At 37.7% G+C, this 144,179-nt stretch overlaps 13 protein-coding genes across 14 annotated transcripts in view; all 13 read left to right on the top strand.

The window, feature by feature from the left end:
• The window catches only part of LOC148840273 (trace amine-associated receptor 1-like), a 1,029-nt gene extending 125 nt beyond the window's left edge, over nt 1-904 (top strand). Inside the window, exon 1 of the mRNA XM_088908422.1 lies at nt 1-904. This exon is cut by the window's left edge and continues 125 nt beyond it. Within this exon, the coding sequence (XP_088764548.1) occupies nt 1-904 (904 nt within the window).
• An 8,454-nt stretch (nt 905-9,358) lies between these two features.
• On the top strand, nt 9,359-10,384 carry LOC148840272 (trace amine-associated receptor 1-like). The gene has a single exon (XM_088937074.1). The coding sequence runs from the start codon at nt 9,461-9,463 to the stop codon at nt 10,382-10,384; it is 924 nt and encodes a 307-aa protein (XP_088793200.1). The 5' UTR covers nt 9,359-9,460.
• Nucleotides 10,385-18,900: 8,516 nt separating this feature from the next.
• On the top strand, nt 18,901-19,929 carry LOC148840271 (trace amine-associated receptor 1-like). The gene has a single exon (XM_088908486.1). It carries the CDS (start codon nt 19,006-19,008, stop codon nt 19,927-19,929), a length of 924 nt encoding a protein of 307 aa, XP_088764612.1. The 5' UTR covers nt 18,901-19,005.
• Nucleotides 19,930-27,498: 7,569 nt separating this feature from the next.
• On the top strand, nt 27,499-28,527 carry LOC148840270 (trace amine-associated receptor 1-like). Its single transcript, XM_088908828.1, has one exon. It carries the CDS (start codon nt 27,604-27,606, stop codon nt 28,525-28,527), a length of 924 nt encoding a protein of 307 aa, XP_088764954.1. The 5' UTR covers nt 27,499-27,603.
• Nucleotides 28,528-44,976: 16,449 nt separating this feature from the next.
• Nucleotides 44,977-45,987, top strand: LOC148840269 (trace amine-associated receptor 4-like). Its single transcript, XM_088906406.1, has one exon. The coding sequence runs from the start codon at nt 44,977-44,979 to the stop codon at nt 45,985-45,987; it is 1,011 nt and encodes a 336-aa protein (XP_088762532.1).
• A 4,774-nt stretch (nt 45,988-50,761) lies between these two features.
• LOC148840268 (trace amine-associated receptor 4-like) lies at nt 50,762-56,540 on the top strand. 2 transcript variants are annotated; one of them, XM_088907614.1, is made up of 2 exons: nt 50,762-50,776; nt 55,545-56,540. In XM_088907614.1, exon 2 carries the CDS (start codon nt 55,545-55,547, stop codon nt 56,538-56,540), a length of 996 nt encoding a protein of 331 aa, XP_088763740.1. In that variant the 5' UTR covers nt 50,762-50,776. The 2 variants fall into 2 exon arrangements, with proteins under 2 accessions (XP_088763740.1, XP_088763732.1); XM_088907606.1 differs by lacking the exon at nt 50,762-50,776 and having other exon boundaries at nt 55,518-56,540.
• Nucleotides 56,541-63,903: 7,363 nt separating this feature from the next.
• LOC148840267 (trace amine-associated receptor 4-like) lies at nt 63,904-64,905 on the top strand. Its single transcript, XM_088937062.1, has one exon. The coding sequence runs from the start codon at nt 63,904-63,906 to the stop codon at nt 64,903-64,905; it is 1,002 nt and encodes a 333-aa protein (XP_088793188.1).
• Nucleotides 64,906-77,392: 12,487 nt separating this feature from the next.
• On the top strand, nt 77,393-79,408 carry LOC148840266 (trace amine-associated receptor 4-like). The gene is made up of 2 exons (XM_088908467.1): nt 77,393-78,151; nt 79,136-79,408. The coding sequence occupies exons 1-2, from the start codon at nt 77,393-77,395 to the stop codon at nt 79,406-79,408; spliced, it is 1,032 nt and encodes a 343-aa protein (XP_088764593.1).
• Nucleotides 79,409-89,710: 10,302 nt separating this feature from the next.
• Nucleotides 89,711-90,691, top strand: LOC148840265 (trace amine-associated receptor 4-like). Its single transcript, XM_088907467.1, has one exon. The coding sequence runs from the start codon at nt 89,711-89,713 to the stop codon at nt 90,689-90,691; it is 981 nt and encodes a 326-aa protein (XP_088763593.1).
• A 10,416-nt stretch (nt 90,692-101,107) lies between these two features.
• Nucleotides 101,108-102,103, top strand: LOC148840264 (trace amine-associated receptor 4-like). Its single transcript, XM_088907635.1, has one exon. The coding sequence runs from the start codon at nt 101,123-101,125 to the stop codon at nt 102,101-102,103; it is 981 nt and encodes a 326-aa protein (XP_088763761.1). The 5' UTR covers nt 101,108-101,122.
• A 4,821-nt stretch (nt 102,104-106,924) lies between these two features.
• Nucleotides 106,925-107,920, top strand: LOC148840263 (trace amine-associated receptor 4-like). The gene has a single exon (XM_088908412.1). It carries the CDS (start codon nt 106,940-106,942, stop codon nt 107,918-107,920), a length of 981 nt encoding a protein of 326 aa, XP_088764538.1. The 5' UTR covers nt 106,925-106,939.
• A 17,609-nt stretch (nt 107,921-125,529) lies between these two features.
• LOC148840262 (trace amine-associated receptor 13c-like) lies at nt 125,530-126,573 on the top strand. The gene has a single exon (XM_088937049.1). The coding sequence runs from the start codon at nt 125,530-125,532 to the stop codon at nt 126,571-126,573; it is 1,044 nt and encodes a 347-aa protein (XP_088793175.1).
• Nucleotides 126,574-140,976: 14,403 nt separating this feature from the next.
• On the top strand, nt 140,977-141,909 carry LOC148840261 (trace amine-associated receptor 13c-like). Its single transcript, XM_088908786.1, has one exon. It carries the CDS (start codon nt 140,977-140,979, stop codon nt 141,907-141,909), a length of 933 nt encoding a protein of 310 aa, XP_088764912.1.
• Nucleotides 141,910-144,179: the final 2,270 nt, after the last annotated feature.

Genomic DNA, 144,179 nt, shown 5'->3' with positions numbered 1-144,179 from the left:
GACATTGTGTGGAAACTTTGTGGTCATGATTTCAATTGCATACTTCAAACAGCTCCATACCAACACAAATTATCTGATTCTCTCATTGGCAGTTTGTGATTTTCTATTGGGAGTAATCATCATGCCTTATACAATGATTTTTGCTATTGAAGGTTGCTGGTACCTGGGAAGTTTGTTTTGTCAAATACACTCAGCCACTGACATGATGCTCTCCACAGCTTCCATATTCCACTTGTGTTCCATCTCCATTGACCGTTACTTTGCTGTGTGTAACCCTCTGAGTTACAGAACCAAAATCACTTCTGGTGTCATACTTATGATGATCATAATCAGCTGGGTAGTGTCAGGATTATTTGGCTTTACGATAGTTTTTCTAAAGCTGAATATAAAAGGCATTGAGGTTTTTTATTACAAATATATTGACTGTGTAGGAGGATGCATTGTGTTTGTCAGTAAATTTTCTGGACCCCTATGCTCTCTGTTCTCATATTTCATTCCTGCATTTATCATGCTGGGTATTTACTTTAAAATATATTTAGTAGCCAGAAAACAGGCAAAATCTATCAAAGATATAACACAACAGATTCAAGAATCTAAAGAGAACAAGGTTGGAGTTTCCAGTCAGCAGGAGAGAAAAGCTGCAAAAACCTTAGGCATAGTTGTGGGAGTGTTTGTATTCCTCTGGACTCCTTTTTTTGTTTGTATCTTCTCTAATCCTATTCTTGAGTATACAGTACCACCCATACTGATAGACACTGCATACTGGTTTGGCTATTTAAACTCTGCTTGTAACCCCATTATTTATGCCTTTTTTTACACCTGGTTCAGAAAAGCAACAAAAATGATCATCTCTGGTAAAATATTTGAAAGAGATTCTTGTTGGGCAAAGTTAATTGTAGAATAAATTAATTTAAAAATGCAATATGTCTGACTTTTTAAACTGTAAGAAAGAAAGCTAACAGTATGTCATATACTGTACATCTGAGTTAATACAGCTTGTGCTCTACCTCTTTTTCCTTTCTAATGCTATTTTTTTTTGGTTTGTCTCCCTCTGCTGTTGAGAGATTATTTGTTTTCAACAAAATACCTTGCTTTAAACTGCAGAACTGGTACTCTGATTTTGTATTTCGTTTATTGGCTATCAGAAAAGAAACACTTCTTGCCTTATATTCCAGTGTCAGGATTAGTGAAAAATAAATTCTTTAGAACATGGGGATAACATCACTGCATCACCGAAATCCAATTTGGTATACAGTAAATATAGGGGAGGATAAATGCATGATAACAAAATTTAAAACTATAAAACTCTTAACTGATATTTATATACAAAAACGTGGTTGTAAAAACAATGAATGAACACATTGTCCAAGCAAATATGATATCTTTTCAGATAGTTTATGCATTTCATGTGAATGTAGATATTTTATAATTATATTATTCACTGTATATATGCATATTTAATGTAAATATATGTATAAAAACAACAACCTGTTTTTTTGCAAAGTTTCTTAAACAGGGAACTAACTATGCATTTAATGTTGTTTTGTGATCATGTACTCAATAATGTCATTACATGCTCATTCAAGAAAAAGAGCACAGGAAGATTATGGATATCACTCAGAGAGCCCGTCTCAGACCAGGGACTGGGAACATTCTGGTATTAGAATAAAACAAAATAACCTTATCCTTCCATACCACTCCTGGAATCTCAACATAACATTTATTCTCCATAATATTATAATGGTTTGCATTTCTTTCCATTTCCTGGAGTGCTATTCATGTGGAGTTGGTATGTTCTCATTGATTCACATTGACTTTCTCCAGGTGCTTTGGTTATCTCCTGAAGACCAAAGACATACTAGTAGGTTAATTGGCTTCTGTAAAAATGTACCCTGCTCTGCATGTGTGTGTCTGTATGTGACCTGATATGAACTGACATCTTGTCCAGGGTGCATCCTGCCTTGTGCCTGTTAGGCTCCAGCTCCCCCTTGACCCTGAACTGGATAAAGGAGGTTGAATATTGGATGGAAGAACAAGGAAGTGTAGTAAATCACAAGTCAAAGTATTTTATTTTAATGTTAAGTTTTGAAGTACACTGTACTATCAATTCATTGGCTTGCCTTTGGATTCTTCTGGCCTTTCTCCTGAAGCTTATATTTAAATGTATTCTGCTAGTTGGATCATGAGCTTCCCTGGTCATGCCTGGATACTGACGGGAGTCGTGACCTGAACACTGATCTGTTGCAAAATACTGTACACAGCCAACGGGCACAACAATAAGCACCACAGACCAGAGTCCAGCAACCCTCCAGCATTCATCTCCAAAGAAAAGAGTCTTTGCCACACTTCCCACTCCACAGACTTAGTGGAGGACTTCACTATCAACACAGCTGAACCAGATCACTGGAGAAGATCGCTTGGCCCAGGGACTTTGCATTCACTAAATAATAAGTAGTCAATGAATGAACCTGAATAACACCGTATTTTAATTAAAATGTATGTATAACCAGAATTTATCTCAGTTATAAATTCTATAATGCTTATATGTAATATAATACATAAAGCATTTTTTTCCTGACTCTGTACACATTTATTCAAATGTTGTGTTTCAAAAACATCTCCTGGCAAGACCTTGCTATTCAACTATAAATAATCTTTATTTCTGCATTATATTTTCTAGTGAATGGGAAATGTTTACACATTTATTTTTCAATGTCATGTTTCGTTGTAATAATGTTAATTATATAAAAACTATAAAAAGCCAATCAGGAGGTGTGAAGTCAGAATAGGTGTAGGGAGGTGTGAAATAAAACCTACAATGAATAGAGAGAATTTAGAAGAAAAGTAGTCTGACGTTAAGAGAAAAAAACAGAAGGGTAGCACAGTGAATCTTTAAAATATGACAGCTGTGTAGGTGTAGCAGAGATAGTTTGGGCACGGCGATGACATCGCCCTCCCTGCACATAGCTGGGAGCTCAGCCGCCTGGGCTGAGAGAGGTCTCCTTTAGGTCACTTGGCTGGTTCCCTGTTGCATTACACCAGAGACCCAGGTTTATGCCCCGTTGTTGCGACGGTCACATATATACACATATAGAAAAATCTTATTTTCTGAAGAAAAAATTATATAGATGATAACGGTTTGCAATACCTAATTTATTTATGCTTCTTTATTGTGCATTTATTATGCAGCGTCTGCTTGCTGTATACACACATAATACCTGGTTCATATGAATTTTGGCCTCTCACTATTTCTGTCTGCTACAGATCTGCATTTTATGGTTATGCATTTCACTGTAGTTATGTAAAAACATCTTTTATTCCTTACATAAAATATATCTCTGTGACATATGGAATATAAAGCATCGTTCTGAAGTAGTTTAGGTTGGTAGCTGTGTTAGCATGCGTAGGCTGCAGAGGAACAAGTAATAGGTTTATCCATGCTGAAAAGAGAAGAAAGAAAACACAATGCTTACACCAGAAGAAGGCTCCACAGCCGAAATGTTGTGTTTTCTTTCTTCTCTTTTCAGCATGGAATATACCTGTTACTTGTTCCATTATTCTGAAATGTTTGCCTATTACAAAAGGACCACTCTCTTTAGAATTTTCATGAAAAATTATTGATTTTAGGTTTTTCAAAAACAGTAAAATAAATTTTTCTCACTATAAAGCAACTTCCTCCTCCCAATTCCCAAAAATGCTCTCACTCTCCAGGTCTGCCCAGCCCTAGCAGTATGTATCTAAAATTTAAAGAATTCCACATAATATCAAGATAGGACAGGATAAGATAACACCAAATTAGAGAATCAGAGGGTTTCACAAAAACATTAAGTGCATAATATAATTTTTAGAAGTTTTGGAATGTTTTTTAATTCAATCCCACAATGAAATTCCCAATAATTATAGGTGATAAAGCTTGGTATAAGCGGTCTAACAAAAATACATAAATGCAAGAGACCAATCGTTATATTTTCCCTTTGTAATCCAGTGGATTATACAGATGCAGCCATTCAAAATGAGCGGGGTACGCTGCAGTAAAACGTGGTGGGTGTGTCACATCACAACGCGTCATATTGGGTATAATACTGTATAATACTGCACTTGTACAGCACTTGAGCTGTCACCAGAAAACGCATGGTTTCAAATCCTGGTCACTGCTGAAGGACAATCTTTTTCCAATTAAGAATTTAAGTTGTATACTCTTTAGACTTTTAATAATTTTAAACTATGTATTACAGCATGTTAATCATTAAACATTAAAAAGTATATTTTATAAAAGCAAGATTGCTCAGTTGGACAAAAGTACACAACCTACCACCTTTATCATAAATATTTTAATTATGCGGAAATAGTTTATGCATCAAAGTCTTTACCGAAGATATTACTAGTAGTATTAATACTGAATGACCTTGGACAGGCTGTAAGATCAAAGTATTACCCTGGTCCACTTTCTTTGTAACCGTCTTTGTAAACGAAAATACTTTATTTTTTCATTGACAAAAAGTAACACCACAGTATTTCGTTGATCCAATCACGCATTCGTTTCCAATCATACAAAGTAAGTTTTGAGAATCTCCGATTCACCATGCCTTTCACATGCTTATAAACAATATTAATTTAGGAACATAAACATATTATGTAAACTGTATATGGCTGGTATTGGTATTTTAAGGAAAAAATACACACCAGTATTTCACTTTCTCCCTAAACATTTTAAGCACCAAAGTCTTACATGTGGTTATTTTGGAAACGTTTTTACGTGCTATTTTTGACCATATTAAGTTAATATACAGTACTTTGTGACAAGTCATAATGTTTCACTGGATAATGTTTAAGTTTCACTGCTTCCCACGTGAGGAAGTGGAATACTAGTGTGTATTTTTTCTTTAAACTACCAATACCTGCCAGTACAGTTTGTAACGTAGAGATTTCTATATTTATGTCTTTATTCAGTGGTTACGTTAGTGACAAAGGCTAACCTTTCAGCTTCATTAACACATACGCCATATGGCCGACATTACATACATGTTTATAATGATAATATAGTGTCGATAATATTTATTGGCAGTAATAATATCAGTAGCAACTTGAAATTATTTGTTGTTATTAATAAATGACTTAGCTTCGAACATGTTGTGATATTTTGAAATATACAAAATGTCAATATAGTGTCCATAATATTTGCTATTTTAGTTTTTCAAAGAAATGTTTATTTGTTAAAAGAAGTCTCATGGCAACAGCTGGGTTCGAACACCAGACCTCAGGCTTATAAGGCACACACTTAAGCCATCACGCTACAGACACATGGAAAGCACTGAAACAGATGTACACATTGTCACGACCACCAGGCAGTCAAGACCAAAGCGTAAGCGAGCTAATCAGCCCCAGCGGCGGGTGATTATTAGCAAGCGCCGCCGCACGAGTTAAACCACCTGCGCACACTCACTGTGCGGTGCGCACTGCTATTTAAACCATCTTCACCTGCTTCCCACTGCTCGGTATTGAGTCTACTCCTTGAGAGCTCTACCTGGCGTTTTTCCCCGTACCTCGTTTATTCTGGATTTTGGATTCCCCTTCTGCCTTTTCGACTTTGCACCTCGCCTTTCGCCTTTTGACTACGACCTTGCCTCTCGTTTTGGTTTGTTCGCCAGCCTCATCTATCACCCGTGCCTGCGTCTGCACAGGATCCGTGTATCTTCCCACCAGGGATTCCTAACACACATATCCATAGAATGTCTTATACTACTGTTGAGCTAAAGTATATGAATATAATTATATCGTTATTAATTTCTTTAGATACATGATTCCATATTATAGATAGATAGATACTTTATTGATCCCGTGAGGGAAACTGCAGTGCAACAGCAGCTTAACACAGACAACACAGCAACAGTGTAACGGATGATACAATCAGTACAGTGGGAAGTGCACTAAGAAGAGTTACTCACAGTCCAGAACACACAAAGAACAAACCAGAACAGAACAGTACACAAAAAAGTCGTATTGCACAATATGAATATAAATATAAATGTATTGCACAGGTCCCTGGCATATATTGCACAAAAATGGTTGTAAATGGGAAAAGAAAAAAAACAGATGTATCAGTTTACTGTTCAGTCCAGAAACAGGTCACTGTCAATGTTGCCTCTGCCCAGATGCAAGGTGGATGCGCTGTACAGTCTTATGGCAGAAGGCAAGAATGACCTCCTGTAGTGCTCCCTGTCACACCGTGGATGAATCAGTCTATTGCTGAACGTGCTCTTCATTTCTACAAGCATGTCATAGAGGGGATGGGAGATGTTGTCCATGATGGCCTCTAGTTTGGACACCATTCTCCTCTTAGCCACTATTTCCAGGGGGTCCAGGCCAGACCCAATGACAGAGCTTGCTCTCCTGATGAGCTTGTTCAGCCTTTTAGAATCCACTGCTCTAATCCCAGAGCCCCAGCATACCACAGCGTAGAAAATGGTGCACGCCACCACCGACTGATAGAACAAATGTAGCATCTTATTACATACATTGAAAGACCTGAGCCTCCTCAAGAAGTAAAGTCAGCTCTGACCCTTCTTGTAAATGGCCTTGATGTTCTTAGACCATTCCAGTCTATCGTCGATGTGCACTCCCAGGTACTTGTACGAGTCCACCATCTCCACGCCACTCCCATGGATGTAGACAGGAGTAGGTTTGACCTTTTTCCTCCTGAAATCTACCACCAGTTCCTTCGTCTTTGTTACATTCAATTGCAGGTGGTTCTCCCCACACCACTCCACAAAGCTACTGACCAGTCCTCTGTACTCTTCCTCCTGCCCACCCTTGATACATCCCACAATTGCAGAGTCATCTGAGAACTTCTGCAGGTGGCATGACTTTGAGTTGTACTGTATTTAAAGTCCGAGGTATAGAGGGTGAAGAGGAACGGAGAAAGAACCATCCACTGAGGAGCCCCTGTGTTACTTACTACCTGTTCTGACACACAGTTCTGAAGTCTCACAGACTGTGGTCTGCCTGTCAGATAGTCAGTGATCCACGAGATCATGGAGGCACCGACTTGCATCTCCTCCAGCTTCCTCCTTAGAAGTAAGGGCTGGATAGTATTGAAAGCACTGGAGAAGTCGAAAAACATGATCCTTACAGTGTTGCCAGCCCTGTCCAGGTGTGAGTAGGCCCTTTGCAGCATGTACAGTAAATGATTGCATCCTCCACATCAACACTGGGCTGGTAGGCGAACTGTAGGGTGTCCAGTGATGAACTAACCAGGGGTCTCAGGTAGGATAAGACCAGCCTCTCCAGTGTCTTCATGACGTGAGACGTTATGTGCCCTATTAATCAAATTCTAAAAGTATGCTTTTGTTTACTCCGCTAACGAGCATATTTGCAGAAAAGGTTAAAACATTATCACTTTTCACAAAGTACTATATATAAACGTAATATGTCAGAAGGAGCATGTAAAAATGTTTCCAAAATAACCACATGTAAGACTTTGATGCTTAAAATGTTTAGGAAGAAAGTAAAGAAACTGGTGTGTATTTTTTCTTTAAACTACCAATACCAGCCATATACAGTTTACATAATATGTTTATGATCCTAAATTAATATCATTTATGACCATCAGACGCTTAATGCTCCTCTACTTTTTATGCTCAGTTATTAAAATATCCCTTTAGTTGTAAAATAAGATAAATAAGTTAAAAAAAAGAAGGGCCATGAAGTTCATATTGAGTGAAACTCCTGGAATGATCAAACATCTTCAATAAACCATAAACTATCTAATAACACGTGACAAACTATTTAAAGTGTGAAAAAGAAAAGTTAATTATTATTTAATTCAGTGAAACTTCCTCCTAAACTATTGTAACTAAGTATGTATTAATAATGTTTGAGTGGGGAGTTGTGTCAGCATGTGTAGGCTGCAAAGGATCTGGTATTAAATACTGAAAGAAACACTTTACTTTGGTTATGGAGCATTCTTCATTATGTATTTATAATTCCAAAATGCAAACTGCAGTATATAAAGGAATATGTTTAGACCTAACAACCTATAATATGTCACGAAACTGCAGGGCTTCTTCAAAACACGATTAAGACATGTTCTTTAGATTTTCACAAAAGATCTAAAGTTCATGCATAATTCAAGTAATTGGAAATAACATGTAACAGATACACCTCACAGAAATCACATCTTTTACTATTGAACAGTCTTGCAAAAGTTAACACAAATTAAAGAATATAAATATTTTTCTGTTTTTATCTTAATTTCAATTTCCACAAAAGGGCATTCTCAGTGATTTGCATTCTTTAAAATATGAATATGTTGCCTATACTAATATTCAGTATCATTCTTTTTATCCTTCATTCTAAATACTTTAAACCTGCTTTGGTTGTTTTGGATACCATGACACTCCAAAAGTGTTAGAATACCTTTCTCAATTTCAGTAGTGCCTTTGTCTCACAGGGCTATGAGCAGTTTTACAAAAGTTAGCTAATGATATTGTTGACCATGGAGAGCAAGTGTGATGACAACTGTAAGACGTTCTGTTTCTCCCAGGTGAACATTAGCTGTAAAAATGTTTACAGAAACAGGTATAACTTTCCATTGATTACATCTAGGGGCAGCATTACCACAGTGTGAACATTTATAAAGAGCCCAACACATAAAATTCAACAGCTGCATCAGAAAAATAATACTGGGGGTAAGTGTTGAAAGTTTTTTCAGCTAAAAAAATTAGTGGTCCAACTTTAACAGAATCCAAATATAGGTTATGATAAGAAAAAAAAAGATTTTGTGATGGCATTGTTCGAACAGATTTTAAATTATGTCACAATACACCTTTAGCTTGAAGATATTTTGTTTTTAAAACATGAATGCAGGACAGGTAAATAGTGTAATTTTTAAAAAAAAATATTTAATTGTCTGCAAAGTTCTAGATAGGCTCTGTCAAATAATTAATGCATTAATGAAACACCTTTAGACAGAAAATTATTTGCAATTTGCAAATTATCCCCCCTTTTTCCTAATTTTGCCATTTGCAGACAAAAGTTAAAAACAACATATCCTGAAAGATTTTTTTTTTAACTGGAAACAGACTCTTTCCAAAGAATCTCCTGATTTTTCGTTCAGAAACTATTGTATTTTAATACACTGTTTTTTTTAAAGTATTTCATCGTAATATACTTTAACATATTGCCTTTTTAAATCATAATCAATTACGTTCCTTACTTAGTGGCAAGAAAACATGGAAAACACAGTAAACTCAATTAAAACTCAGTGTATTGCTTTTGTAGGAAAATGGACTGTACCATGTCTTTTTCAGGGAGCATCACAATAGGAGAGATGGGCTCTTCAGTCCGACAGGACTTCAATGTTACTGAAAATTCAGATATACACTTCTGTTATGAAACCATCGCTGGCTCCTGTACAAGGATAATCAAACCAGTTACCTTGCGATTTGTATTATATTTTATTATGGTGTTAATAATATTGATAACATTGTGTGGAAACTTTGTGGTCATGATTTCAATTGCATACTTCAAACAGCTCCATACCAACACAAATTATTTGATTCTCTCACTGGCAGCTTGTGATTTTCTATTGGGAGTAATCATCATGCCTTATACAATGATTTTTGCTATTGAAGGTTGCTGGTACCTGGGAAGTTTGTTTTGTCAAATACACACGGCCACTGACATGATGCTCTCCACAGCTTCCATATTCCACTTGTGTTCCATCTCCATTGACCGTTACTTTGCTGTGTGTAACCCTCTGAGTTACAAAACTAAAATCACTTCTGGTGTCATACTTATGATGATCATAATCAGCTGGGTAGTGTCAGGATTATTTGGCTTTACGATAGTTTTTCTGAAGCTGAATATAAAAGGCATTGAGGTTTTTTATTACAAATATATTGACTGTGTAGGAGGATGCATTGTGTTTGTCAGTAAATTTTCTGGACCCCTATGCTCTCTGTTCTCATATTTCATTCCTGCATTTATCATGCTGGGTATTTACTTTAAAATATATTTAGTAGCCAGAAAACAGGCAAAATCTATCAAAGATATAACACAACAGATTCAAGAATCTAAAGAGAACAAGGTTGGAGTTTCAAGTCAGCAGGAGAGAAAAGCAGCAAAAACTTTAGGCATAGTCGTGGGAGTGTTTGTATTCCTCTGGACTCCTTTTTTTGTTTGTATCTTCTCTAATCCTATTCTTGAGTATACAGTACCACCTATACTGATAGACACTGCATTCTGGTTTGGCTATTTAAACTCTGCTTGTAACCCCATTATTTATGCCTTTTTTTACACCTGGTTCAGAAAAGCAACAAAAATGATCATCTCTGGTAAAATATTTGAAAGAGGTTCTTGTTGGGCAAAGTTAATTGTAGAATAAATTAATTTAAAAATGCAATATGTCTGACTTTTTAAACTGTAAGAAAGAAAGCTAACAGTATGTCATATACTGTACATCTGAGTTAATGCAGCTTGTGCTCTACCTTTTTTTCCTTTCTAATGCTATTTTTTTTGGTTTGTCTCCCTCTGCTGTTGAGAGATTATTTGTTTTAAAAAATATACCTTGCTTTAAATTGTAGAATCTGGTACGGTGATTTTTTATTTCGTTCATTGGCTATCAGAAAAGAAACACTTCTTGCCTTATATTCCAGTGTAAGGATTAGTGAAAAATAAATCTTTAGAAAATGGGGCTAACATCACTGTATCACCAAAATCCAATTTGGTGTACAGTAAATACAGGGGAGTTTTAATGCATGAAGGCAAAATTAAAAACTATAAAACTCTTAACTGATATCTATATACAAAAACATGGTTGTAAAAGCAATGAATGAATACATTATACAAGAAATTGTGAAAGTTGGTATATTTTATAAAAGCAAGATTGCTCAGTTGGACAAAAGTACACAACCTACCACCTTTATCATAAATATTTTAATTATGCAGTTATATTTTATGCATCAAAGTCTTTACCGAAGATATAACTAATACTATTAATACTGAATGACCTTGGACAGGCTTTAAGCTCAAAGTATTACTGTGGTCCACTTTCTTTGTAACCGTCTTTGTAAACTTTATGTTTTCATTGACAAAAAGTAACACCACAGCATTTCGTTGATCCAATCAACGTTTCCAATATTCGTTTCCAATCATACAAAGTAAGTTTTGAGAATCCCCGATTCACCATGCCTTTCACATGCTCATAAACTATATTAAATTAGGAACATAAACATATTATGTAAACTGTATATGGCTGGTATTGGTAGTTTAAAGAAAAAATACACACCAGTATTCTACTTTCTCCCTAAACATTTTAAGCATCAAAGTCTTACATGTGGTTATTTCGGAAACATTTTCACTTGCTCCTTCTGACTATATTAAGTTTATATACTTTGTGAAAAGTGATCATGTTTTAACCCTTTCTGCGAATATGCTCATTATCGGAGTAAACAAAAGCATACTTTTAGAATTTGACTAACAGGGAATATAAAATGGAATCATGTATCTAAAGAAATTAATAACGATATAATTATATTCATATACTTTAGCTCAACAGTAGTATAAGACTTTCTATGGATATGTGTACATCTGTTTCAGTGCTTTCCATGTGTCTGTGGTGTGATGGTGTAAGTGTGTGCATTGTAAGCCTGAGGTCCTTGGGTCAAGCCCTGGTGTTGCCATGAGTTTTCTTCTAACAAATAAACATTTCTAAACAAAAACTAAAAAAGCAAATATTATGGACACTATATTGACATTTTTTATATTTCTAAATATCACAACATGTTTGAAGCTAAGTCATTTATTAATAACAACTAATAATTTCAAACTGCTACTGATATTATTACTGATAAGAAATATTATTGACACTATATTGAATTTGTTGGTATTTCTCAATATCACAAAACACATTTTAAAGACCTCGACTTGTGAAAATGTTCACAGCCTCTACATAATACTATCAGTGAGCTAATTCTCTTTTTGTAAACCTCAGGTGTTTCATCGATGAGGAATTATGCACTAACTGGAACCTGGGGGGACCGCTGTGTACACACGTTCACAACGCGAGAAATACTGCTCAATATGGCTTCGTGCGATAAGAACCATAGGAAGCAGAACAGCGCAGTCTCCAATTACCCAGACTGTAAGCACAGGAATAAAGCTTTGCTTGATTTCTAAAACACTTTTTTTATTTCCTGTTTTCATTCAGCAGGAAAATTCATATTCTTTACTCAACAGCTTTTTAAAAACAGCACCCAATGATGTTCAAATCATGATGCCCATGATTTTTTTACACAGAAGACTGACACAGCTATATTTGGCTATTGTGTATTGTCTGTTTAGGGTTCTGTAGCATTCCAGTTTATGTTGTGTTTGTACTTGCAAGAATAGCGATTACAAACTTTAAAAAACCATACTTGCTTTATACTGTTTATACTGTCCAACTGAGCAATCTTGCTTTTATAAAATATACCAACTTTTTCATATTTAATGTGTAAGATGCTGTAATACAGTTTAAAATGATTAAAAGTCCAAACAGTATCAACTTGAATTCTTATCTCTATTAATATAACTATCAAGTGGTATTAAATAAGTACAACTTTTTAGTATAGATTACACTTTTCTAAAATTTATTTAAGAAATAAAAATAATTACAATCTAATCTTTCCACATGTGATCCCATGAGGAAGTAAAATACGCTCCTGCTTTGTTTAACGATGGTATGAAAAATAAATCTAAATGGTGAGAAAGCTATGCTAAAAGTTAATTAAGGGACTTAGGAGAGAAAGATAACAATTTACGTTGCATTGTCAGATTGGAATCAATAAAGGCATTTAAACATGTGTTTGTGATTTAAATCAAAATGTCTTTTTTATTTATTTATTTAAAATGTATTTCTTTATCTAGTGGTTTCATTAGTGACAAAGGCTAAACCGGCTTGCCTGCTGTCCTGTGGCTAGCTGATGTCTGTGTGGCCACGCACACCTCAGGACGGTGACGTCACTGCCTTTCATATGAATCCTTTCATATGGAAACATTTTGACACTGCACTCAACTATCTCAAGAAGAACACAAAATAGCCTGTTAACAGCCTGTTTTTTGCCTAAAAAATCACGACCCGAGAAAGTGAAGTAACATTAGACTAGTTTTCTAGTAACACTAGAAAAGAGAGGACATTAGCTAGGCAATATGATAAAGGAATAAATGACTTGTTTTTTGTTTATTTCTTTAGCACATTTATTTGAACATTTCCATCAATCATACAAGCATTGAAAAACTGTCCAATCCCTAGTTCGTCAGGCATTTTCTTTTTCGCTGCGGAAGTGCTCCCACTGGTGCTGGTCTCAGTGCCTGCCAGGATATCACTCCAGTGCTTTGTTGTTAAAATTGGGTTTCCAATAACGCCACAGCAACTCTCGTTTTTATGTCCATTATAACAGACATAATCTCCCTTGCTTTTAACCGAGCGTTTCATAATTTCTAAGAATGAAAATTATTTAAACTATGCAACACTTATCATTCAACGAGAGCACAAAATATCACAATATCATGTTTACACTGTTAACTGTTCAGAAAAGGGTGAATGAAAGAAGTCATGTCAAGTACAATAATTCAGTGATCAATAATAACAGTTGCAGGACAAGAATTCAGTCTACAAATTAAGGCAAATGAAAATTAGAGATGTTAAAGTGCTAGAGGTATAAAAAATACAAAAATACACATGAGCAAAAGGTTTTAGAAATGGAGCAGGTGTTACTTTGAAATAAGCAAACACAAAAAAGCCATGACTAGACATAGTGCAGGGATGAAGGAACACTTGCTTAGATATACAAAAAAAAATCACAGAAAGGTGTGTGTTACAAAAGAACATGCAAACATGAAAGAGATTTGGCAGAGAGTGAGGAATTAGAAAATTAGCACGCATACAAAACAGCAATTCTGTCACCAAACATGGTTTCACGGAGGGCATCTCAGATAGTTGGGCATTCAGGTAGCTTGCCAGGTGAAAGGATTTGTAAATATATTTTGATAAAGCAAGTCAGTTTTTTGCAACATATAAAAGACATTTTTCCAAGAAAGATCTGATGACGAGGAAGAAAAATCAACTGGTTGTAACTTTAATATAAACAAGATCTAGTACCTGGTGCAGTTTTTTAAATTAATCGAATCCCAGGTGTGAGTTCATAAAGCTTGAATTACTTGCTATGCCTATGTTTGCGAAACACCTGATCATCTACTGTAAAGCTTTCAGTGCTTTGTGTATATTCCAATCGCAGCGGGGGGAGGGTGTGTGGGGAAAGGTTGAGGCTGAAATTGAATTGGGGATCTGTATTCTTCACACCTGAAACATTGTTTCCTCTGAAAGCGTTTTCTTCCCTGTTTAGCTGATCTTTTGCTGCCAACACCTTTTAACTGTGACTCTATCCAGATATAGCAAGGCCTCTCGTGCTTTATTGCTTAAATAATTAAATTCTGAAAAGTATGAAAGTATCTTTTACTGGGATAATGAGCACAAGTCTTCATGGAAAATGGTAATCACTTAACTTACTTAACTTTGAACGTTTTGTGATATTTAGAAATACCAACAAATTCAATATAGTGTAGATAATATTTATTATCAGCAATAATGATAGTAGTAGCAGCTTGAAATTATTTGTTGTTATTAATAAATGACTTAGCTTCGAACATGTGATATTTAGAAATATACAAAATGTCAATATAGTGTCCATAATATTTGCAATTTTAGTCTTTCAAAAAAATGTTTATTTGTTAAAAGAAAACTCACGTCAACAGCAGGACTTGAACCGCAGACCTCAGGCATATGCTGAAGCATGCTTAAGCCATCACACCACAAACATAATCACATAGCAAAGAGTGAAACTGAAGCAGACATTTCCAAAGATGGTGTACTACTGTGATCATTTGAGCTGCAGTACATGAATATACAGTAATTAACAAGTAATAGGTTTATTCCATGCTGAAAAGAGAAGAAAGAAAACACAGCATTTCGGCTGTGGAGCCTTCTTCAGGTGTGAGAAAGACAGGGCAGTAAGCAAAGGTAATGTAGCGGGAGAACACAAGCTGGGAAAGAGGAGGGGCAGGAGCAGGGGTCAGAAAGAGAGGCCAATCAGGAGGTGTGAAATGAAACCTACAATTAATAGAGAGAATTTAGAAGAAAAGTAGTCTGTTGTTAATAGGAGGAAGGTGTGATCCTAGCTGCAGGATAATTTTGGTTTCTGTAGTCTTTCTAATGTATGAGTTCAGAAAACCGTCTTTGAGAAGAAAGACGGAGAGATTAGATTGGTCATGGCCGTCAGAGGTGAAATGAGAAACAATGGGCTTGGAGAGATCTTTAATCTTCACAGCCCTAACGTTCTCTGAAGCGGTCTCTGCGTCTCCTTCCTGTTTCTCCAATGTAGATGGCTGGGCATTTACTGCAAGAGATACAGTAAATAAGGTTGCTGGAGGTACAAGATGCCATCTGGGTGATTTGGAATAGTCCTGAGGGGCCTTGAATGAGTGTGGTGTTAGATGTGTACTTGCAGGTGATACAGCGAGCTCTGTTGCAAGGGAAAGTGCCTGGTGTGAATGGTTGCTGAGGGTGGTCAAGGGAGCTGTGAACAAGAAGGTTGCGCAGATTAGGTGGTCGGCTATATGAGATGATGGGGTAGTCAGAAAAGAGGGCCCCAATGGAGGGCCTGTAGGATGGAAAAGTTGTCGTTAATAGTCCTGGGGATAGGAAGTGTGTTGGGGTGGTAGAGAAGCACCAAAGGAATACGGCGGGAGTTCCTGATTGAGTTGATGGTCCGAGGGGTGTTTTTGGCTCGGGCAAGGGCCCTGTCAATAACACTGCTAGGGTATCCTCTGTTGATGAAAAAGGAGTACATTGAGGGCTTGGTTCATTATATGAATATAATTATATAATTATTAATTTCTTTAGATAGGCGATTCCATATAATATTCCCTATTTATCAAATTCTAAAAGTATGCTTTTGTTTACTCCGATAACGAGCATATTTGCAGAAAAGGTTAACACATTATCACTTTTCACAAAGTATAGAAACTTAATATGGTCAGAAGGAGCACGTTAAAACGTTTCCGAAATAACCACATGTAAGACTTTGATGCTTAAAATGTTTAGGGAGAAAGTGGAAGACGTATGTATTTTTTCTTTAAACTATCAATACCTGCCATATAGAGTTTACATAATATGTTTATGTTCCTAATTTAATATAGTTTATGAGCATGTGAAAGGCATGGTGAATCAGAGATTCTCAAAACTTTGTATGATTGGAAACGAATATGTGATCGGATCAACAAAATGCTGTGGTGTTACTTTTTGTCAATGAAAACATAAAGTCTTTTCATTTACAAAGACAGTTACATAGAAAGTGAACCACAGTAATACTTTGAGTTTACAGACTGTCCAAGGTCATTCATTATTAATACTATTAGTAATATCTTCGGTAAAGACTTTGATGCATAAAATATTTCTGCATAATTAAAACATTTATGATAAAGGTGGTAGGTTGTGTATGCTCCTCTTCTTTTTATGTTTAGATACGAAAATTTCCCTTTAGTTGTAAAATTCCATATAAATATTCAATACTAAGCGGATTAAAACGTGCACATTAAAGAGATTAAATGATTAAATCTTTTCACTACTGACCAATGCACCACAAGTGCCCCTGTCAGTGATATTGGCCAGCCAATCACGTACCGCGGTACACCGCAGTGACTTGTGGGTAGTTGCGTGCGGTAGGGGTTTGTACTGCGCAGTTTGAATGGCTGCATCTGTAGGCATGTTGTACAGAAACACAACATGTAAGATCATTTTTAATACGTTTTTCTCACTATAAAGCAACTTCCTCCTCCCAGTTCACAAGAACCCCTAACTCGCCAAGTCTGCCCAGACCTAGCAGCATGAACAGTATCTAAACTGTAGAGAGCGCCACATAATATCAAGATAGGACAGGATATGATAACACCAAATCTGAGAATCAGAGAGTCTCACAATAATTTAAATGCATAATATAATTTTAGAAGTTTTGGAAACAGAATGTACTGTATATCAAATTCAATTTCTCAATGAAATTCCCAATAATTATAGGTGATAAAGCTCGGTACAGTATAAGCGGTTTAACAAAAATACATAAATGCAGGATGACAATCGTTATGTTTTCCCCTTGTAATCCAGTGGATTATTTATTGGTTGTGTAGAAAGTCCTGTCACACAAGGGATATCATAGGCATGTATTTAAAAATGTAGACCCAAGTAAAAAACAAAAGTTCATATTGAGTGAAACTCCAGGAATGACAAAAAATCTTCAATAAACCATAAAATATCTACTAACATGTGAAAAACTATTTAAAGTGTAAAAAAGAAAAGAGAATTATTATTTCATTTAGTGAAACATTCTCCTAAACTGTTGTAACTAAATATGTATTAATAATGTTTGAGTGGGGAGTTGTGTCAGCATGTGTAGGCTGCAAATGATCTGGTATTAAATACTGAAAGAAACACTTTACTTTGGTTATGGAGCATTCTTCATTATGTATTTATAATTCCAAAATGCAAACTGCAGTATATAAAAGAATATGGTGAGACTTAACAAACCTATAATATGTCATGATTCTGCAGGGCTCTTCAAGTGGATGTTAAGATACGAAAGTGCAGGGATTAAACCAAACAAACCTAAAATATGTCACGAAACTGCAGGGCTTCTTCAAAACATGTTTAAGACATTTTCTTCAGATCTCTATTCACAGAAGATGCGTAATTCAAGTAATTGTAAATAACATAAAACAGATACACCTCACAGAAATCACATATTTTACTATTGAATATTCTTGCAAAAGTTTACACAAATTAAAGAATATAAATATATATTTTTTATCTTAATTTCAATTTCCACAAAAGGGCATTCTCAGTGATTGCCTATACTAACAATCGGTATCATTCTTTTTATCCTTCATTCTAAATACTTTAACCCTGCTTAGCTTATTAGGGATAGTATGACACATCTAAAGTGTGTTAAGATACATTTCTCAATTTCATTAGTGCCTGTGTCTCACAGGGCTATGTGCAATTTTACAAAGGTTAGCTAATGATATTGATGATAAGTGTGATGACAACTGTAAGACTTTCTGTTTCTCCCAGGTGAACATTAGCTGTAAAAATGTTCACCAAAACAGGTATAACTCTCCATTGATCACATCAAGGGGAAGCATTGCCACAGTGTGAACATTTATAAAAAGCCCAACACATGAAATTCAACAGCTGCATCAGAAAAATAATACCGGGGGTAAGTGTTAAAAGTTTATTCAGCGGACAAAATTAGTGGTCCACCTTTTCTGAAGGCATACAGATTTTAAACTATTCCACAATACAGCTTTAGTTTGAAGATATTTTGTTTTTATAAACATGAATATTGGACAGTATAAAATAGTGTAAAGTATCTTTCTCTAATTTTGTGCAAACTCCTAGATAGGTGCTGTCAAATTATTAAATCATTAATGAAACACCTTTGCAAATTATCCCCCCTTTTTTCCTTTTCTTGCCATTTGCAGACAAAAGTTAAAAACAATATATCCTGAAAGATTTTTTTTTAACTGGAAACAGACTCTTTCCAAAGAATCTCCTGATTTTTCATTCAGAAACTATTGTATTTTAATACACTGTTTTTCACAGTATTTCATCGTAATATACTTTAACATATAGTCTTTCAAAATCATAATCAATTACTGTACATTTCTAACTTAGCGGCAAGAAAACATGGAAAACACAGTAAACTCAATTAAAACTCAGTGTATTGATTTTGTAGGAAAATGGACTGTACCATGTCTTTTTCAGGGAACATCACAATAGGAGAGATGGACTCTTCAGTCCGACAGAATTTCAATGTTACTGAAAATTCAGATATACACTTCTGTTTTGAATCCATAGCTGGCTCCTGTACAAGGATAATCAAACCAGTGATCTTGCGATTTGTATTGTATTTTATTATGATGTTAATAATATTGACGACATTGTGTGGAAACTTTGTGGTCATGATTTCAATTGCATACTTCAAACAGCTCCATACCAACACAAATTATTTGATTCTCTCATTGGCAGTTTGTGATTTTCTATTGGGAGTAATCATCATGCCTTATACAATGATTTTTGCTATTGAAGGTTGCTGGTATCTGGGAAGTTTGTTTTGTCAAATACACACGGCCACTGACATGATGCTCTCCACAGCTTCCATATTCCACTTGTGTTCCATCTCCATTGACCGTTACTTTGCTGTGTGTAACCCTCTGAGTTACAGAACCAAAATCACATCTGAAGTCATACTTATGATGATCATAATCAGTTGGGTAGTGTCAGGATTATTTGGCTTTATGATAGTTTTTCTGAAGCTGAATATAAAAGGCTTTGAGGATTTTTATTACAAATATATTGACTGTGTAGGAGGATGCATTGTGTTTTTCAGTAAATATTCTGGACCTCTATGCTCTCTGTTCTCATATTTCATTCCTGCATGTATCATGCTGGGTATTTACTTTAAAATATATTTAGTAGCCAGAAATCAGGCCAAATCTATCAAAGATATAACACAACAGATTCAAGAATCTAAAGAGAACAAGGTTGGAATTTCAAGTCAGCAGGAGAGAAAAGCTGCAAAAACTTTAGGCATAGTCGTGGGAGTGTTTGTATTCCTCTGGACTCCTTTTTTTGTTTGTATCTTCTCTAATCCTATTCTTGAGTATACAGTACCACCTATACTGATAGACACTGCATTCTGGTTTGGCTATTTAAACTCTGCTTGTAACCCCATTATTTATGCCTTTTTTTACACCTGGTTCAGAAAAGCAACAAAAATGATCATCTCTGGTAAAATATTTGAAAAAGATTCTTGTTGGGCAAAGTTAATTGTAGAATAAATTAATTTAAAAATGCAATATGTCTGACTTTTTAAACTGAAAGAAAGAAAGCAAAGACTATGTCATATACATCTGAGTTAATGCAGCTTGTGCTCTACCTCTTTTTCTTTCTAATGCTATGTTTTGGTTTGTCTCCCTCTGCTGTTGAGAGACTATTTCTTTTTTTTCAGTTGCAGAATCTGGTACAGTGATTTTTTGTTTTATTCATTGGCGATCAGAATCAAAACACTTCTTCCCTTCTAGTGTTGGGATTAGTGAAAAATAAATTCTTTAGAACATGGGGCTAACATCACTGCATCACTGCAATAAAAACTGCAATTAAAAACTATAGAACACTTAACTGATATTTATATACAAAAACGTGGTTTTAAAAGCAATGAATGAACACATTGTCCAAGTAAATATGATATTTTTTCAGATATTTTATGCATTTCATGTGAACGTACAGTATGTTGTATTTAACAGAATTTCAGGCCAGATCTTAGACTTGCCTACTTCCACCCTCCTACGTATATACAGTATGTACTGTATCTCACCTCCTGAATGTCCCACTGTGCATCTCACTCTCTGACCCATCTCTCCACACCATCTCCACCCACCTTCACAGCAGCACCCTGGCTTACTACTCGTGAAAATGAAGGAGGCTTCAGTCAGCCTTGTCTTTGCAGTTAGGCTGCCATTTCCTCAGCTGGGTGACAAACAAACTTCTAATTTTGTCTGTCTATTGCATTTGATAGGATCAGACCAAACTGCTGAATATTCAGTTGTTTGAAATCTTCATTGGTAGGAGGGTGAAATATTTTTATTTTATTGGAGTCTATCTTTCTCCATGACCATTTCTTCAGATCTCTGTCTTAAAGGTACCTGACTGGGTTACATTGTACAGAAATGTAAACCACTGCTTCATACTCCCAAAAACTTTAAAAACTTTAAAATGTTGTCTTGTTGCCTTAAACTGTAAACATAATATCAAACATTGTTTCTGTGAGATCATGTTCAAAACATATTTTGAACATGCATTTACAGTATGAACTGGATATTGCTAAAGAAAAGTTAACCACAACCACCCAGCCACAGAGGATTTAATCATACTTTGGCATTATACTTTGTTATTACAATTATCTATTGTAATGTTATTTAATATACAATACACTTTTATCTTCTGATGTGCTCATTTCTTAATGAGACAATTAAAATAGCATTAACAAAAGAGAGGATACAAATGAGTGGAGGCTATTTGGAACATCTACTGTAGATATTTTATAATTATATTATTCACTGTATATATGCACATTTATTGTAAATATATGTATAAGAACGACAACCTGTTTCTTTTGCAAAGTTTCTTAAACAGGGAACTAACTATGCATTTAATGTTGTTTTGTGATCATGAACTCAATAATGGCATTACATGCTCATTCAATAGAAAGAGTACAGGAAGATCATGTATCTTGACCTGGATATCACACAGGGAGCCCGTCTCAGATCAGGGACTGGGGACATTCTGGTATTAGAATATAACAAAATAACCTTATCCTTCCATACCACTCCTGGAATTTCAACATAACATTTATTCTCCATAATATTATAATGGTTTGCATTTCTTTCCATTTCCTGGAGTGCTATTTATGTGGAGTTGGTATGTTCTCATTGATTCGCATTGACTTTCTCCAGGTGCTTTGGTTATCTCCTGAAGACCAAAGACATACTGGTAGGTTAATTGGCTTCTGTAAAAATGTACCCTGCTCTGCATGTGTGTGTCTGTATGTGACCTGATATGAACTGACATCTTGTCCAGGGTGCATCCTGCCTTGTGCCTGTTAGGCTCCAGCTCCCCCTTGACCCTGAACTGGATAAAGGAGGTTGAATATTGGATGGAATGACAAGGAAGTGTAGTAAACCACAAGTCAAAGTATTTTATTTTAATATCAATTCATCAGCTTGCCTTTGGATTCTTCTGGCCTTTCTCCTGAAGCTTATATTTAAATTTATTCTGCTAGTTGGATCATGAGCTTCCCTGGTCATGCCTGGATACTGACGGGAGTCATGACCTGAACACTGATCTGTTGCAAAATACTGTACACAGCCAACGGGCACAACAATAAGCACCACAGGCCGAGTCCAGCAACCCTCCAGCATTCATCTCCAAAGAAAAGAGTCTTTGCCACACTTCCCACTCCACAGACTCAGTGGAGGACTTCACTATCAACACAGCTGAACCAGATCACTGGAGAAGATCACTTGGCCCAGGGACTTTGTAGTCACTAAATAATAAGTAATCAATAAATTAACCTGAATAACACACTATTTTATTTTAATTAAAATTTGTGCATAACCAGAATTTAACTTATTATAAATTATATAAGGGAACAAGTAATAGGTTAATTCCATGCTGAAAAAAAGAAGAAAGAGAACACAACGTTTCGGCCGTGGAGCCTTCTTCTTCTTCTTCACACACCTGAAGAAGGCTCCACGGCCGAAACGTTGTGTTCTCTTTCTTCTTTTTTTCAGCATGGAATAAACCTATTACTTGTTCCTTTGCAGCCTACGCATGCTGACGCAGCTACCCACCTGATAAATTATATAATGCTTATATATAATAAAATGTATAAAGTTTTTTTTTTCCTGACTCTGTACACATTTACTTTCACACAAATATCTCCTGGCAAGACCTTGCAATTCAACTGTAAATAATCTCTATTTCTGCTTTATATTTTCTAGTGAATGGGAAATATTTACACATTTATTTTTTAATTTCATGTTTTGTTGTAATAATGTTAATGATATCAAAACTTTAAACATGTTTAGCATTTCCTTTATTTTACTTACAGTAAATAGCCACCATTTTGACATCTTTAAGTTTCCTAATACAGCATTTAAGAAGTTATGCCTTTTTGTGTCACATCCAAAAATGTTTTCTTGAAATAAAAATAAATACATTTCTACATAAATTTTGAAAATGTATGAGAAATTCTTTTCTCTATCTTGTTTTATTATTTACTTAATCACTTATCTAGGAAGAAAATAATGTTTCAGTATTGTGCCGTTAACGTTTACATTATCCTAACTCCTAAATTCCAATGACGCTCTCAGAAGGGAGAAACATTATGGTATTATTGTGTAGACGCATTAACTACAAAAAGCTCACTTGCATATTTTAATAAGTTGAAAATCGAAGCTTCTCACTGCAGTAATTTTGAGATAATGAGATAGTTCACACAAAGAAGATATTGTCCCCATTATCAGAAAGCCCGGCAACCCAGAGGCTATCCCAGAAGCCCAGGGCACAAAGCAGCACTCAACCCTGAATTCATTGCTTATCCATTGCCAAGAATGAACATGCATGAATGAACATGAGTACACACCAAGCACCAGAGTACCTTATTTCAAGCAAAAATTAAATTGATAAAGAATTAAGCTGATATTGAATGTTTTAATTTTCAAATGTTACTGTAAAGACAGAAATTAAAGTCACCACTGTCTTTGGAAAGTGTGAGTATACTGACAAACTCAGGGAAAACATGCAAACCTCACTCACAAGAATTCTTTGTCTGGAATAAAACCCGGGACCCAATGGAGCAGATAAGCTCTATTGTGGGACCCACACAGATAATGCTGAATTTTCAATACATTGAAATGTGTTTTATTTTCCTTTATTCACACAACATACAATGCACAACAAAATTAATGGGTAAAATATTTTTTTTGTGTAACAACATTTTTAAAAATGAAAGTATTCTCCCCCCTTGAGTCAAAATGTTATAGAGGCACTTTTTACAGCAATTACAACTTTCAGTCTTCTTTGGTATGCATCAGCTTTGCAAAACTGGATTTGGAGATTTTCGGCCATTCTTACTGATAGATATGCTCAGGCTCTGTGACGCTGGATGGGGAGCATTGGTCAACACTATCTTCAAGTCGTTCCACAGATTCTCAGTCAGATTTGTTTTGACAGACAAATAAGTTCTGGATCCCAAGATGAAGTTAAATAGATTAGTTTTACTGCATGCAAGGAACAATAAAACCGAAGTATTGTTCAAAGTGCCGGTACAAAACTTCCAGTTTATATAGCCCTTTTCTGCCACTTCTGACGTAGCTCATTATTATGGTAATGGTGAGAGGTCACGGTGTTCGGACAGTTCACAGACTTTGGCCAAATGGTCAGTGTAAGGTTTCCTTCCTTGAGAAGGGGGGCATCTGGAATCCTTATCAGTTATCCCCCTTTCCTGCCATAACTCTAAGCCTGGAATGTCTTCTGTCACAAGAAGTCCAGTCCTTGTGCAGAAAGGAATCAGTTAACCCCTTCTTCACATCTTATATCTTTCTTCAGATTCAAGTCTGTACTTTGACTGAGCCACTCAAAGACATTCATGTTTTTATTCTGAAGTCACTTTGGCTGTATGCTTAGGATCATTGCCATGTTAGAATGTGAATATTTGCCCCAGCCTGAATGAAGCAGCTTCTCCTCTAAGATTTGCCTGTATTTGGCTCCATTCTCTTTTCCCTCTATACTGACAAGTGTCCCAGTACCTGACACTAACAAGCATTACCATAAGATAAGCTGCCACCACCATGCCTCAACATAGGGATAGTACTATGCAGGTGATGAGCTGTGTTCAATTTGCACCAGACATAGCTCTTTGCTTTTAGGCCAAATACATCAATGTTTGTTTCATCAGACCAGAGATGCTTTTTCAATATGGTCTCGGGTTCTGCCACATGCCTTCTTGCAACACTCCAAGTATATTATTACATGGTGTTTTCTTGGGATTGTCTTCTGCCACTCTCCCTAAGGCTAAATCGTTTTAGTGCTGCAGAGATTGTTGTCCTCTGGACAGGTTCTCCTATCTCATGGGATTCTGTAGTTCTGGGTGGTTATGGGGTTCTTAGTCATGTCTCATACTGATGTCCTTCTTTCCAGTTTGTTCAGTTTGGAAGGATGGACTGCCCTTGGAGGAGTCTGGGTGATTCTTCAGAATGTGATTTCTTTCCATTTCCCAGTGACGGACCTGACTGTGCTCTTTTAAACTTCCAAGATACGTTTTTATATCCCTCCTCAGATCTGTGCCTCTTCATAATTCTGCCATGGTGTTTTACAGACACTTCCTTGTTCTTCATGTTAAAGGTTCTGCTTTGACATACACTGTCAACTGAGGAACATTATGTAGACAGGTGTGTTTATTTTGAAATGCTGTCAACCATTTTAGTCTGTTGATGAGAGTCCCTTTGCCATTGATTATTCCATTGAGGACAGAGAAGAGCTCCATCATAAACATACTTTCCAAACCCACCTTCTTCTGGGGACCTGTAGGTCTTGCAGACCTTCATAACTCTGTGAGCTGACCGCGTCTCCACTTGCTTGGCTGAAGAAGGGTATCTGATTGACAGGTGTCATGGTGTTTTATCTTTCCTTTCTAACTCTTTGGTTTCCCCTCTGTTTCAGTTATATTTCCTACGAGCTCAATATCTCCATTTGCCTCATGTGTCACCTATGACTGTTAGGTGATTGATGGGCATATGATCAAACAGTGTGTCCAAATAATTCTGTGAAAACCACTGTTTGATGTGTTGTTTGTGCTAGGGTGTTGGTAAGATCTGAAAGACAGAGCATACACAAAAGAGAAAAAAATCACCATACTCAACAAAAATACTGGCCATTATATGTACAGTGTATACTGTAACTCAAATAAAAATAGCCCTCAAGACATTGCCATCTTCTCATTTCTGTCGCTCTGTGAAATAAACACTATAAAGCAGTGTGATCTTTTGTAGTAGTATATAGTCCTATAAAAGTCATGAGTATGTTATATTTTTAAGAAATATGATTATTAGACTAAAAAAGATTAAATGAAGCTGCTATTTCAGTAATGTTTAATGCAACACAAATGCCATGTATCAATCTGTTTTGAGCTATGAAGGGCTGAACGCAGTATGCTGAACAGGACTGTGGTATACACACTCTGCTGTCTGCTGATGTGAGATTTTGGCTTCTTCTCTGGCCATAATAAGAATTTTTTTTAAACCCAACCTTATGTCATCCTCAGATCAATGAGGCATTAGCGAATTCTACAAATTAGTTTGATTAGAGAGTCTGGATTGCTTCCTCTCACTTCTAATCTTACTTATGTCCATCTATTTATTATATTTCCAAAGATTGTAAGAATTGCAAGTTATTTAATGTTTTGTTCACAAATGGGCATCCACTGGATGGATCTTGTACAGTATATTGTTGTATATATAAAGTGTATATCGTGTTCTTTATTAATCGTAAATGTTTTTTACAGTGTGTTAGGTAATGACATTACTGGCCAAGTAGAGCAACTGTAATGACCACTGGAAGCTTATCTGTTTCTCCATGATGAAATTAACTGTATGACCTTATAAAAGCACACAGGGACTCAACCATCCTTTGGGTATACCAGCACCACAGTTAAGCATTTATAAAGACGTCAACATTGGAAATTCAGGAAGTCCATCTGAAAATCAAGACTTGAGGTAGGTGCGCAAAACAAATATTTTACACATTATAACTAATTTTCTAAAAGTCTTTAGCTTGTGATCATTAAGTCTTCTTTATGGTTTGTAAAGATTAATATGCTGTATGTATTATGCATGAATTCCAAAAAATATATCTTTCTTTAATTGTGTACAAAGTCTTACAGAAGAAACTGGTAAATGATCAGATGTATGCAATAGTTCTATTTGAAAATGTGTTCCTTAAGAATAAATATTAGATTTAAGTTTTATTTTTGAAAGGATTTTCCCAAAAAGATATGTTCTAAAAATATATCCTAATTTAAAAAAAGTTTAAAAAGGTTTCTTTAGAAAAAAATGCATTTCAGGAAAAACTTAAAGTCAGACCTCTACAAAATGTTCAAAGAATATTCATTATTAATTTCTTTTTTAGAAGTGGAATCTGGATCAGGGGATCATGGGTTTTATATCCCTAGAGGGATGCTACTTTTGTACTCTTGAGCAAGTAACTTTATTCAAATTGCTCCAATAAATGCCCTTCTGTTTGAGTGGTCTTCATTGAAAATTAAAAATCTGTAAAGTGACTTAGCTGGTGAAATAAAGTTTTATATGTACAGTATGTAATACACGTGGGTAGCTACCTCAGCATGCATAGGCTGTAAAGGAACAAGTAATAGGTTTATTCCATGCTGGAAAAAGAAGAAAGAAAACACAATGTTCGGCTGTGGAGCCTTCTTCAGGTATGAAGCCAAACGTTGACTTTTCTTTCTTCTCTTTTCAGAATGGAATAAACCTATTACTTGTTCCGTATGTAATACATGTCTGTATAGAAAGGTATATAAAGTCATACAGTATAAGAAAAATGTGTTGCACTTATCAGTATATATAATGGGATATATGAATATTAAAGTTCTTTCTGTTAAAAACACCAGAAAGATGTTCCTTATAATGAAATGCATAAAGTATAGACTGATACAAAGCTATCTATTAAATACCTCATGTGAGGAGTTTTATAAATGAAAATTAAGTTTGACAAACTTTTTTTCAGGGATCACCACAGCTGGAGAGATGAGCTCCTCGGTCAGACAGAACTTCAATTTCACTGAAAATTCAAATATACACCTCTGTTTTGAATCCATTAGTGGCTCCTGTAGAAGGGTAACCAAACCAGTTACCTTACGGTTTGTACTGTACTTTATTATGGTGATAATTATACTGGCCACAGTGTGTGGAAACTTTGTGGTTATAATTTCAATTGCATACTTCAAACAGCTCCATACCAATACAAATTACTTGATTCTCTCACTGGCAGTTTGTGACTTTCTGTTGGGAGTGATCACCATGCCTAACACAATGGTTTATGCTGTTGAAGGTTGTTGGTACCTGGGAAGTTTGTTTTGTCAAATACACACGGCCACTGACATGATGCTTTCCACAGTGTCCATATTCCACTTGTGTTCCATCTCCATTGACCGTTACTTTGCTGTGTGTAACCCTCTGGGTTACAGAACCAAAATCACATCTGGCGTCATACTTATGATGATCATAATCAGTTGGGTAGTTTCAGGGTTATTTGGCTTTACAATGGTTTTCCTGAAGCTGAATATAAAAGGGATAGAGGATTTTTATCACAAATATATTGACTGTGTAGGGGGTTGTTTTATGTTTTTCAGTAAATTCTCTGGACCTCTGTCCACTTTGTTCTCATATTTTATTCCTGCATTTATCATGCTGGGAATTTACTTTAAAATATATTTAGTAGCCAGACATCAGGCCAGGTCTATCAAAGATATAACACAGCAAATTCATGATTCTAGAGAGAACAAGGTTGGAGTTTCAAGTCAGCAGGAGAGAAAAGCTGCAAAAACCTTAGGCATAGTCGTGGGAGTGTTTGTATTCCTCTGGACTCCTTTTTTTGTTTGTATCTTCTCTAATCCTATTGTTGAGTATTCAATGTCACCTATCCTGGTAGACACTACATTCTGGTTTGCTTATTTAAACTCCGCTTGTAACCCCATTATATATGCTTTTTTCTACACCTGGTTCAGAAAAGCAACAAGTGTTATTGTCACTGGTAAAATATTTGAAAAAGACTCCTGTTGGACTGAGTTGCTAGCAGAATAAATTAACAAAGATAGCATTCCTTTGGACTTTGGAACTTTGCAGATCATGGGAAAGAAAAGTAAATTTGATAGAAATAAAAGGGTTTTTTGATTCTTATGAATAAATACATATTGAATATCACTAATTATTTTGTTATAAGCAAAGCCGGTTGGAGTATTCTCGGTCGCATTTAATGGCTACGTCAGCTCAAAGATTTGGTTCAAACCACCAAATGGAGACAAGCGGACCCTGCTGATGCGGGATTAACGCTAGGATGAGAGATTTTGTTATAAGCAAAGGCTTATGCTTCCATCTCCTGTTAAACTTATTGAGAATTTCATTCTAAACAACTCTGAACAAAATGCAAAAGTAACAACAAAAATATTGTATCAGAGAATTGTCATTCAACAAGATAAATACTTTATTGATCACCTGAGGGAAATTGCAGAAACCAAAGGCAAAGGAAATACTGTAATCTTTAAAAAATTCTTATGTCTGTGAAAGAGTTAGCTAGTTATGCAACCTATTTAATTGAGAGATGTGTTATGACATTGCAGATACATATTACTTGATTTTCTATCTCTTTTATAGGTTGTGTTTCCAATGACTGCTACTAGATTTACTAACTTTATTAGTCTTGAAAATGATTGTCTAAAAAACAAATTTTGAGAATATGCATCTATGTGAATGATATTTTCCAAACAAAATTCTGAAATTGTTTCTGAAAGTGATTAAATTGTTTCAATGCTTTATTTGAAATATCGAAACATTTCATTTATTGTGGTTGTAACTTTCTCCACATTCCTTTCCACAACTATCAAAATGTCAATAAAAAAACATTTTTAAAATATTAAAATACTTTAAATTTTAATATTGTGTTGTTGTATTTCATGAATAAAAACTATTTAATGTTTATAATGATTTTATTTAAGTTCACTATGTATATATTCAATCAAGTATTCAGTCCCCTAAACAGGGAGCAACACTGGTCTTATATTAAAGGAACATTACTGAATGTATTGTTACATCTATTTTTTCTTATATTTTGTCTTTTAAACATTAAGAAAGGTAGACATGCATTCATTGTTAACATTGTTTTTAATGCTATAAAGGATATTTAGTATATCACATTACACATCATTTTGCATTATTTTTCTGAATCTCTTAATGGAAGTTTTCAGAAAAGTGACAGAAAATCACCTCTTAATTCTCATATATATATATATTACTCCAGAAAATAGGGACTTCAAATGAAAAATGTTCTTAATCGATTTATAGGATTAAAAAACAAAAACAATATATAAAATATATATTAAAAATATAATTATTTCACAACATATCATTATTAAGAGAGTAATTGCGAAAAAGAACCATGTTCTGTGGAAGTAGGACTTATCTGTCTTTGACTGTCAGTCTCATTTATAATCACAAGCTTAGTGAAACCTTAAATTATCATATTGCTCAGTACTAAAATTAGAAATTGACCAAAACCAAAGTGACCTTTTCACAATGTTTACTTTACAGATGTAATTTACACAATACACATTCAAAATGAATTAAATTTAAACATATTTATTTTTTATTTATTGGAGTTTCTTTTTAAAGAACAAGGTTATTTTTTGCCAATAAAATTTAGATCAGATTGTTTACTTAGAGAGTTGGGTGAGAAAGATAAAACTAAAGTGGGGGTAAAGGACATATGATTAACCTTCTGGGATTAAAACTGTTTTGCTGCTTTGAAGTCAGAAATCAATAATCTGTGTTTTGATACCATTACAGTGTATGATAGAATTGAATATAAATGTAAATATAAATGAATTATGTTAGGTAATTTGCTGAATTTATTTATATGGTGGATCCCATCATTTGGTCTTATAGAAGTATTATTAATTTTATTAAGTGCTGTATAAGATTTAGTCGTGTATTAGAATTCATTCAAATAATAAAAATATTAAATACACATAATAGTGTAACAATGCAGAAGTGGGAGGAGCCATAGTGAACCCCAGTAAAAGCTGATGTCCCATTTGAGGGGGCAGAGGCACTAGTGTGAGGTTAGCAAAAACCGAAAGAAAAGAAAAAACAAAAAGAAGGAAGAAACACACAGCTTTGCACTGGACCATCCCTAACGGTGTCTTGGAACAGAGGGATCCAGTCTGGACTATTTAGCGGGGTCCAAACTGGAAGAAAAGGAGCGAAGTCAAAAACAAAAGAAAACTCAAGTGAATCATCACTGCGGGACAGGAGAGAACAAAAAGAAAAGAAAAAGAAGCAAGAACCGCAGTCTCAATGTTCTCTCCACAGTCCCCTCGGGGACTGTTGCTGAAGTGTTCAGGACTGGAGGCCTGCTGGCTCACCCCTTCAGGGATGTGCTAAAAGGCCTCCACAGCTGCAGCTCGTCCTCAATCATGGCAACGCATCAGCCTTAATCCAGGGCTCCGCCTCCACTCTGAACACGCCCCCCCGCGCTACGCAGCAATAGTAAAAATCCATCATCCTCTATAAGGCAACTACAAACCCAAAAGTCATGTAATTCCACTGTTGTTTATCATAAACATCCTGTGAATAATGCCTGATTACATCTCATTAATGATTTTAACTTAAGTCCTTTGAGCCATGTAGTGTGAACAACAGCTTTTTAATAAACATATTTTAATAAAGTATGTGCTACTTTTATATTATTTTGTGATCTTTGTTTTACTTGGGTATTAAATGAATAGACCCCAACCTTTCAGTGGCAAATGATTCCCCTTTCAGAAGAGTTTCTTTAAAGGCTTCCAGTAACAGGTATCTGCCATCCTCCAGTCAAATTTGGTGATGTCTTAAAGTTTGGATTTGATAGGTAATGTGTTTAGTTCTAAAGTTTGTCTATTGTTTTTTTCTTTATTTAGTCAGTATACAGTTTTCCCAAAATATAGCATAGCATTCTTATTTCTTATTTATATTATATATATAGCATAGCAATATTTCTTATTTGTTATAACAGGACCTTTTTTAAATTTTCTTCCATTATTGATTTCTTACATTTGCTTATGTCTTCTGTAGCAAGGAAAATGTCTGGTTGCTTTTTGTGGATTATTAATGACATGCACATTATTTTAAATCATAAGAACTCCTGAATGATCAGTTAGTTTATAGTATTATTTGCAAGATGCCATCAGGGTATCAGACCATGAGATACAGTAGTTGCAGGCCCAGAGCTTAAAATATGTGTTATGTATGATTATTCTCTTTACATTAACCTTTCTGGCAATTCTAGTTATTACTATAATTATTATTATTACTATCCAAATTCATTCATCAATGAAAAGAAGTCCTGTCCTGATACTATTTTAATCCCTTTTCAGCCGTAGTCATTTCAAAAACTTAGTTTTCTGCATGAAGCATTGAACTGTGATGAAATTTATCTTCTGAACTTTTTGCTTGAAATAGGCCTACTCTGACATATCAGTTAATGAACTGGAATGATACCATAACAGTTAAAAATTATAACAACAGTAGTTATGAAAACTACTTTCAACCAGTCATATATAAGTTATATAATGTTTGTTTTTCATTTGCAGAATTTTGTAGAATATCTGTATTTAATATCCTTGTTTTTACTTCATGCACAGCTGACAAGAAATTGATGGAAAGCTAACAATTTATGTGCTACACTGCCATCTGCTGACAGAAAATTGTAAGTCAATTTAAATTAAGTTTCAATGCACCCCCTGCAACGCCTTTGAATTACAGAAAGTTTTCCCCTTTTAATTTAACAGAAATGTAGTATATGTAAAAATAAATATTAAAAACATTTCATGTACTACTATGATTTCTAGCCTTATGTTATAATATTTAATATAGAATAGTTCTAAGTTATATTTATTAATAATAATAATAATAATAATAATAAAACTTTATTTTATATGGCACTCGTAAAGGTGGATTCTCTAAGTGTTTTGAATCCAACCAGTAAGGTACATCTGAATATTAGAGATACCCTTTTTCTTTTATTTATTTTAGCGCACATTCTATCTTTAGATTTAAAAGACAATTATCTCCTGTAATAGAAATGAAGTCTAAGTATTAGGTCTAAGTATTACATTTACATTTACAGTATTACATTTACAACCACTTTAACTGAGAGCAAGATTACATACAGCCACAGTAGGACACATCAGTTAGTGATGTCTGACATTTGTTACACTCATTTCCACATTATCGAAAACCCCTAAGAATGTTAAAAAAATAATCACAGAGATAGTTCATATTTGGGATTACTCATTGGTCCAGTATATTGTACATACTGTATAGACACAGATACAACACATGAGGCAGCAAATCTGAAGTCGTCATCTGTTTTTAAAACAGAAACCACAAAAATCATATATTTAGTTCTTTTATTGTTATTTACATGTGATACAGTACTTAATTTGAAGTTATGTATTGTTAGGTTTTACTACAATTCCTAGCACTGCATTACAGAAAACAAAGTTATTGCAGCAAAGTATTTGCACTTATAAGAAATCATACATCTATATTTGCACATTAATTAGCTAGATTTTTTGTGATATGAAAACTAAACACAATTTTCCAAGTGTAGTTATTCACAGTGTACACTTTTCATGAAGATATGTTATGTATACAGTTTGTGATTGGAGGAACTAGTTACTTTTTTTATCACTACATTGTTCTTTTGTGTGTGTGCGCATTGAAGGTTATTGACGTACCAGAAGAAGTTCTACTTATTGCAGGCTTCCTCTTATTGTTTTGTTTTTTTTTATGTAAAAATGTAAGTGAACAAGTATAACACATATGATTGAAATAGTGGAAGACATTTCAGCAGGGAGCTGCGTAGGATGTGTAGGATGCAAAAGAGTAGATAAAGGTTCATTCCATGCTGAAAGGTAAAGAAAAAAACACATTTTGACTGTGCGGCCTTCTTAAGGTGTGACACCCCTTTTCTACTGAAATAGTTTACAGCCTTGGCAATGGTGTAACTGTCCTGATGACACACTTCGGGGCTAAGATATCAGCCCATCCTAACTATGTACTTAACAGCTGTGTGGACCTTTACTGGGAAAAGGTCCGTTTTTTACAGCTTTACTGTACCTGAACATTAGTACACAGCATTTAATATGTTTTCATTATTTCATTTATAGTTAAACCTGCAGAATGAATCTTAACACAAGTCAGCCAAATGTTTAATTAGTTCAAGTAGGGAGCTGCATCAGCATGCATAGGCTGCAAAGGAACAGGTAACGGGTTTATTCCATGCTGAAAAGAAAAGAAAGGAAACACAGTGTTTCAGCTGTGAAGCCTTCTTCAGGTGTGACGGGTTAAATGTTGTCTCTGTTCAGGTAAATAGTTCCTATGCTTGCTGCATGCTCATGTAACAGTTCTTGGGGTTTCCGCCCCTGCCGCTCCTGCCCTGCCAGTTCGTCCCTCACTGCCTGGGCTTGAACCCGGGTCTCTGGCGTTACGCAACAGGGAACTTGCCAGCTGAGCTAAAGTAGACCTCCCCCAGCCTGGGTGGCTGAGATCCCTGTTATACACATGGGCATATTTGTTACACTTGCATATGATCATTACCATGTATGTTTACCATGACACACTTTGATAATAACTATGCTTTCAACCAATCAGATATCAATAAGTTGCTGTGTGAACTAGGCCCCTTTTGGAATACAGACACTATAGAATACAGCAGTACCCATTCCAATAATCTTTGGGCTGCACTTGAAGTCAGCATGGGGAATGTTCAGGAATTACACCCCCAGGCTAAATCATCAAATTTAGTCATACCTGTCAAAAATTCTGGCTTTGGGAAATTATTCTCTGGCAGGTGTATAGTATCTAACAATAATTCTATATAAACACAAAACAGGATGTCTTTGTCAAAAATATTCAGAAATCTGAGTTAAAAAAAACAATTGTCATTATTTATTCACAGTTTAATTAAAGACTTTATGAACATTTTTGTTAAGCATAGTTAGAAATTATGGTGCAAGATAGACAATGCATTAGAACAACCTGACATTTGGTAAATCATTCATGTTTTGCACAATAACATTAAGATTCTTGCGTCATGTAATATTTTTTTAAGGCCTGTGCTCTGTCCACAAGATAAATAGAAGAAAATCTCTGTTTAAAGAACCCTTTTACAGTATAAACTATATGTTGCATAATTTAAGTAAACTAGTAAATTATTATATGATTACAGTTATCTGACATAATTAAATCACCTATGGTTATTATTTTTAATAACTAAAGGGTAGTTTTCAGATTTTATATTTGATGCTAACATGTTCATATTCTATCATCATCTACATTGTTGTGCTTTTACCATGTTTTGTTAAATATAAGTTAAAATATAATTACTACATTATTATAATTATGACTATAATTATAATTGACATTAAATGGTTTTGTATTTTTTTACATAAACTAGATTAATAGTTATAGTTTTGTTTAAGAAATAAATAAAAAGAACAATTTTAGACATTATATAATTGTTAATACACTGAATTACCCATTCTAAGACTTCAACACAAAAGTATATTACAATGACTCAAACTATGCACAATGATTTTTATATGTATTGCAATTTACACAAAATTCAGTTAAAATATATATTTGTTGTATGAACTGCTGGGTTTATAATAAACATAGCAATCACACAGCGATGCATTAATTTAATGTTAAATGCATTATAGAGAGGATTGATTGTTTATGGATTTTGCAATGCAACGTCTAACTAGTTCTGTTAGAGGCAACTATAAACAAAAATATTTCTTATTATTCCAATAGCTTCTTGTCAGGTCTTTGTCAGGACCTTTAGAGACTTGTTATACAAAACAGGTTTCTCAAACAGCATCTACCTTCTGTACTAAGCCCAGAGGAAAGAGGCATTACATCATTTGGCATGTTTGTGTTTTTTGACACATCTGATTATCATGAAGCCAGTGAGAGTTAAAGCAGACAAATGAGCACAGGTGTTAATAGTGCCCTCTGGTCAAACATTACGTGTGCTTGGCAGCAGTAAACAGCATGATTATGAAGGTGTGTGAGCAGCTGTCTCTCCAATTAATGATGCAAAATCCCTTAGATATTTATTGATGAGTTGTTGGAAAACAGTAAATGGTGTTCCACAAAAACAAATAGGGCACAAAGGAATAGTCAGTTAACAAACTGCACCTATTAATATTATAATCAGGCTGATGGCTTTACTGTGCAACCATAAAACATGAATAATTATTTGAACTAGAATTTATCTCTTAAAGAATAAAAGACAATATACCAGTTGTCATTCCTTAAGTTGAAAGTTCCAGTTTGAAAATAATTTACTAACAGCACATACAGTATGTATGGAACACAGATTTTTTTTCTTTAAGTGTTGCACATGTCAGAAATTGTCTGTGAAATACTGTACATGACTTAAAAGGGAACTGATACTAAACAGACTTTTTCATATAGACTGACGCTGTCCAGAAGCACAGTGAATTATAAGCAATACACTATCAAATTATACCAGTACAATTTTTATTCTGCTTGCAAATTTTTCTGTCCTCTCACCCTGCTCTCTGTATTATATGAGCTATTTATTTCAATTTCATTTGCATCTGAATCACATCCTGTGCTTGTACAGTAGGTGTTTAGGGATGTCAGTAAACACTGTGTAAAATTGGATTATTGTAATATCTAGAAAAATGTATGTATGGTTTGTTACATCATAGCAGATATCATGCAATTTTACAGTTTGAAATATTTTTTCAGAAAACTTTAACCAATTTGCTGACAGTACCTTAACATGATATAGCCTAGTCTTATACTTAAAATCGACTTTAAATTTGTTTTGCAAATCCTTAAGTAATAAAACTACCCAACCATTTAAATATATTTTAAATATCTTCCACTCAACAATCCTAATTAGAGTTACAGGGGTGCAAATGTATTATTTTTATTGCTATTGCTATTGTTATAATCTCAGCAAGCTATGGGCACAAGGCAGGGTACACCCTGGTTAGCCATGCACACACTCAAATCAGGCCCAGTTTTCCCAGAAGTCAATTGCATGGAGTGCATGGAGGAAACCCATGCTATCATGGGGAAAACATTCAAACTCCAAGCAGACAGCATTTCAAGTCCAAAATTGAACCCAAAGCCCAGTGTTGCTGAGTGCGCCCGCCTCGAGACGCGTCCCACCATGCACCACTGCACCCCACTGCGCACGGCTCTGTGCGCAAGGCAGGATGGGAGGATAACTCAGTTATCATCATCATTATTATTACTGTTTTTCTTTCACTTACTTTACTAGATATTCTAGACACAGTATGTAAAGAGCTAGTGTAATTAAATCAGGCAGGATTTAGATGATTGTATTTTAGGATTTGAAGCCACAATTTAATCAGTAGTTAGAATTCAGGAATCATAATCAGATCATTTTAGATTCATGTCATATTTACTGATTGTTAATGTATTTTTTAAAAAAAACATATTTTTACCATTTTCCTTCAGTCACCCATATTATATAAATGTATTTCCTGATATTTAACCAGCAGTAGATCAGCATCACGCCAAAGGTCATACCTTTTACGGTACAGTATATACAGTACACATAACACTGTTATTCTCTCCACTCCTGCAAGTAATTAAGGCTTACAAAAACAATGAACTTTTTATACAATGTATTATGTATGATAAAAAATACTGCCCAGAATAAAACCTTGTTTGGAGAAAGACCAAAATGTCTTAAGTTTCAGTAGCTGCACAGAATGTTAATACACTATATATAGCTACAGCATGTACAGTTACAACAGTATGGGACAAATGTGAATGAACTTGTGCTACAGCTATAATTCATATAATACAACACTAACAGAGGGGGAACAAGGGGTGTGAACTGCCTCTTCCCAATGCCTAATATCAAGGTGATGATAATCTGATACACTTTAAGTTCCAGGCTCTATAAAGTTCTTTATAATATAATTAGCTGATGAAGTGATGCATTTCTCTTAACTAATAACACTGAAATCTTCCTGGAACCTGGCATGTCTCAGTGGGATAGATATCTGTTCTGGGGCAAACTGAGGATATCCTGGCCAACTAGTCTAACACTGGTCTTGTTCAGCCAGTGCTGCTCTACTGCTTGGAATATGCCAATTACAGTCGTCTAATGACATACAGGAACACAGGCTTGAGCTGTTCACAGTGCTCAGCCTGTGCTGCAAGTGAATGTTCTTTGTGACTGACATACTAAGAAACCCTGACATTTTTTTTCATTTTACCAAGATCGAGACTACATACAATAATTTGGTCCTTTTATTTATTTGCTTTGCAGTCAGGGCACTAACCACACAGCAGCTTGCAGCCAGTCTACAGGCCCTGAGAAAATGTGATCCAATACCATAAGAAGCATTTGTTAAACCAACAAGTTTTTCTCTTGCAATTCAAACCCATTTCAATTACAGCAGTACATTTTGAAATATGCTACCAAATTACCAGGGATGAATATTAATTTTAATTGTGTTTCAGCCTCAGGAATTCCTCAGGCAGCACCACACACTTTACATAGCATCACCTGGGTAGATATAATGTTAGTAGGCCAGAGGTCTGTTGGTTTTCCAGCTAAAATGGACCTATGCGATTTGCCACTTTGAAGGTCTTTAAAAATAACTAAGAAATAACTCTATTACTGTTAGGTGCCTGGAGCCTGGCAGTTTTGTCAGAGAGAGATTTCCCACTCATGCAGTTTGTGCTATCTCTTCTGTCATATGCTACCATACATGTATCTTCCAGTTCCTTGGTGCCTGCACGCTTCCTGTAATGCAAGTGAGATGTGTGCTTATAGATGGATACTGAAGACCTTGGAGTGTGTCAGCTCACAGATGGCTCCTTTTTGCAAATGTGCAAGTTTGACTAAATAGCCTAAATTAGCTAAATAATTAGAAGACCAAAAACTTTCCAACTTTGTCATGTATGACCAGAAAACCTTTTGCAACATGTTTGCAGATTCATTTAGGGGCTTTGCTGCAAACCCCATGCACGATTTCTTTTCAGTTCCATGCAGCCACCCTTTCTGGAATGAACAAGATATTGATGATTCTTGGACATTTTTTCTCATCTCAGCCACTGAACTCTATAATACTGAATAAGGCTCCATAGCTGAAACATAGTTTCTTTTCTTTTCAGCATGGAATGAACCTTTACCTGTTTGCGGCATATGCCTGTTAACACAGCTCCCTACTCGAACCACTTTCCTCCTTGCCTATCTGCTCAGTTTGGAGGAACAGTCTGATCTAAGCAGTGTATGGATGACGTCCACTTCTTAATAATCAAGTTCACTATTCTGAATAAGATAGCAAGGGTCTATATTAGTCTTCATGGTTGAATTTTGCTAAAAACATAACTATCCTATGAGAGACCCTCAGAGATATACTGTATGTACTGTATTTATTCTGAAATCATGTCAGCCCCTTTTATTGAATACAGAGAGGCCACCCCACTAATTGTGTGGGCCGTTAAGGTTATTCTTTGCACCATCAAGCATGGTGGTGACCGCATTATGTTACGGGATGACTTCTCACCAACAGGAACTACAAGGATTAACAGGAAAATGGATGGAGAAACAGGCAGATCTTGGAGGAAAACCTGTTTCAGTGTGTTAAAAACCTAAAACCTAAAAACTCACCTTTCAGCAAGACAATGAGCCAAAGTACTGTACAAGGCCAAGGCTATACCAGAGTGGTTTAAGAATAAGAAAGCGGCCCAGTCAAACTAACTACTGTAACATCAGACTGAAAATCTGATTTTAGACTTGAATATTTCTGTCCATCAGTGATCCCCAATCAACAAGACAGTACAAAGACAAATAAATAAGAAGTGAATCATCCCAGAGTGAAGCTAGTTTGTTTGTCTCTTCCTCTTTCTGTTTTGCAAACACCTGAGGAAAAGGAGCACATTTTTTATACAGAGGACAGTGCAAAGCACAGTGGTCAGATATCAGAATCATAAAAATGACAGCAGCATCCTCGACCATGGTTGATAACTTGACTGATGTCCCGTCATAGACATCATTGGAAGAGGGTAAATACTTTTGCAAGTATTTTACCTTCTAGAATTTCATGTTTTATATGTGAAGGGAAGAGAAGATTTCTTGCATTCTGTGTTCTACAGCATGAAAGGTGTGCAGGAGGCCTGGCTTTATTTTTCATTTTCAATGTTACTGTATTTCTGTGTCTTTCAATCTCCATCCATTGTCTATTTTCATCCCGATAAATATCTTCAAGAGCATGAAGAACATTAATTTATTTCATATAGACTTTAAGGCCTGATTTATATTTAGGCACTTGTTAGATATTCACGTGGGTAGTTGCATCAGCATGCGTAGGCTGCAAAGAAACAAGTAATATGCTGAAAAGAGAAGAACACCTGAAGAAGGCTCCATGGCCAAAACGTTGTGTTTTCTTTCTTCTCTTTTCAGCATGGAATAAACCTATTACTTGTTAGATATTACAGGTTGCACTTTTGTCCATACATACACAATTAACTTAGATTTGTTTTTCATCCTGCACACATTTTATACATTTTAGAAGTATCCAGTATAGGTTACGTTCAGGTTTAATATTGCATGTTCATTATTCTTAATGGGGTTATTCTCTGTTCTCCCTTGGAGCTCCTATTTGATGACAACTCTAATCTGCATACTGTACGTTCTAGCAGCAAGATCCAATTGGCTGATCTTATAGTAGCTAAACCAAAATGTGTTTTTCGTTGCGTTGTGAGCCTCCACATTTCCTGTCAACCTTTCAGTCCTGGTCTATCATTTAAATGGAACTCTCTGCTGCCCAGGTCTGAGGTGCTGTTGGGGACAGGGGCTGCTTTGAGTGCTGATGCTCATGTAGTCAAGGCCTTGCAGTGTGGGGCTTGTGCTGCAGCTCTCTAACTTTATTTTATCCATCTACTGTTTATGGGGAGATGGGAGGGTGTGGGAAGATGGGGTAGAAGAATGTATTATTTTGTGTTTTCTTTTAAGTTGAAAAATGACTGTTCCTAAAAAACAGGTTATTAATCAAAATCATTTTGTCAGAATTATTGTAGTGCTGTTGTGATGAAAGTGTGGTTCCTTGTCCTTAAATAAAAACCCTTTATATAGTGCAATCTTGTATCAAATACAATGCAATTTACAGTATGTGACCATAAGTCATTCTTTGAAAATCATTCAAATTAATGCTGGCCTCTTTTTTGTTCTTTATTTTACATGCTTATTTGCTTCTAAATACAATGCATTTTAAAGACATTATGTATAATATTTGTATTAATCAAAATATTAAAGAAAATAATTTTATGTTTACACAAATACTAATATTTATGTATTCTGCACGTAAATTAAAAAACAATAGTTATGTTAGTGTTGTAGAGTATTGTGACATACTGTACAATATTTTATTTGGAGTCACGCTTAATCATTGTATTTAATAAAACTGTTGTTAGTACAATATGCATACTGTACAGTATGATTAGTACAGGAAAGCACTAATGGGTTAATAAACATTAATTTTTTTCTTATGAAAATAAGACTTGTCTAACAACCATATATAGCTGTCATACTTTAAATATTCAGTGCACCACCTGATGGTTTTACTGAGTAGTGCAATCCTGCATCATATTATTTGAAAAATTAAAAAAAGTGAGACACGTGCTGGGTCATGCAGATGTGCTGTGGTATAATGCCTGATGCCTCATACATTTTAAATGGCTGCATCTATACATAAGATAAGATCACTTTATCGGCCATATACAATTTTTTGTGTTAGGAATTGTCTTTTTGCATACCCCAGCTTGCTCTCCATGAGACACACAGACAGGGAGAGAAGCTTGGGGTCAGAGCGCAGGGTCAGCCATTTATACGGCGCCCCAGGAGCAGTTGGGGTTAAGGGCCTTGCTCAGGGGTCCAACAGAGTAGGATTCCTCTGCCAGCTGTGGGATATGAACTGGCAACTTTCTAGCCACAGGCGTAGATCCTGAGCCACAGAGCCACTGCTCCTAACACAGATCTTACATTTAGAAGGACTACCCATGTGTTAAAGCTATGTTTTGGTTTCTCTAGGTTTTGAGTTGTAACAGAAGCTAAAATAAGAGAAGCTATATTTAAGATATAACTACCTTAACATCTGTTTCAACATTTATAACTTTATCATCTTGTATCTTATCTCTTATCTTATCTTGTACCATAGCTACCAGTATATCCAAGAGGCATTAAAGTATAAGGAGAGTCATTTTGGAATCGTATTGTTACATCTGTAGGTAAGGTAAGGAACTCTAAGACTCTTGATGAAATGTCTAAGACCTGGCAGTGTAAACATTTCCAGCTTCAAAGCAAAGGGGATGTTTGTTGAGATGTAGAGAGTCCAGATTCAGTGATAAAAGCAATCATACTGTACAGTTCACCCTAGTTAATTGTGTTCTGGGCAAATTATGTGTGAGTCATGAATAAGTGTGAATCAACAGTCCAGAAAGACCCCATATAAGAAGATGAAGGACAAGACAGAGGAGAAAGACACACAAAACCACAATAAAGAGATCCTTTGGGAGAGGGCTGTGTTCAGGATCACCCGGAATGATCAGATTGAAGTGTTTGAATCTTGTAAAGAGAGCTTGCTATTCTGTAGTTTTTTTAGGGAAACCTGATTGCCTGAGTGAAGAATCACTCAGTTAAAAACAGCATCATCTGATTAGTAGGCACATTTTAGAATATTGAAGATGAGAGAGATTTAACCATAGATTGTATCCTACTTAGTTTAGAATACAGCTTATCTCTTCTTTCGGCTTCTTTAGGCATTTCTTTAGAGTCAAATACTTGGTAGATTTTTTTCTGGATGGTTAGAACATTAGGCCTCTGGGATGTACATTGTAAATTTGTGCATGGGGTAACATGCATGTTGTATGTTTATGTTATGTGTAGTTTAGTTTGTATAGTCATTTTTAATAAATATTTGTTTAACCAAGTGTAAATCTAAATTATTACTCTTTTCACTATAATTGTGCCAGAGATCAAAGACTTCACATCCCTCTAACTATACCAACTGCTCAGGGATATTCTTGGCAAAATCCTTACAAAGTTATTCATTTTACTTATTGATTAATGCGCTCAGTCAATTTTCTGATACTTGCAATTTTTGTAACCCCCCTATTTGGAACACTATGAGTTAGAAGATTGGGTGTCTGGACCTCCAGTCCCACAGTGTTGATACAGTATTGATTTAGTTCTGTATTACTAAAAGTCAATTTAGAATTTGTCAAGAGATACAAGTACGCATTTTATGATTGAAATTGCAAAGAAATGATTGAGATTGACCTCACCCAGCAGATTAGGTTTGAGACATCAAGTCCACAGATTAACCAGAGCACCATGACACTAAGAGATGAAAAACTGATGAAGAATTAAGGCAAAGCTGGGTGGAGTAGCTGAGATGATGATCACCAATGGATGCCCTTACCAACAGGCTAGCAATCCAGGTCATTAATGTATAAAGAAATTAGGAATGTGTTTCTATTTTGTATTTTGCTTTGACATACAGTACTTGATAAAAAATAATTAATATGGATAGTCTGGTGTACCATTAACATACGTGATACATATGAAAACACTTGTGGCATCATGAAAGACAGAACACTGACTTCTGAAGCTCTGCATTTCCCTATGCTTTGTCGATTACAGTATACCTGCCATAAAAGCAGACACTAGTTTACCTACTATTTAACAAACATTATTTATATATAACCATACATATATTTATATATAAATATATAATATTTTATTTATATATATATACAGCATATTACAGTATCACTCCAGTGTGCTCTGAGAAAGCTTAAAACAAAATGGATGACTTATGGTTGATCAGAGAACTCAGTCACAATGGGTTGCAATGGTTGGAGCTCTGGACTTTTTTAGTTTTGAAAAAGTGTTGTTAATAAGATTATGACGTACAGTGATGCACTTGATAACTGAGGCTTTTGATACGTTTTTTTAGTTGTTTAGAATAATAATAAAAGCTTGTTCACTAGATTAATTATAATTATTTGTATTGTAATTCTGTAATTTATTATCAAATTCTGAAAAATAAAAACAAAAGTCTTAGGGAATGTAAGCAAAATAATCAATAAAGCTTTTTAGGGATGCATGGCATATGTATGTTTACAGTTAATATGAGTTTTATATTAATCTATATATAAAGTTAACAAGGTTACATGTTTCTAAATGACTTAATTTTATAATCATGAATATTATTCCGTGTTACATTAGAACATGTAAATATATAGTTTGGTTTACTTAAACATACATAAGGAAAGCCAATAATTCTTTATGTTAGTTGAAGACTGATTATGTTTCCATTTTCCCTTTATCATAAATCAAATTAGGCCATAAACTACTGTTTTAAAAGTAACATCATTCTGGCAGTGACTATTTACTTTTTTACTTGTGTAGGAGTGTCTAGAGATTAACCAGCACCATCTAATGGATGTAAAAACAGGTGAAAGCCGCACATGGATGTAAAAACTTTGTAAAAACAGGTGAAAGCCGCACAGCTCTTGAATTGACCAATATAGTGCTACAGCATATGAGATTTCCAGCATCCTCTCATAGAAACACAGACTTCTGAAAGGTCACAATAAAGAAGAAGAGACAATATGTCTTTCCATCATTTATGTGGTGCACACAGCCAGAATATGTCAAAACAATTTAAACCTCATCTGTAATCAACTAATAAGACATCTATATCTTGAACTACGATTTGAATAAATAGACCTTTAGCATTGTTCTTTAACCAGATTGTCTCGGTTAATATTAAACATATGATGACATTATAATTTTGTGCCTAAACTAATGCAATCAAAATCTGTCAACAGAATACCTTACAGTTTCTGAAACAAAGGAACATTTATAATTATGGATGAAAAAGTGACCTGTGGGAAATCACGAGGTCACACCATTCAAGTCATTCACACTTCAAATCGATGTGGGTGTAACCTGTTACTCAAGGTTTTGAGATAAATATTTGAGTCAAAAACATTAATAAACGCATGGCACGCATTCTTGTATATCAACCATATTGATTCGTGTTTTCAATGTATTAAAATTATATAATCTATAAAAATAAAAAAGATAGATTTCTTAGGATAGTGTTGCAAAAAGGTAGGTAGAATTATGAATATATGTTTGACAAATTGGTAACATTTGAGCTTATATATAGTATTGTACACAGTGAACAGAAATATTTTAATTTAGTCTGAAATATATTGTATATTTTATTTAAGTACAGCTTAAAATGTATGTCACTTCTGTATGTTCCAAATATATCCCATGCACCTAAAATGCTAGGAAATGACATTTTAAGCGAAATGTAAGCAATGTCTTATCTTCTGTTTTAGCAACACCACTTGCTGGACAACTTCATCATGAATTCTACAGCGGAGTTTGAAGAAATGCAGTATTGTTTTCAGTATCTAGAAGGATCTTGTCCCAAAGCACATAGGACAGCAGTTATTAAAGTTGCTATGTACATATTTATGGTTGGAACAATGTTAGCTACCGTGAGTGGAAATTTAATGGTCATTATTTCAATTGCTCACTTCAAACAGCTTCATTCTCCAACTAATTTTCTTACTCTATCGTTAGGATGTGCTGACTGTCTTTTAGGAGCTCTTGTAATGCCATACAGCATGGTAAGATCTGTGGAAACCTGCTGGTACTTTGGGGATTTGTTTTGTAAAATCCATTCAAGTCTTGACATGACAATTTCCGTAGCATCTATTTTGCATTTGACTTTCATTGCTGTTGATAGATATGTCGCCATATGTGATCCTTTACTTTATAGAAGCAAGATCACCACATTCGTTGTAGCCATTTTTATTGGCATCAGTTGGATTTATTCACTGGGGTTTGGCTTTGGAGTGGTGTTTTCTAAAGTAAATTTAACAGGCATTGAGGAATTTGTCATTTTAAACTCTTGTGTGGGTACATGTTTCTTAATTTTTAACAAACACTGGGGAGTGCTGGCGGCATTACTAGCATTTTTAATACCTGGAACAGTGATGATTTCTCTTTATGTGAAAATTTTTATGGTTGCTAGTAGGCATGTGAGAGTGCTAAATGATACATCAGGGAAAATAGGTGCTCATAATAATCATAAACGAAAGATAGCAGAAAACAGGGAAAGGAAGGCTGCAAAAACATTGGGTATTGTAATGGGTGTTTTCCTCATTTGCTGGTTGCCATTTTTTATGGCTACGATTATTGATCCTTTCATTGGTTTTTCAACTCCTGTCATTCTTTTTGATGCTCTTGTATGGTTTGGCTACTTTAATTCTACATGCAATCCTGTAATTTATGGATTTTTTTACCCCTGGTTTCAAAAAGCATTCAAAATAATTATAACAGGGAAGGTCTTTTGTTATAACTCTTCATCAACACATCTCTTTACAGACAAGCATTAATATATAATACCAGGGTGGCCCATAGCACACTAGTGCAGTTTTTGCAAGCTTTTTTAAAATCATTTCAAAATGTTTGTTTTAGTTATTTCTGAAGAGTTGGTGTTGGTTATGTTAGCTTCACAAAACTCTTAACCATACTATAAAAATCTTATAAAGGTAAATTGTGTGGATTTATATTTTCATGTAAAAATGTTTTGCCAATTAAGAAAAACAGTACATTCTTTTGTGGTTTTGCTACATTGTGTCTTCACATTTTGAAGAAAAATTAACCTAAATTATTTATCAAGTTCCCTATACTGTATATTCTGGCTCAGGTAGCGATATTTGCTATACTTAGCTCTATTAACCTTTTGTTAACAGTTCAACTGGGTTACTCAGGTGTGTTCACCAAAGTGTGCCATTATCATGTATGGGAAACATTAATTAATATTTTAAATCAATTAATCAATCAAAGTTTATTTATCAAATGCACAACAATACAGCATGCAGCAGTAGTTGTTGGCAATGAAATGTCTTTTCTACGAGCTCACCAGGGTGGGAGGGTTGGGCATAAAAATCACAAAATGAAAGTTACAAAATAAGGATACATAATGATAGATAATAATGCAATAGACATTGAATTTGATAAACTCAGGCAAAACTCAATCAGCTTTTACTCAGTTAATTGCCAGCTGAAGGAGTCTAAATTATGTCTAAATTCTATGTCAATGAGAGACAGTTAAATTCTCAAATAATAAGTTAAAATGCTTTTTATTTTAACAATATGTCTGATTATCATAGTAAATCAATAAATTGACCAATATACTGTATTAATCAAATACTTGGATTCTAAAATTGGTAAGGAACACATTTTTTTTAGACTAATTTACAGTATGTGTCTAAATCTCAAAAGTGTGTTGAACACTGTGTGGTCTAAAGATATACAGCTTATGAATTCATAAATATGTACAGTACCAAATAGTGGCTAGACGAAGTGCCCAGTTCCTTTGCTTTAAAGATAGGATTTTTCTTTCACATAGTCTTCAGGGAGAAGTCAGTCATAACTGTACAGCTGGGAATTCCAATTTTTAAAATGTAATTGTTTCCTACTGTATATAACAATATATAGTACGATAAAAAAACAACAACTCTGGAAAATTCTGACAATCAAGAAGATACTTAATAACAGCCCACAGTCTGTCAGTTGAAATAATATTCTTCACATCAGTTCATGAAGCGACTTGATTATTTTCTTGTGGTTCTGTACTTGAAATGAGTGTATTTAAAGTACTGAGACTCACCTGTGGATTTCAAAGATGTTTAAGTGTAACCAATAAGATTTTTACTTTTACACTTTTGTGGGGTTAATGTAAATGTAAGAAATGTAAAGTACAGGTCTAGCCTGGTCATACCACCAGCAGTACTCAGTGTCACGTAATGTAATTTATTGTTTTTAGTATTAAAGCAATATTTTTTTACCACTCCAAATTGGAAATGACCATTTCTAATCAACATGTGTTACATGTGCTGTCAGTTCCCTTCCTTCTTATTCACTTATTTTGCACCAACATGAGCATCTACAGTAGGTGAGGATGTAGGTGAGGATATACAGTATGCAGTGCTCATCACTAACACCTAAAACCCACAGGTCCTGGGTAAGCCATACTGTACATTATGCTGTTGATGGGTATACCAAGGATAACCTGACTGATTTGCTCAGCCAGTCAGTGGTATGCTTTTACCTGAGCAGTCCTTGTCATGACTGGCAAATCATTCCCTAGAGTTAGATTTGTTGTCCGCACAGATGCATTCACTGGTTAAATCACTTGAGAGGCTCCATAATATTTGTTATTTTAAGTACTTTTGCAAGTGACCAGCTGTGTAATGTGGACAATGAAAAATCAAACTTTTCTAGCAGGAAGTAGTGTTTGCTTGTTTCCATAAATCTAAAGACAAAGCACTTTCCCATGTCAGCATTTAATTAAAATAAGAACAACAGAATGTTTTTTTCTTTCTGTCAATGCCCATCAAATCTAATATTTAGGCTGTAAAAGTAAACTTGTAATTAGTGGACAGTTTCCTGCATAAAATCGCGTCCAGAAATCTATTGGCAAGTTTATTTTTTTCTATGTATTATTAAGTCCTGTGACATCTGTTTAATAATTTACTTTAATTCAAGAATTTTGTTTGAGTCTTCTAATTAAACTTTTAAAGAAGCCAGTGACTGCTAGGAATGTTCAACTCTCTTTTCATTCTATGAATGACATAAAGTAAGAAACGTTACCTTTGTTTACTTGTTGGTAATCAAGGTTGGTATAGACTCACACAGGCAAATACCAATGTCAGTACTGAAAACACCGTGTATGACCTAAACTAAATAGTCCTTAGTCCTCCCCACAAAAAAAACAACACATACCATTACACCCTGCCAATGTTTGTGTTAGACTTTTGGCCAATGACCTACCACAGTATATAACAAACATCAAAGTTAAGTTGTCAATGTCTTTGCACAGCAGCAACATATCTCAGTGATACCATCTACAGTAAATAGCAAACGTAATTATACTTGTAGTGGCTCACTACAAATAATCACTTTGTATTATAATATATATTATTATTGTAATATTATACAGTACTGTATGAAATAATATACAGTACAATTCAGCAAACTGATGAATGAACTGAATGAGTAAACTTCGATTTCTCAATAAGGCAGTGTGTTGTATGCACATGACTGCCCTGTTGTAGGTCTTCTTGTATTTTCTGGTTTCACATTATAATAATACTCTACATGCCAATTGATTATACAGTATATTAAGATCATCATACTGTCACTGAACAATTATTTGTGTGGAACCTATAGAAGACAATAAAAGCAAAAGCAAACAGTGCAGAACACTAGGGCAAATATTTTGAGAGCCACAAAAGAGAACACAGACAAGAGCACTTTTTACAAAAGAGAAGAAAAGGCATCCAACATGTTCTGAATTGTATAGTTTATCACCTCCCAGCACCATCATCCCTACATTGAGGTAAAAGATTTGGGGGAATCGATCCCTCCTCACTTCTTTAAAAAACTCTGGCCTTGTATATAATATTTCTGCAAAATTAGGAATACATGGTTACGTAGCTTCTGGCAAAAACTGGCCCTAGAGTGAGTGTGAGTGTGTGTTTGTGTCTCTGTGTGCCCTGTGATGGACTAGTGTCCTGTCCACAGTGTATCCTACCTTGCACACATTGCATTACAAGATGAAGCAGTTAGAAAATGGATGAATGAACTTGTATTATGTTTTAAGAAAAGTAATAGTACCTTGGCTCAGCTTTTCACAGAATTATAACTTCTCACTATAGCCTCTCACTGACAAAACTGATAGCGTCCAAATAAAACACAAATGCAGTAACAGAAAGGTAAGGCCATTCAAACATAATGAAAGTCATAAACAGGACAAATCTGTTCTTAAAACTGATTAACCTTTTTTTAAATTTAAATTGCATCTCTTAAGAACTCAGTCTATTACCTGGTAAAATTCTTTACTTTAAGGACAAGGCTCAACACACTTGAAGTCTGTCAGGCCTGTAAATGCACCAACCCATGGTTTAGTTGACTTTGTCATTTAAACTACAGAAATAGCCTGACCTTCTTAGCATAAGAATTGATCTCTTAGCATGGCCATTCACCTCTTCTGATTAAATTACTAGAGCATTTTTTATAAGGTTTTATCCTATTTACTGTATACCTCATTTTCAAGGAAGGGCAGAGGTTTAGCATACAGTATGTGGCTTGCTTTATCTTCACATCTTACCTTTGTATGTATTTGAATTATCACTTGGCTATGCAGTAATCCATATATAATCCTATATATGTATCCTTAATAGCCCTAAGGTGCATAAGACTTGGAACATGACAGTATATCACAACTGGTTTTATGTAGAGGAAAATGCAGTTAGCCAGTTGGCATCCTTATAGTGTCCCAAAGTGTTTAGTAGCCTGGCATTACTTAATTTAAGTCATTGTAGTTGGCTTTTTAATTGAGAGTTTTTAAGGCATAGAGGAGGCTTTATTTAAAATATTTAGGATTTTTTTTTGTCCTGTCCCAAGGAAGCTGTCACAATCGTAAGCCCCTCCTCTTAAGGGCGCTCCAGCTCTTTCTTGTTTGTCTCGATTCTTTGCACCTGCCTCCTGTTCCAACCCCTCCCTACAAAAGCCCTACCATTCCAGGCTCAGCTTTGGATGATGAACGCCCAGAAGCCCGCCTACCAGCGAGTCCAGGAGAGGCTTGAAGGGCATAGGCTTCGCAGCGGCGTCCTGACCATCTGGATCCAGGGCTTGGAGTGCCTGGCCCTGTTACCCCTTTTATTCCCCCAACCCTTCGCCGGATCCCTCTCCGGTTTTTAACTCCTGCCTTGTCTGTCATGGATGGATTACCCGGCTTTGGACTTTTGCTCACTCTAGATTACCCTACGGACTGCCTTTGGACTTGTTTGCCTTGGCCACGCCCCACCCCCCACCCCCCCTAGCACCAGCGCACCATCGACACGCCCCCCTGTTCTTCTTCCAGCCCTGATACTAGTCTTTTTCCCCATGTTAGTTTCACTCCCTTCTGGATTCTGCCGTCTGCATAGGGTCCTGAAAAACGCTTTGACAGAAGCCCATTCATTGCAAACTGAAACTACATACAAACATACAGCACATACAAGAAAAGATGCCTTGTTCATGGATTGTAAAACCAGGCACTTGCACTATTGTTGTGACGTCCTCTGTCCTTTCCGACATGCGTGACAGAATGCTGAGCCATTTTCGACCCCGCAAGCGGCATCTTTTGTTTTTTCCGCAGCTTTTTTTCTTTTTCTCTGGGCTTTTCTTTTCCAGTTCTTCTATTCTAATCGTGGGATGCTTCTCCTGACTTCCTTGTCTGTGAGCAGGTCAGTCTGAGTCATGCCATTCTGACATACAATCCTGAATACCTGGCTTTCCTCAGGTTGTCTCTCCTGGCATCCGTGATTGAATGCTGAGCTGGCTCTCCCATCCTTATTGCTGGATATCACTCCGGTCTTCCGCGTCTGTGAGCGGGTCCTGTACCTGGCTTTCCTCGGGTAGATCACTCCGATATCAGTGATAGAATGCTGAGCTTTTTTCCTCTCCCTTTCTAATCGCTGGATATCACTCCGGTCATCCATGTCTGTGAGCGGGTCCTGTGCCTGGCTTTCCTCAGGTTGTCCACTCCGATATCAGCGTTAGTTTGGTGAGCTTTTTGCCGTTCCTCCATTCTCTTCGCTGGATATCTCTCCGGACATCCATGCCTGTGAGCGGAATACGGTCTGGCTTTCCTCGGGTTGCCCACTCCAATATCAGTGTTAGAATGTGAACGTGCCTATTGCCTAGTCTGCGGTATTTTTCCCTGGGTTTTTTGTTTTTATTCTTGTTTTTGCCTGGCGTTTTGATTTTCCACTTCCTGGTTTCCCCTTCTATTTGGTCCCCCTGACCCCTGTGTCTCGGAACTTTTGTACCTATCTGTGTTTTGTTGTTTGTCACCCTGGTCTCCCAGGTTTTTGTTTGTTGTGGTTTGTGCTTGTGTACTTGTCTTTTTGTTTTAAGTCTCCGGAGCTCTACTCGACCCCCCCTTTCTCTACCCAATAAAGGTTTATACCCTGGAGGAGGGGGCAGCTCTCAGCTGTGGACTCCCAGAGGTTTCATTTCAGTTAAATTTTTCCTCCCCCCAGTGCTGTGCAGCTCATTTATTTGTATGGGCGTCAGGAGCCGCCCATTAAGGGGGGGGGGGTACTGTCACGCCCTCTGCAGCCAGAGGGCGCTCCTTCTCTGTCTTGTCTGTTGTTTCCGGTGCTTTGCTGTCCTTCCGGTGTTTCTCTTTCTCTGGGGCTATATATTTCTGGGTCTTTCATTTGCCTTCACTCAGCACTGACGTTCGGATGTCCTGAAACCTGCCTAGCACCAGGTCACCCCACGTCCGCTACCTGAGGGCATAGGTTTCTATACGGCATTTCCTGAACAGCTGAGCCCGGTCTTGCAGCTACGCATAGGGTCTTTTCGCTCTCCTGTCATTCCACGGTTCGTCCTTTCCAACATCCGTGACAATTGTGTCCAGACACATGCCTGATTGTATTCTTTAATACAAAATTTTCTGGTAAAATCTATTTCATTAACACAATTCCAAACTCACACTGTGCTTGCAGTATAATCCCCATGTCATGTAAATAAAATGACTGACTGTGTATAAGGACTACTGTGATATGTGGCTGATATGTGACACTTAAAGTGTTCTCTCCTCCTATTAATTGTGAAAGCTGAAAAACAAATGTGATAACTAACTTTACTGTATGAAATGATAGCTAAAGTGTGATTTATAACTCAATAACTGTTCAACAGCAAAAATCAAAACAAAAAAAATATCTCACATAAAGTGAAAGCATGTTAATTTTAACCAGTCCTTTTATAATGAATATTAAACTATACAATATTTAAATTATGCCTGTAAGTTCTTATCGTTTACTGTAAATTTCTGAGATTATCCAGCATTATCTGATATACATTTTCATTTGCATATTAGATTACATTGATTAAAAAACAAGACACATTTTTTTTTTAGCATGATCAATACAATGTGCCAAGAGTTTTAACATAACTGCAGCTCTCTTGCAAAAACATGGCAACTTAAAGGTTACGAAAATAAAGGGCACTGTTTTTTTCTTTGTAAAAGTATCAGTTAATAAATAAATTGAATGGAATACAAAGTATTATATTTCATTTTACATCTTAAAGCACCATGAAGTGTATTGCAACTGAAGTCAAACAATAGGTGTATGATATCTTTCTTTCCTATACATTATATGGTCCCAAAACTCAGGAATCTGGGCTTATGCAACTCTATCTGCAACTGGATACTGGATTTCCTGAAGGACAGACCTCAGGAGGTAAAAATTGGCAACAATATCTCTATAGCAATCCTAAACACTGGAGCCCCACAAGGCTGCTGTCTCAGTTCTAGGCTATACTCCTTGCCACCTACAGCAGTAACCACATCATTAAAATGTAGATGACACCACTATTATTGGGCTGATCAACAACAACGAGTCCACATACAGGAGTGAGGTGGAGCATCTTACAAGATGGTGCCTTGACAACAATCTGGTCAACAAGGCAAAAGAACTCATTGAGGACTTCAGGAGACCAAGAGAGAGTCTTGCCCCAATTAGAATCAATGGCACAGCAGTGGAAACTGTCAGCTGCTTCAGGTTCCTTGGCCTGCAGATCTCCAGCAATTTGGCTTGGACTCACAACACTGTAGCCTGTCTGAAAAAGGCACAACAGCACTTGCACTTTCTGCAGTGCTTAAAGAAATGCAGTTTGGGGAAGCAGCTACTTATTAACTTTTTACCGCAGCACCATAAAAAGTGTCCTCACTAGTGGCATCACTGTGTGGTACAGCAGTACTACCATGGGTGACAGAGATGCACTAGAAAGGGTTGTGGTTACGGCACAGGGGATCATAGGATGTGATTTACCATCAATCAGTGAGATCTACACCATCCACTGTCTCAATAAAGCCCAATCCATCCCAACCAGCAAACTGTTCTCCTCCCTATCCTCTAGCAAGTGGTACCGCACTGTTAAAGAAAGGACCACTAGACTCAAGACCAGCTTCTATCCCACTGCAGTACACATCCTCAACAGTTAACTGCTGTCCCTCAATACACATCTATACTGTGCACTTTTTGCATGGCCTACCATGATTTTTTTGTCTCACTACTACCTGTACATATTTATTGTTCCACAACGTTTTAACATAGTCTACCATAGTCTTTTTTCTCTCTCAGTCTACTACATATTTATTTATTTTACCACAATATATTTATTGTTCCTGTTGTCTACATTGTGTAGTGTTGTCTGTTGTACTGTGTATGTCCTGAGAGATCAGCGTGATTAGGAATTCCAATGTATGTGTACATATGGCAATAAACTACTGTTCCCTACTACTGTCCTATAGTAAAGAGATTGGGAAAGATGTGGCTTTTGGGAGGCATGAAGCAAACACCTGTCAAATACTTCACACTTCATATCACTGTGGGTGTAACCTATTACCAGAGATTAGGGAATAAATGTTTGATTGTCAAATCCCATCTTAATAAATCCAAGCTGCATACAAACACTGTATGCAACATACAGTATGAACATCTGGTATAATGATGTATATCTAGTTTAAACTGTGAAGTCTATAAGAGAACTTGTGATATAGAATATAAGTTTTATTTTTTATTATTTTAGTATAAGGGTGGCAACAAGGTAGGTTAAACTATACATGTATACTGTATTACAACAGACAATTTTATTCTGAAGGAAATAAAATGTAAACTACAGAGTAGAAAATCTAAGATTTAAACTGGCATAAAATGTTCTGAGGATTATGTTCTTTAATTAGGTACTGTATACATGAATATTTTCAGGTTTCTATGTAATACTGAAATACCATGACTAAAATATTATAAGCAGAGCTATGAATATACTTTACAGAAAGAAATAGCTACCCCAAATATAATAATAGCTTTTATTATATTTCATGTAAAATGGATTTAAAGTTAGATTTGTGTTGTCACATTTCTTTTGTATTTCATTAATTTGCTGGTAATGACAAATATATATTTTTTTACGGATAATAATTACTAGCTCAACTTTAAATATATCAGCAAATCTATACAGTAAAGAAAATAATTGGTCATGTTCAAAGTTTATTAGTAAAAGCAGAAAATAAATTCGCAATAAATATGGAATAATAAAGAAGAACAAGAAGCAAAGAAAACAATGGAATTTTGAATCTCTAATTGCATGGAATTAGAAACAGGAACTAATAGGACATGATTTTGAGGACATTTGGAACAATATTCCAATGTCAATCATAAACAATATTACAGGCATCATTAAGAACAGAGTGCAAGCAGACAGAAAATAAAAGTTAAAACATAAGCATACAGACTATTAAGTCATTTTAGATACATCGATTATACGGTGAAATGCATACATTTACCAGAACATTAGTGCAATTCATTACCTACCTACAGTAACCTGTTGCTATTTATTTTATTCTTTCTTGAATGTATTCTTTCTTAGCTGCTGCAAATATTTGATTTAGCTTCATCCAAAGTCTCGAACTTTGTCATAAAAGCTTCTGTATGACCTCTTGAAAATTTCCTCCTAACTTTCCTGTGTGTAGCTATAAACTACTGGTCATGAGATACTTGTCTTAAATCTTCAAGTTCTTCTGCTACTTACTTTATCATTGTATTGTTTCAACCATAATAAATAGATAATATTCATTTTATCTGATGCAATAATAATTATTATATTATTTATAAGAATTGTATTAAGTGTTTTTGTGTGTGTTTGTGAAAAGTTACAACACTGGATTATCTCAGCGCAACCAATAAAATGTTATGTGAACCTGGGGCATTTAAATTTAAATTATTTTAAATACATCTTGTTTGTGTGTGTTCAAGGAACTAACTAACTTCAAGCACATCACGTATTGGGGAGTTTCAACATGAATTCAACAGAAGTCATTGAAGAGATGCAGTACTGTTTTCAACACCTGAAAGGATCATGTCCAAAAGTACGCAGGCTTGCAGTTATTAAAGTTGCTATGTACGTGTTTATGGCTGGAACAATATTTGTGGCAGTATGTGGAAATTTTATGGTGATTATTTCCATTTCACATTTCAAACAACTTCATTCTCCATCTAATTTCCTTATCCTTTCTTTAGGATGTGTTGATTGCTTGCTAGGATCACTTATTATGCCTTACAGCATGATAAGATCTGTAGAAAGCTGCTGGTATTTTGGAGAAATATTTTGTGCAATACATTCCAGTCTTGATATGATGATGTCAATAGCATCTATTTTGCATCTTGGTTTCATTGCTGCTGATCGATATTTTGCAATATGTGATCCTCTAAGGTATAGAAATAAAGTGACCATGTTTAATATAACTATTTTTATTGTTATAAGCTGGCTTTTTTCTTTTGCATTTGGTTTTGGGGTGGTGCTCTCCAAGGTTAATTTAGCAGGCATTGAGGAGTTTGTTGTTTCAAGCACTTGTGTTGGCACATGTATTGTAATTCTTAATAAAGAGTGGGGGATGCTGTCTGCATCAGTAGCATTCATTATTCCAGGAACAGTGATGATATCGCTTTACATAAAGATATTTTTTGTTGCTAGAAGGCATGCCAGAGTCATAAATGCAGCAGCTCCAGTTGATGATAAAAGCAGCATAGCTGATAAAAGGGAAAAAAAAGCTGCAAAGACATTAGGTATCGTAATGGGAGTTTTCCTCCTCTGTTGGTTACCATTTTTTATTACTATTATTATTGATCCTTTCATTGATTTTTCTACACCTGTAATTGTATTTGATACCCTCATGTGGTTAGGCTACTTTAACTCCGCCTGCAATCCCATGATTTATGGATTTTTTTATCCCTGGTTTCAGAAAGCCTTTAAAATAATTGTAACAGGGAAGATTTTCTGTGTTGGTTCTTCATCAATAAATCTCTTCACAGACAAATATTAATGCAAAATGCTATGATGTCATACAGTGTTTCCATGCTGAGTTACAGTAGTTCACATACTGTTTCCCAAAGCTACACGCTATTTTAATCATGACAGTAAAGATTATTACAAAATGCATAGTAGCAAATATCACCATAGTAGATGATACTATGATACTATATGATAAACAAGACTATACTGACTAAACAAGACCATATATGACTTTTTATTTTTATTTTTATTGGCATTGTTTGGCTTTATTCCCTGCTGTTTGGTTTCGGATTGGTATTCTTTAAAGGAAGGTTAGCAAGCACTGATGAGCTTATCATTTCCAACTCTTGTGTGGGCTCATGTTTTATACAGTTTGATAAACATTGGGCAGTTCTGGTACCATTACTAGTATTTTTTCTTCCAGCAGTAGTGATGATTTCTCTTTATGTGAAGATTTTAATTGTTGCCAGTAGGCAGGCAAAAGTAATAAAAGAAATAACAGGGACAGTTGTTTCTCAGAATGGCAATAAAAACAAAATAAAAGCAAACAGGGAGAGGAAAGCTGTAAAAACTCTGAGTATTATAATGGGAATATATCTGCTCTGTTATGTGCCATTTTCTGTTACTACTGTTACTGATTTGTTCTTGATTTTTTCTCCGCCTGTGGTTATATTTGATACTCTTATATGGTTGGGCTACTTCAATTCTACATGCAATCCCATAATTTATGCATTTTTTTATCCTTGGTTTCAGAAGGCATTCAAAATAATTATAACAGGGAATGTCTTTCATTTTGGTTCTTCATCCATAAATCTCTTTTCAGATAAATACAGTCATACAGTGTTTCCATGCTGAGTTACAGTAGTTCACATACTGTTTCCCAAAGCTACACGCTATTTTAATCATGACAGTAAAGATTATTACAAAATGCATAGTAGCAAATATCACCATAGTAGATGATACTATGATACTATATGATAAACAAGACTATACTGACTAAACAAGACCATATATGACTTCACAGTGCTGAATAAAGACATTCTATTTACAGGAGCCTGTAACGAAGCAAAAGATTTTCTTGGCTGTTTTGAAGTTCTAGTGACCAGGTTTAATTTGTCAAGACATTTGATCTAACTTTCATGGTAAATTATGTGCAAACTCATAAAAGAGCATGGAAAGAAATCATGCATAAAGTTCAGTAATATTCTATAATATAATAATATTACAGTATATGTACAACACATACTGGACAATGTTAATTAAATATGTAAATAGGGTAACTGGACAAACATATTTTATGTTAATTAGGCATACTTTATTTTATATTACTACTTTTGATTCCTACAATAACCTTTTAGGGAAAATTATTCATGGAATCTTTTGAAATGTTATATTGAGGAAAAGTTATTTAAAAACTTAAAAAACTGCAGAACAACTTTAAAGTGTAATTTAAGTATAAGAATAAGTTATATCCTCCTAACGAATAGCTTGTCCAGAAAATATTAAAATGTTTTTATTTTAATAAATTATAATTTATTTTTTATTATAATAAATGGGTATTAGTTATTTTATATTAATTGAGAACATGGATTTCCTCACTTGTAACAATTATAATCAATAAAAGTAATAATAATCCTCCACTTTTTTGGCAAAAACCTGTATGAGTTTGTTTCTCTTTAATGCTTTGTGAACTGAAGTGTTTCTGTTCTCCACCTTTCAGACTTAACAGTAACACATGATACTTATTGTTGCTCACACTGAAGCACAGATCTGTTTTTACTAATGTAGTCTACCTCTAGTTTAAACTATTGTTTGATGAAAACATTTTTATGTTCGTGAACAACATTTCTGTCAGACTTCCATTATTTAAATGCATGAATATAATAAATATATTACAAAACTTTATTTTATGTATATTTTATTTACAAAAAATCTAGAATTTAATAAGGAAGTGAATGATAAAACGTATTGTATCACAAAATAAAAAAAATACATTGTTCTCAATAGAATGAAAATTAAATGAGGAATGAAATCAAATGTTATTAAAAAGTTTTTAAATAGTTAAAATCAATGAAGTGACCAAAGATAATCTAACAATTAACTGGCAAAATCCTGCAATCAATCTTAATTTCTATAAATGTGTACAATATATATACTGCAATGCCATCCAGAATACGACTACCAGGGGGTGGAGCTTCTCTTTAGAGAGGGGCCATTACTAGATGACCACATCTGAAGGAACTATAATACAAGAAGCAGCTGTGGGCATTCAGAAAACACCAGACCAGGAGTGAGACAGTACCTCCCATATTTATACTGTATGTTGCCTTTGTCAGCAATTCACCAGGCACGTACTGGTAGAAGAGTTGGTCGAGTGAAGTGAGGGAGGTGCCTGTGTGTAGTTTTGTTTGTGTCCACATACTGTAGCAAGCTGATGCACGTCAGTGAGAGTGGCCAGGCTGAAGCTTGAGAGCAGGAGAGCAGGTCTGTGGTGTTTATATCTGTGGAACAGCAGTACCTGCGGTGCTGCACCATGAGCGGTGGAGCAGAGTGGTGGCTCTGTGGCTCAGGATCTGTGCCTGTGGCTGGAAGGTTGCTGATTCAAATCCAGCGGCCTGCAGAGGAATCCTACTCCATTGGGCAAGGCCCTTAACTCCACCTGCTCCAGGGGCACCATATGAATAGGTGACCCTGTGCTCTGACCCCAAGCTTCTCTCCATGCCTGTGTGTCTCATGGAGAGCAAGTTGGGGTATGTGAAAAGACAAATCCCTAATGCAAGAAATTGTATATGGTTAATAAAGTGATCTTATCTTATTTCTTAATACATGTGTAAGAGTTGAGTGAAATTGCGAGGTCTGGATGTGGGAAAGGCATGGCAGATGCTGTAATGTGAGAGGAAAAAGATGGTGAGGTTTGGTTGAAAGAAATGTGCCAAAAGCTGTTGGAAATGAGTGAGAGGTGCACCACCGGCTGCACGTGCACAGCCAGGGGTGGGAGGTGGGGGCACTGGAAGTGACTTGTTGTGAGAAATATGAGTTATGTTTTGTAAGTCTATGGTGCAAGGTAGAGGTGCCAGAGATATTGTGGACAGTGTAGTATCCAGCACAGTGAAGTACTGTAAGGTGAAAACATCAGTACTGGAGGCACACACAAAGTCCAAGGATTGTCTGGCGGCAAATGGTTAGCAGTCATCACTCAGAGAGAGAGACAGCATAAAGTGGAAGTCTCCAGGTGTAGCAGGATTAGGATTAATCTCAATGAATGCATGGAAGACCTTATGTGGACAAGTGTGTACAAGTCAGGAGCAGGAGAAGCTTAGAGTGAGAGAAGGAGTTCCAGGAGTAATCCAAGAGGGATCTTGAGTGGACTCCCTGTGTGTGGTGCATAAGAGCAGGGAAGCTTCTAAACATAGTCATCGAGTTGTAGGAAAGACTCAAAATGACTAGTAGCCTTGGTTGTTTCTGTCTTGGCCCATTAGTAAAGTAAAGAAAGCAATCGAGTGGATCTAGCCAAACTGGAATGACCGAGTTAAGGGTCATCCACTGCTATTTCCTTAAAAGGATGAGCTAGTGAGAGCAAGAACTAGAGGTGTGAGATTTACTGAGTCCAACAGCCCACGAGGAAGGCTCTGTAATGTGAGTTGACCTCAAAGGAAGTCATGGAAGGACTGAGCCATTAGAGAGAAGCTGTAAAAGTGTTAAATGAGAAACAATGCGAGATCTGAGATGACACGCATGGAGATGTGTCAGGGGTTTGAGACTCTGAACCTGAGAGCTGATAATCTGAGAGTTTGGGGATTATGAGAGTGAGATAGCTCAGACAGAGTGAGCATGAGGAAACAAAATAATACTCCTTCTGCCTTAGTTGCACTGCCGAGGAGGCCATGTAGCTGTCCTTCTCTTGAAGTACAGTACATGAAAGAGAAAAAAAAACTACACTGAAAATAGTGAAAAGTTTCCGCAACAGGCTTTGATGGCTGTGTTAGTCACTGTGGACATCTGCTCTGCATACAAAAGTGATGGCCACACCCCTGTAACATCACAATAACCACATAAGGAACACATTTCTTTAACATTTTTTCATTGATCTACTCTTTTCATTCAGTGTTATTTCTTCTCTTTGCAGAATTCTATTCTGGCCTTTAAATGTATTAAAGGTTATTTGGCAGAATTAATCTTTTTCTCACTTTCTTTAGGTCAATGTAGTGGATGTGTAGACAGTACCAAATTATGTTAATGAAACTTTCATTTGATTGAAGAATGTGATGGTTTAGCAACTACCACATACTACCACATGGTTACATTGATGTCGTTCAGTAGTTCTGTCAAATCTTAATTAATGCTACATAGAGACGAAATGTATTCACGTTTATTTGGCTATGGGAAGAGCAACCTGTCTGTGAGGGTGAAACTGACAGGTCCCCTCACTGCTTAAGAGAAATGAAACAGCTATTGGAGGGAGGGGTGGGAAAAAGAAGTATAATTTTTTTAGAGCTCTTTGTGTGCAGGAGAGCAGATGTGAGTGAGATTAGAAATTAGGCCTCTTCCTCAACTTCTTTTAAAACACCATTTCAGTAGTTTGTCCATGTTGGGTTACGTGTAAACAAAATGTATATTTGAGTGTCGCCAGCATATGAATGAAAGTTAATATTATGTTTTCGTATTATCCTACCTACAGTAGCAGCAACTTGTACGGAGAGAAAATATCAGGTTTTGTGTTGAAGGCAACATGAAACCTCATGCGCACCTAAAAGTCCCTGCATGGCCTGGCACCTCAGTACCTGTCTGACATACTATTGTCCTACTCCCAACCTCACAACCTTTAACATTTGTTAAATTCTGTTCTCCTGCCTATCCCCCAAGCCTATCTACATACTATGAGTGACGGGGCCTTCTCCTGCTGCACCCCCCTGGAATTCTATCCCTAAGGATAGCAGAAAGTCATCTGCCCTAAACAATTCAAATCAAGACTTTAAACCTTCTTCCTTAGAAGGTCTTTTATTTAAAAGTTAATGTGTCTGCCCCTTTTCTTTCTTACTGTATTACAAAACCCTATTGTTATTGTGTAATTCTGCTGTCTACTCTCATTGTGTACTTTTTTTCTTACTTGAAAGCACTTTGAGAAGCCACTTTTAAAGGCACTATATAAAATGAAGTTTTTATTATTATATTATTCCTTGCGTTGAAGGCTAAAGAACTGCTAGAGCTAGATGTTGACCTCCCCTGATAAAGTAAAAAGTAAAGTCAAATCCAAATCAAACATACAGTGTATAGGCAGGCACATTTTCACACGACATATTTTAATTAATTTCCTTTTATAATGATCCTTTTATTATTTGTTAATATGTGTTACTTTTAATGTAAACTGTTTTACATCACTGTCATAATGACTAAAGCTTCTTTAATCAATGTCTGGAGAATGTCTTCTTTACAAACAGAAGAAACCTACGACTTTCTTGATATGATCGATTCCAATCATTCGGAAGGGTGAAAGGTCACTACACCTGTTTTGCAATAATGGAAACTGCTTAAAATTTAAAGCAAAAGTGCAGAGCAATGAATTGTAGCTCTATAGATAATTTATTTGTTTATTCAAAAACAAATCAAAACAATTCAATCTTGACATCAAACAAGATAATTTGCCTTAGTAATATTATTTTATTTTCTATTATTATTTTCAATAATAAACTATTATTTTTCTAAAAAAGTGTGGGAAAGCTCAGCGTGAAAATTCAATTCCCAGAAACCATTAGATGTTATTAGTAAAATATTTACAGCTTGTCATGTCTTGCATTCAAGTTCAGACAAATAATCACTGTCTGTATAATTCTGTTTACAGGAAAGTTAAAAATCTACTTTGGGGAGGTATATAAAAACCTGTCAACTCACACTTGGATCACTGCGGGTGAGTTGTTACCAGAGACGAGGGAATAAATATTTGATAGACAGTCTGTTAATAAATCTAAGCTACAGTACAATCAAGTACTGTAAGCGATATTAGCACTTGCATTTTTTGTTAAAATACATCTAATTTGTGTGTGAAGTCTGCAAGACTTCTCCAATATATAATACATAATCGTTATTTTTAATGTTTATTACTCAGGGTGGAAAAGTTAAGGTAGGTTAAATTTAAATTGTGATCTAGACATGCATTTAATAAAAATGTACATTCTCCACTGAAAATGTAAATGATACCCTTAATTGTTTACAGTTTTGAAACTAGATATATTGCAGTAACAATTTAAAACATTTAACAATTGCTTGATTTAAGGAAAATACAAATAAATGTTCACATCAGCATATTTGAGTATACATTTATGAAAATGTTATTATTAGATACAGTTAAAATGAAATACATGTTTAAACTTTGTAATGGGGAGCAGGGGGAAGGAAAAATATTGTACTATTTTTTTACTGTCATCTCTAGATTAGTCTCTAGATAATCTCTAGATTAATGTTTTACATCTCCCAGCTGATGGCTTCTCTTTTGAATAAAAAAGCTGAGATGTTTGATGAGTTGAAATTGATGAGACACTTGAGTAAAAGTGATAGATCAAGATGCAATCCTTTTACTTGGAAATCTGGGCTATTTCTAACTGTATGTGTTTTAACTACTATTTAAACTGTGCCTTTCAATGTTCAATATATTTAAATTGTACATACAGTGTATACACACTTTCAGTCAACTAAGTGAAGAATACTGTATATTGAAAACCATCCTCTATTAAATTAATAGAAAAATCATAGGGTACACAAAGTGAATCAAGGGTAAAAAAACAATCACCTGGTGCCACTCTACATGTCTTGAAGCAGTACTTAGTCAGGATGGACGCATTATGAAAAACAATGCACAATAATGATAAATTAAAATAATAGTGATTCAGACTTTACAGACATTTTTTCCCTAAAATGACTGTAAGATTATGTGTTTAAACAAGTCCTTCACATTTAACATACTGTAAAATATGATGTTTCCTTGTGATGTATTCCTTCATATTAACATAATTTAATATTCTCTGCTCTGCATATCTACAAAGATAAAAGTATAATTTTTGTACTACAAAATACAGATTTAGCTTTATTAAATGTTTAAAGGTTTGGTGGAGGTTCACAAAAAGTATGTTTCTGCATAAAGAATTCAGTGTAGTTTCATTTAAAGAGTTGAACATTGCCAAATGTTTTAGGCTTTTACACTGTAGTTTATACACAAAAATACAAATATTTTTAAATATATAATATATACTGTATGCTACACAAGGTAGTAAAATGCAGAAGAAAATATATTTTTATAATTCTAATTACACAGAGGTAAATTATGACTTTAATTTGTGTTTATTGAATTTTAAGAAGATCACGGACTGGAGAGATTCATCATGAATTCTACAAATGAGGAGATGCAGTACTGTTTCCAGCATGTCAAAGGATCTTGCCTCAAAGCACACCTGCTGGCATTTTTTAAAGGTGCTATGTACATGTTTATATTTGGAACAATCTTAGTTACAGTGTGTGGAAATTTGATTGTCATTTTTTCTATTGCTCACTTCAAACAGCTTCATTCTCCAACTAATTTTCTTATCCTGTCTTTAGGATGTGCTGACTGTCTTTTAGGCGCTCTTGTAATGCCATACAGCATGGTAAGATCTGTGGAAACCTGCTGGTACTTCGGGGATTTGTTTTGTAAAATACATTCAAGTCTTGACATGACCATTTCAGTAGCATCTATTTTGCATCTAAATTTCATTGCTTTTGATAGATATTTTGCTATATGTGCTCCTTTACGGTACAAAAGCATAATCACTGTGTTTGTTGTAGCCATTTTCATTGGCATTGGCTGGTTTTATTCACTGGGGTTTAGTTTTGGAGTGGTATTCTTTAAAGGAAATTTAGCACATCTTGAGGAATTCAAGATTTCAGATTCTTGTAAGGGCAATTGTATTATACAATTTGACAAACATTTGTCAATTCTGGCACCATTACTAGTGTTTTTTCTTCCAGCAGCAGTGATGATTTCTCTTTATGTGAAGATTTTAATTGTTGCCAGTAGGCAGGCAAAAGTAATAAAAGAAATATCAGTGGCAGTGGTTTCTCAGAATGGTAAGATAAGTAAAAAACAGGAAAACAGGGAAAGGAAAGCTGCAAAAACACTAGGTGTTGTAATGGGAGTATATTTGCTCTGTTACCTTCCATTTTCTATTACTACTGTTATTGAACCATTCATTGATTTTTCTACACCTGTGATTATATTTGATACCTTTACATGGTTGGGCTACTTCAATTCTGCTTGCAATCCTATCATTTATGCATTTTTTTATCCCTGGTTCCAGAAGGCCTTCCAAATAATTATAACAGGGAATGTCTTTCATTTTGGTTCTTCATCAGTAAATCTTCATCAATAATTTTTTTTTCATAGTTTAAATGTTTAAAATGTAAAGAGTGTTAATAAGTGCATAATACATTGTGTTTTAGTCTTTCTGAATTATTGAAAGTACAGTATGCTATATGAAATTATCGTGTGCCCTAATGACTAGCAAATGCTAGCATAGTTAAAAACATAGTCCATGACATGCTGAAAAGAGAAGCACAGAAACATTTCGACTGTGAGGCCATCTTCGGGTGTCACCTGAAGAAGGCCCCACAGCCGAAATGTTGTTTCTTATCTTCTCTTTTCAGCATGGAATAAACCTCTACTTGTTCCTTTGCACCCTACGCATGCTGATGCAGCTCCCTACTAGATGACATGCAGTATGATGAAATGTGGTAACTTCTGTGAAGAGAATTCACTATTATTTACTTGAGTGAAGACATTGTGGGGAGCAGTTAGAAGATTAGAGTGGTCTCTACTGGAAAGAAGCAGAGGTGAGCTATTATTGGTGTGAGAATTTATTGTGAGAAAGCAAAAGCATAAATGCAGGGCAATCTGTAAATTTAGAGACTGCTTTATGACTGGGTTTTGCTGGCTCTGTGTTCGCCGGCAAAACTTGCCAAATGAGTCAAAACATTAAGAATTTAAACAGGGTAATTTAGAATAAAATCCAAAATATACACATAGAATATGTGACAACAATGTATGATATTGTTGCACTACTGGAACTATTATTTTATAAGTTTAGAAGCAGTTGGTTGGGAATTACTATTTCTGTACTGATTTTACAATATAATTTAAAACTTCATATTTGAGCATACCATGATAACATTGTACATTATAATGTACAAATAATTTAATAATAATGCCTTATGATGTTGTCTCAGAAAGCTTTTTGATGTATGACTGCTGTTTTTATATTGTACAGGTTGCATACTGTACATTAATTTATTACATTTCTTTAGCTATAGTAATAGCAATGTAAAACTGTCTCAACTGTTTTTCTCTTCTAAAAATATATTTAAACAGATGCTGTGTTTCTAATAATTTTATATTGGATTGTTTTTTCTTTATGTTTTTTTATTAAACCTTCTTGGCCACTGCTTTCCAAACTTTGATTTACTTACTGAAGTGATAATATGTATTCCATACTCTAAGCAGAATATTTTAAAAAGTTTGCTTAGTATTCTTCATACTCTGTTTCCTGAAATTGTAAGGACAGTTGATCCTTGTCCAATGCAAGTTACATTTCTACAAAGCAGTGTTCTAGGCAAACCCACACTGGAGAAACTTAAAATCTTATGTATGGTGCTTGATAAAGTCATCGATTAATACCAATACACATAAAAGCTGTGTATAAAATGGAAAAGTAAAGTATCAATAGAAAGTCTTATACTACTGCTTGTGCTACAGTATATGAATATAATTCTCGTTATTAATTCTAATAAAACTCGTTATCAATTAATTAGATACGTGATTCCATATTATATTCCCTATTAAACAAATTCTAAAAGTATGCTCATGTTTACGCTGATAATGAGTGAATTCACAGAAAAGGTTAAAACATTATGACTTTTCACAAAGTACAGATGCAGCCATTCAAAGTGCGCGGCACAGACACGTACCGGAGGTAATTGGCTACGACCTCGCGCGATGACACAAAATACCGCGGTACGTGATTGGTTGACCGACCATAGGTCGGTCATAGAAAGATTTAAATGTCTTTACTGTGCCCGTTTTAGTATTGAATATTTATATGGAATTTTACCACTGAAGGGAAATCTTAGTAGCTGAGCATAAAAAGAATAGGAGCATACTGTAACGCGTGTGAAGGCCGTAAACGATATTAATTTTGGAACATAAACATACAGTATATGGCTGGTCTCGGTACTTTAAAGAAAAAATACACACCAGTATTCCATTTCTCCCTAAACATTTTAAGCATCGAAGTCTTTAACTAACATGATACCGGAGTCAACAAGCATACTTTTAGAATTTGATTAAAAGGGAATATAATATGGAATCGCGTATCTAAAGAAATTAATAACGATATAATTATATTCATGTACCGCAACACAAGCCGGAATCCAGCCGGAGCCATACCTTTTTTTTTAACAAACATTTCTTTGAAAAAATAAAACGTTTCCCTGGGTCAGAGATGAAATGAAACTTCACTCGCACCAAACAAATTTATATTTCTAAATATCACAACATGATCGAATTTAAATCATTTTAATAACAATGAATAGTCACCTATGTGTTACAATATAAACATTTATATTGATTTAAATCGCTTTTTGATTTAAATCGCAAACGCGTGTTTAAATATATGTGTTTTTTGATTCACAATCAGACAAATGCAACATAAATTGATATCTTTCTCGTCTAAGTATCTTAATAAACTTTCAGCATAGCTTTCTCCCCATTTAGATTTATTTTTCTTGGGATCTTGGGATCAAACATGGAAAGATTAGATTGTAATCGTTTTTATTTTTTAAATACATTTTAGAAAAGTGTAATCTATACTAAAAAGCTGTACACCACCTGCTATAAAGATACATATTGTAATACTTTCGGGTTCAGATAGGACGGACACAAGAACTCAGACTTGCGGAGTTAAAGCAAGTTAAAGCCTTGATTTTATATATCACCTTTAAAAGTGGCATCTCAAAGCAATACAGTAGATGTAAAAACAGTTAAAAAGACCACAGATTACAAAGTGAATGCCCAACACTGATTTACCCATCTGTCATGCTAATAAAGCACCTTGAATTGAATTGAATTGAATTGGGAGAGGGGGGGGGGGAGGGCGAGCGAGAGCACAGCCAGGATAGGCAAATAAGATACACTCCACAGACATTCACAACAGCGGCATATCATAAAACGTTTGCACATATTGTTAAATTATTACTTGTTTTTCAGGAAGTTAAAAAAAAACACTTGAATTACTTATCTAGTCTCTCGAAATAAAATTATTTTTCAAGCAATGCAACTAACGTCAGGCAACGTGTTTTTTTTAATCCAACATTGACAGCCACATCTTAAATCTTGTCAGTCAGCTCTTTTTTCTCTATTTGAATTGTGGCAATTCAAACAACTTGGGATAACAAGTGGTCTCAAAGTCACCGAGCTCACAGAGCTTCAACAACAGATGACAATTTCCTTAGTCCTTCCTTAGTCTTCCTGAAATTGTCAGATTATGAGTGAATAAAAGCATTTTATTAAAAACACGTTTGCGTTTGTTTGGGAGCTATATTATGTATTTTTCATATGTAAGATATAATGATGTGTTCCTGCTTACACATCGTTCGACTTTAAAAGCTAGAAAAACAGGTTTCGATTCACATTATCTGGCGAGCCTTGTTTTGTCAAAGGACAGCACACTCTCTCTCGCTTTCCCTAAAGAGACAATACACAGGGGGGAGGGCAAGCGAGAGAGAGAGAGGAGGGGGGGGTGATATGTAAATATGATAATGTGAATTCCATCAAGTCAGGCACTTGTGAATTTGCAGTATTCCCAGAAACAGTCGCATCCCATCCACTGTTCCTCCAGAAAGCTTATGCAGAAGTGATTAAATATGGAATTAATATGGAATTTAATATGGAATTAAACCGGTTTCACAGGTATTTTCAAAGTAGAAGGGGGCGAGATTTCCAGCGAAAGACACCCCTCCCCCCTCCAAAACCCAGTAAGTACAGTACTTACTAGTTAAGAAAGCTAGGTGTTAGCATAAATTATTAGTAATCAATAATATTAAATTTAGCAATGTAATAAATTTTGCTAATAATAAATTCTATTCTACTCTGAGAATGTAGGGGGAGGAAGAATGCCCGTGGTCTTTTCACTTACTGCAATATTATGGACACTCAATTGACTTTTAACAAAAAACTACTTTTTTTTGACAGCTGGAACAGCACCCCACCGCGCCTACGCGCCAGCATTATATTCTCATGTACGGGTAGAATGTGTTTATTGTCTTCCAATGAAAGACGGGTTCCTTTCGCCGTAGTCGGGAGACATTAGAAGCTTGCCACGCCCGGACTGTTACACCAACGCATTAGCATGTTAAAGCGATTTCATTGAGGAGCCTAGCTTTCTTAACTAGTAAGTACTGTACTTACTGGGTTTTGGAGGGGGGGAGGTGTCTTTTGCTGGAAATCTCGCCCCCTTCTACTTTGAAAATACCTGTGAAACTGGTTTAATTCGTCACAGCCAGCACTCCTGCAGAGAGGGGGGTTGTACTTGCAGTGCATCGGTATAGATGGGAAAGCCAGAGCCGACCGCTACGCCGCCCCCGTGTTTGGGGATGCTTATCATTCTCAGTGCATAACAAGGAAGATTAATAAACATAAACATAATCTCATGGTTAAATAGTCAAGTCTAGCCATGTGTGAGTCTAGTCTCACAGAGCTTCAACAGCAGATGACAACTTGTGAGTTCGATTAAGAATGAATAAAAGCATTTCATTAATAACGCGTTTGCGTTTGTCTGGATGCTGACAAAGTAAAAAACAATTACTTTTTGACAATGAAGAATTGTGTGTGTGTCTCTCTCTCTGCTGGCGTTTGTAATCGTTTTTATTTTTAAATACATTTTAGCAAAGTAATGTACCATAAAAGTATTGTGATACATATTTGGGTTAACATGTTCAGTGTTCAGTGTGTGGTAATTTGTTTGGTGCGAGTGAAGTTTTATTTAATCTCTGACCCAGGGAAAAGTGTGGTGTGGACGGCTGAGGAGAGAATGCAGGGCTGTGTCCGTTATTCTTTTTGTCTTCTTCTGGCTTGGTCGGATAGTTTTTGTTTTTGTTTTATCGATAAAGTTTGATAATCGGCCAGTGAAAGCTCTGTTGTCTGTCACATGAATGCCTGAAACATTGTACCAAACCCAGGATTTTACAGTATTTTTTCTTTAAAATACCAATAACAGCAACATACAGTTTACATAATATGTTGATGTTCCAAAATTAATATCGTTTATGACCTTTATGACCTTCGTTATGCTCTTTGTTAATGTCTAAGCCGGAACACATCATTATATCTCATTTTGTATTTCTTTTAAAAAATAATTAAAATTGTTTCCCCAGCCTAACAGTATTGTTGTTATTGTTTTTATCCTGTAAAGCGCTTTGAGGAGCCACCTTTAAAGGTGCCATATACAATAAAGTTCATTATTATTACTATTGTTAATTTGCTGGACAGAGAGGTGAACATTATTACGCAGAAGACAAAGATAGCGATTTACATTGCATTGTGCATTGTGCTGCTGTAATACAGTTTTAAATAATTAAAAGTCTAAACAGTATCAGCTTTATTTATGGGTTTTAAATAAAGGCGATTTAAATGCGATTTAAATCAATATAAATGTTTATATTGTAATGCATAGGTGACTATTCATTGTTATTAAAATGACTTAAATTCGATAATGTTGTGATATTTAGAAATATAAATTTGTTTGGTGCGAGTGAAGTTTTATTTCATCTCTGACCCAGGGAAACGTTTTAGTTTTTCAAAGAAATGTTTGTTAAAAAAAAAGTCATGGCTCCGGCTGGATTCCGGCTTGTGTTGTGGTACATGAATATAATTATATCGTTATTAATTTCTTTAGATACGCGATTCCATATTATATTCCCTTTTAATCAAATTCTAAAAGTATGCTTGTTGACTCCGGTATCACGTTAGTTAAAGACTTCGATGCTTAAAATGTTTAGGGAGAAATGGAATACTGGTGTGTATTTTTTCTTTAAAGTACAGAGACCAGCCATATACTGTATGTTTATGTTCCAAAATTAATATCGTTTATGGCCTTCACATGCGCTACAGTATGCTCCTATTCTTTTTTATGCTCAGCTACTAAGATTTCCCTTCAGTGGTAAAATTCCATATAAATATTCAATACTTAAACGGGCACAGTAAAGACATTAAATATACATATACATACTATATACAGTACAGTTCGCATACAGTAATATGTTTATGTTCCTAAATCAATCTCTTTTATGAGCATGTGAAAGGCATGGTGAATCGGAGATTCTCAAAAATTACTGTACTTTGCATGATTGGAAACAAATGCGTGATTGCGAAATGCTGTGGTGTTACTTTTACAAAGACGGTCAATGAAAAAAAGAATGTGGACCAGGGCAATACTTTGAGTTTACAGCTTGTCCAAGGTCATTCATTATTAATACTATTAGTAATATCTTCGTTAAAGACTTTGATGGCGACAGCTCAAACATGAGAGGTTGAGCTTTATTAGCTCCACCTTGTGGAAATTCTGGATACTATTATTTTACTTGAGGTACTATACGAGAATTTACGGTAACTCGCGGTAGGCTGCGTCAAGCGCACCGCAAAATAATGCGGTATCGCCTGCTTGTTTTGAATGGCTGCATCTGTATATAAACTTAATATGGTCAGAAGGAGCACGTAAAAACATTTCCAAAATAACCACATGTAAGACTTTGATGCTTAAAATGTTTAGGAAGAAGGTGGAATACTGGTGTGTATTTTTTCTTTAAACTACCAATACCAGCAATATACAGTTTACATGTTTATGTTCCTAAATTAATATTGTTCATGACCATTAGACGCGTTATGCTCCTCTTCTTTTTATGCTCAGCTACTAAAATTTCCTTTTAGTTGTAAAATTCCATATAAATATTCAATACTAAGCGGATTAAAATGTTCACAGTAAAAATTAAATGATTCAATATTTTCACTACCGACCAATGCACCACAACTGCCCCTGTCGGTCATTTTGGCCAGCCAATCACGTACCGCGGTATGCCGCGGTGGCTCGTGGGTAGTTGCATGCGGTAAGGGTTTGTACCGTGCATCTTGAATGGCTGCATCTGTAATTAAAAATAGATATATACTTTACAATTAAAACAAAATATTTTTGACATTTGCATATGATAAACAAGAATAAATGCTTAACTTTGAAGGGTGAAACCTGGAGGGCATTCACACCTCCATGCCACTGTTCCGCAAGCTTTGCTTTTTTGCACAATGTCATCTTGTGAGTCTTGTTCTCTATACTACCACTTTTTGGGTGCTTTGTATTTTGATGCCATGCTGTTTTGTATGACCAACCAAAGTACTACAATAACGGCAGTCATAACTTTGAGGAAATTCTCTCACAAACATAAAACATGACATGAAGTGGAGCAGGATTGTTTGGGAAATTACTGAAACATTCTAGATATTAAAATCCACTCTTTGAGAACCACATATAACAATGCAAAGCCATTTTTATGTTCAGTTGTACTTTTTCCCACCTTTTGTCAAGTAAAATCAAATGGGACAAATGAATTAGAGAAGAGTTTATTGTATTTGTTTATTGTATTTGCTTCAAAGTATATGTCAACCCATACTATTGCAGAAAGGATGTGATTATGCTTAGAATTACATTCAATGGTCACATTTTTGTACAATGCTAAACACTGTACCACCCTACTCTCTTAATATATTTTCCAATGTTTTTAGATGTTTAAAACCAAACCAAACCACTAAATCGGTACTGTACCATATTGTACTATACCACACTTTAAATATACAGTATATAGTATGTATTACCACAATCATCACATTCACTTTCAATAACTGCTGATTCAATTCAGGATCACGGTATCCTGGGGCCTATCTTGGCTAGTAATGGGCACAAGGTAAGATACACCCTTGTCAGGACATAGTTCATTACAGGTAGCACAAAGACACCGACACAGAAGCTATGTGCATAGTGATTGATAGAGTCAGGTTGTCCATTTCTGTTTGGCGATTTGTTCGGACAGTTCTTTATGGTGGTCCCTCTTGTTAGTTCGGCATGCTGGAAGACAATTTTATCAGAGAGCAATTAGCTGAACATTGTAACAGCCATAAAGTAAGAGAGAGATTACTAACAGTACCGGATGACCTGACCCTGGTGAGCGCTATACAGATTCTTAAATGGAGGTTGCTGCTGTTATGGCCTCTGAAGTAGTTCGCTCCTCTCCCCTGCCTCTGCTCTTGTCACGTGGAACAGCCACTGCGATGCAGATGTGTTACACACACAACAGATGTGTGCATACTCTCTCCAGCATTTCAGCAACTGCTGCTCCACCTCTCATACCAATAGGTCTCAGAACTGCCATGAACAAGGTCATCATTATCAGTGTTGCGGGAAAAACAACCATTTCATTAGAGTCTGTCATTCTCCGCCTTCTTCCTCCCAGCGATAGCCTCCACACTTGCCTTCCTCCACTATACACACTATAATCCACACAGTGCTTTTGGTACCCAGAGCATTTAAAATGTGCACTGTTGGGCTGGACAACGTGCGAATTCCTCTGCTACTGGACACTGGGGCTGTGGTCTCACTCCTGAACCTCTCTACAATGCAGCAGTTTTTCTCTCACCTGCCCCTCCATGTACCATCCACCACTCTCTGTGGCTATGGCAGTTCTAAGATCGAGTCTGGGCTGCCTTTCCACTTTCAAACAGCAGCTCCTTCTTGACACTGCAGTGCATCCAGTCATTCAACCTCTGTGCTGCATTCTGCTGACCCTCCATGAATGTGTCACTGTGGAGCACGAGAGACTTCAGGAAGCATCATTGCATGGCCTGTAACTCCACCTCTGCAGCCAGCCAGCATCCTGTCTTGACCAACCCCCTTCAGGGACCTTATCACTAACTTCTTACTTCTGGGAGTCTTTCTCTTATTTGTCTGTCTTGTCTGTTAGTCCATTTTTACTCCCAACAGAGTTTAAACAAAGTACTTCCACTAGGCATCAGTTTTCTGCAGGGGGGGGGGGGTGTCAGGGAATGTCATGTTGGCATGCAGAGTTAGTTCACATGACACTACCTTGCTATTGTGAGGATAACACATTACGGGAAAATGGGGGGCTTGACGGCTCTCCCGTGGCAGTTCTGTAAAATGCACAATTAACAGCAGATGTGTGCAAAATGTATTCATGTAGTCTATGCCTGCTTTGTAATAAAACACTGAGGACATATTTTCTCTGTGCCTTCGATCCATCTTACAGTGCCTTGAGGCCCCAAGTACTAACACATGGATCTTGTTTGTAAATTACAGCTCGGCCTTTACTACGATTGTCTCCCGAAGGTTTTTCCAGAAGATAATTCACATGGATGTAATGTAAATCAATCATGTGTTTCTTTTAAATTTCTTATTGAGCAGGAGGCAGGTGGTCAAATGTATTGGAAGCTCTCCCAGCTATTGTTTTTAAATACAGATGCTCACCAAGGCTGCCGTCTGTAACTGCTGTCTCCTGTACTGCATGTATATTAGATAGATAGATACATCTACAGCTCAACATTAGTAAAACCAAAGAAGTAATCTTTGATTTCAAATGTGACAGGATTGAATTACAACTTCCTATGATTGGCTTCAGATAGTAGATAGAGTAGATACCTTAAAATATTTTTTTGGCACAACAATGCAATCTATTTTGAAATGTGAGGCTAAATAACATCATATCATGTGGAAGAAAGCCCATCAGAGACTATTTTCTCAGACAGCTCAGACAAATTTGGTGTATCTCAGGAAGCAATGAAATTATGAAACTACTGCACGTCTGCTAAAATTGTTGCATTCTGCAAGATATTTATAAGTTTACATGCAGGTGAGTAGTAATGGAAGTGCTCTTTTAATGATTAGAAAGGTAGAGAATCACTATCCTTAAAAGGACTGCCCTCACCAGCCAGCATGAATAAAGCCAGCACAACACTGAGTGAAGGTGTGGGGTCCTGACTAATACAGGCCAGGAAGTTCAGGGTGGGAACCTGAGACCACAGATCAGGATGGGGAAACATGGGACAGTCATACAGGTACACTTGCACATTACATAAATCCCTGTCCTTCCCCCCAAGTCCCAGGAGTTAACAATATCCCAGACCAGATATCTCCCACTATCCCAGACAGGGTCCCATCTATCCCGTTTATTCCTGGGGCTGGCATCACCAGCCCCATTGCTGGTCTGCTCAGTGCCCCATCACTGCCTGATGAGTGCACCACATTATTTTAAAAATATATATTACTGTCATTAGGACCAAAAGTTTTTATTCAACCAGTTTAAATTGGTGTCTGGAAAATACCCAGCACAATCTCTTCTATGCAATCAGAAAAAAAAACTACACTACATTTTTGACATGATCACAATGCAACAGAGTGATAAAGTGAATATTCAGAATATGCAGTTTCCTACAGTGACTTGTTGTAATAAAAGCCATAAAATGTGTAAAGCAAAAGTGAAGTGAAATTTGAAGATAGATGCTGTGGTTCTACTGAAAATTAATTTGTTGTTTCAAAGCAACATAAATGCCTGACATCATCCAAAATACTTTTTAATAGTGTATGTTAAGATATGTTTTACATTTAGGAAAATGTATCAGAAATCTCAGTGTAAAACTTTGACATTAATGATTAGATGTTAGCATGTCACTACTTGCAGTCAAGTTCAGCAACAACAGATAAAGAAACATAGTCCCTCATTGTGCTTACAAGAGAGTTAAAAATATACTTTTGGGAGGCATCAAACAAATGCCTGTCAACTCACACGTCAGACCACTGTGGGTATTAGCTTTTACTGGAGCTGAGAGTATAAATGTTTGATAAACAAACTGTTCTTAATAAATTCAAGCTATAATAAAACATTGTAAGCAATGTGTAATACTACCACTTCCATTCATATTTAATGTAAATCTAGTTTATGTGTAAAATCTTCAAGATAGCTTTAAGATATAATATTACATACTTTTTGTTTTTACAGTACAAGTACTGTTTATTGTGGAAACAAGGTAGGTAACTAGCTAGAAAATTAATGTATGGGCTTTATTTGCAAAGGAAACGAGACAACATTGCATTCAGAATGCAAAAAAATGAAATTGTTATCAGATCTTAAACAAGATTTAACATTAATTTTTAACAGTAAAAACTGAAGACAATTTCAACAATTGTTTGGCCTCTGGTAAAATATACCGACAAATGAGCTTGTTCTTGTCTATAAGTATGAGTGTTTGTAAATGTGTGTTGCAGACATTTGTAAAATGAATAAATGTAAATGTATTTCTTTATTTTGCCATTGTTAGATATTGTTTGAATGCAGTTCATTGTAAAACTTGGTACTGGGATGCTGAGGGAGTAAAAACATTGTTCAATTTTCACTGCAGTCTATAGATTAGGTTAGTTTCTTTGCATCTCTGAGTACATTGCTTTTTCTTCTGAAATTAAATTGCTATCTAGTTTGATGACACAGATCGGTAATTGTGATAGAAGTACTTCTACATCTTTATTCATGTATTTGAATATGAATATGCTTAAATTGTAGGTTACAATATACTTTAAGTACTTTAGAATAATAGCAAAAAGTCAGTTTGTTTTAAAAAAAAGAAAATTAAAGTAGTAACTCTGAAATATACCAAGTAATGTATTTTCATATGTTGTGTTCTCTTAGCAAAAAGAAGAAATATTGTGTTGGAAGTGTGGTGAAAAAGAATGAACAATTTATTTCTCCCTGTTGTCTCTTAATCAAAGTGCTTTCAAAGTTCTTTTACTATATAGTTGAAATTATATACAGAGAAAGAATATATGTTTATACTGTATAGTATATGTACTTCAATTATAATACAAGAATATAAATGTTACCTTGCTTCAAAAAGTTTTAGAAAAATTGAATTGAAAATTGAATCATGTGTATAGAAACAAAAAAGATTATTGCACTTAATGCATTGTACCTATTAATGCGAGTGACTTAAGGAAAGCAAATGAATCATTTAATAAGTGTGTAGGATACAGCACTTAATTTAATTTGTGACCAAGCAAGCTTCACACTTGTGACAGACTACGATAATGTTTTTAATCAGCACAGGGAACAGACTGAAAACGTACAGTACACAATGTACTACTATTACTACTTATATATTTTCCATGCATTTCTTATGTTCTTGACCACATATTTGTACCCTGTGTATTTAAAGGTTGTAGAGTATTTTTTATTTAGAGCATAATTGATTAAGAAAATGTACTCTGATTCTACATGAGAATATACACTATTATAACAGATTTCACTGTTATTGTAAAGTTTAGCTTGAGTGATGAGACTATCACCTTTAAGAAATCTTTTTAAACACAATCTTTAAATACTAATGTAAAATATTTATCAATCAAATCAAATGTCTCATTGTCGTGTATTCGTTATCACTAACATAATTTGCTCCTCTCTTTTTTACAGCAACCTACAGTAGACATATATCTGGATTATTTTTTTCCATGGAACTAAAATAGTTAACATTTCAGTGAGATTTACCATATAATTGTGTTTATGAATTAAAAAAATAAATAACCCAGTGCAGAGAATAGAGACTTTGCACTGCAGTGTACTGTACAAACACAAAGATATGTTATTTAAATATACTATTTACTATGGTAAACATTATTTAAAAGTGTAAGTATGCAAGGGTAAATCAAATCTTTGTCTTTTGTGTTTATGGAATTTCTAGTAGATCACGGACTGGAGAGATTCATCATGAATTCTACAAATGAGGAGATGCAGTACTGTTTCCAGCATGTCAAAGGATCCTGCCTCAAAGCACACCGGCTGGCAGTTATTAAAGGTGCTATATACACATTTGTATTGGGAACAATCTTAGTTACAGTGTGTGGAAATGTAATGGTCATTATTTCTATTGCTCACTTCAAACAGCTTCATTCTCCAACTAATTTCCTCATCCTGTCTTTAGGATGTGTTGACTGTCTTTTAGGCGCTCTTGTAATGCCATACAGCATGGTACGATCTGTGGAAACCTGCTGGTACTTTGGGGATTTGTTTTGTAAAATACATTCAAGTCTTGACATGACCATTTCAGTAGCATCTATTTTACACCTAAATTTCATTGCTGTTGATAGATACTTTGCTATATGTAATCCTTTACGGTACCAAAACATAATCACTACATTGGTTGTAGCCATTTTTATTGGCATTGTTTGGCTTTATTCCCTGCTGTTTGGTTTCGGATTGGTATTCTTTAAAGGAAGGTTAGCAAGCACTGATGAGCTTATCATTTCCAACTCTTGTGTGGGCTCATGTTTTATACAGTTTGATAAACATTGGGCAGTTCTGGTACCATTACTAGTATTTTTTCTTCCAGCAGTAGTGATGATTTCTCTTTATGTGAAGATTTTAATTGTTGCCAGTAGGCAGGCAAAAGTAATAAAAGAAATAACAGGGACAGTTGTTTCTCAGAATGGCAATAAAAACAAAATAAAAGCAAACAGGGAGAGGAAAGCTGTAAAAACTCTGAGTATTATAATGGGAATATATCTGCTCTGTTATGTGCCATTTTCTGTTACTACTGTTACTGATTTGTTCTTGATTTTTTCTCCGCCTGTGGTTATATTTGATACTCTTATATGGTTGGGCTACTTCAATTCTACATGCAATCCCATAATTTATGCATTTTTTTATCCTTGGTTTCAGAAGGCATTCAAAATAATTATAACAGGGAATGTCTTTCATTTTGGTTCTTCATCCATAAATCTCTTTTCAGATAAATATTAATGGATAATTCTAAAGTTGCTAACATGATCCCATAATTCTAGAAAAAGTAGGCACAGTTTCAAACTTTCCATGAACTACAAATTGTTTCATTATTCAACACTACTTTTTAACATTAAGAAACACTTAAGAATACCCTTTCATAGGAACAGCATTTTTTTCTTAATAATTTAAATAAACATAAAATTACATGAAAATGTGATCACAGTTAAAATAGACAACAAATGACATGCAGAATGAGAACATGTTGAAAATAATGGAATGATAGAAATATTGAAATGATAAATTATTAAATAGATTTACTGTTCATCATTTGATAGGTTAGGCATGGTGAAAAACAGATGAAAGTGGTCTCTCCAGAAAAGAAGCAGAAGTATATCAGTATATCACACAAAATGATACAGTATACAATTTCTACCTTTTAAAATTATTTTTAATTGCTGGGTGTCTGCTCTTCAGTGCCTTAAAATTATTTTAAATTCAATTAAAAAACAATTTGAAAAGGATACTTTAGGTATATGAGATGAAAATAGATATTTTGTTTTTGCATTTCTTTTAGAAAAAACATTTTAACATCATAACATTGATTCATAATATTTTTTATTTTATTACGGTTTATTTTAGAAATAATTTGTTGAGAGCTATTTTTTTTCACAACAAATTTATCAATATGATTCCACATGTCATACTGTAGCTGATAAAAGGGAAAAAAAGGCTGCAAAGACATTAGGTATCGTAATGGTAGTTTTCCTGCTCTGTTGTTTGCCGTTTTTTGTCACTGTTATTATTGATCCTTTCACTAATTTTTCTACACCTTTTATTGTACTGGATACCCTCATGTGGTTAGGCTACTTTAATTCTGCCTGCAATCCCATGATTTATGGCTTTTTTTATCCCTGGTTTCAGAACGCCTTTAAAATAATCATAACAGGGAAGATTTTCCATGTTGGTTCTTCATCAATAAATCTCTTCACAGATAAACATTAATGCAACATGTGAGTTCCAAGTGTTTCTCTATAGTCCCACAATCATGACAGGAAAAGCTATTAAAAATAATAAATCCCAGTCAATTTATTGTTTCTTCTTTGCTTTCTTAATGCCACACAAACCACGTTCTTCTAGCAAGTATCAAATAGCAACATGACAGCTTGTGTGAGCCATTCGTTATTTGACTGGTCTGGCAGGATGCAGTGATCACTCCAGGAAAAAAAGGAGTTGCAGCTAAGTGGTTCAAGAAGACAAAAGCAAGAATTTAAGTCTTACAAGAACAGCTCACTCTTTTGTAGTGCTGGTAACTAGGGTTAGATCTGCCTTGATTACCTCCACAATAATTATGAGGAGATTTTTAAAGAATATAGGTTACAGAAAAAGTCTGCAGAAACATTAAACATCTAAGAGATTTTATAAATATATCTACATTTTGTTTTATATTTGCCTTTATAATTAGGGATTATACGCTTTTTAGGTATGAATTGTTTTATTACAACAAATTTTGCAATATGTGAACATAATTTCATGCATTTATATTTATATATGACAAATGAGGTTTGTCTTAGTACTCTTACATGAAAAAAGAAAATGGAAATGAATCACTAGAAACTCATTAATAGTTTTAGTCATGTTGAAAGGACCAGAAAGATACTTTCAAGTTTTTGTTAAGCAACTTGTTTCTCTATATTTTCTCAGCAGAGTATCTTTCTGTTCATTTCACTATTTACGTGATCTGTAAGATAATAATATGTATTATTGCAGCTGATCTAAATTGGTAATATGTGCTGTATGATATATTTTTATGTTTGACAGTCACAGAAATTGTATTAGCTGTAACGTTGCCATAGCCAAAATGTAATGTAGTGGCTCTCTGAAGGCACCAGTTCTGTAGGGTTTGGGCATTTACTGGGACAATTATTAATTGTAGCAGTAAATCACAAAATTGATTCTTGCGATGGCTTTAGAATCCAACCATGCAACATAACTCAAACAACGCACACACACAGGTACTAATACACGAGGATACATTTATTAATACATAGAATATGCATATAAACCTAACAGATCTTATCGAGAGGGTTATCAGAATACAAAAGATATATATTCATTCAGTTACAAAGAGTTACATATATCAAGAGGACATACGTTCAGTATATCATTCATTTAGACCGTTTCATAAATGAACTTGGTTATAACTTCTACATTAGAATACTCAAAACAAGTACATAACTCTTAGGAATTAAATTGATATCAACTGGTTGGGATAACAATTGAATTCTTGAGCTGTAATGCATTGAAGTTGAATACTCATCCAATCTCTGGGGATTCAGATCTCCTGCGGGCACAAAGAAACAGTTGCAGGCTTGTTGCTGTCCAATCCGCGCTCTCTGGCTCGGTGCCAGGCTGTGCTGTGCGGCTTGCGACTATGCGCTGCTGATGCTCACTGACCGGCTAGTTAGTGTTGGCTTTAACTAGCAAAGTTTGTGCACAGGAGAAAAGATGACTGTGAGTCCCAGCAAGTCAGGAAGAGGACCGGTTCGTTCCTGATGAAGAGCTAGTTCTGAATAGTGATTCAGCTTTCCACAGTTCCGACCTGTTCACGAGGCCTGCTGCTGTTGCTAACCTCGGGTGGATCCTCTGGTTACTCTCTGGCAACCTCCGCTCTAGACTCTTAGAACAAAGGAAAGTTCTGGCACTCGGACACACTGGCCGTTCCGTGGTTGTCCAGGCTGAGTCTCAGGATGGTCAGGAGGCGCGCTGCGAGAATGTCCTGCCCTTGGGAGCCTTCTGCTCCTCGGCCGTCCTGCCCTGGAATTCTCCTTTAGAATTCCCTTTAGAAAAGTCCACAGAATTCTCCACTGAATCCTACTGAATCTCACTGAATCTGTCAGGCTCTCTGTGTTGCCTGTTTTTACCTGGAGGAACTTCAGCTCGTTGATTGGCTGAAAGTTCCATGGGCATCAGAGTCCCACGTGGGTTACTCAGCCCTACCAGTCCCTGATTGGTTGATCAAGGTGAGATATGAGTCACTTACTCCTGACACTTAGGATTGCAGTCCAGATGTCCATCTGGCACTCCCTAGACAGACAGGCGCCAATGGATGACCATTGATCATGATAGCCAGGCTTAGCTAAGTGCATCCCCCTTTGGGAGCTGTCCTAGGAAACCTTATCAAAGGAAACCTTAAATCAGCCTGCATGAATAGTTTCTCTGTGGCTGCACCACAGAGATGAACAGAGAGATGAGGCCTAATTTGGGAAAGCTCAGAAACACTTAATTCTGCCTTATTAATAAGCCTCGCCGCTACATAGCTAACCTTTGTTATGAATGACTGCATACAATAAATGTGTAAAGTATTAATATTGTGTGTTTGTTTATTTAAAACTGCTAAAAATTAAGTATTTTTAATGCAATGAAAACAGATTTTTAAGATTATCTTAATGAATTTAACACAAATAATTAGCAAAATCCTATATTAAGTCTCAAAAGCCATACATGTTATATAGGAAAAAATGCTGCATATAATTTTAACTAGTTATTGGTATCATATATAATTCGGTGGCACAGTGGGGTAGTGGTTTGCATGGCTGCTTCACACTACTGGGGCCCAGAGTTTTATTACGGGCCTGCGTGTTATCTGCATGGAGCTTGTATGTTCTCCCTGTGTTCATGTGAGTTTCCTCAAAATTTTGGTTTCATCCAAAAGTCCAAAAACATACTGGTAGGTGAACTGATTTCTGGGAAAACTGGTTCTAATATGAGTGCTGGTCTGTGTACGACTGGAATCCTATCGAGGGTGTACCCATTACTTGCTTAGATAGGCTCTGGCTTCCTCTAAGGCCCTTATTGGGATGAAGGGGATATTAAATGGATGGATGTGATGACACAGTTGTGCAGAAATGTTTCTACTCTTTTCACTCATGTCTTTCTTTCATTATGGAGGACACAAATCATCAACTGGAAATTTTGTTTTGTTTTAAGCTAAGATTTTGCAAAACAAAGGGTAGCCTTATAGAGCTAGAACCAAGAGAAGAACCAATTATGTTAATGAGGAGGAAGATCTGATCAAGAGTGTTTGATATTTGAGCGAAAAATGTAGATAGATAGATACTTTATTGATCCCGTGAGGGAAATTGCAGTAAATGGATTAATGTAATAGATTAATGTGATAGATCTAATGGATTAATTACTAAAAACATCATATCGGCTACTCATGTACATCTTACCAATTGACTACAATCTGTACTATAAACTTCCTATCTGTTTAGGACTGCCTGTTAGCTTGAACTAAACATGGCTAAGCTGTCAGTAGTTCAGGTGGGTAGCTGCGTCAGCATGCATAGGCGCAAAGGAACAAGTCATAGGTTTATTCCATGCTGAAAAGAGAAGAAAGGCACCTTTTCCAGTGACAGATGCCCATTGTCTTTTTATTTTTTTCTAATTAACTGATATATTTTATTAGTAATGTAATGTATTATTCTTAAACTATTATAAATTGCTCTAATTATATCTGTAACTTTTTAATCATCCATCGCATGATGAATCTCTTCAAAATGTATCAGTTATACCACGGTTCCTGCACACTAAAAAACATACTGTATGCATAGTTTTTGGAAATCTACACATTTCTTTACATCATCAATTCAACCTTCAGGAAGTGTGAATATTCAGTGTAGTTTTGGATTTCTTGCAAACTTATAGCTCTATTAAAATGTATGTGAAAAATATAAAAAAAATCTATTATTGAATCTCTTGTTTCTTCCAAAAAACTTGGCAAAAGCAATTTAAGCTCCTAAACTATTTTTTCCAGACAAGAAAAAAGGTTTGAGCTACATTTTAGTTTTAAAAGATGTATCAGTAAAGATTCCGCTGTTAGTAATAATTACGTGTTAGAATCTAAACAAATATAGCCTGCCACACCTTTCAGCACAGCACAGAGGCACAGATCTTTTCTGCCTCATTTTCTTTAAAACAGAAATTAGAAAAGTCTTCTGGGAGACATTAAGGAAGCACTCAGTGTAGCTTTAACACTTATTGGAGATTAGGGATTTAATGCTTCATTTTGTAAAGGCTGGACCCATGGAGTTCCAGTAGTGACCAGAAAGTAATGACAATTACAGTACCTCCCAGAGGAGCACAATGCCAAGGCAGCACTGTAAGAAAGTAAGAATGTAGGCTTACTGTAAGTGAAGACTATTCACATGGAACTGGCTAGAGGTGTGATGCCACTTGGGAGCTATATAATGAAGTGCTCAAATTTGAAAGAATAAGTTTAAATCAGCCATGGAAGTAGAGTTAGAAAGTATGATTCATACAGTGTATACTGTATGTTCAAAGGATATTTTCATTTGAATCAGCATTTTACTTGAACTAATTACTGTATTACTGATTATTACTGAAATTACTCTGACATAATGACATAGCCAAAGTGCTGAAACAAGTCTGATTGAACAAATTGACGCTGCTCTGTCTCTGATTCACAGAAAAAAATACTGAACTGAGGTTCTGTCATTTACCAAAGCACAGATGCATCCACTCAGAACATGCGGTATTTCTTCCAACGGCGGTAAGTCGTGTGGTGCGTAACGGTATGTAATTCACTGGCCAAAGATGATCGATAGGTGGCACTTGTGGTGTGTCTGCTTCATATGACATATTACTATGGAATTTTATAACTAACGTGTAATTTTGGTAGCTGAACATAACAATATAAGGGCTATAATGTCTCTGAACATCATTTAGAATTTTAATTTAGGAATATAAATACAGTATATCATACATACTATACTGTATATGACTGGTAGTGGAAAACGTACTCCACCTTCTTCATAAACATTTTATACATCAATGTCTTTAACTCGGTTACTTACTGTGGTTATATAGAAATGTTTTGACATGCTCGTTCTAACTATATAAAGTTTGTATACTTTCTAAAAAACTATAACGCTTTCATCTTTTTTATGAATGTCTAATTGACTTTATTGACTTGCTTTCAATATTGTGGTAAAAAAAAACTTGTATTTTTTAGAATCCACTTAATAGGGAATAATAATATGGAATCACATAACTAAAGAAATTAATTATTATTTTTTTTTTAATGACAAGAAAAAAACAAAGACACAAACATACATATAAATAAAGGAAAAAAGACATCCACTGATGCAGAAGACAAAGAAAAAAGAGAACTCAAATATTAATATTTAAATACCTTTAGAAGGCTTATAAATGAAGCCAAGGGAAAAAAATAAATAATAAAAGCATCAGAGATTCTTCCATTTTTACCTCATAAGCATAGATAATCATGTATAGAAAAATCTTTCTTGTTTAAAATAACATCACTCCATTTACAGAAATAACATTTTTACTCAGTCCCACCTGATTGCTGTCAGGACCTGGGACAGGACAGTGGGTTTCTGAATCATAACGTATCATAACGAATCATAACCAGCTTTCTACCAACCTCAAATCCAAGGAAAGAACAAAGTTGCTTATAAGGCAGTGCCAGATTTCCTTTGCCACCTTGCTATGCAGTGATGTTCCTGAATCCAGTACTGAAAACACTCCGAGCCCGTGACCCCAGTCTGCTCTGTGAGTAAAGACTGGGTTGATCTACATGTCTGAGCTCTGCAGCGGTACCCGGCCCTGCAAGGCATTACTACTGGTCTCTAGAGGCAGTAGTTCTAGGTATATATTGCGCTGGTCTTTGGATCCAGTGGCCAGCAGCCTCTGGCTAGCCTCTGCTGAACGCGCCGAAGCCAAGTTCCTCTGGTCCTCCAGGACAGACAGATGGGAAATCTCTACTCAGACCCGCAGCTGGAGTGTTTGCTCTCCATCAGGTGACCAGGCACAGATGATGGTCTCCGCAGAGCTCGCAACACCTCTCAGCTTCCCCTGGTTAAAGTCAAGGTACATGACCAGCTGTGCAAAGGCAGACAGGCGGCTCTACAGCCTCCGTGTGGAGAAATCCACAGGGTGACCAGGCTGTCTTCGTGGCCCTTGAGTAGCCGGGGGCTGCAGCCGGAGTCAGGCTGCCAGAGCCATTGACACATGGGCATGCCCAGCCAAGCCTTCAGGTCTGGGCTGCAGACTGGCACAGCGCATCAGCCAAATCTGCTCTGGTGAGCGCTAGCATGTAGAGAAAGACATTGCCCTGCTTTTTTATCTAGCAGTTAATGAAAAGGTCAATGTAGAGCATGTTATTATTACTGCAAGGAGATGTTGGCTGAGATCTAGGGGTGCAAGATTCCGTGATCAAAGCGATTGTAAAGGAGTTAATACATTTGGGGTAAATGATTAATTGTCAATCAACAGTCCAGGTAGACAGCATGAAACAGGCAGTTAGGAAGAAAAAGAGGTAGGAGAGAAAAAAAGAGGATACAGGAAGACAGGGGAAGAGACCGAATGGGAGAAGGCAAGACCTCCCCTCCCTCATAAAGATCATCCATAAAAACCAGATTCAAGTTAAGTATTTGAAACTTAAATATTTAAAACTCTGAAACTTTGTTAAGAGAGCTATTCTGTGACTTTGATTTGTTTAAAGAATTCCTCAGTTAAAAATGGCCTCCCCTGCTTAGTGGGTGCATTTTTAGAAGAGGTAGATAAGTTTCCATTCATTTTGTAGCATCCTGGATTACAGAGAGATTTTTAATCGTAGGTTGTATTGTGTCAGATTTAGAAGTCAGCTTTATCTTTTCTGTTGGCCTTTGCAGGCTTTATAGAGGAGTTGAATACTTGCCATCTGGGGCTTTCCTGGGTGGTTAGGATATAGGCTCCTGAAATGCCCTGCTAGAGTGTTTGCTAATAGCATAACTCGTATATTGTATGTTTATGTTGTGTGTGTTATTTAGTGTGTCATTGTCATTATTAATAAATGTTTGTCTTACCTGAGTTATTACTCTTTTCATCAAAGTTGCATAAATAAAAAAAATTGAGGTGCCTCCGATTATACCAAACACTTGGATGTATTCTTGACAAAATATTTACAAGTTGGGGGGTTATGATTACTTAGCTTTAATCTAAGCCATAAACCAGGCTTCTACTGTATAAACTTCCAGAGATATTATTAACAGTTTGAGGGAACATCATACCAGGGGGAAAGTGACTCTTTTTCCAGAGGTGAGAAAGTGTTAATTTGCTCAGCTATCTCTGATATTCTCTTTTTTTGTAACCCTCTATTCGTAACACAACAAATTTCACATAGATATCACCTGAGGAATTGAACCCAGGGTTCCTGTGCTGCAGGGTAGCAATGCTAATCAATGTGCTTCAAGGGTTTGAGCCTGGGTCATGTCACTATTCCACTGGGAACCCTGACTGGGATTCTCTAATTTAGCGGTTCTCAAACTGCCAGGTGGTACGCCATATAACCCTGGATCTTTGTTAAGTGCACTGAAAAATCGGGACGGGTTTTCATATTTTCTATTTTAATACGTGTCGAATACACAGCCCACCACACAGCCAATCTTGTAAGCACAGGAAAGCATAGAAATGGTGCTACGAACGTAAGTGACCAATTGTATCTAAAAAAACTCATCTCCTGCAAATAGGAAGGTAGGAGAATGTGCGTGATTTTGGAACAATGCCAATGTTATAAGCACAGTAATGCATAGAAATGTGTGCTATGAACGCTGGCAATCGCGTGAGCACAGGAAAGCGTGATAGATAACAGAAAAATATTTAAGAAGTGTTCTAGGTTAATTTGAGAAAAATACACAGAGCATCTCTGTGTTTTAGCTCCCATGCGCATGAAATAAAAACTTCTTTTAACTTCTGAGACGGGACTCCTGAAATGGAAACGGTGAAAAATACAAGCTTGTGGATTGCTAAAGCAGGTAAGCCCCACACTATTTTTGAAGAACCTTATTTACCATTGGCAAAAGAGCTGACACGTATTGTCTGTGGAGAAAAAGCTGCTAAACACCTCGACCTGCTGCCCCCTCTGAAAGACACAGTCACTCATAGAATTATTGAAATGGCAGATGAGATCAAAAGTACACTGATAGAACACGTCAAGATGAGCAGCTGCTTTTCACTGCAATTAGACGAGTCTGTAGATGCCTTTGATTTGGCCAATTTGCTCGTTTACGTTAGATACGAGTTTGAGCGTATGTCCCATAAGGACTTTCTGTTCTCTAAGCCGCTACCAACAGAAACTACAGGAGAGCCCATATTTCAGCTTCTGGATGAATTCAACGAAGAGAATGGCATCAACTGGAAAAATTGCGTTGGAGTTGTACAGACGGTGCTAGAGCAATGACAAGCCGACACAGCGGTGTAGTTGCACGAATTAGAGAGGTTGCTCCAGAAATGAATGGATGCACTGCAACATCCACCACGAGACCTTTGCCTTCAAGAAAATGCCTGATGATTTTAAATCTGTTAGACTCTGTTGTGAATTGTGTCAATGCTCAAAAAATGAATTCACATCTGGTTTGCTCAACTAAACAGGCTCACCCCTCTCACTGAAATGGTGATTTTTTTATTATTTTTAATTGTTGTTGTTCCTGTTTTTTTTCTGTAAAGCGCTTTGAGAAGCCACCTTTAAAGGTGCTATATCACATAAAGTTTATTATGATATTTATTATATGTGTATGTAAGTGTTATATTTCTGGATATAAGGATTATATTTCTGATTGCATTCATGTAGCTGAGTGGACTGCAATACTCTGGGTAAAATAACTCATTCAAATATCATCTGTTAGGACTTGAAACCACAAGTCATTAGTTTAGAGATGTACCCAATATGCTGTGCTGTACCTACACTTTGCAATTATCTGATATGTTATCAATTTAAAAAGCTGTGGAAATATTTTACTTGAAATGTGGTCAAAATTTTCAGTTCTGACCTTGCAGCATCCCTGATGTATTACCCAAGCCTTTATTCTAACTTGTCTGGATTCATTTAAATAAAATAAAATATTTAATTGAAGGTTAATTGCCTTTTTAAACTACAGGTCTAATCCATTGTTACAATAATACAGTTGGAACAATGCTAGACAGGCACTGTATCTCTTTGTCTCATTGTCTGATTACAATGCTGGATTATTCATAATTATGTGTATTGTCTTTGACCAATAGCTTTTTGATATTTCCCTTGACATCCACACAGTGTTGAACACAACAAAATCCCAGTGCTGTAAAAAGGCCTGTATTCTAACAATAATCAACAAAGAAAGAGAAAGCAAGTTTCTGCAAGATGTCTTTATGAGGAGCTTGTTAAATAGTAAGTATTGTTTTATGATTTCACAAATCATTGTGTTTGAGTTTATAATATATTAATGTGTAAGAGTTACCTCAACTAATTATATATACACATTCAATATAAACAGAGGTTAGTAGGTAAATATTAATGGGCTGTTTTTACTCTGAATCTTCTGTACTGTTAGCCTATCAGGCAAGCGGAGTATTTTGTTATTCATTTAAAGCTTTCAGTCAATAAATGTGGAATAAAAAAAGCTTTATGGATTGAGTTAATTTAGTAATTGTGAGTATCCCAAATGTTAACCTGATCTCTGACAAAGGCAGTATTGAAGTGGTAATCTGAGTTTGTTATCCTGTAAACATACAGTGCATTTCAAAGGCAATTTATTGATATTGTACTTCAAACAGGATTCTGTTTCAAACAAATGATTTATAGTTTATAGTATTTACAGTATGATGAATGAGAGTTATAGATTCCTAGTTTAATTTATTTAAACAAACACATTTTAAACATTTTGTAAAAGACTACGTTAAAAATTCAATCATCTTCCCGTCCCCTGAGGAAGTGCAATTTAATTGCGAACCAGAAATCATTAAGCATCAACAGTTTAATACAGTGTATTAAAGCACAGGATTCTACTGGCATTTTAAGATTACGCTTCAGAAATCTGAATTTTAACATCACTAAAAGATACAAAACACAATATATTCTTTTGAAACGTTTTAAAAAGTGTGTACAATATGATTTATCATTTATCCCAATAAAACTTCTCTGGCACTCTCATATTTCACATTGTTTAGGGAATTTAAGACACCAAATAGAGCATTTTTCACTATATTAAGATTTTCTTTGTTTCAACAATACATGCAGGCAACAGAAAATATGATATTTGTAATAATCCCTTATGATTTCAAGTAAACATCCAAATATATTTGACAAATGTTTAATTTGATTCTCTTTCTTCCTTACAGAAGTAATTAAAAATAGGTTTCATTGAAACACGTGGCTTCTGTTTCTATCAGCCTCATTTTGTGAATCTCAGCATTATGAATTCAACATTATTGGAGATCGACACAATAGAATACTGCTTTGAGGACATGAACAAATCCTGTATAAAAGAGCACAGAACTGTTGGTATGAAGGTAGCTATGTATTTTGTGTTTGGTCTTACAGTCCTTTTCACAATTGGTGGAAATCTTGTTGTGATTATTTCCATCTCTCATTTCAAGCAGCTTCACTCACCAAATAACTTGCTTGTTCTTTCACTGGCAACCATTGATTTTCTCTTAGGTTTAATTGTTCTCCCATTTAGCATGGTCAGAATGGTTGAAACTTGTTGGTATTTGGGATCATTCTTTTGCAGACTTCATACATCTATTGACATGTTGCTTTCCACTGCCTCCATTTTCCATTTATGTTTTATTGCTATTGATCGGTATTATGCAGTATGTGAGCCTCTTCACTATGCAAACAAAATCAGCATCAGAGTGTCCTGTGTGTTTATTATTATTGGTTGGATATTGCCAGCATTATACAGTTTTGGAATAATTTACACCAAATCTAATGACAAAGGCCTAGAAGATGTGGTTGCCATACTATCATGTGAGGGTGGTTGTTTACTTATTTTCAATAAGTTATGGGCATTACTGGATTCAGTTATTTTTTTTGCTCCCTGTTTTGCCATGATTGGAATATATACGCACATTTTCAGTGTAGCTAGAAACCAAGCAAGAATGATACAAATTATGGAAAATAGAATATTTTCAGTGGACGACAGTAAAAAGAAAACTCAACAGAACAGGGAACATAAAGCTGCTAAGACACTAGGTATAGTTATGGGCGTCTTTCTAGTCTGCTGGGTCCCTTACTTCACAGATACAATGATAGATGTCTATCTCAATTTTGCAACTCCTTCGGTCGTGTTTGATGGCCTAATATGGTTGGGCTATGTAAATTCTACTTTTAATCCATTAATATATGCTTTGTTCTATCCATGGTTTCGAGAAGCACTGAAACTTATTGTTACATGTAAAATATTTAACCGTAATTCATCTAGAATTAAACTTTTGTCTGAATAAGGTTGTCGAAATGTATAGCTGGGATAGTACACATTGAATAATTTCAATTCATCATTATAGATGTGTTTTTGTTTATTTCAATAAAATGTTTAAAACCAGCATCTGCTTTCATTACTTACAGTATGTCACTTTTTATTGTGATATTAAATCTTAATAAGCCTTTATCGAACTGGTAAATTTCGAACACTAAAAAAACTTCAGAAATGTCTGATTAAGAAATTTAATGAGATACTCCAATATATTTGGAAAAAGATGTGCAGTATTTGAATACAACAGAGATATAACTCGTGGTTGGCTGTAAGAAAAAGGAAGAATTAATTGTGACGCTACAGTCAGTAATAAAAAAAGTAAGTAATCTAGGGTAAAGGTACATTTATTATATTGCAAGAACATTTCATTATTATATGAAAACTGGGTTCAATATTAATAAAAAATCCCTTTATTTCTGATGTATTACACATAGATGAGAATAAAAATCTTCACGTTTACTCAATTTATTATTCATTTCCTGTTTTCCTTTAATGATGGTTCATCATTTTTTCTTTTACCCCATCCAGTTTGTACTACTGCTTTTTCCTACCTAGCCCAGCCCCATTCTTGCTCTGTAGGGTCCTGCCATAGCAGTTTAGTTTTTCTCTGTTATCGTTCCTGCTGCCTTCTCGGCTTTTCTTGAGGTGGCTTCTCCTGACTCAGGGCTCTTTTTCCCCGCCTTTTTCTCTTGGGCTGTCTGGGTAACTTTTTTTTGCTATCATTTTTCCCAGTCTCCTTCCAGCGTTCCAGCAGAACCTTCTGTTTCTTAATTTTGGAGTCAAGCATCCTGTTTCCGCTTCGATGCCTGAGAGCATCTCTTTGTTAGCCTGAGCCCCTTAAGGATTCCTAGTTGCCAGGCTCTGACAGGGACCGCCCCCTGCTGCTGTGATTACAAAGGGACTCTCAGAATTGAGAGAGAACTTTGGGAAGGCCCAAAGCCTCCCACCTGACGCAGCTCTCAGGAGTGCCAGGGGTGCGGGTTGGCAAACACAAGGGTCGACGCGGTGAGCAGTGAAAAGAATAAGAGGGGACCAGAATATGAAACTGCAGCATCAGGCGATGCAGAGAGCAGCCAAAGAGCTAAAGCTGGCGTGTTGGGTGACGCTGGAGCTGATTCTGCTGCGCCGGTGAGGCTGAAAGCCGGCTTGGAGCTGAAGGTGCTACACGTTTGATACTGAGAGCTAAGGCTGCTGCACAGAGCGAAGCTCTATCTTGAAGCTGAAATTGCTGCCAATCACAGTCCGCTAGTCAGAAACAGAGAACCTCGGGTATGGGTGCAACTGAATGGAGAGTCTCCTGAAAAGGGAGCTGGATTGATCTGAAGCACTGGCTTAAGGCTGCAGAGAATGCTGTGCACAGCGAGGGCTGGCTTGGTGTGCCTGGTGACGCTGGACCTGAGGCTGGTGCGCTGAGGCTGCAAACTGCTGTGCAGAGTGAAGAGCTGGCTTAAAGCCAAAACTGCAAACACAATCAGCCGGTCTGAAACATGGGCGCCGAATGAGAAGGGAGCCAGACGGAGTTAAAGGGCTGTCTTGAGGCAGACAATTGCTGCACAGCCCGTGGGGTGGAAAAAAAAGGAGCCTCAGGTGAAACTGAATAGCAAGCTTCCTGAAAAAGGGGGACCAAAGGGGTTTGCAGGACAGGCTCGGCTGCAACCTCTGCACAGAGTAAAGTGCTGTCTTGCTCAGTGGAGATATGTGGAGAGCAGCTTGGGTTTAAATAGAAAACCAGGAATTGAATACTTAGTAGAACATTTCTAATTAACATTGATATTAAAAAGATGATCAGGTCAGATCAGCAGACCCTGGAAAACCATGAGCCCTCATGAGAATAATAATTAATAATAATTGCTTACACTTATATAGTGTTTCTGGACACACCACTCAGCGCTTTACAGAAAATGGGGTCTCCCCTCCACCACCACCAGTGTGCAGCCCCACCTGGATGATGAGGTGGCAGCCATAGATTATTAGGAGACCATGATTGGCAAAGGCCAGAGGGAAATTTGGCCAGGACACTGAGGTGATGCCCTGGGATTATTAATGAACACAGAGAGCAGACAAATAAAGCAAATCAAAAATTTCTAAACAAAATAAAACAAAGTCTCTCAATAAACTTTTTAAATCTAATCCTGGTGTCCAACCATGTTTCATTTACCTATAAAATACTGCAGATCCTGAAGAAGTGCAATGCAAATGATTTCTGGGAGAAATATAAAGAAATAATAAAGTTTCTAGATTTCTGAAACATAAAAACACAAGAACAGTTACAAACAAGATGAGGTGATTCTGTCGATCTATCCAGTTCGGTAGTTAGCTTTTAATTGATGTTGTGAGATAACATCATCATGGAAAATGTGGTAAGGACAGAAAATATGTAATATTGCTTGCAAAGAAAAGAAATAAAACATTTTAGAACACCTGAGTTTTAGACTGTGCCTCTTTGCTACTCAAAGGGACTGTATCAATGTGAGTTACAGACCCCAAAGTTTATACATTTACACATCAATGAAACTGCTGCTACCTGTGTTTATCATACATTTCTACAGGATTTGTAGATACTATATACAGCTGTCATGCAGAAATAGAGGCTACAAACAATTTACTAAAATCAGGTGCCACTGATGATTCATTGTTCCAGCAACAAAAACTTTGATCATTAGGCAGGATATTAGTGTAGCGCCCTCGCCCGGTGGTGAGGAGGAAGCGCACCTAGGCACTCTGGGTACCGTGAAGCAGGCTGGGAGTTGTAGGCGAGGGGAGTCTGAGGGTCAGCACGATGACCAGCAGCTGACCCTGCTTATGTAAATAAGTGTTATATTAGTTTAAGTGTCCTGTGTAGCTTTGCAAGTGTGTACTCTTCTGTTTACGAATTATCACCCTAAACCTGTGTACGTGTTCCATCGGTCCCTTATGTGTGTGTAAATCCTGTGTTGGTTTTGGTTTTGATTGGAGAATAAAGGAAGTTTCTTGTTTCTCTATCTCATCTCTGCTTGTCCTTTGTCCTGAGTGAACTCAAAAACGCAACATTGGTCTCAGAAGCAGGCAGGATGGAAAACCCGTGGCAGACTCTAGCAGACTCTGTCAAGCGCCGGCTGACTCTGTGCGGAAGGAGCTCGCCCCGCACCCAAAGTCTGTGATGGCCCTCTGCTCCCTGTGGGAGGCCTTGGAGGTAAGTGACGGGGTGCTGCACTGGGGGTGGCGGGTACCCTCCATCGGCGAGATCCGGTGGCAGCTGATGGTGCCACAGTCGCTCCACGGGGCTGTGCTCCAAGCGGTGCACGGCCAGCCGGGCGTGGGACATTTCGGCTGTAAGAAAACCCTGCAGCGTCTCTGAGGCCACTTCTATTGGGGTCTGTGCCACCGGGACATGGAGCAGTACTGCCGAACGTGTGCGGTGTGCGTGGCGCAGAAGGGTCCCCCCGAGCGCTCTCAGGCCCCCCTCCAACAACACCAGGTGGGGGCTCCCATGGAGCATGTGGGGGTGGATGTTTTGGGCCCGTTTCCGTGCACTGAGGCCGGGAACCGCTACGTCCTGGTGGCAATGGACTATTTCACAAAGTGGCCGGAGGCCTATGCAGTCCCAAACCAGAGTGCCCCCACAGTGGCCGATGCCCTACTGGAGGGGATGTTTGCTAGGCTAGGGGTGCCAGAGGAGTTACACAGTGACCAGGGATGTAACTTCGAGTCCCAGGTCTTCGCCAGAGTGTGCCAGCGCCTGGGGTTATCTAAGACGCGGACCACCCCGCTGCATCCCCAGAGCGACGGGTTGGTGGAGCGGTTTAATCAGATGCTCGCCACCCAGCTGGCCACCCTGGTGTCCCGGCACCAGTGGGACTGGGACCGCCACCTCCCCCTTGCGCTCTGGGCATATCGGACCGTGGTCCAGGAATCACCCCGGCCTCACTCATGCTGGGCCGAGAAATGCGAACCCCAGTGGACCTGTTCTTTGGGCCCGCTGCCCGGAGACGAGTCGGCACCGCCAGCTGGACCGGACAACGAGTTGGACCTGCGACAGTGGATGCGGTGAGTGCACAGCTTTACCCGAATCCACCTGACTCAGGCGGGAATCCGCCAGAAGCGGCACTACGACCTGCGGTGCAGGGGGCCTGTCTTCCAGCCCAGGGACTTGGTTTGGGGGTACAGCCCACACCGCCGCAAAGGCCTCAGCCCTAAGCTGGTGCCGTCGTGGGAGGGGCCCACTGAGGTCCTCTTGGTGGTGGGCGATTTCTGCTACCGGGTCCGGTTGCGAACACGGGGGAGAGTGGTGGTCCTGCACCTAGACTGCCTGGCACCCTACTGGGTCCGGGAGGAGGACCCTGGCGGGGAGGCTAACCTTTTGAGCACAATGCCCAGACAGCACTGTAAGAAAGTAAGAATGTAGGCTTACTGTAAGTGAAAACTATTCACATTGAACTGGCTAGAGGTGTGATGCCACTTGGGAGCTATATAATGAAGTGCTCAAATTTGAAAGAATAAGTTTAAATCAGCCATGGAAGTAGTTAGAAAGTATGATTCATACAGTGTATACTGTATGTCCAAAGGATATTTTCATTTGAATAAGCATTTTACTTGAACTAATTACTGTATCACTGATTATTACTGAAATTACTCTGACATAATGACATAGCCAAAGTGCTGAAAAAAGTCTGATTGAACAAATTAGTGCTGCTCTGTCTCTGATTCATAGAAAAAAATACTGAACTGAGGTTCTGTCATTTACCAAAGCACAGATGCATCCACTCAGAACATGCGGTATTTCTTCCAACGGCGGTAAGTCGTGTGGTGCGTAACGGTATGTAATTCACTGGCCAAAGATGATCGATAGGTGGCACTTGTGGTGTGTCTGCTTCATATGGCATATTACTATGGAATTTTATAACTAATGTGTAATTTTGGTAGCTGAACATAATAATATAAGGGCTATAATGTCTCCGAACATCATTAAGAATTTTAATTTAGGAATATAAATACAGTATATCATACATACTGTACTGTATATGACTGGTAGTGGAAGCTAAAAACCGTACTCCACCTTCTTCATAAACATTTTATACATCAAAGTCTTTAACTCGGTTAATTACTGTGGTTATATGGAAATGTTTTGACATGCTCATTCTAACTATATAAAGTTTCTATACTTTATAAAAAACTATAATGCTTTCATCTTTTTTATGAATGTTTTATTGACTTTATTGACTTGCTTTCAATATTGAGGTAAAAAACGTGTACTTTTTAGAATCCACTTAATAGGGAATAATCACATGGAATCGCATAACTAAAGAAATTAATAATTATTTTGTATTTATTTTTTTTAATGACAAGAAAATAACAAAGACACAAATATACATATAAATAGAGGAGAAAAGACATCCACTGATGCAGAAGAGAAAGAAAAAAGAAAACTCAAATAATATTTAAATACCTTTAGAAGGCTTATAAATGAAGCCAAGGGAAAAAATAAATAATAAAAGCATCAGAGATTCTTCCATTTTTACCTCACAAGCACAGATAATCATATATATAAAGAAATCCCTCTTGTTTAAAATAACATCACTCTGTTAACAGAAATAACATTTTTACTCAGTCCTACTTGATTGCTGTCAGGTCCTGGGACAGGACAGTGTGTTTCTGAATCATAACGTATCATAGCGAATCATAACCAGCTTTCTACCAACCTCAAATCCAAGGAAAGAACAAAGTTGCTTATAAGGCAGTGCCGGATTTCCTTTGCCACCTTGCTATGCAGTGATGTTCCTGAATCCAGTTCTGAAAACACTCCAAGCCCGTGACCCCAGTCCGCTCCGTGAGCAAAGACTGGGGTGATCTACATGTCTGAGCTCTGCAGCGGTACCTGGCCCTGCAAGGCATTACTACTGGTCTCTAGAGGCAGTAGTTCTAGATATATATTGCGCTGGTCTTTGGATCCAGTGACCAGCAGCCTCTGGCCGAAGCCAAGTTCCTCTGGTGCTCCCGGATAGACAGATTGGAAATCTCTACTCAGACCCGCAGCTGGCGTGTTTGCTCTCCTCCATCAGGAGACCAGGCACAGATGATGGTCTCCGCAGAGCTCGCAACACCTCTCAGCTTCCCCTGGTTAAAGTCAAGGTACATGACCAGCTGTGCAAAGGCAGACAGGCGGCTCTACAGTCTCCGTGTGGAGAAATCCACAGGGTGACCGGGCTGTCTTCGAGGCCCTCGAGTATCCGGGGGCTGCAGCCGGAGTCAGGCTGCCAGAGCCATTGACACATGGGCATGCCGAGCCAAGCCTTCGGGTCTGGGCTGCAGACTGGCACAGCGCATCAGCCAAATCTGCTCTGGTGAGCGCTAGCATGTAGAGAAAGACATTGCCCTGCTTTTTTATCTAGCAGTTAATGAAAAGGTCAATGTAGAGCATGTTATTATTACTGCAAGGAGATGTTGGGTGAGATCTAGGGGTGCAAGATTCCGTGATCAAAGCGATTGTAAAGGAGTTAATACATTCGGGGTAAATGATTAATTGTCAATCAGGTAGGAGAGAAAAAAAGAGGATACAGGAAGACAGGGGAAGAGACCGAAAGGGAGAAGGCAAGACCTCCCCTTCCTCATAAAGATCATCCATAAAAACCAGATTCAAGTTAAGTATTTGAAACTTAAATATTTAAAACTTTGAAACTTTGTTAAGAGAGCTATTCTGTGACTTTGATTTGCTTAAAGAATTCCTCAGTTAAAAATGGCCTCACCTGCTTAGTGGGTGCATTTTTAGAAGAGGTAGATAAGTTTCCATTCATTTTGTAGCATCCTGGATTATAGAGAGATTTTTAATAGTAGGTTGTATTGTGTCAGATTTAGAAGTCAGCTTTATCTCTTCTGTTGGCCTTTGCAAGCTGATAGGGGAGTTGAATACTTGGTAGCAGTCTGGGGCTTTCCTGGGTGGTTAGGATATAGGCTCCTGAAATGCCTTGCTAGAGTGTTTGCTACTAGTATAACTCGTATATTGTATGTTTATGTTGTGTGTGTTATTTAGTGTGTCATTGTCATTATTAATAAATGTTTGTTTTACCTGAGTTATTACTTTTTTCATCAAAGTTGCATCATTAAAAAAATGGAGGTGCATCCGATTATACCAAACACTTGGATGTATTCTTAACAAAATATTTACAAGTTGGGGGGTTATGATTACTTAGCTTTAATCTAAGCCATAAACCAGGCTTCTACTGTATAAACTTCCAGAGATATTATTAACAGTTTGAGGGAACATCATACCAGGGGGAAAGTGACTCTTTTTCCAGAGGTGAGAAAGTGTTAATTTGCTTAGCTATCTCTGATATTCTCTTTTTTTCTTACCCTCTATTTGTAACACAACAAATTTCACATGGATATCACCCGAGGAATTGAACCCAGGGTTGCTGCAGGGTAGCAATGCTAATCAATGTGCTTCAAGGGTTTGAGCCTTGGTCATGTCACCATTCCACTAAAACCCTGACTGGGATTCTCTAATTTAGTGGTTCTCAAACTATGGTACTATGGAGCGCTGCCAGGTGGTACGCCATATAACCCTTGATCATTGTTGTGTGCACTGAAAAATCGGGACAGGTTTTCATATTTTCTATTTTAATACGTGTCGAATACACAGCCCATGTAGTACGATACAGTGCGCGGTAATACCTGAGTGGACACAGAGCTACAATGTAATTCTATACCATTCTATAGGAATGCGTGCTATAAACGAAAGCGGCCAATTGTATTTAAAAAATGTTACCTCCAGCAAATAGGGAGGTAGGAGAATGTGTGTGATTTTGGAACACCGCCAATCTTGTAAGCACAGGAAAGCATAGAAATGAGTGCTACGAACGTAAGTGACCAATTGTATCTAAAAACACTTATCTCCTGCAAATAGGAAGGTAGGTGAATGTGCGTTATTTTGGAACGATGCCAATGTTATAAGCACAGTAATGCATAGAAATGTGAGCTACGAATGCTGGCAATCGTGTGAGCACAGGAAAGCGTGATAGATAACTGAAAAAATATTTAAGAATTGTTCTAGGTTAATTTGCGAAAAATACACAGAGCGTCTCTGTGTTTAAGCTCCCATGCGCATGAAATAAAAACGTCTTTTAACTTCTGAGACGGGACTCCTGAAATGGAAACGGGGGAAAATACAAGCTTGCGGATTGCTAAATCAGGTAAGCCCCACACTATTTTTGAAGAACCTTAATTACCATTGGCAAAAGAGTTGATACTTATTGTCTGTGGAGAAAAAGCTGCTAAACAGCTCAACCTGCTGCCCCCTCTGAAAGACACGGTCACTCACAGAATTATTGATATGGCGGATGATATCAAAAGTACGCTGAAAGAGCGCGTCAAGATGAGCAGCTGCTTTTCACTGCAATTAGACGAGTCTGTAGATGTCTTTGATTTGGCCAATTTGCTCGTTTACGTTAGATATGAGTTTGATCTTATGTCCCATAAGGACTTTCTGTTCTGTAAGCAGCTACTAACAGAAACTACAGGAGAGCACATACTTCTGTATGAATTCAATGAAGAGAATGGCATCAACTGGAAAAAATGAGTTGGAGTTTGTACAAACGGTGCTAGAGCAATGACAAGCCGACACTGCGTTGTAGTTGCACGAATTAGAGAGGTTGCTCCAGAAATTAATGGACGCATTGCAACATCCACCGCAAGACCTTTGCCTTCAAGAAAATGCCTGACAATTTTAAATCTGTTAGACTCTGTTGTGAATTGTGTCAATGCTCAAAAAATGAATTCACATCTGCTTTGCTCAACTAAACAGGCTCACCCCTCTCACTGAAATGGTGATTTTTTATTGTTTATTTTTAATTGTTGTTGTTCCTGCTTTTTTTCTGTAAAGCGCTTTGAGAAGCCACCTTTAAAGGTGCTATATCAAATAAAGTTTATTATGATATTTATTATATGTGTATGTAAGTGTTATATTTCTGGATATAAGGATTATATTTCTGATTGCATTCATGTAGCTGAGTGGACTGCAATACTCTGGGTAAAATAACTCATTCAAATATCATCTGTTAAGACTTGAAACCACAAGTCATTAGTTTAGAGATGTACCCAATATGCTGTGCTGTACCTACACTTTGCAATTAGCAGAGTGACGGATGTATTACCCGAGCCTTTATTCTAACTTGTCTGGATTCATTTTAATCAAATAAAATATTGAATTGAAGGTTATTGAAGTTTATAATATTATTAAAAAATAAATACTATAATAAATATTTAATTGAAGTTTCATTTTTAAACTACAGGTCTAATCCATTGTTTACAGATGGTACAGCAAACAGCTGCTAGACAGGCACTGTATCTCTTTGTCTCATTGTCTGATTACAATGCTGGATTATTCATAATTATGTGTATTGTCTTTGACCAATAGCTTTTTGATATTCCCCTTGACATTCACACAGTGTTGAACATAACAAAGTCCCAGTCCTATATAAAAGCCTGTTTTCTAACAACAATCAACAAAGAAAGAGAAAGCAAGTTTCTGCAAGATGTCTTTATGAGGAGCCTGTTAAATAGTAAGTATTGTTTTATGATTTCACAAATCATTGTGTTTGAGTTCATAATATATTAATGTGTAAGAGTTACCACAAATAATTATATATACACATTCAATATAAACATAGGTTAATAGGTAAATATCAATGGGCTGTTTTTACTCTGAATCTTCTGTAATGTTAGCCTATCAGGCAAGAGGAGTATTTTGTTATTCATTTAAAGCTTTCAGTCAATAAATGTGGAATAAAAAAAGCTTTATGGATTGAGTCAATTTAGTAATTGTGAGTATCCAAAATGTTAACCTGATCTCTGACAAAGGCAGTATTGAAGTGGTAATCTGAGTTTGTTATCCTGTAAACATACAGTGCATTTCAAAGGCAATTTATTGATATTGTACTTCAAACAGGATTCTGTTTCCTCTGAGGAACTGCAATTAAATTTCGAACCAGAAATCAACAGTCTAATACAATGTATTAAAGCACAGTATTCTACTGGCATTTTAAGACTACACTTCATAAGTTTGAATTTTAACTTTATTAAAAGATACAAAACACAATATATTCTCTTGAAACGTTTTAAAAAGTGTGTACAATATGATTTATCATTTATCCCAATAAAACATTTCACTATATTAAGTTTTTTTTTGTTTCAACAATACTTGCAGGCAACAGGAAATATGATATTTGTAGTAATCCCATATGATTTCAAGTAAACATCCAAATATCTGGCAAATGTTTAATATGATTCTCTTTCTTCCTTACAGAAGTAATTAAAAATAGGTTTCATTGAAACACGTGGCTTCTGTTTCTATCAGCCTCATTTTGTGAATCTCAGAATTATGAATTCAACATTATTGGAGATCGACACAATAGAATACTGCTTTGAGGACATGAACAAATCCTGTATAAAAGAGCACAGAACTGTTGGTATGAAGGTAGCTATGTATTTTGTGTTTGGTCTTACAGTCCTTTTCACAATTGGTGGAAATCTTGTTGTGATTATTTCCATCTCTCATTTCAAGCAGCTTCACTCACCAAATAACTTGCTTGTTCTTTCACTGGCAACCATTGATTTTCTCTTAGGTTTAATTGTTCTCCCATTTAGCATGGTCAGAATGGTTGAAACTTGTTGGTATTTGGGATCATTCTTTTGCAGACTTCATACATCTATTGACATTTTGCTTTGCACTGCCTCCATTTTCCATTTATGTTTTATCGCTATTGATCGGTATTATGCAGTATGTGAGCCTCTTCATTATGCAAACAAAATCAGCATCAGCGTGTCCTATGTGTTTATTACTATTGGTTGGATATTGCCAGCGTTATACAGTTTTGGAATAATTTACACCAAATCTAACGACAAAGGCCTAGAGGATGTGGCTGCCATACTATCATGTGAGGGTGGTTGTTTACTTATTTTCAATAAGTTATGGGCATTACTGGATGCAGTTACTTTTTTTGTTCCCTGTTTTGCCATGATTGGAATATATGCGCACATTTTCAGTGTAGCTAGAAACCAAGCAAGAATGATACAAATTATGGAAAATAGAATATTTTCAGTGGACGACAGTAAAAAAAGAACTCAACAGAACAGGGAACATAAAGCTGCTAAGACACTAGGTATAGTTATGGGTGTCTTTCTAATCTGCTGGGTCCCTTACTTCACAGATACAATGATAGATGTCTATCTCAATTTTGCAACTCCTTCGGTCGTGTTTGATGGCCTAATATGGTTGGGCTATTTAAATTCTACATTTAATCCATTAATATATGCTTTGTTCTATCCATGGTTTCGAAAAGCACTGAGACTTATTATTACATGTAAAATATTTCACCGTAATTCATCTAGAATTAAACTTTTGTCTGAATAAAGTTGTCGAAATGTATAGCTGGGATAGTACACATTGAAAAATTTCAATTCATCATTATAGATGTGTTTTTGTTTATTTCAATAAAATGTTTAAAACCAGCATCTGCTTTCATTACTTACAGTATGTCACTTTTTATTGTGATATTAAATCTTAATAAGCCTTTATCGAACTGGTAAATTTCGAACACTAAAAAAACTTCAGAAATGTCTGATTAAGAAATTTAATGAGATACTCCAATATATTTGGAAAGATGTGCAGTATTTGAATACAACAGAGATATAACTCGTGGTTGGCTGTAAGAAAAAGGAAGAATTAATTGTGACGCTACAGTCAGTAATAAAAAAAGTAAGTAATCTAGGGTACATGTGCATTTATTATACTGCGAGAACATTTCATTATTATATGAAAACTGTGTTCAATATTAATAAAAAATCCCTTTATTTCTGATGTCTTACACATAGATGAGAATAAAAATCTTCACGATTACTCAATTTATTATTCAGTTCCTGTTTTCCTTTAATGATGGTTCATCATTGTTTTTTTTACCCCGTCCAGTTTGTACTACTTCTTTCTGGTCTCCTGTTTGTCGGGCAGATGCCTCAGCTGCTTTGCTGGAATGTTAAGCACATTCGCAGCCCTTTCTTTGGTTCTCGTCACCATTCCACTCCAAAGTCGAATAGCCCTTCAGCCTGGGGGCTCATCAACAGGATTTCCACTCCAAGACCGAGATACCCGAGCATCCTCATTTTTCTTGGGAGCTCCGTGTCACGCCCTCTGCAGCCAGTGGGCGCTCCTACTCTGTCCCGTCCCTAGTTTTTTGTGCTTTGCTCTCCTTCCGGGGTCTCTCTCTCTGGAGCTATATATTTCCGGGTCACTTATTCTGCTTCGCTCAGCATTGCCGTTCAGATGTCCTGAAACCCGCCTAGCATCCAGGTCGCCCCACGTCCGCTGCCTGAGGGCATTGGTTTCTATTCGACTCCTGAACTGCTGAGCCCGGGCTTTTTCCCCATTCCTCCGCTATGCATATGGGTCTTTTTCTGCTCTCCTCCCTCTCCATGGCTTGTCCTTTCTGACATCCATGACACCCAGCACAGGATTCCACTCCGAAGCTGAGGCTGCCCAGTTCCTGTCAAAGGGATGATTTACAAGGGTTGTGATCTTTGGGCTCTATACCAACCACCCTCACTTCTCGCCACTGAAACTGCTCTGACTGCAGTCTGTGACTTCAAGCCTCTCTGCACTGCAGATCTCTTTTCTAGGTTGCCTCTTCTCCAGAACTTTATTCTGTACTCCTGTCCGACTGCTTAGCAGCTTCTGGACTCCACCCTAGAATCCTTGACTCTTCTCTGCTGGTCACCTGCAGTTCTGTCCTGCCCACAAGAGGAAACTTCTGTTGTCCAGGACCCCAGGGTTCTCCCCATGCAGCCGTTTGTCCTCTCCCTAGCCTAGCCCAGCCCCATTCTTGCTCTTTTGGGTCCTGCCATAGTAGTTTAGTTTTTTTCTGTTATCGTTCCTACTGCCTTCTCAGCTATTCTTGAAGTGACTTCTTCTCCTGACTCAGGGCTATTTATCCTCACCTTTTTCTCTTGGGCTGTCTGGGTAACTTTTCTTTGCTATCATTTTTCCCAGTCTCCTTTCAGCGTTCCAGCAGAACCTTCTGTTTCTTTCTTAGGGAGTCAAGCATCCCGTTTCTGCTTCAATGCCTGAGAGCATCTCTCTGTTAGCCTAAGCCCCTTAAGGATTCCTAGTTGTCAGGCTCTGACAGGGACCGCCCCCTGCTGCTGTGATGACAAAGGGACTCTCAGAAATGAGAGAGAACTTTGGGAAGGCCCATTGCCTCAGGAGTGCCAGGAGTGTGGGTTGGCAAACACAAGCGTCGACGCGGTGAGCAGTGAAAAGAATAAGAGGGGACTAGAATATGAAACTGCAGCGTTAGGCGATGCAGAGAGCAGCCAAAGAGCTAAAGCTGGCGTGTTGGGTGACGCTGGAGCTGATTCTACTGCGCCGGTGAGGCTGAATGCCGGCTTGGAAATGAAACTGCTACACGTTTGGAACCCAGGGATCTATGTGGAATTTGTATTGTTACAAATAGAGGCTTAAAAAATTAACTCTAGAATAAAGAGTCAATTTCCCTCTGGTATTGTGTCCACTCAAACTGTTAATAATATCTCTGGAAGTTTATACAGTAGAAGCCTGCTTTATGGCTTAGATTAAAGCTAAGTAATCATACTGTATGTCTCCCAAGGCGCTTCCCCGTCATAGCGACTGGGTCGTACCAGCACCGGCGGGTGAGGGAACAGCTGGCCAGCTCCGGCGGGGAGGGCATCTCCTCTCTGGGGCATCCGCTGGACGGGAGTAGGGGACAGTCACCCCAGTTCCACTGGCAAGACCACTACTGGATGGCCCTTGTAAGGGCTGTGGCCACCTGTTGCACCCAAGAGTTGCTCAGGCTCTGGGTGTTCCCTTCCCCTGGGTTTGGTCTCTTTCAGGGTCAGCCGGCGCTTGATAGAGTCCGCTAGCATCTGCAACGGGATGTCCATCCTGCCCGCTACTGACACCAATGTAGCATTTTTGAGTCAGCAATGCTAATCAATGTGCTTCAAGAGTTTGAACCTGGGTCATGTCACTATTCCACTACAACCCTGACTGGGATTCTCTAATTAGTAGACACAGTGTCATGCCCTATTCTATTCTGTCCTGTCCCTTGTTTCTTGTGCTGTGCTTGTCCTTCCAGTGTGTCTTTGTGTGGGGCTAAATATTTTTGGGTCACCCTTTCCTCCTCGCTCAGCATTGAGGGTTTGGATGTCTTGAGACCCGCCTAGCGCCAGGTCGTCTCTGCTGCAGCCTGAGGGCATAGGCTTCTACCCAACATCATCTGACCCCCTGAGCCCGTGATTACCCCTCTTCCGCCACTAAGCACAGGGTCTTTTTTTGCTCTCCTGCCATTCCACAGCATGTGACACTTTTCGACATCTGTGACACAAAGGGGTCACTTCAGGGTACTTGTAAGCAAGAGGTGTTGTTGATAAGGAAGACCTCTCTACAAATGCTGATCTATACATCAGCATTTAACCTCTGTATGGGGGATGTATTACCTATTACGTGTTAAAAGATAAATGGTTAGAATTTCAATAGCAGAATGTACTGAAGTTCCATAACTCAGGAAAGTCTGCTTCAAAATTTTTGCATTTTAGTCCTTTGTGTACAGAAAGTTTGCATCTGTGCTTTGGTGTTCCTGTCCTACTTCTGTCTTTTTTAAAAACATCTTTATTAATTATTTTATGCAGAAGCATAGAGTATCTTGTGAAAGATTGTGTATTGTGTGAAAATCATTAAACTGACATCTTAAGTGTCATTGGAGATTATATTTCTGATTGCTTTCATGTAGCTGAGTGGACTGCAATACTCTGGGTAAAATAACTCACTCAAATATCATCTGTTAGGACTTGAAACCACCAGTCATTAGTTTAGAGATGTACCCAATATGCTGTGCTGTACCTACACTTTGCAATTAGCAGAGTGATGGATGTATTACCCAAGCCTTTATTCTAACTTGTCTGGATTCATTTTAATTAAACAAAATATTTAATTGAAGGTTAATTGCCTTTTTAAACTACAGGTCTAATCCATTGTTTACAGATGGAACAGCAAACAGCTGCTAGACAGGCGCTGTATCTCTTTGTCTCATTGTCTGATTACAATGCTGGATTATTCATAATTATGTGTATTGTCTTTGACCAATAGCTTTTTGATATTCCCCTTGACATCCACACAGTGTTGAACATAACAAAGTCCCAGTCCTATATAAAAGCCTGTTTTCTAACAACAATCAACAAAGAAAGAGACAGCAAGTTTCTGCAAGATGTCTTTATGAGGAGCCTGTTAAATAGTAAGTATTGTTTTATGATTTCACAATTCATTGTGTTTGAGTTCATAATATATTAATGTGTAAGAGTTACCACAAATAATTATATATATACACATTCAATATAAACATAGGTTAATAGGTAAATATCAATGGGCTGTTTTTACTCTGAATCTTCTGTACTGTTAACCTATCAGGCAAGAGGAGTATTTTGTTATTCATATAAAGCTTTCAGTCAATAAATGTGAAATCCTGAATGTTAACCTGATTTCTGATGAAGGCAGTATTGAAATGGTCATTTGAGTTTGTTACATGAATATAACAAGTTGTATTCCCTCTGTAAACATGCGGTGCATTTCAAAAGCAATTTATTGATATTGTACTTCAAACAGGATTCTGTTTCAAACAAATGATTTATAGTTTATAGTATTTACAGTATGATGAATAAGAGTTATAGATTCCTAGTTTAAATAATTTAAACAAACACATTTTAAACATTTTGTGAAAGACTACGTTACGTAGTAATATAGATTACACTTCAGAATTTTGAATTTTAACATCACTAAAAGATGCGAAACACAATATATTCCTTTGAAACGTTTTAAAAAGTGTGTACAATAAGATTTATCATTTATCCCAATAAAACTTCTCCGGCACTCTCGTATTTCACATTGTTTAGGGAATTTAAGACACCCAATAGAGTATTTTTCACTATATTAAGATTTGTTTTGTTTCAACAATACATGCAGGCAACAGGAAATATATTTGTAATAATCCCATATGATTTCAAGTAAACATCCAAATATCTGGCAAATGTTTAATATGATTCTCTTTCTTCCTTACAGAAGTAATTAAAAATAGGTTTCATTGAAACACATGGCTTCTGTTTCTATCAGCCTCATTTTGTGAATCTCAGCATTATGAATTCAACATTATCGGAGATTGACACAATAGAATACTGCTTTGAGGACATGAACAAATCCTGTATAAAAGAGCACAGAACTGTTGGTATGAAGGTAGCTATGTATTTTGTGTTTGGTCTTACAGTCCTTTTCACAATTGGTGGAAATCTTGTTGTGATTATTTCCATCTCTCATTTCAAGCAGCTTCACTCACCAAATAACTTGCTTTTTCTTTCACTGGCAACCATTGATTTTCTCTTAGGTTTAATTGTTCTCCCATTTAGCATGGTCAGAATGGTTGAAACATGTTGGTATTTGGGATCATTCTTTTGCAGACTTCATACATCTATTGACAATTTGCTGTGCACTGCCTCCATTTTCCATTTATGTTTTATCGCTATTGATCGGTATTATGCAGTATGTGAGCCTCTTCATTATGCAAACAAAATCAGCATCAGAGTGTCCTGTGTGTTTATTATTATTGGTTGGATATTGCCAGTAATATACAGTTTTGGAATGATTTACACCAAATCTAACGACCAAGGCCTAGAAGATATGGTTGCCATACTGTCATGTGAGGGTGGTTGTTTACTTGTTTTTAATAAGTTATGGGCATTACTGGATGCAGTTACTTTTTTTGTTCCCTGTTTTGCCATGATTGGAATATATGCGCACATTTTCAGTGTAGCTAGAAACCAAGCAAGAATGATACAAATTATGGAAAATAGAATATTTTCAGTGGACGACAGTAAAAAAAGAACTCAACAGAACAGGGAACATAAAGCTGCTAAGACACTAGGTATAGTTATGGGTGTCTTTCTAATCTGCTGGGTCCCTTACTTCACTGATGAAACGATAGATGTCTATCTCAATTTTGCAACTCCTTCGGTCGTGTTTGATAGCTTAATATGGTTGGGCTATTTAAATTCGACTTTTAATCCATTAATATATGCTTTGTTCTATCCATGGTTTCGAAAAGCACTGAAACTTATTGTTACAGGTAAAATATTTCACCGTAATTCATCTAGAATTAAACTTTTGTTGGAATAAAGTTGTCAAAATGTATAGCTGGGATAGTACACATTGAACAATTTCAATTCATCATTATAAATGTGTTTTTGTTTATTTAAATAAAATATTTAAAACTAGCATCTGCTTTCATTATTTACAGTATGTGTTTTTTTTATTGTGATGTTAAATCTTTATAAGCCTTTACTGTCCATGGAAGAACTGGTATGATTATGATCATAGGTAGTTAACCTAAAACAGATACATTTCACTGTGAAAAAAACACATGTCAAAAACAAAGTTCTGTCTAGACTCACTCTCGATTTTTCTTGGTTCATACTTAGTTCAGTGTCCTCCACTTTTCATTCTCTTTTAGCTTCAGGTCTTCCCATAGTCCATTTCCTACTGTCAGATTCCAAGTAGCAAAACACAGAGCTTAAGAATTTGGCAAACTTCTCTCATTCTCCTCCACAACTACTGGCTCAATAGTCAACTTGTATAGAATAGAACAGGGTGCATTGTTGTTCTTTGTTCCAACAATTACCTGTTGCCATCTTAGGTCTGGGTGTGGCCATTTTTATGCAAGCAAGCTGATATTAAATGTCTCAGAGTAAATACTGTCCCTTCAGGATGACGTCTCTAGTGGTATCACAATACACACTAATGGGCTTTGCTGAATTTATGAACTAGGTAATTCAATATTTTTCATTATGGAGTGAAAATCATACTCAAAAGATGCACTACCAAATATCATGCTGATTTCAATTTTAAGAGTATGGAGCAGTAAATACAGGGTCCCCAAACCCCTGGGTTTGGGTTGTGGCATTAGTGACATCATTTATAGTTTTACTGCAGATAAAGTAAGGACATTTAGTACAGGCAGTAACAATTGAAATCTGTGCATAATAATTATTCTGATGTATAAACAATGTATGCATTCCAGGTCATGATTATAGTATTTATGAACATTTTTTATTCATTAACTTATTGTCACAGGAGCTGGATCTGACTCCCGTGAAGTGCACTGTTAAAGACCCTATGCAGACGGTATAATCTGGAAATGACTGGAGAAGGACATCAGGGGAAGGTACAGCAGGATTAGGATGGGTTGATAGACAGGGGGTGGTGACTGTAGTGATCCGGTGCATGGGGGGAAATGTGGAAGCAACCAAATCCAGGAAAGTCCAAAACGGGACGTTGGGGTGCAGTCCGTAATCCAAAGGCCAGGAGATCCATCCAAGACAGATACACTTAAAATCACCGGGAAGGGGAACCGAGACCAGGAACACAAAGAACTAAAAGCATAACGGGACCAGGCGAGCTGAATCCCAGACCAAGACGGTAGGGACGCCGGGGAATAAGGCCTGCCCTCGAGCTACCTGCGAGCCTTGTGGTGTCCATCTTCCAATACTGAGCCAGGAACTGCAGAGACGCTAGGCTTTTAACCAAAATACATACAAGACACACCAGAGAATAATAAAAACTAATTGTAACAGAAAATGGTAGACGTGTCCTCTAGAGGAGGGAAGTGGAACGTAACACTTATCTGGTTAAATAAATCTGGTTAAGTACGCCTGAAGCCTTCTTGAAGTATAATATTTTTTGAAACATCATACAGTACTTGCCTGAATGATAAGATATCATTTGTGGGTATTCACCTGTGCAAAGGAATACATTATTGTCATTCATTTCTATAAGTGTTTAGTGTACCATTGAGTCAGATTATCATAATTGTATGTGGTTTAAACACAGCTGCAGCCATGTAATATGTGTAAGATGTCAGTTAGTAACCCACGCAGCAGCATGTAATGGCTTTTTATTTTTCAATAATCTGATCAAGGCTGCACTACTATGTAAAACTGTAAGGTGGTGCAGTGAATCCTTAAAGTACTGCAGCTGCTTGTGGTGGTCAGTGAAAAAATTAGTACAGTATAAGCCATTAGCGCTTTCCTGTGATATTCATACTATATACATACTAATGACAAAATTTCATTAAATACAATGATTAGATTGTTGAGACAGGATATTGTTATCACGTAGCTCCAAATGAGATATGTCACAATACTGTATGTTAATAATATAATGATCATTTTTAGTTACAAATACAGTATACAGTATATATTAAATAGTAATTTGAAAACAGATTATTCTATTTTAGAGTTTAATTGTAAAATATATACATAGTGACTTTAAAAACAAGCTAAAAATAAAAAGGGAGCCAATTTTTAAAAAATAGTTTTGAGTAGTGATTTGAATGACTTTTTCATATACTGCATGTTGCACTGTACTATAGCTGATACCCTTTTGCACTATATTTACATTAATATATAGTATTTAAATTGTTGCAATTTGTCATTGAGATACAATATGCACTGCTCAAAATGTTTTAATATCATTTTAATGATCACTTGCAATACAGTTGTATACATAATGGCATCTAAAAGAAGGCAATCTGCAAGAACTAATACTTGTATATACAATTTTGATGTACAGTGTGGATATCTAAGGATAATACTTCACTGAATTCTTTAATGTGTTTGGCACATCAGAATTGTTTTTTTTCTCCACGTATTTGTAGCGGAGCTAGTTCGGATACGGTGACGTCAGAGCCCTCACTGCGCGTAGCAGGGACCTCGGCTGCTGGGGCTAAGGGAGGTCTCCTTTAGCTCATGCGACTGGTTCCCTGTTGCATTATGCCGGAGACCCGAGTTCGTGCCCCAAGTGCTGCGGGACGGAACAGATGGCGGGGGGCACGACACCGCGCAGAACCGCGACGGTCACATATTCAGCTCACGAGCTTTTAAAAATTACGTGCTGTAAAGGAGACACTTATTGTTCCATTTTAAATAGATCCCTTAAAAATAAAAAAATAGCAATGTAAATTCATAAATTTAAAATTAATTCATGCACTAGCAAAATCCAAAAGTATTGTAAATATCTATCTTTTGTCATCGTCTCCTCATGTCAGTTGTAAATAGTCAAAATATATAATAAAACCAGGACAGCATGACTGAAAGGCAGATTAGCATGTCTGAGTAAAAAACTACATAATCATGTTTTGAAATTCTAGGAAAAAACATCCTTGTCACTAGCTGCTATCAATAAAACAAAAGAGATTCACCGAATGGCCCACCCCAGGTATCCCCAAAAGCAAGGAGACGATGTGTGGGACAGTGGGAAATGCAGTTTCTTTCTTGAAGAATTTAATGCCACAGTCTAAATTGAAAACTACAAGTGTTGCTTAGTGATGAATTTACTTAATAGGACGTTTCATTTTCCATTACAATGCAAAGAAAAAAATATATAAACAACAGATAATTACATTTACTGATGTTATAATTGTTTTCAGAGGAAGTGAAACCAAAGCAACCAGAAGTGTTTCAATACTAAAACCAAAGAAACCTAAAACAAGTGAAGGAAAGAAGATCAACAAAAATTTACACAAAATTACAAAGAAACCAAAAACACCAAAAGAGCATACTGTACTATGCAAAAAAAATGTTGTAAATAATGCAGAATTGTGGTGAGTGTGTAGTTTCTATTCCTTAAAGAGAATCTCTGGAGCTTTTTGATTTTTTGTAGGACTGGGTAAAATCTGGAATGGAGGAACACCGGAACATAGACAACTGCACAGACTTCAGAATTTTCTTAAACTAGTCTATTTTATGTTTCTGTACCACATTTCTATACCATTTATAATGGCTGGGAAGCTATTTTTAATGACACAAACAAGCACAAACTGAGCGCTAACTAATCAACCAGTTCTGTTCTCCTGTGCAGTTGTAGGAGGGCTGAGTGATGTCACACCTCCAAAAAGAAAACACTTTATCTCACAAACAATAACAGCTGGGAAGATATTTTCAATGGCAGAAACCGGCAGAATTGGAGCACTAATGAATTAGATCAGCTTGATTCTCCTGCACCATTCTATGGTGGCTGGGTGACTTCACACTATGAAAAAAGAAGGTGCTATCTCTTTCAAAGAAAAGCAGCTGGGAAGTTACTTTCAATGGCACAAACCAGCACAAACACTGCACTAACGAATCAGATCAGTCTGGTTCTCCTGTGCCATAGCAGGGTGGCTGAGTGACGTCACGCCCCCTGAAAAAGACCTTACTTACTGAAAAAGTAAGGTCCTACAGTATATTTTGGAACCGAAAGCAGCAGTAATGTTACTTTGAATAGCAAAAACTGGCACAAATGCAGCAGTAACAAATAAGGTGGGTTTCATGTGCTGTTTGTAGGGAAGCAACTTTCACAGAGCTATTTTTCCAACCTATTACAATTAAATGTACCAATGTTGCCAAAGTAAGGAATTATTTTAAAACCCTTTTTAAAAGTGTTAGAATAAATTTGTCTAAGGGAAGCTTGGTTTCTGAAGAAAACTAGTCTGTCAACCTGTCACAACATTTGTCCCTGTAGTAGTTCAGGTGGGTAGCTGCGTCAGCATGTGTAGGCTGCAAAGGAACAAGTAATAGGTTTATTCTGTGCTAAAAAGAGAAGAAAGAAAACACAATATTTCTTTCTTATTAAAGATGACAATCATTTTTTATGGAATGCCAAGTAAAAACATTAAAATGCATAAAATAAAATGAGAAACATTTAGTTTACAGAGCTTCAATTGCAAAAACTTAGCATTTTGCCTTTTACTTGCGCAACAGACTTACTCTTTCACAGTGAAATACTGCTCTACAACTCTACAGTCTCATCAGATATCAAAATTGAAATGGAGTAACAAAGGTCACAATTTTCACAGTGTGAAGAACACTTGTACACCTACTTCCTAGGTTATGTAAGATTCAACATTTGTAAATTTGAATTTATGGGCCACGGGGCCCATAATACAGTTTTCAAGTTAAAGAGATTTGACATCTGATACAGTACAAAATGAGCAAATAGTAAGTTCCTTTAATGGTTAATGGAAACTCCCTTCCACCACCACAAATGTGTAGCTCCCATCTGAATGTTGCAACAGAAGTCAAAGTGTGCATGGTACACTCACCACACCTCAACTACCAGTGGGGAGGAGAACAGAGTAATGAAGCCTATTCAAAGATGGTGATTATTAAGACACCATGATTGGTAAAGACCAAGGGGAAATTTGGCTAGAGTAACACCACTACAGAAAAACCATGGGACTTTTAAGGACCACAGAGAGTCAGGACCTTGGTTTTACGTCTCATCAGAAGGACAGTGCCTTATTTTAAAGTATAGTGTCCCCGTCACCATACTGAGGGCATTAGAACCCACAAGGACCACAGAGTGAGCACCCCTATTGGCCCCACTAACACCTCTTCCAGCAGCTCTCCCTGGAAGGTGGAGGTCCCTGGAGGTGTAACCAGAGGTCTCCCTGGTACAGGCACTGGCCAGGCTCACCCCTGCTTAGTTTCATCGGGTTGCCAGTGTGAACTGCAGGGTGACATAACTGCTGGCAAAGGAAGAAATAAAACAAGCGATACAATAAGCAATAGTGTTTGAATATGTAGTTAAAAGCATAAGTTATAAATCAAGGCAATGCTTGTAGTTTCAGGGTCACACAAAGAACTGAATCTAAAATATTTTATTCATCCGAGATTTCAAACCTTTGAAAAGCCTTTTTAAGATGCCTGTCTTTGTTTTTATGATATAGAGCACAGTAAATGTGCTATCTGAGTAATATTTCAGTGCACATGGAATATAACTATATTGTAATAACATTTTCACTGTGAAGGTGGTGTTTCCTTTGGAAAATGGCTGAATAAACACATTTAAAAATAATATTAAATTTCACTTTCATTGTATTTTTCATTTATTTTACTAACACTGAAGAAAAATAGATGATATATGAAAGAGCAAAGTTAATTTTCTTCACTCTAAATTCATCCAGATGTTATTTACAGATGCAGCCATTCAAAATACACGGTACAAACCTGCGGTACGGTAAACTACCCACAAGCCACCGCAGGGCACCGCGGTAAGTGATTGGCTGGCCAAAATGACCGACAGGGGCACTCGTGGTGCATTGGTTGGTAGTGAAAAGATTTAATCATTTAATCTCTTTACTGTGCACATTTTAATCAGCTTAGTATTGAATATTTATATGGAATTTTACCACTAAAGGGAAATTTTAGTAGCTGACCATAAAAGAGGAGCATAACGCATCTGAAGGTCATAAACGATATTAATTTAGGAACATAAACATTACTGTATGTACTGTAACGCAACAGGGGCTCAGGCGTGTGCCTTTGCCGCATCAGGTCGGCCCCGCACTGTCCGGGGCTCGAACCCGGGACTTCCCGCGTCACTCTGCAGGGACCCAGCCCGGTGAGCCAAAGAGAGATCTCTCTACAGCCCAGTAGCTGTAGTCCTGCTATCACAGGGAAGGGCGGTGACGTCACCTGCTCTGGTATGCCGGCTCTTAAGTGCCTGTTGGCCATAAGCGTTACAGTACGTATACTGTACTGTGTATGGCTGGTCTTGGTAGTTTAAAGAAAAAATACACACCAGTCTTCCATTTCTCCCTAAACATTTTAAGCATGAAAGTTTTATGAAACGGTACCCAAATATTTGATTGCTGTATTGAATGAATTTTAATTTAAAAAAATTATTTACCACGAAAATTAAGCTGTTTACATCTTCCGCCTGAGAACAGTCACCCGCTGCTACCAAACGCAGAAACACAGCCACTAACTAGCAAAGAGAGGACATTAGCTAGCCAATATGATAAAGAAATAAATGGTTATTTTGTTTATTTCTTTTGCACATTTATTTGAACATTTCCATCGATTGTACAAGCACTTGGAAACTGTCCAATCCCTAGTTCATCAGGCATTTTACCGGTCTGGCGCCAGTCTGTGTCTTCTAGGATATAATGCCAGCGATTTTTTGTTAAATTTGGGTTTCCAATAACGACGCAGCAAACTCTTGTTTTTATGTCCACTATAACAGACAATCTCCTTTGCTTTTAACCGAGCGTTTAATAATTTCCTAAAATGAAAATGATTTACTTTATTTCCCTCACGGGATCAATAAAAGTATCTATCATCTATCTAAACTATGGGACAGAATTCTGGGGTCTCCCTATACCAGAGATTACGGTAGGGCTTCAGAATGGTGATTGGCTGACACCATCTGACACCCCTCTGATTGGAGAAAAAAGACGTGCTGGTCTGCTATACATACTGTACCAGGAAGAGGATTTCTTTCTATTCGAAACGTGTATTTTAAAAGTTTAATTAAGAAGTAAAATCCTTACAGCGTACACAGATTTCTAAACAGATCAGGAGGAAGGAAAATCACCCGTGTTTCGTGCATAAAAAGTGGTTATTAACTATCGAAACCTGTTTTATTTATTTTTATTTAGATTAAGAGTTCCCTTCAACCCCATTCCCATTTAAATCACAAACCCGTGTTTATTCAAATGTCTTTTAACGTAAATCGTTATCTTTATCTTATGCATAATAATGTTCACCACTCTGTCCAGCAAATTAAAAATAAACTTTATTTTATATAGCGTTTTAAACGAATGAGTAATTAGATTGCTCATAAACCTAATCACTTATTCTACATAAACACAGCGTAATTGCTCTCTGAAAATGCTTTTTCTTTCTATTTAGGCTCAGATTTCAACAATAGATTGTACACTAATTATTAGCAGTAAATACTGATGTTTTGCTCCCTCTTACCACAAAAATATTAAAAATAATGTATTGTAGCTGGGATGAACTTTTTTTCGAACGTGTCTCTACCTGCAGCGACTCAGACACGGAATGGTTAAAGATGGCTGTTTCAGTAACCTAAAGTATATATCTAAAGTAATAATTTAACAATATATGTAAATGTTTTAAGATATTATTGTATCTTATTTTTAGTTTTTGTTTCAAATGGCCTTGCAGATCAGATATTGTATTGTAGCGTTGCAGGTTCTTTTCAGAACTAAAGAACAGTGGAGACGCGATTAACCAGCCAAAACACTGACTTTATTTGACAACCACACAAAAACCAAACACAGGATCTACACACACATGAGGAGACTGACGGAACACGTACACATATTTAGGGTGGTAATTACCTAACAACACACTACACTTTTACAGGACTACACAGGGCACTCGAATTACTAGGACATTATTTACACAGGTAGGGTCAGCCGCTGGTCATCGTGCTGACCCTCATACTCTCCCTGGCTACCACTCCCAGCATGCCCCGCGGTACTACGAGCGCCTAGGGGCGCTTCCTCCTCACCACCAGGCGAGGGCGTTACACTGCCCCCACCTGAAGCGTCTGGCGTCTCGCCGACGTCGAACACCCCCCTCAGGCTGTACTCGTATTCGGCCAGCTGCTGCGGAACCCTGCGTGAGCGGCCGCCGCGCCGCGGTGACGGCTGGCGACCCACGGACGCCCCACTATCGGCCGGCTCCAGCCCCGGCTGCTCCTCCAGAGCCTCCCCACACGGCTCCTCCTCCCGGGCCCGGTAGGGGGCCAGGCGGTCTCGGTGCAGGACCACCACTCTCCCCCGTGTTCGCAACCGGACACGGTAGCAGACCTCGCCCACCACCCCGAGTACCTCAGTGGGCCCCTCCCACGACGGCGCCAGCTTAGGGCTGAGGCCTTTGCGGCGCCGCGGGTTGTACACCCAAACCGAGTCCCCGGGCTGGAAGGCAGGCCCCCTGCAGCGCAGGTCGTAGTACCGCTTCTGCCGGACCCCCGCCTGTGTCAGGTGGGTCCGTGCAAAGCTGTGCACCCGCTGCATCCGCTGCCGCAGGTCCCACTCGTAGTCCGGTCCAGCCGGCGGTGCCGACCCGTCTCCGGGCGGCGGGCCGAAGACCAGGTCCACCGGTGTTCGCATTTCCCGGCCCAGCATGAGCGAGGCCGGGGTGCACCCGGTGGATTCCTGGACCGCGGTCCTGTACGCCCAGAGCGCAAGGGGGAGGTGGCGGTCCCAGTCCCGTTGGTGCCGGGACACCAGGGTGGCCAGCTGGGTGGCGAGCGTCCGATTAAACCGCTCCACCAACCCGTCGCTCTGGGGATGCAGCGGTGTGGTCCGCGTCTTAGTGATCCCCAGGCGCTGGCACACTCTGGCGAAGACCTGGGACTCGAAGTTACGCCCCTGGTCACTGTGTAACTCCTCCGGCACCCCCAGCCTGACAAACATCCCCTCCAGCAGTGCATCGGCCACCGTGGGGGCACTCTGGTCCGGGAGGGCGTAGGCCTCCGGCCACTTCGTAAAATAATCCATGGCCACCAAGACGTAGCGGTTCCCGGCCTCAGTGCGCGGAAACGGGCCCAAAACGTCCACTCCCACCCGCTCCATAGGAGCCCCCACCTGGTGTTGTTGGAGGGGGGCCCGGGAGCGCTCGGGGGGGCCCTTCTGTGCCACGCACACCGCACACGTTCGGCAGTACCGCTCCACGTCCCGGTGGCAAAGACCCCAATAAAAATGGCCTCGGAGACGCTGCAGGGTTTTTTTACCGCCGAAGTGCCCCACGCCCGGCTGGCCGTGCACCGCTCGGAGCACCGCCCCGCGGAGCGACCGAGGCACCACCAGCTGCCACCGTACCTCGCCACTGGAGGGTACCCGCCACCCCCGGCGCAGCACCCCGTCCTTTACCTCCAAGGCCTCCCACAGGGCGCAGAGGGCCTTGACGGACTTTGGGTGCGGGGCGAGCTCCTCTCGCGTAGGCCGCACTCCTGCTGCCCTCCAGCGGAGCACCGGCCCCACGTCAGGATCAGCTGCCTGACGCTGCGCCAGGTCTGGCAGGCCCACCCCCAGCGGCCCCTCCCGGGCCGTGGCCGCGGTGCTCACCCCCGCCACGGGGCGGACAGCCCCCTCACGCTGCTCCCGCCGGGCGCAGTGGTGGCAGTCCGCGGCCTCGCAGGGGCGCCGCGAGAGAGCGTCGGCATTGAGATGGCGAGACCCCGCACGGTGCACGACAGTGAAGTCGTACTCCTGCAGGATCTCTATCCATCGCGCCATCTGCCCCTCCGGCTCCTTAAAGTGGAGCAGCCAGGTGAGGGACGCATGGTCGGTCCTCAGCCGGAACCGGGTCCCGAACAGGTACGGCCTGAAGTGGTGGACCGCCGCCATCACCGCTAGCAGCTCGCGACGGGTCACGCAGTAGTTCCGCTCAGGCCTAGTCAAAGCCCGACTATAGTAGGCCACTACGCGCTCCCCATCCGGCCCCTCCTGCACCAACACCGCGCCCACCCCCGAGTCACTCGCGTCGGTATCGAGAACATACGGCAACCGCGGGTCGGGGTAGGCCAGCACGGGGGCCCCCACCAGAGCTTCACGCAACCGGCCGAAGGCAGTCTCACAGCCCGAGTCCCAGTCAAAACGGCGGCCCTTGTCGGTGAGGCGGTGCAGCGGGGCAGCGATGCTGGCAAAATCCCGGACGAACCTCCGGTAGTATGAGGCCAACCCCAGAAAGCTGCGCAGCTCCGCGACGGTGCGTGGAGTCGGCCAGCCCCTCACTGCGGCGACCTTACCTGGGTCCGTAGCCACCCCTCGCGGTCCAACAACATGTCCCAGGAAGGTCACCTCCCGCCGCAGGAGCTCGCACTTGCGGGGGTTGAGCCTCAGGCCAGCACGGCGGATGCAGGCCAGCACCGCCTGGAGGTTCGTCAAGGCCTGATCGAAACTCCGGGCATGGACCAGCAGATCGTCCAGATACAACACACACTGGTTCCGCGGGACCGATGCCAGCACCCTCTCCATCAGCCTCTCGAACGTCGCCGGGGCATTGCACAGGCCAAAAGGCATGACAGTAAACTGCCAGAGGCCCTGGCCGATGGAAAAGGCCGTCTTCGGGCGAGCATCGGGAGCAAGCGGTACCTGCCAGTAGCCGCAGCGGAGGTCCAGGGAGCTGAACCAGGTCGACCCGGTGATGTAGTCCAGGGCGTCATCTATCCTCGGCAGGGGGTAGGAATCTTTCCGGGTGACCTCGTTCAGCTTGCGATAGTTGACGCAGAACCTCCACGAGCCGTCTTTTTTTTTGACCAGTACGGCTGGCGCCGACCACGGGCTCGCGGAGGGCTCAATCACCCCCGCTGCGGCCATCTCCCGGATCTTTTCCTCGGCGGCGGTCCGCTTGGCATGAATCATGCGTCCCGGTGGGATGCGGATGGGCCGAGCGTCGCCGGTGTTGATCTCGTGTTGGACCAGGGCAGTGCGGGTGCAGTCCTCATCTCTCGCCGCAAAGAGGTCCTCGTTCTGGGCGAGTAGCTCCTGGAGCCGCTGCCGCTGGTCCTGATCGAGGCCTTCGCAGCTCCGCTGGAAGAGGTCCTCCACGGCGCGCCTCGCTTCCACGCAACGCTCGGCCCCCGCCGCCGCCGCCTTGTCTGGCCCCTCGGCTGACTCGGGAGCAGGATCCGGCACGCTCGCTCCCCGGCTCACAGGCCTGGTCTGCCCCGGCGACTGACGCCGCCGCCGCCGCCGCCGCCTCTTGTTCCCCCGGCTCCGGCAAGCCCGCGTCCCTCGGCCTTCGCCGGGCCTGCCCTCCACCAGGTGCAGTCGCTCCCCCTGCCACACCAACTCCTGCCGGTCCAAGTCCAAACTGGCCCCCACTCGCTGCAGCAGGTCCAGCCCCAGAATGCAGTCCTCCTGGATGGGTGCGAGGTAGCAGGGGTGGCGCACCGTCGCTGCACCCAGACGGAAGGCAAGCACCTGTTTCCCCCGGACTGCAGCGAGCTGTCCCGTCACAGTCCTTAGCCGCAGGCTGGAGGCCTCCCATCCTGGGGGGTTGGTGCCCTCGGTGTCGGGGAGGACGCCCGGTCGGAGTAGGGTCACCGAAGAACCGGTGTCGAGTAGGGCCAGGCAGGGTTGGTCCTCGATTCGGCATTGGAGGTACAGGCCTCGGCTACAGCCGACTCGCCCCACGGTGGCGTGAGGGGCACCGGTTTTTACAGCGCTCTCCGGAGCGGGGGTTGAGGTGTTCAAGGGCGGCCTTCCCCGCGCTGAGCCGCCCCGTTCCCGTTTCCCGACGCCGATCGGGGAGGACGAGGCTCGGGTGCCCGGCAGAACCGGGCTCGGTGTCCTCTTCTTCCCGCAGCGGTCGCAAATCAGCGTGCGGGGCTGTTCCGCGGGGGTCGCTGCCCGGGCTGGCTCCTCTTCCCCCTCGCTGGATCCCTCCGTCGCCGTCTCGCTCAGCCGGCAGGGCGCACTGCGTCTGGTGGCGCTTCCAGCCACCCCGAACACCGCCTCAGCCCGTGTGGCAAGGGCCAAGGCCTGCTCCAGCGATGTTGGCGCGGCCAGCTGCACGTGGCGCCGCAGCTCCTCTGGCGAGAGGGCCTTGAGAAAGGCCTGGAGAGCCATCTCCCGCTGCGCCTCCCGGGGGAAAGTTGGGTATCCTCGGCGGGCAAGGAACATGACATCCGCGGCGACCGGGCCCAGTCGCTCCCCTGGTCGGCGCCGCCGCAGGGCCAGCCTCTCCCGCATCAAGTCCGGCGCCTCCTCTACACCGAAGCGCAGCTGGAGGGCTGCCGCCAGCGCCGCGTAGTCGCCTCTGTCTTCCTCCGGGACGTCCAGGAGCACCTGGCAGGCCGCTCCTTCCAGCGCCGCCGCCAGGTGGCTGGCCATCTCCGCCCGGCTCCAGCCATTCGTCCGGGCCGCGAGCTGGAACTGCGCCTCATAGGTTTCCCAAGGCGCTTCACCATCGTAGCGACCTGGTCGCACCCGCGCCGATGGGTGTGGGAATCGCTGATCGGCTCCGGCAGGGAGGGCATCTTCTCTCCGGGGCAGCCGCCCCAATTCTACTGGCGGGGCCACTACTGGGTAGCCCTGGTAAGGGCTGTGGCCACCTGTCGCACCCAGGAGTTGCTCAGGCTCCCTATGAGTGCTGCCGATGGGTTCTGCGTCTGTCAGCGTCAGCCGGCGCTTAACAGAGTCGGATAATGTCTGCCACGAGTTGCTCATTCTGCCCGCTTCTGACACCAATGTAGCGTTGCAGGTTCTTTTCAGAACTAAAGAACAGTGGAGACGCGATTAACCAGCCAAAACACTGACTTTATTTGACAACCACACAAAAACCAAACACAGGATCTACACACACATGAGGAGACTGACGGAACACGTACACATATTTAGGGTGGTAATTACCTAACAACACACTACACTTTTACAGGACTACACAGGGCACTCGAATTACTAGGACATTATTTACACAGGTAGGGTCAGCCGCTGGTCATCGTGCTGACCCTCATACTCTCCCTGGCTACCACTCCCAGCATGCCCCGCGGTACTACGAGCGCCTAGGGGCGCTTCCTCCTCACCACCAGGCGAGGGCGTTACAGTATCAAGGAACAAAACAATTATCGCTCCCGGCTCCTCAATGGAATCGCTTTAACATGCTAATGCGTTGGTGTAACACTCTGTGTCTACAGTACATTGTGAACAAACCGGTTTCACAGGTATTTTCAACCCCCAACCAATGTTGTTTCATCGGTTGTTATCCTGTAAAGCGCTTTGAGGAGCCACCTTTAAAGGCGCTATATAAAATAAAGTTTATTATTATTATTATTAATATTGATCATATTTTTCCTCCCAGAACTTGTAAATTGTTGTTGTTATTGCTGTTGTTATCCTGTAAAGCGCTTTGAGAACCATACTGTCCAGCTTGTCAGGTGCATTCTTTTGTAAAATAATAAGTAGAGCTTTGGGCTTATTAGTGCTCCACTTACAGCAACCCATTGTAAATACATTTTGTCTCCAAATCCACCACCACTTGTATGAATCATAGCCCTGCCAAATGATGCAAATTCCGCTGCAATGGTTTTGTGCAGGAATTATTCAGTTTGGCATCTCCATGTTCAAGTAAACACTGCTCTGTGTGCAAATGCAAATGCATTAAAAAAAGTTTTTTTTTAAAAAAGCCACCTTTAAAGGCGCTATATGAAATAAAGTTTATTATTATTATTAATATTGATGATATTCTTCTTCCCAGGACTTGTAAAATTGTTGTTGTTATCCTGTAAAGCGCTTTGAGAAGCATACTGTCCAGCATATTGTATTTCATTGCACTTTGACAGATCGTCTTATAATCACTTGTTGTTAGAATATCCCCCAAGAGAATATTCCCCCCAAGAGTATATAGAGGATATCCCCCAAGAGGTATCCAGGTAACAGTGAAACGGGCTTACAGTCTGGGGAGATCGCCCATTTTCCATGTAAATAGTCCACTGGTTCCGCACCCCTTGGTGTCTCTCTCTCTGTCTATCTCTCTGCCCATTTTAGTATTGAATATTTATATAGAATTTTACCACTGAAGGGAAATCTTAGTAGCTGAGCATAAAAAGAATAGGAGCATACTGTAACGCATGTGAAGGCCATAAACGATATTAATTTTGGAAAATTAAAAATACAGTATATGGCTGGTCTCGGTACTTTAAAGAAAACATACACACCAGTATTCCATTTCTCCCTAAACATTTTAAGCATAGAAGTCTTTAACTAACGTGATACCGGAGTCAACAAGCATACTTTTAGAATTTGATTAAAAAAACATTAATACTTTTGTTGGAGTTGAAATAAAGTTGATGTTTTATCTAGGGGCTGCTCGCTCGCCTGCGTCTGAAGAGCGGCTTCTAAACTGTGAAAACATGTGTCTGTCTTTCCGTAGGGGGAAGGGAATCTGATCTGCAAGGCCCTTTGGCTACAAAAGTAAAAAGAAGGCGCTCGCTCTCTCTCTCTCTTTCTTTTGATTATTACATCCAATAATCAAAAATGACACAATAAACATATTAACCATAATAACAACCAACCAATAAAAACAACCATATAAACATAATACCAACCAAAAACATAGATAACAACCACAATACAAAATCAAATATATCAAACCATTAAACTCCCTCAAATTCCCCCAATTATCATAATCCCGCCCCTTATGCAAAACCAAACCCTCCTCCCATCCCAGTTTATCCTCTTTATCATAAACAAATTCCACCTCAGTTTTCAACATAAAGCATTACACAAAATCAATACCTCAACACTCCATACTCAACAACGATAATTCACAAACAGCTAGAACATGTAACTCCACATTCCCAAATAGACCTCATTTCCATAGCCCCACCCCTTATGCAAAACCAACATCCCTCCCCTGTTCTCTCTCTTCGCTGGCGTTTGTAATCGTTTTTATTTTTAAATAAATTTTAGCAAAGTCATGTATTTTAAAAATCTTAAGATTTCTATATTTATGTCTTTATTTAGTGGTTTCATTAGTGACAAAGGCTAAACTTTCTTGGAAAAATGTCTTTTATGTAAACCATGTTTGCTATTAATTCATTTAGGGCTAGAATATGTTCATTGTCTTCCAATGAAAGAAGGGTTCCTTTCGCCGTAGTCGGGTTGACATAGAAGCTTGCCACGCCCGGACTGTTACACCAATGCATTAGCATGTTAAAGCGATTTCATTGAGGAGCCTAGCTTTCTTAACTAGTAAGTACTGTACTTCCTTGGTTTTGGAGGGGGGAGGTTTCTTTCGCTGGAAATCTCGCCCCCTTCTACTTTGAAAATACCTGTGAAACAGGTTTAATTCGTCACAACCAGCACTCCCGCAGAGAGGGGGGTTGTACTTGTTAATGTCTAAGCCGGAACACATCATTATATCTCATTTTGTATTTCTATAAAAAAATCATTTGCCCAGCCTAACAGTATTGTTGTTATTGTTTTTATCCTGTAAAGCGCTTTGAGGAGCCACCTTTAAAGGCGTCATATACAATAAAGTTCATTATTACTACTATCGTTAATTTGCTGGACAGAGAGCTGAACAACATTATTACGCAGAAGACAAAGATAGCGATTTACGTTGCTTTGTGCATTGTGCAGCTGTAATACAGTTTTAAATAATTAAAAGTCTAAACAGTATCAGCTTTATTTACGGGTTTTAAATAAAGGCGATTTAAACGCGATTTAAATCAATATAAATGTATATATATTGTAACGCATAGGTGACTATTCATTGTTATTAAAATGCCTTAAATTCGATCATGTTGTGATATTTAGAAATATAAATTTGTTTGGTGCGAGTGAAGTTTTATTTCATCTCTGAGCCAGGGAAACGTTTTATTTTTTCAAAGAAATGTTTGTTAAAAAAAGAAGTCATGCCTCCAGCTAGATTCAAACACCCAGCGTGTGACATGGTGGTCAGGAACCTAACCCACAGCGCCACCAGTGAGGTCACATGAGGAGTGTTGAAAAAGCCCTACAAAACATTATCAACAGACATCGTACAGCGTGTACAATTCTTGTGTTGTGGTACATGAATATAATTATATCGTTATCAATTTCTTTAGATATGCGATTCCATATTATATTCCCTTTTAATCAAATTCTAAAAGTATGCTTGTTGACTCCGGTATCACGTTAGTTAAAGACTTCGATGCTTAAAATGTTTAGGGAGAAATGGAATACTGGTGTGTATGTTTTCTTTAAAGTACCGAGACCAGCCATATACTGTATGTTTATGTTCCAAAATTAATATTGTTTATGGCCTTCACACGCGTTACAGTATGCTCCTATTCTTTTTATGCTCAGCTACTAAGATTTCCCTTCAGTGGTAAAATTCCATATAAATATTCAATACTTAAACGGGCACAGTAAAGACATTAAATATACATATACATACTGTATACAGTACAGTTTGCATACAGTAATATGTTTATGTTCCTAAATCAATCTCTTTTATGAGCATGTGAAAGGCATGGTGAATCGGAGATTCTCAAAAATTACTGTACTTTGCATGATTGGAAACAAATGTGTGATTGCGAAATGCTGTGAACTGTGTGTTACTTTTACAAAGACGGTCAATGAAAAAAAGAATGCGGACCAGGGCAATACTTTGAGTATACAGCTTGACCAAGGTCATTCATTATTAATACTATTAGTAATACCTTCGTTAAAGACTTTGATGGCGACAGCTCAAACATGAGAGGTTGAGCTTTATTAGCTCCACCTTGCGGAAATTCCGGATACTATTATTTTACTTGCAGTACTATAGGAGAATTTACGGTAACTCGCGGTAGACTGCGTAAAGCGCACCGCAAAATAATGCGGTATCGCCCGCTTGTTTTGAATGGCTGCATCTGTAATAATGTGTGAAAATAAATCCATTAATACAGAAATTTAAATTTAAATAAATACAGAAACAAAGAGGAATTTTATTTCCAAGCATCTCTTTTGCTGTTCACTAAGTCTGCTACACTATAACACAATTAAATCCGATGAATTCTGAAGGAGGAATTTTAATTTTATGTATTCTGACTATACACAGTATACAGGCATGTCCATAGTCTTGCTTTATTAAATATACAATATACAAGGCATGCCAAATGAAGATAAAATGTTAGTTTTATCTTGTCTTAAATTATCCATGATTAAGTTAATTAATGTTAGGAAAGACTGCTTTATTTAGAATATGGCACCTTACATCATCATATCTGCCCTCCGGGGAAGTCTCTATGAAAACACATAGGTAATATAAATAGAGATACATAGACTGTAAGGGGTGTACTGTATTTGTTCAAAGAAGGGAGAAATTGTAATAGAAATTTATCTAACCTAAATACCTAGATTGTATTCATTTGGTATTTTTGAGTATCCAAAGTGTTCCTTAAAAAAATATTATTAAATTATAAAAATACATTATTAAAAATACTTCCTTCAGTTCAAACCAATGGATGTGTCTATGCTTCAAGAGCTCAGAAAAGAAAATTTTTGCTATCCCACAATTAATGGATCCTGCGCAAGGGAAGTGCGTTCTCTGACAACTTACATTTTGTTATATATTTTGCTTGCAACTGGGATGATAATCACAATACTTGGAAACCTGGTTGTTATGATTTCAATAACCTATTTTAAGCAGCTTCACACACCAACAAATATGCTTGTACTGTCACTAGCCCTTGCAGATTTTCTGCTGGGGATGTCTGTGATGCCTTTCAGCATGATCAGATCAGTTGAAACCTGTTGGTATTATGGAGACATGTTTTGCCAGCTGCACTCCAGTTTTGATATGTTTCTGACTACAGTTTCAATTTTCCATCTGATATTTATTGCTCTAGATCGCTATCAGGCTGTGTGTAATCCACTGCATTATTATTCAAAAATTACAAATCATGTTGCTTGGCTGATGATTGCTGTGAGTTGGGGAGCTGCTGCAATATATACATATGGACTTCTATATTCCAGAGGCAATGCAGAGGGTTTAGATGAATATGTATCAAGTACATATTGCTTAGGAAGTTGTGTACTTTTTTATAATGCATTATGGGGGTCACTGGACACATTGATTGCATTTTTCCTGCCTTGTTGTATTATGGTGGGTTTGTATACAAAAATATTTTTCATAGCCAGGAAACATGTAGTACAAATTGGTACAAAGACTGATCAAGCAAATGTTAGAGAAGAAAAAAAAGACAGATTTTCTCAGAAATCTGAATGGAAAGCTGCAAAAACACTAGGTATTGTGGTTGGTGTTTTTATACTCTGCTGGATGCCTTTCTTTGTTAATTCCATTATAGATCCTTTCACTAACTTTTCTACCCCTGCAATTCTCTTTGAACTCTTTGTCTGGCTAGGCTACTTCAATTCTACCTTAAATCCAATAATTTATGCATTCTTTTATCCTTGGTTCCAGAAATCACTAAAACTTATTGTTACATTCAGAATATTTACCAAACATTCTTCTAGTACAAAATTGTTTTCTGAACAAATCTAAACAATGATATGTATCCCAGCAGATTAAAATTATTTTGAGATAGTATTTTTTTTATTTTATTAAGTTGATTAAGATTGTAGAAAAGTAAAAAGAAATGGCTTGCAAACATTAATTTTACTTTCTTATTATTTGCAATAGTAAAATAGAATTGGGAAACTAATCCTAACGTTTATCTGTTATTATTTTCAAAAGCTAGCAGTGTTAAACCTAATAAAACCATCATTAACCAACAGAAAAAAAGCGACAAGGAATTTCATATTGTGCCTCTGAGGAATCAATGCAGAGCAAGCTTTTCTTCCTCAAGAAACAAGTGCCGTAGATAACTTAATCCCGAATTCTTTTCCATTTTTGTCGTTTTCAACTTCCTTAAGTTTCTCCTCAATGATGAAAAGTGAGGGAAAGCTACAGTGAAAAAGTAATATGAATGTCTTCATATGGAAGTAAGGATAAGCATGCGGAGAGGTGTGTGTTCTAGCGTATGTATAGTCAGTGTTTGAGTAAAAAGTGCATGGCAGTTTGCATTATTAAATACATTGCTCTAAAGTGAGGAACACTGTTTTGTAACTGTGTTTTAATGTGGTAATTAAAAAGTGCAATCTTGTAGTTAATAATTTGTTGCAAAATTGTTTACTTCAAATTAAGAAATAATTTCTTTCTTCGCTTTTGTGATATTTTAAAATGGAATTCCTCCAATGAAAATGAATATAACTTACATAAAAAGGCAAAATAAAGTAATTGATGTTTGTATTTTAGAAAAGACAACACTGAGCAGTATTGAGAACATTTTTTTACAAACAAGAACATTTACTGAATATTTTATAGGCAACAGTTTTTTTTTATTCTTGTTACACAGATGGTTTTCATATACAGTACAGAAGAATAAGAAAAGGAATAAAGACTCCTTTTTAGTGTTGAATCCGAACTAAAATGATATACTGATGTATGCATTCTGACTGATTTAGAACAGTAATTGATGCTGGTGTGCTCTAATATGATTGATTCACATACAGATGCAGCCATTCAAAATGGGTAGGGTATTTCGCGGTATACCCCAGTGGGCGTGTCGCATCAAAACGCAGTATCACGCGGTATATCGCGTCATTTGACGTCATGCCGGAAAGTATCCGGAATCACCTTGTAAAACTGCCAGGAGGAGCCAATAAAGCTTAACCTCTCATGTACTGTACAATATTTGAGCTTTTAAATTTAAACTCTGTATTACAGCATGTTAATCATCAGTCATTAAAAAGTTGGTATATTTTATGAAAACAAGATTGCTCAGTTGGACAAAAGTACACAACCTCCCTTTATCAGAAATATTTATGCATCAAAGCCTTTACCGAAGATATTACTAATAGTATTAATAATGAATGACTTTGGACAAGCTGTAAACTCAAAGTATTACGCTGGTCCACATTCTTTCTAACCGTCATTTTTGTAGTGTGCTCTCACGAGGCACCAGTTCTGTAGGGGTTTGGGCATTTACTGGGACAATTATTAATCACAAAATTAATTCTTTTAATGGCCTTAGAATCCAACCATGCGATATAACTCAAACAACGCACACACACAGGTACTAATACATGAGGATACATTTATTAATACATAGAATATGCATGTAAACCTAACAGATCTTATCGTGAGGGTTATCAGAATACAAAAAGTATATATTCAGTCAGTTACAAAGAGTCACATATATCAAGAGGACATATGTTCCGTATATCATTCATTTAGACCGTTTCGTAAATGGACTTGGTTATAACTTCTACATTAGATACTCAAAACAAGTACATAACTCTTAGGAATTAAATGGATATCAACTGGTTGGGATAACAATTGAATTCTCGAGCTGTAATGCAGTGAAGTTGAATACTCATCCAATCTCTGGGGATTCAGATCTCCTGCGGGCACAGTTGCAGGCTTGTTGCTGTCCAATCCGCACTCTCTGGCTCGGTGCCAGGCTGTGCTGTGTGGCTTGCGACGGTGCGCTGCTGATGCTCTCTGAAGACCGGCTAGTTAGTTTTGGCTGAAACTAGCAAGAGTTTGTGCACAGGAGAAAAGATGACTGTGGGTCCCAGCAAGTCAGGAAGAAGACCGGTTCGTTCCTGATGAAGCGCTAGTTCTGAATAGTGATTCAGCTGTCCACAGTTCCGACCTGTTCACGAGGCTTGCTGCTGATGCTGCTAACCTCGGGTGGATCCTCTGGCTACTCTCTGGCAACCTCCGCTCTCGACTCTTAGAACAAAGGAAAGTTCTGGCACTCGGACACACTGGCCGTTCCATGGTTGTCCGGGCTGAGTCTCAGGATGGTCAGGAGGCGCGCTGCGAGAATATCCTGCCCTTGGGAGCCTTCTGCTCCTGGGCTGTCCTGCCCTGGAATTGTCTCGCACCCCTGGAATTCTCCTTAGAATTCTCCTTTTGAATTGTCTCTCAGGCCCTCTGTGTTGCCTGTTTTTACCTGGAGTAACTTCAGCTCGTTCATTGGCTGAAAGTTTCACGGGCATCAGAGACCCACGTGGGTTACTCGGCCCTACCAGTCCCTGATTGGTTGATCAAGGTGAGATATGAGTCACTTACTCCTGACACTTACAGTAGGAATGCAGTCCAGATGTCCATCTGGCACTCCCTAGACAGATAGGCGCCAATGGATGACCATTGATCATGATAGCCAGGCTTAGCTAAGTGCATCCCCATTTGGGAGCTGTCCCTTATCAAAAGAAAACATCTTTAAATCAGCCTGCATGAATAGCTTCTCTGTGGCTGCACCACAGAGATGAAGAGAGAGATGGGGCCTCATTTGGGAAAGCACAGCAACACTTAATTCTGTCTTATTAATAAGCATTGCCGCTACATTTTAAACGAAAATACTTTTAGTTTTTTCTTTGACAAACAGGACATTAGCTAGCCAATACGATAAAGGAATGATAAAGGAATGACTTTTTTGCTCATTTCTTTAGCACATTTGTACAAGCACTTGGAATCTGTCCAAGCCCTACTTTGTCAGGCATTTTCTTTTACTGCAACGGACATAAAAACTCCCTTGCTTTTAACAGAGCGTTTCATAATTTCATAATTGATTTTTCATAAAATCAACGCTTTCTTTTCCGTATACCAGATATTATGGAACCACTTCAGAAGGGTGTCAGCCAGTCAGATTCCAGGAATCGGTACTTTCAAGAAAAAATACATACAAGTATTCCATTTCTCCCTAACATTTTAAGCATCGAAGTCTTAACTAACATGTGAAATAACGTGTAAAAAAATGGTAGTTTTAAGCTTTTCTGCTAATATAATATGGAATCGCGTATCTAAAGAAATTAATAACGATATGATTATATTCGTGCACTGCGACATTTCTTTGAAAAAATAGAATAGCGATATTATGGACAATTAATTGACTTTTATATTTCTAAATATCACAACATGATCGAATTTAAGTCATTTTAATAACAATGAATAGTCACCTTTGCGTTACAATATAAACATTTATATTGATTTAAATCGCGTTTTGATTGAAATCGCAAACGCGTGTTTAAATATATGTGTTTTTGATTCACAATCAGAAAAATGCAACATAAATTGATATCTTTGTCTTCTAAGTATCTTAATAAACTTTCAGCATAGCTTTCTCCCCATTTAGATTTATTTTTCTTGGGATCTTGGGATCAAACGTGGAAAGATTAGATTGTAATCGTTTTTATTTTTTAAATACATTTTAGAAAAGTGTAATCAAAAATACTAAAAAGCTGTACACCACCTGCTATAAAGATACATATTGTAATACTTTCGGGCTCGGATAGGACGGACACAAGAACTCAGACTTGCGGAGTTAAAGCAAGTTAAAGCCTTGATTTTATATATTACCTTTAAAAGTGGCATCTCAAAGCAATACAGATTACAAAGTAAATACCCAACACTGATTGTACCCATCTGTCATGCTAATAAAGCACCTTAAATTGAAATGAATCGAGAGAGGGAGGGGGGGAGCATGTTTGAGCTGTCGCCATCAAAGTCTTTACCGAAGATATTGCTAATAGTATTTACAGTATAATGAATGACCTTGGACAAGCTGTAAACTCAAAGTATTGCCCTGGTCCACATTCACCATGCCTTTCACATGCTCATAGAAGATATTGATTTAGGAACATGTATACTGTACTGTATACAGTATGTATATGTATATTTAATGTCTTTACTGTGCCCGTTTAAGTATTGAATATTTATATGGAATTTTACCATAACGTGTGTGAAATCCATAAACGATAATAGTTTTGGAACATAAACATACAGTATGTAAACTGTATATGGCCGGTCTCGGTACTTTAAAGAAAAAATACACACCAGTATTCCATTTCTCCCTAAACATTTTAAGCATCGCAGTCTTTAACTAACGTGAAATAACATGTGTATAAAAAGTGGTAGTTTTAAGCTTTTCTGCGAATACGCTCGATACCGGAGTCAACAAGCATACTTTTAGAATTTGATTAATAGGGAATATAATGTGGAATCGCGTATCTAAATAAATTAAAAACGATATAATTTGGTTTCTGTCAAACCGCAATGAAACCTATAACTGATTCTTATGGACGCCCAGTCCCGCCAGGGATTAAAAAAAAACATGGAATCGTGTATCTAAAAGCGCTAAATTGCATTTTGAGTGCGGTTTTTGACTTTTTTAAAATTACAACCCATACATAAGCTGATACTGTTTAGATTTTTTTAAAACTATTACAGCAGCACAATGTGCTTTTTCACGAAACCTCCTAGAGTAAAGAAATTGCGTTGTACAGCTTTTCAGCTAAATACTGTATATTTAAAGCTTACGCCTGACATAAGAGGTGCCCGATAAAAAACAGTTGAACAGCTTTGTTGGAAGTTTCATGAAAAAGGAGGTTTCGTGAAAAAGCTACAGGAGTGCCAATTGTAATCGTTTTAATTTTTAATCGTTCAATGCAGATGGCTGGTGGCATGTTCCATAAGAGTACGGTAATTAAAAACCATTAATACTTTTGTTGGAGTTTAAATAAAGTTGATGTTTTATCTAGGGGCTGCTCGCCTCGCCTGTGTCTGAATAGCGGCTTCTAAACTGTGAAAACATGTGTCTGTCTTTCCGTAGGGGGAAAGGAATCTGATCTGCAAGGCCCTTTGGCTACAAAAGTAAAAAGAAGGCGCTCTCTCCCTCTCTCTTTTGATTATTACATCCAATAATCAAAAATGACACAATAAACATAATAACCATAATAACGACCAACCAACAAAAACAACCATATAAACATAATATCAACCAAAAACATAGATAACAACCACAATACAAAATCAAATATATCAAACCATTAAAGCAAAACTGTCCTCCAATTATCAACAAATCTCAATATCTTGTACGAATTATTCGTAATACAAACCAAAAATAGCCCGCAAACTCTCTCAAATTCCTCAAATTATCATAATCCCGCCCCTTATGCAAAACCAAACCCTCCTCCCATCCCAGTTTATCCTCTTTATCATAAACAAAATCCACCTCAATTTTCAACATAAAGCATTACACAAAATCAATACCTCAACACTCCATACTCAACAACGATAATTCACAAACAGCCAGAACATGTAACTCCACATTCCCAAACAGACCTCATTTCCATAGCCCTGCCCCTTATGCAAAACCAACATCCCTCCCCTGTTCTCTCTCTCCGGTGGCGTTTGTAATCGTTTTTATTTTTAAATACATTTTAGCAAAGTCATGTATTTTAAAAATCTTAAGATTTCTATATTTATGTCTTTATTTAGTGGTTTCATTAGTGACAAAGGCTAAACTTTCTTGGAAAAATGTCTTTTATGTAAACCATGTTTGCTATTAATTCATTTAGGGCTAGAATATGTTCATTGTCTTCCAATGAAAGAATGGTTCCTTTCGCCGTAGTCAGGTTGACATTAGAAGCTTGCCACGCCCGGACTGTTACACCAACGCATTAGCATGTTAAAGCGATTTCATTGAGGAGCCTAGCTTTCTTAACTAGTAAGTACTGTACTTACTGGGTTTTTGAGGGGGGGAGGTGTCTTTCACTGGAAATCTCGCCCCCTTCTACTTTGAAAATACCTGTGAAACCGGTTTAATTCGTCACAGCCAGCACTCCTGCAGAGAGGGGGGTTGTACTTGGAGTGCATCGGTATACAGTAGATGGGAAAGCCAGAGCCGACCGCTACGCCGCCCACGTGTTATGCTCTTCGTTAATGTCTAAGCCGGAACACATCATTATATCTCATTTTGTATTTCTATAAAAAAAAATCGTTTGCCCAGCCTAACAGTATTGTTGTTATTGTTTCTATCCTGTAAAGTGCTTTGAGGAGCCACCTTTAAAGGCGCCATATACAATAAAGTTCATTATTATTATTATTGTTAATTTGCTGGACAGAGAGGTGAACATTATTACGCAGAAGACAAAGATAGCGATTTACGTTGCTTTGTGCATTGTGCTGCTGTAATACAGTTTTAAATAATTAAAAGTCTAAACAGTATCAGCTTTATTTATGGGTTTTAAATAAAGGCGATTTAAATGCGATTTAAATCAATATAAATGTTTATATTGTAACGCATAGGTGACTATTCATTGTTATTAAAATGACTTAAATTCGATCTTGTTGTGATATTTAGAAATATAAATTTGTTTGGTGCGGGGTGCGGAACCAGGGAACTATTTACATGGAAAACGGGCGTTTCCAAGTGCTTGTACAATCGATGGAAATGTTCAAATAAATGTGCAAAAGAAATAAACAAAATAATCATTTATTTCTTTATCATATTGGCTAGCTAATGTCCTCTCTTTGCTAGTTAGTGGCTGTGTTTCTGCGTTGGGTAGCAACGGGAGACTATGTTCTCAGGCGGAAGATGTAAACAGCTTAATTTTCGTGTTAAATAATTTTTTTAAATTAAAATTCATTCTATACAACAATCGCATATTTGGGTACCGTTTCATAAAACTTTCATGCTTAAAATGTTTAGGGAGAAACGAAAAGAAACCAGAAAGACTGGTGTGTATTTTTTCTTTAAACTACCAAGACCAGCCATACACAGTACAGTTTACATACAGTAATGTTTATGTTCCTAAATTAATATCGTTTATGACCTTCAGATGCGTTATGCTCTTCTTCTTTTTATCCTCAGCTACTAAAATTTCCCTTTAGTGGTAAAATTTCATATAAATATTCAATACTAAGTGGATTAAAATGTGCACAGTAAAGAGATTAAAGGATTAAATCTTTTCACTACCGACCAATGCTCCACGAGTGCCCCTGTCGGTCATTTTGGCCAGCTAATCACTTACCACGGTGCCCTGCGGTGGCTTTCCCGTACCGCGGGTTTGTACCGTGCATTTTGAATGGCTGCATCTGTAAGTACTAGCAGGTATTCAGATATTTAGTCATGATAATAACCCAGTTTCAAATATAAAATGATATATAATATATATAGTACATTAAACAGGAGAAATCAGTTACAAAGTTCGTAGCTATCATGTTTCAAAATTAGATACATGTATTTTGTAGCTATGAATGAAATATAGTATATGCTATCAATGAGATGATATTTTCATCCAAAAATAATGTTGAATAAAAATCCTATTCAATTTGTAAATGTTTTGTTTAGTTAATAATATCCAGTATTTCAGAACCTCAATAAAAATGTATACATGAAAATATATATATATTTAACACTGAATAAAACTGCATCTGGATTATCAACACCCACTAACCACTTTAGAAATATTGTTATGTGATTACCTAAGACCTATATTAAATGAAGAGTACAATTCAGCAATATCTATACTTTAAAATGGTTGTAGTAATGCAATACTTTAACCTGTTCTCTACTTGGCTCACATTTCAAGAAATACAAAAGCAAGTTCCTAAAAACCTTGATACTAATCATGTCAGCAGTTCACTCTATGCCCATGTACCTAGGGAAACATTTCTCAATAATGGTTGTAAAAAACCCCAGTGTGCCCTAGTTTTTATTCCAGCTTGACTCTATGCAGTTTATTTAAACACATAACAGTAATAATAACGTGACTGAATAATATGAACTTTTTAAATATTTACTGATTTTTAAAAGTCAATTTTTAAGCTACAGGTTGTTATGGGTAAAATTTGGAGTCTCTTTCTGTTGTAGACAGGAAAACATCTACAGTAAACTTGCATTTATTTCACCTTTGATTAACAGTCGTTCAGAGAGAGACAAAGTTATTTATAATTTTCAATAAATAAATTTTGACCACAGAGAGAGTGCCTCCTACTGGTCTCACTAATACCTCTTCCAGCAGCAACCTTCCTTTTTCAGGACTCCCTGGTGCAAGTACAGGCTAGGCTCACTCCTGCTTAGCTTCATTGGGTCGCCAGTGTAAACTGCAGCGTGATGTAACCGCTGGCAAAGGAAGAAATGAAATAAGCAATACAATAATCAAAAGTAGTTGCATATATAATTAAAAGCAGTTATACGTTATAAATCAAAGGAATGTGTTTTCTATAAGTGGACGTGATTTAAATATTCAAAGTCCTCAAAGGTTTCCAAAATCAAAGTCAAATCTACAGGACCTCTTCGGAATCATCAGTGACAATAACAGAATTCACAATTGTAAACTAAATTGAAGTGCATTTAAAACTGGGAACAGGAGGCACTTTTCACATAATAGTGATTTAAACAGTTCTAGAGGAGGCCAAATTTTTCATCTGACCCTCTTAGCATCTCTTACACATAAATATCACTGAGTAGCCCATTTGTGCTTCTTTCTTTCTTGATTTTTGTTCCTGCTAGATATAGACATTTCTCACTCACACTTATTCTGTCCTGAGAGTGCACCCCACTCAAAGTCCTAATAAAAACTTTTGAAAAAAGTGTTGATTCTTGACTCTTTTGCCCTTTCATACTTTCTCCTCCCTGAGCCTTCCCTCAGTGGCTGAATACACTTTACCCTATAGGTGTTTGGTTCCAATCCAGTCAGTGCTGGTGATGGGTCCTCCACTCAAACTACTTTACAGGTAATGGGGACACGCCCCCACCACCAATGTGCAGCATCCACCTGGATAGTGTGGTGCACCAGTACGCTCAGCCCAAATCAGCTACAGATGCAGCCATTCAAAGTGTGCGGCACAAACACGTACCGCAGGCATTTGGCTACATCATAATGCGTCATAACGCGTCATACCGCGATACGTGATTGGTTGGCCAAAATGACCGACAGGGGCACTTGTGGTGTATTGGTCGGTCGTGGAAAGATTTAATCATTTAATGTCTTTACTGTGCATGTTTTAGTATTGAATATTTATATGGAATTTTACCACTGAAGGGAAATTTTAGTAGCTGAGCATAAAAAGAATAGGAGCATAACACATGTGAAGGTCATAAACGATATTAATTTTGGAACATAAACATACAGTATTATGTAAACTGTATATGGCTGGTCTCGGTACTTTAAAGAAAAAATACACACCAGTATTCCATTTCTCCTTAAACATTTTAAGCATCAAAGTCTTTAACTAACATGTGAAATAACATGTGGTTATTTCAGTAACGTTTTTACGTGCTTGTTGCTCCCTCTGATCATGTTACTGGACGTTTATACAGTATACAGTACTCTGTGAGAAAAGTGGTAGTTTTAAGCTTTTACAGCTTGTCCAAGGTGATTCATTATTAATACTATTATTAATATCTTTGGTAAAGACTTTGATGGCGACGTCTCAAACGCTGTACATGAGAGGTTAAGCTTTATTAGCTCCCTTGGCAGAAATTCCAGATACTATTATTTTACTTGCGGTATTATGCGAGAATATACGGTATTAATATGGTAACTGCGATATGTGCACCACTTTTTAACGCACTATCGGCCGCTTGTTTTGAATGGCTGCACCTGTATCAGTGAGAGGGAGAACAGAGAGATGAAGCCAATTCAAAGATGGGGATTTTTACGAGATTGGTGAAGGCCAGTTGGGAAAATTGGCCAGGACACCAGGGCAACACCCCTACACATTTCAAGAAACACCCTGGGATTTTTAATTACCACAGAAAATCAGGAACTCAGTTTTACATCTCATCCAAAGGACATTTTCTTTGTATTTTACAGTATAGAGTCCCCCTCACGATACTGGGGCATTAGGACCCACACAGATTACAGGATGTGCACCCCCTATTGACCTCACTAACACCCCATCTAGCAGCAACCTTAGCTTTCCCAGGAGTCTTCCATTCAGGTACTGGCCAGGCTCACAGCTGCTGAGCCTCAGTGGGCTGCCAGTTGTGAGTTGTAGGGTGATTTGGCTGCTGGCTTGTTGCCTCAATGCACACTCCAGTTTTTGAGCCATTGAAGACAATTTTAAGCACACTAGATGTTATGTCGCACACAGCTTCTGTTTGGGTTTATGCCACTGTTGCACTTTCGTTTGAGAGCCTCCACTGCCCTGGACTCACTGGCTAGAGTCTTTTGAGACATACTGGGCTGCACTTGACCTCAGAAATGTGCCTAGGGACCAAAGGACAGCGCATTTTTCACACTCTTTGCCCCGCTGCAACATATGCTGATGCCATGGAGCTTCTGAAAGCACACTTCATTGCCCCCCATGGTGTCATCCTCTGCAGGATTCTCTTCAGACGGTGCAAACAGCAGCCAGGTGAGGCAGTGCATCATTTTGTTGTGTACTTGCAGGCCCTAGTCTCCCCTTGCCAATTTGGTATGAAGCAGGACGAGTTCATTAGAGACCAGCTAGTGGAGCACACAAATAACGCGGAAGTCAGAGAAAGATTGCTGACAGCACTTGATGACCTCACACTGCACAAGGCTATTGAAATGGCATTTCAAATGGAGGCTGCCACTGCCTTGTCCTCTACATTACCATGCTCCCCTGCTCCTTCTCCTGCAGGCCATGTGGAGCAGCTGCAGCGGCCGGGCAGCTCAGACTCCCCCACACAAGACGCAGACGTGCCACATACATTGAGGCTGCGTGCATCTCCTCCCAGGCACTGCGGGAATTGTGGTTCACCCTCTCACACCACCAGGCCTCAGAACAGCCCTGCTAGAAGGCATCAGTATTGATGCTGCAGCAGATATAATCACTTTGCCACGGTCTGCCGTTCAGCTCAGCCATTCTCACTGTCAGCTCTCTGTGGCCTGCGGCATTCCATGGTCTCGGCTGCGATGTCACACTCACAAAAAAAATAAGAACTTTTCCTAACCAGAAACCATGGATGAACAGTGAGGTTCACATCCTAATCAAAGCAAGGGATGCAGCATTCAAATCGGACAATAAATCAGAGCTAAGGTCAGCCAGGATCAATCTAAACAATGGTATTAAACATGCAAAAAGCACGCTCAAACAGGAATTAGAGGAACACTTCACCACTAATGACCCAAGGCGTATGTGGCAAGGTATCAGGCCCTCACAGACTACAAGAGGAAGAACATCTGTGCACATCCCCATGATGCCTCCCTGACTAACGAGCTCAACACCTTCTATGCTCGGTTTAAAGCCAACAACACAAAACCAGTCAACAGAGCTGCACCCTCCGCAGCTGACCAGCTGCTCTCACTGTCTGCAGATGAGGTGAGGAGATCTCTGCTAAAAGTGAACACACGCAAGGCTGTATGGCATACCCAGTCGCGCCCTCAGAGCCTGTGCCAATCAACTGGCGGGTGTATTCACAGACATTTTCAACATGTCTCTGGCCCAAGCCGTAGTCCCCACCTGCTTCAAGACAACCACCATCATCCCAATACCAAAGAAAACCACAGTGACATGTCTTAATGACTACCGACCAGCGGCAGTAACACCTGTCATCATGAAGTGCTTCAAAAGGCTGGTCATGAAGCACATTAAGGATACCATTCCAAACACACTGGACCCATACCAGTTTGCCTACCGGTCCAGCAGATCCACAGATGACGCAATCTCCATTGCCATACACGGTGCTCTATCCCATCTGGACAAAAAGAACACATACACAAGACTACTATTCATCGACTTCAGCTCAGCTTTTAACACTATCATCCCAGAGAAACTAGTCAAGAAACTCAGTGCACTGGGTCTCAACACCACCCTCTGCAACTGGATTCGGGACTTTCTGACAGGCAGACCTCAGGCTGTCAGGTTTGGAAACCACACCTCCGGCGCACTAACTCCAAACACTGGGGTCCCCCAGGGGTGTGTGCTTAGTCCATTACTCTACTCCTTCTATACCCACGACTGTAAGGCCAAACACAACACCAACTCCATCATCAAGTTTGCCGATGACACCACAATTGTAGGTCTGATCACAGACAATGATGAGAGGGCCTACAGGGAGGAGGTCAATCTCCTTACAACGTGGTGTGAAGACAACAACCTCACCCTCAACATCAGCAAAACCAAGGAGCTGATCGTTGATTTCAAGAAACTGCAAAACGGACATGCCCCTATCCACATCAATGGGACTGAAGTGGAAAGGGTCAGTAACTTTAAATTCCTTGGCGTCCATATCACCGAGGGCCTCACATGGTCTCTCGATGCCACCTGTCTGATCAAGAAAGCGCAACAGCACCTGTACTTCCTAAGATGGTTGAAGAAGGCTAAGATATGTCCCCAGATCCTCACTAACTTTTACAGATGTACTACAGAAAGCACACTGACAGGCTGCTTCACAGTGTGGTATGGCAACTGCAGTGCTGCTGACCGCAAAGCCCTCCAGTGGGTGGTGAAAACTGCCCAGTCCATCACTGGGGTTTCCCTCCCTTTTATACAGGACATTTATGACAGACAGTGCTTGAGGAAAGCTCTAAGCATCATTAAAGACCCCACACACCCCAGCTACAGACTGTATGACCCACTACCATCTGGAAAACGGTACCGGAGCATTCGGGCTCGGACTATCAGACTCAGAAACAGTTTTTACCCCCGCACTATCAAACTGTTAAACTCCCAGCCTCTCTCACTCTCACCTCACCTCTAACCTATGATCTGAACCTCACAGTGCCTTCTTTCTTACCAAAAACTCAAACACATATCTACCTCTACCTTAGATGTCAAAAACCTCACTCCCCATAATTTCTATCCCTTTATTTCAATCTGTTGATGAATGTTTTTGCACATCTGATGTTGTTTTTGCACATTACCTGTTACCTTTTTGTTGTTTTGCTCATTGCCTGTTGCTGTTTTGCACATTGCCTGTTGTTGTTTTTGCACACTGCCTGTTGTCTCTGTCTTTCTTTTGTATTGTATTGTTGTATTTTTTCTTTGAACTACTTATCGTCCGAGAGCTAGCTAAATAGCATTTCGTTATACCATATACCTGTATATGAGTATAATGACAATAAACTTGAACTTGAACTTGAATATAGCAAGCTGGTAGTGAGGATCAAACTACCTATCTGTATGAGGCGTTATTCCCAACATCCGTGCCCTTCACCTCATCACCTGGTTACACCTTGATTGAGTGTACGATGTATTCTACACTATACCATAGAATTCCAGAGGTAAATATGAAGACATTTCTCTGATAGCTAAACGGAGCCATAAGTCAACCATGCAACAGGACAATGATCCAAAACACACAAGCAAATCTATTGCAAAATGGTTCAAAAAGAAAAGGAGCTGTGGTGAAACCTAGAGAGAGCTGTGCATACTAGAAAGTCCTTAAACATCACAGAGTTGAAGCGGTTCTGTAAGGAAGAGTACCCCAAAATTCCTCCAAGGTAATATTATATAGACCGATCAACACTTACACTTAGAACACTTACTGAGTCATGCATTTAGCTTTTCACACAAATACTGAATGCTGGCAGATTTTATTTTAAATAACTAATCCAAAAGTGGAATTTGTGTTTATTTCTTGAAAATTAGGTTAGTCGTATCTAGTTTTAGAACTTTGTGAGGACTAGGTCATATACTGCATGTCTAAATACTATATGTTAAACTATTAAATCTTCAGGTGGTGAATTTATTGTCACCACACTGTACTTTACTTTGGAGTGTACTGTATATCTTCTTCTAACTCCATTGTTTATTGCCTCCTAAATTTCTGCCTCCTGAAATTATCATGTTTTCTAAGAAAACATGCTATTTTTAACTCATATTTAAGAATGTTATGCACATGTGGTCCAAGACAAACACCAGAGATGCAAGAAGCGGTTAATTGTCAGAAGACTGATTGTACTATTAAAGAGAGAGAGTGGGTGTGTTCTACTGTTTTCTTTGTTATATAAATACAGCTTGTATTAAAGATGCATTTCAGAAATCCTGGGCTGTTATATAAGGGTTGATATCTTGTGTGGCACATAACAAGAAACAATGGAATTCACAAAAGTAAAGGAAATGGAAAACATACTTGTTTGCTCTCAAACCAGTAATTCCTCTTGCTTGAAAGAAATTCGGTCCACAGCAATTAATATTATGCTATATATTCTTTTGTTAACTGGGATACTCATCACTGTGTGTGGTAACCTAGTGGTGATCATTTCTATCTCTCACTTCAAACATCTCCACACTCCAACTAATCTTCTGGTGCTCTCAATGGCTGTTGCAGACTTTTTACTTGGATTGTTTGTGATGCCATTCAGTATGGTCAGGTCTGTTGAAACATGCTGGTATTTTGGAGATACCTTTTGTTTTTTTCATGCAAAGATCGACTTGATTTTGTCTACTGTTTCAGTTTTTCATTTGATATTCATTGCTATTGATCGTTACTATGCTGTGTGTGATCCTTTATTGTACTCCTCTAAAGTAACAATGCCTGTGGCATGGCTGTTTGTTACAGTTAGCTGGATTGCTGCAATTGTATACATATGTGTGTTAATTACTTTCAAAGGAAATATTGACGGTATGGACGGCTTTGATCCATGTCCAGGAGACTGCATTATTGTCTTTAACGCAATATGGGGAACTCTGGATACAGTGTTTACATTTTTCTTACCATGTTGTGTTATGCTGTGCATCTATACAAAAATATTTTCTGTGGCAAGAAGACATGAAAAGGTAATCTGTACAATACAGGACCAAATACAATCAAGAGAAGACAAAAAAACGAAAATGCCTCGTAGTAAAGACAGTAAAGCAACTAAAACATTGACTATTGTTATTGGAGTGTTTGTTATTTGCTGGTTACCCTACTTTGTTAACAGTGTAATGGATCCCTTCTTAAACTTTTCTACTGCTCCAGCTGTCGTCGATGCTCTGCAGTGGCTGGGGTACTTCAATTCTGGCTGTAACCCAATCATCTATGCCCTGTTTTATCCTTGGTTTCAGAAAGCCCTGAAGCTCATTGTAAACTGTAAAATATTTAATCCAGGATCTTCTTTAATAAATTTGTATTCAGAAATCCATTAAAGCTTGCATGTTACCAGTTGTGTTTCTAAAATACAGATTGTATATGTGTATTAGTATTAAACAGATTTAAATCTGTTAGGGAATACAAATTAGAAGATACAATATGTTTGGTTCAGGTTAAACTGGTGGCTTTTTGATGACTTTATGATTTTGTACTTGTTAAATCTAAACAGATCTAATAATTATTACGTAGTTTTAATTACGTAGAGAAAAATATTTTAATGATTATGGTAAAGGGTTTTATAATATGAAAGAAAAAAGGCTTATTTGGTTTATTTCAAATAATGGACAACATAATTTCAGTTATATTAAGAACTGAAACAATTATTACTTGTAAAATAATCTTGATAGACATATTTTTACACATTTTTTTATTTCTGGATTTCATTACAATAAAAATATAAATAACAGTTTATAGTTATAGTATATACTACATTATAGTATATATAGTTTAAATATTGTTTCATTTTTAAATGTACTTTAAATTACAATTTGGATATATGTTTTCAAATAACTTTTTTAAAATTTCTATTTTTTAAATTCTAATTAAAATACTAATACAGACTACAAATGATATACTGAATTTTATAGTGGGTGTGCATCTTAGAACTTAGTTAAAAATATACAACATCCTTTTGGCATTACAACTATTTGCCTACTGTTTCTTGGATTCAAGCTTTGTATGTCCAGGTACTGTAGCAGTGTTTGAAATAAACAATAGCCTTAATTTAAAAAATATTTCCATTGGACTTATTTAATCAAATAGACTTTAGTTTCACTTATACTGCTCTACAGCATATTCAAATAAAATGATACTGATTTGCAGTAATGTTGTAATCTACAACCATAATGCATATTGACTATTGTACATGCATATCTATTAGATTGTAGGTTGTATAATGTAATTAAAAACTGTAATCTGCAACATATCAGTACGTAGGATTTTCTGAATTGCAAGACGTCTTTTTTTCACAATTTAATTTTCAAATTTATCTGGATACTAAATGATGGTAATACAATATTTATGTCTTACTTGTGAACATATTTACCGAGGGTTTATGGTACTGGCACTGGTTTCTATTCTATCCTGGTGATCTGCAAATTTTCTTTGGAGATGAGCTCAATTAAATTAATGGCTTTAGTAGTTTTCTTTTTCCTGCTATTAAAGTGTTGGTTAAATGTTTAAAAGGCCTGATAAACTGTAACCCTCTAGCACAAGGATTGGATAACTATGTCTTATGGTATAGTGAGCACAACGAAAAAGCTATGTAATTTACAAATGCTTTATGCCTTTCTTCCCATTTATGACATATGAAAATAACTAAGTAAAGCCTGTCTTATATTAAGGATATAGATTTTTTTCCACATTTCTATATACAGTATAAGTGCAGCTCAAAGTTGCAAAATGTTTACATACTGTAAGCACCTACATGAATTTAACACACAAACGCATGATTCTTTTGTCATCGTTTCCCATCGGTTCTGATCCTGGAGACTGTTGTCAGTCCTCTTACACCTCTGCCTTGACAATAAAGTCTTCTGTTGAAATGTATTTTTGTTTGGGATTGGTTTTCACTATGCATAATTAAGTTTTTAAACTATGAAGCTACTTTATTCATGAATAAAACACATAGCAGACATAGCATTAATCTGTGCACTGGCAGTCTTCCCAGATGATTGATAGAAACAACAGATTTCCTTTCAGTTTATGTTTATTATGTAGTTTTTCAAATTTAGCTTTCAAATTTCAGCTAATGTTTTTTATGTCACCATATACTGGTGTGTACTGTACTGTTCTTAAGTGGTGTGTCCGATTATACAGTCAAATAGGCCCACCTGGGCATTTAGACCTATTAAGACCTATTTAGAAGTATATTTACACTTATTAAGAAGATCTCTGGGTAGTCCAAAAAGTTTTATTAATAATTTAAATAGTGGGGACCAGTATCCGATTAGTCCAAACTTAATCCCAAGAAATGTTGTCAACTAATAGAGATATATCCTTATTCTCCACTAGTCTATATGAAGATCTCAATAGTAAGTAAAAAGCAAGAAGATTGGTCTGATTTTTTCTGCTACATACTGTTTGTCCAGCTTTATATGTAAGGGGTTAAAAGGAAGATCCCCAAAAGCATTTCTTGTAAAAGAGCCCATTCTTCAAAGCAGACTGCATCAATCAAGATCGAGTGAGGGAAAAGGTAATAAAATAATCTTCACAAGAGTGATCATAATGTAGTATGTTCTTAATTGTTCTTTGCTGCTACATTCAC

Source organism: Atractosteus spatula, chromosome 2 (assembly GCF_055471065.1).
Source record: "Atractosteus spatula isolate fAtrSpa1 chromosome 2, fAtrSpa1.hap1, whole genome shotgun sequence".
In the NCBI taxonomy this organism is placed as follows: Eukaryota; Metazoa; Chordata; class Actinopteri; order Semionotiformes; family Lepisosteidae; genus Atractosteus; species Atractosteus spatula.
This window is presented reverse-complemented; position numbering and strand designations above follow the sequence as displayed.

Excerpts from the sequence above, each read along its gene's own strand:
- LOC148840268 (XM_088907606.1), top strand. The coding sequence starts at position 55,518 with ATGAATTCAACAGAAGTCATTGAAGAGATGCAGTACTGTTTTCAACAC.
- LOC148840270 (XM_088908828.1), top strand. The coding sequence starts at position 27,604 with ATGGTGATAATTATACTGGCCACAGTGTGTGGAAACTTTGTGGTTATA.
- LOC148840263 (XM_088908412.1), top strand. The coding sequence starts at position 106,940 with ATGAACAAATCCTGTATAAAAGAGCACAGAACTGTTGGTATGAAGGTA.
- LOC148840269 (XM_088906406.1), top strand. The coding sequence starts at position 44,977 with ATGCAGTATTGTTTTCAGTATCTAGAAGGATCTTGTCCCAAAGCACAT.
- LOC148840266 (XM_088908467.1), top strand. The coding sequence starts at position 77,393 with ATGAATTCTACAAATGAGGAGATGCAGTACTGTTTCCAGCATGTCAAA. Across the intron at positions 78,152-79,135 it reads AAGCAAACAGGGAGAGGAAA|GCTGCAAAGACATTAGGTAT; the intron begins GCTGTAAAAACT and ends AGGGAAAAAAAG.
- LOC148840271 (XM_088908486.1), top strand. The coding sequence starts at position 19,006 with ATGATGTTAATAATATTGACGACATTGTGTGGAAACTTTGTGGTCATG.
- LOC148840272 (XM_088937074.1), top strand. The coding sequence starts at position 9,461 with ATGGTGTTAATAATATTGATAACATTGTGTGGAAACTTTGTGGTCATG.
- LOC148840262 (XM_088937049.1), top strand. The coding sequence starts at position 125,530 with ATGGATGTGTCTATGCTTCAAGAGCTCAGAAAAGAAAATTTTTGCTAT.
- LOC148840264 (XM_088907635.1), top strand. The coding sequence starts at position 101,123 with ATGAACAAATCCTGTATAAAAGAGCACAGAACTGTTGGTATGAAGGTA.
- LOC148840261 (XM_088908786.1), top strand. The coding sequence starts at position 140,977 with ATGCTATATATTCTTTTGTTAACTGGGATACTCATCACTGTGTGTGGT.
- LOC148840265 (XM_088907467.1), top strand. The coding sequence starts at position 89,711 with ATGAACAAATCCTGTATAAAAGAGCACAGAACTGTTGGTATGAAGGTA.
- LOC148840267 (XM_088937062.1), top strand. The coding sequence starts at position 63,904 with ATGCAGTACTGTTTCCAGCATGTCAAAGGATCTTGCCTCAAAGCACAC.